This window comes from Alexandromys fortis, unplaced genomic scaffold (genome assembly GCF_014885135.2).
Source record: "Alexandromys fortis isolate MF-2015 unplaced genomic scaffold, M_Fortis_MF-2015_v1.1 scaffold_377, whole genome shotgun sequence".
In the NCBI taxonomy this organism is placed as follows: Eukaryota; Metazoa; Chordata; class Mammalia; order Rodentia; family Cricetidae; genus Alexandromys; species Alexandromys fortis.
This window is the reverse complement of record NW_026068257.1, coordinates 218932-361887: the sequence shown is the minus strand read 5'-3', so window position 1 is coordinate 361887 and position 142956 is coordinate 218932. Positions and strand designations below refer to the sequence as shown.

The 142956-nt window shown below is 48.3% G+C and overlaps 1 protein-coding gene and 1 long non-coding RNA gene across 6 annotated transcripts; one reads left to right on the top strand and one right to left on the bottom strand.

The window, feature by feature from the left end:
• The first annotated feature begins 36763 nt into the window (after positions 1-36763).
• Positions 36764-131935, top strand: Plb1 (phospholipase B1). Of its 5 annotated transcripts, XM_050131588.1 has the most exons (53): positions 36764-36799; positions 39332-39422; positions 39721-39772; positions 42198-42285; positions 46552-46646; positions 47239-47318; positions 50272-50347; positions 51337-51435; positions 52459-52515; positions 58161-58232; positions 59542-59616; positions 61565-61628; positions 68470-68528; positions 70996-71069; positions 71788-71831; positions 75040-75148; positions 77715-77766; positions 79185-79265; positions 81075-81140; positions 81414-81514; positions 83801-83882; positions 84215-84319; positions 84421-84516; positions 84813-84884; positions 85482-85520; positions 86008-86068; positions 86906-86964; positions 87899-87972; positions 91919-91962; positions 92446-92554; positions 93379-93430; positions 93809-93889; positions 94385-94450; positions 95213-95313; positions 97105-97186; positions 97932-98036; positions 99318-99413; positions 100115-100186; positions 104896-104961; positions 108718-108778; positions 109289-109347; positions 111572-111639; positions 111892-111935; positions 112156-112255; positions 115766-115817; positions 116634-116714; positions 118021-118086; positions 118500-118594; positions 119963-120038; positions 121161-121265; positions 121672-121767; positions 129368-129442; positions 130628-131935. In XM_050131588.1, the coding sequence occupies exons 1-53, from the start codon at positions 36784-36786 to the stop codon at positions 130832-130834; spliced, it is 4098 nt and encodes a 1365-aa protein (XP_049987545.1). In that variant the 5' UTR covers positions 36764-36783; the 3' UTR covers positions 130835-131935. The 5 variants fall into 5 exon arrangements, with proteins under 5 accessions (XP_049987545.1, XP_049987541.1, XP_049987542.1 ...); XM_050131584.1 differs by lacking the exons at positions 36764-36799; positions 39332-39422; positions 39721-39772; positions 42198-42285 and having other exon boundaries at positions 46503-46646; XM_050131585.1 differs by lacking the exons at positions 36764-36799; positions 39332-39422; positions 39721-39772; ... (1 more) ...; positions 46552-46646; positions 50272-50347 and having other exon boundaries at positions 47277-47318.
• Positions 68427-83868, bottom strand: LOC126494312 (uncharacterized). Its single transcript, XR_007589977.1, has 3 exons — positions 83634-83868; positions 83298-83414; positions 68427-68542 (listed from the first exon to the last, which is right to left on the bottom strand). It is a non-coding gene; the product is annotated as an uncharacterized lncRNA (long non-coding RNA).
• Positions 131936-142956: the final 11021 nt, after the last annotated feature.

Here is a 142956-nt window from a genome sequence, read left to right as displayed (position 1 = left end):
CACCTCCCCTGCTTAGCTCGGTGTTCTGAACCCATAGGAATCAGTCAGAGAGAGGCAGGGAGGCCAGGAGTTAGCACGCATTTTTCTCAGCTACCTGTACACCTGACCTCCGCGGCCTCTGATCTCATGGAACTTCCATCTCAGCACGGCAGGGAGACATCCATTATTGTTATCCGCTTCCTGGGATAATCACACGGAGCTCAGTGGCCTTTGAGCAGGTGGGGTCTTACTGACGGAAGAAGCTAGAGGGTCTAGGAGAGGAGCCTTCTACTTTTGAGCTGCACACAGCATGGTTGGAATATGGTTTTTTGAGTTCTTGAGGGAGAGTGGCTTGGGGCTGGGTGCTGCAGTTTTATGGCCTCACAAGCACATGGGTGTTGTCCTGGACCTGTGAGGTGGAGAGCTGCCGTGATGACCTTCTACGACATCTTGAGTTCTCAAGTCTTCAAGTGGGATGAGGGAAGGAGCCAGTTCAGAGAGGCTGAGCGGCAGCATGAAGCCATCAGAGGTGAGAAAGAGGCCAGGGCTTATCACAGGAGCCTTATGAGATGGAGGATACTAGCCCACCTACCCGGCTGTAAACAGAGGTAATCATTGACTCCAATGAGCTAGGTCTACAACCGAAGCATGGATCCTGGAGGCAGGAGCTGGTGCAGAGGCCATGGCCGCTTACTGACTTGCCCTCTCCTGGCTTGCTCAGTCTGTTTTCCTTTCCTTTCCTTTCCTTTCCTTTCCTTTCCTTTCCTTTCCTTTCCTTTCCTTTCCTTTCCTTTCCTTTCCTTTCCTTTCCCTCTCTTTTCCTTCCTTCCTTCCTTTCTTCCTTCCTTCGTTTTTGAGACAGGGTCTCTCTGTGTATCTCTGGCTGTCCTGGAACTAGCTCTTGTAGACCAGGCTGGCCTCAAACTCACAGAGATCCACTTGCCTCTGCCTCCCTGAGTGCTAGGATTAAAGGCATGTGCCACCACCACCCGGCTTTACTTTGCTTTCTTATAGAACCCAGGACCACCAGCCCAGAGATAGCACCACCCACCATGGGCTGGGTCCTCCCCATTGATCACTAATTAAGAAAATGCCTTGTGGCTGGATTTTATAGAGGCATTTTTTCCAGTTAAGGTCCCCTCCTTTCAGATAAGTCTTGTTTGTGGGTTAAGTTGACATAAAACCAGCCAACACAGAGAACAAAAGGCCCCACCACTCCACAAAGGCTGAGGAAACTCTTGGTGCTAAGTCACAGAACACTTTTCTCTTGTCCCTCTAGCTAGGGAGCCAGGAGTGGGGATGGGGAAAGCTGGAAGAAGGGGTTGGGGAAGGGATGATCCATGCCTGGCATCATTAAGCTTTTCACAGCATGACCAATGGATGGAAGATGAGGAGTCTGCTCCCAGGAGAGGGTGTTGGTGGTGGGTTTGGAGTTTCTCATTGCAGAGGTTTGTTGTCCTGTGTTTTCTGACCCATATAATGCTTTAGTCAGTTGGTAATGGAGACTCTCTCAGGCTCCTAATTGTCTTCACCCTAACCCTACTGGGCTCCTCTCCAGGGTCCACATCTCCAGATACATCCTCATGCTGGTAAACCTCATAGGTCTGGCCCTAGCCCGTCACTCACCATCACAGGGGGGTTTCAGGGCCTTGGTGAGACACCAGTGTCTGTGCTCCTTGATGTGTGGGAAAGGGGTTTGAGTCCCACTTTCATCATTTGGAGCATGTATGTGCACACTCATGTATGCATATGTGTGTGTGATGTGTGCTTATGCATATGTAAACCTGAGGTCAGTATTGGGTCCCTTTCTTTGATGGTTCTCCACCTTCGTTCTCTGGGAAAGGGTCTCTCTCTGAGCATGAAGTTTGTCAACTTGTCTAAACTAACTGGCCAATGAGATCTACTTATCTTTCCTCCTTAGACCCCCCCACCACTATTATTATTATTATTTTTTTCTTCTTCTTCTTCTTCTTCTTCTTCTTCTTCTTCTTCTTCTTCTTCTTCTTCTTCTTCTTCTTCTTCTTCTTCTTCTTCTTCTTCTTCTTCTTCTTCTTCTTCTTCTTCTTCTCTTTCTCCTCCCCCTCCTTCCCCTTCTCCTTCCTCTTCGTCTCCTCATCCTCACCATCCTCCTCCTCCTCTTTCTTCAGACTCATGCTTACTTCTAATTGAAGTAAACTAGGCAATCTCTGCTCTGAGCCCTGACCTAATGGCTGGACACCTGGGAACTCGGTGATCTCAGACTCCTAACAAGCAGAATATGTCAGAGAAATATCATTCTGAAATAATCATATTCTCAGGACAAGCCAGCAGGCAGAAAGGACCATTTCTTCTGGGTTTATTTGTCCTGAGGGGAGGGGGCCTAGTCTGAGGAGGTCAGCTGCTAAGAACCATGCTTGCATCCCACTTTGTGATCCTCCTCTTGGTGACACAATGACACCTAAGGACACAGGGTGAAAGGAAGGGCCAGCAAAGGCAAGTCATCAAGAACACAGCTCCAGGGAAAGGTTACCCAAGCACAAATACCTGGATTTGACAAGTCAATACAGTAGTCAAGGAACTCAAAGCGAAGGAAGAGGGGTTAAGTCTATTAAGCAGGACCTGCAACCAGTGGAGTGCCAAGGCTAGGTGATAAACAAATGAAGCCCGATCCAAGTCAGGTGTCAAGATTACAGCAAAAACTCCAGCCAACCACAAGATGATGTTAGCAGATTAGTGGCGTAGATTTATGATCTTCCAGCCAGGAGGGACCCATCTGCAGCTGCCTCTGGATCTGTGGGAGTTCTAGAGTACCTGAAAAGAGGGTGCAGGATCTCTACTGACAAGTGTTCTCTTGGGGTGGGAATTTTGGCACTGACCTGGCAGAATATTTGGCAGTCCTGCTGGGCTCATTACCCACATTGTACGGGACTGGCATGATTCCAGGTTTCCTTGGTTTTCAGGGAGACTGCTCTAAGATTTCTTTGGAGGACAAAGGGACATATTTGGGTCCAGCAGCTGCCAAGAGTATCTCTTCCCTCATAAAGCCATATATTACAATCGGTCTCAAGGGAATGCCTCTGAGGACTTTGTTTCTAGCTGGGTTGCTATTGCATTGGGAGCTGTGGGGAATGGCACCGAGGAATAAAATGCAGGTTCAGCCACGGAGACAGCTCCAACTGGCCAACTTCTGGCTCCCCATCAAGGCGGAACAGCTGATGCGATGGGACCTCTAGCAAACTGCCCGAGAGAATGGACCAGGGTAGCTAAGCCGTCAAGAAGCAGAATTTGCTTCTGCTTACTGGGGTCCCTGTAAGGAACCCAGGAATGCCTGGAGTGGGAGTGGATGTATACAACTAATCAGCAGTGACCGCCATCAGGCCTTATACCGTGTAGTGGGGACACAGCAGCCAGTCAGTCTTTGTCCTCTTGGAGCTTAAGGTTGGTCAGACAGGATAATCACAGGTGGAAAGACCTACAAAAGCTCAGTTGGGTGTATGTGTGAGTGTGTGTGCGTATGAGTGTGCACGTGTGTATATATGTATATATGAGTGTGTATGTGTGTATCTACATGAGTATGTGTGTATGTGTATGAGTGTGTGGGGAAGCATGTAAAACAAGGGAGAGAGTATGGGACTTGAGGCTGAAGAAGAGGCACACAGAGCTTTAAGGACCATGCTGAGATAGTTGGAGCAATGGGAACTTGTTCAAGGGAGGAGTATTCTACAGGATATGACGTTAAGCTTGCACACAGACAAGATTGTTCAGACTGATATAGTTAAAGGAAGAAAGGAAAGGGAGACATAAGAAGCAGAGGTAGAGCTGGAGCCATTTGGCCAGCCCAGTGTGGGCAGTGACAGTAGGCTGGGCCTAGCTTGGTCCAGGAATTGTGATCAGTTTAGGATATAGAATTGAGGAGACTCGACAATTGGTGATCTGCTGGCGGGAGGAGAGGGAGACTTCAGGGACTCTGGGGACATTTCCTGGGTCTGTCTGTCATGGCCACTGCTGTTTCCTGTATGGTTGGAAACACTGGAGGAAGAATGACGCGGACAGTTCTCCCCTCCCAGAGTCTGAAGAACTTTGAAGTGATGGGGTTGAGTCAGTGAAGGAGTTTATGGGGCTTGAAGCTCAGAAGAGAGGCCGGAAATGGAAATGTGGGAATGATTGACACTCAGACTTTTAATCAAGCCATGGGCTCCTTATGATTGCCCTGAGAACCAGCCGTGTGGGAGGGGCCAGGCTGGAGGAGGAGTGGTCAGAAGAAGCCAGAAACCCTAGGCAGGGCTAGTAGCTCAAGAATGTAGCAGAGGCCACCTGTGGAGCTGAGATGCCCAGTAAGATAAAGTCTGGAGATCCTTCCTTGTGTGTTGAATTCAACAAACTGCTGACCTTCAAGAACTTTTGGTGGAGTGGTGGGAACAGAAGCCAAAGGACAGGGACAGGTGAGTGAAAGGCATTTTAGAGATGCCACCTGGCAGTGACTTGGGAAATTCTTCCAGGATTCAGGTGACAAATGAGCAAGGTGCAAGAATTTGAAGACCCATAAAGATTCAGGAGACACGGGTCTCCGTGGCCAGAGAGAAATGAGGGAAGTTGGCCTGATGTAACTCTGCCTCTGAAGCAAAGAAGAAAGTGATCAGGAACTAGGAGTGTCCGTGATTCTCACAAGGAGCACACTGAAATTCCAGCCACCCCGGAGAAGCACGTCCTTGCATGTTCTTGTTCCCACATACCCTTAAGAGGTCCCCAAATGTCAAGTAAGTGTCAGAGCCAAAGGAACAAAAATGAGGAAGTGCTGTGTCTCAGGTTAAAATAACTGGTCTTTGGAGCAGAAACACCAAGACAAAACAAAAACAACCGAGTTTTAAGGCTGGGCACAGTAGCACACAACTGTAATCTCAGTGCCCAAGAGTCCGAGGCTGGGAGATCACACATCCAAGGCTAATCCGAGATTTATCGTAAGACTCTATCTCAAAACAGGTACAAATAAAATAAAATTTGCTTTTGCCACTCATTATCAGAAAAGCTTCTAAAATTTCTGCAGATTTAAAGGCAGTCCAAAAGGCTGGTGTGGAACAAGCCTGAACCCCCAGGGTTGGGGTGGTAGAGACAGGAGGATCTTTGGAGCTCACTGGCCAGCTACTCTAGCCTCCTCAGCAAGTTCCAGGCCAATGAGAGAGACTCTCTCAAAATAGAAGTGCATAGTGCCAAAAAAAAAAAAAAAACCCACCTAAGGTTGTTCTCACACAGGTACACAAATACCCACTACAACACACATACACACACACATATACACAGACACACAAACACACACACAAAACACGCACAGAGAGAAAGAGAGAGGAAAGGAGGAAGGGAAGGAGGGGGAGAGGGAGGGAGAGCAGTCTATTTTCAGAAATGCCTTAATCTGAAAATGCCTTAGGATTAAAAAGATGTAGATCTTGGGAATTCAGTTTTCTGCAAGGAACAAGTCCTTCCTCCCGCACCTTTAAGGTGAAGACAGGACAGGTGGCAGGCTGATGTCAGTCAGAAGTGCCTGGAGGCAGTGGTGTATGGGCAATCCCTCAGGAAACAAAACTTGAGGGAATAGCTTCTCCGTGAGCCACCCAGTCCCCAGCTTGGATGTCCTGATGTCTAGGGCGCAGCCCAGCTCTGGCTGGCCCCAAGGACCAGCAGGCCTTCTCCATCAGCACCTCCTCCTCTCTCCACCTCCTCTCGCACAGCCCTCTCCCCAGGTGGTGCCATCCAAAGTAAACAGGTGGACAGGTCTGTGCACCACTACCACGGCCATTAACACCCACGGCTGCCTTGGTGTCCTGGGTGTTGGCCGCCCAGCCCCTGACCAAGCTGCTTACATAAAGTTCAGCAATCCCCTGCCCCACAACCAAAGGCTCAGAGGCCCCATCCTGTATCTGGTGTGCCATGTGGATAGAGGGACTTCCCAGCTGGCAAACTATCCCAGTCAATCAGCAGGTACTGTTACCAGCATCTGGGTGAGAGACATTCAGGTGCAAGAGTTTCTAATCTTCACTCCTGCCCTTCTCTCTAATCCAAGACCGGGAGATGCTTTCTGGACGGGTGTTCTGTTGTGAATGCAGGCAAGGGAGGCAGGTGGCGTCAGCATGGGATGCTTGGGGTTGTGGAATCCAGGGCCTTCTTGGCATGGCAGCAAGCAGTGAGGTTCTCTTGGGGGTGTGGGGTTGCATATTCCTTTGGACTTGAAGGACAGACGACAGCTCCTGTAGGCAGTGAGGTAACAATGGAGCTTCATGGGCAGAGCATCAAATCTCACACCATCTGGCTCCCTAGCCTTGCTCTGTGGAACCATGGGTACCACATACAGCATCTTAGTTCTGGGAGATCTAGGGAAGAGCTTCCCACACCAACCTTTTCCCAGGGACTCCATTGCTGTGGGATAATGGTTTTTACCCTATAAATATTTCTTTCTTATACTTGTTTAATAAAATGCTGATTGGCCCATAGCCAGGCAGGAAGTAGAGGCAGAGCAACAAAAATTCTGGGAAGAGGGAAGTTTCAGTCTGCAGTCATCACCCAGATAGAGAGGTAGCCAGACACAGAGCAAGCAAGATGTGACTGCCTCACCGAAAAAGGTACCAAGCCATGTGGCTAACACAGACAAGAATTATGGGCTAATATAAGTTATAAGAGTTAATAAGAAGCCTGAGATACTAGTCCAATCAGATTATAATTAATATAGACCTCTGTGTGATTTCTTTGGGACTTAACAACTATGGAAACTGGGCAGGACAGAAACCTCAGTCAACACTCCCATGTTAAAACAAAGGTGAGGTAGGTGTGGGCATAAGGCTTTATGTTGGTATCATTTAGCATGGGTTTATTTGTTTTGTTTTGTTTTGTTGAGACAGGGATTCTCTGTGTACCTCTGGCTGTCCTGGAACTCTCTCTGTAGACTAGGCTGGCCTTGAACTCAGAGATTCTCCTGCCACTACCTTCTGAGTGCTGGAATTAAATGTGGAATTAAATCACCATCCAACTTAGCACAGGTTTTGTTTTGAGTCTCCATAACTTGAACTTGACCACTGCTGGCTGTGGTAGACATTCAAGCATCCTGGGATCTACTCTTAGTAGCTAAGCAACCTTGAGCCAGTTACTAATTCTCTGGGAGTTTTAAATTTCATATTGATAAAACTGGACTAAACTCACCATTGCTGTCATGGTCACAGTGATTCAGCCCTGAGCAATTAGTGGGAAACAGCATTGAACTTGGACCTGAGAGTCCAACTCGTGACCAGGCTTCACAGAAGCTTTTTTTCTTTGCCTCAGTTTTCTTCTATGTATGGTAAGGGTGGAGAAGCCCTGGTCCAGGAAACTGATAAGGACCAAGTACTTTCTGAACTATTCTTATGGTGTCCCAATTGTCCTCGGGGAGGGGAGAAGAAAGGACGGAGCTGGGCACCATCCTTTCTGTGATGGGTTATAGAATGTCAACTTCTCTGGTCCTTCTGAAATAGTGCCAGAGAGGAGTCCTCTGGTGTCAGGAAAAGGGGCGCTGTACCTCCAGGTTCATCAGCAACCTAATTTTCAGATTCTGCATCCAGGATAAAAGAATTGCATTGGTAAGTCCTCTATTAAATTTGATGTAAGAGCCAAAGGCAACCCTCCCACCACCACACAGGACCAGGAGCCTTCTTCCACTTCCCTCTTAAAGGAGAGTTAGGTGCTGTACTGGGCAGTCTCCCAGTAATGCTGGAGAGAAATGAATGAGGAGGAGCTTAGATCAGAACCCTCTTTACTCCTACTCATCGGGTGACCTTTGACCTTTGACTTGGCTTTTTTTTTAGCCCCCAGGATCACTCATTGGGTGACCTTTGACTTGCCCCCCCCCCGCCAGGATCCCACTAGTATGACATAAAACATTTATGAACTTGAATTGCAAGAGGCCTGCTACTTAGTAGGTGCTCAGCTACTAGTGAGTAGGTGTTCAATGGATTCTGTTTAACTCTGAATCTGGGCGTAGGTGCCTTAGGGGCCCCAGGTTGGCAAAGAAATATTCTGTCTGAACTTACAGGAGGGTGGGAACTGGGTTGGGCTGATCATCTCAAGCTCCTTGCTGTAAAAACATCTGCATTTTCTGTGATTGGAGGAATACAAGCTAGGAAGGCATGGCTCTGATAGATGTTTCTGTCTGTGCCAGCAGGACGCTGGAATCTAGAGGGCCCTGAGTCTGAAGGGGTAAGGTGTAGAGAAGCTGGGAAGACCCGTAGTTAGAGCATCCGCGTGATTTGAGGACTACCAGGGCTCATACTGTGGAGACTCAGCCACCCCCACTTGTGAATGGAGATCAGCCAGCCCTAGTACCGTCTCTGTATTAATACCTGGTGTAGAAGGAGGGTATTCTGCAGGCGTGAAGTGGGGTGGGTCAGCTCACCCCCCTCCTTCAAATACCGTGTGTCATGTGTAACTTAGCGTGGTGCGTGGGTTCACATGGGTTTGTGAAATGAAGACTCAGAGACACCTTGAGAATAAACAGCCTCTGCGGCTGCAGGGGGTTCAGTCTTGATGAACTGAGGCATTTCCCTTTTGCCTCTTGGCATCTTTATTTTTTTCCTTTGTTTACACTTTAGTAGATTTCCGTATCTCAAAACAAACAGACGTTTCTGAAAATACAATGCCAGGTGCACGTACCTGATTCATGAGATATCACGGTTTTCCGGGTTCCCTCTAAACCAAGTTTTGCATAAGCTTTGTATCCATGGGAAACTCTCAGACAAGATTCTCACATAGGGCAACAAAAGGGTGGATGAGGGGCAGAGTGAAAACTCCAGAGCTAGGCCAGGTATAGTCAGCCCAGCGCTTCAAGCCTAGTGGAGGTTGCTTGCTATCCCTCCGGCACCAGGCCAGCGGGACATTATGCCACAACCGTGGATGCATCTGATGTGCCCACTGCGGAATAGAATCCATGCTGTCAAACACCACAGTAAATGAGGAAGAGAAAGAGCCCCCAAGTGACAGCAGACATCACAGCTGACCTGGAACTCCAGCTTGCACGTCCTGGGGGGTCACAGACACTGCGCTTTTTCAGGTACCAACATTCAGCCCTTTTTCCATCTAACCCATGACCTCAGAGAAGTAAGCCCAGAATCTTGCCAGTCTGTGTGCGCCAATGAATTTTCTCTCTAGAGGTCAGCATGTTTTGCCAACTGTTAATAGCCCGACCTCTTGCCAGGTGGACTTTTGACTCGTCTGATGCAAGTCAGAGTCATCTTGTCACTTAGCTGAGCTGACTGCCTGGTAGTTCCTTGAGATTCCCAAAGGAAGCCAGGATTGAGAACCACCATGCATGGCAGCACCTTAGAAGCCATCATCCACCGGCTGCTCCACACACGCGGGAGACATTCTCTTTGTCCTCAGCTCTCCGTCTTCAGTCACAATTTGTATTCCTTTCATCTTTTCTAGTCTGTTCCGTGAGCTGATCTTTTTATAGTTGTCTTGATCTCTGCTTCGTTCCAACTTTCATCCATTTATTTATTTGCCCAGTACTGAAGGATTGCCTGCCGCAGTAGCCTTGGCTAGCTTCTGGGGATGTTGCAGAGATCAAAGTAGACCAGGGGTCCCCTCTCAGGGAATGTCTATCTATTCTGCAGGGGTTTGCCACATCAATCTTTCCTTCTTAGTAACAATGAGATATTTCAAAAGTGTGGCTTCTCTCCAGAGCTATATTGCTGATCCCCTCTTTGTTCCTGAGTGAAGTCTGTGTCTTTAGTATCTTGATCCTAATTTGTCTCCGTTCATGGGAAGCTGAATGAGCCTATTTCCTAGCACTGGACAGTGTTTTGCTCACGTGGCCTGAATCTTGTACTGGGAAGCAGGCACCTACAGTAGATCCCCATCAGACACTTCCTATCATACTGTCCTCGGTCACGCCAGTGAATCCAGGTTTTCTTATCGGAGAAATGGAGCCGTTTACCTGAGGTTCTGCTCCTCAACATCAAAAGTCTTGACCCCACTTGCCCTTCCTACCAAGGCCCAGAACCAACCTCAGGCATTGCTTCTAGCTACCGTGTAACATGGAGGAATTGCGGCTACTGCGTCATCAGTCCGAGGACCAAACAGGCCTCTGTTTCCTGCTAAGATGGTGGTTTTCAAATATTAACTGTGACCCACCTTAGGAAACACACTTCATGACCTGTAGCTGAAACCAATTCCTCAGGCACCAGGTTTATATTCAATACCCTTGAATGGTCTATAGTCGATTTGTTTATAAATGGGATATTCATTCATCAAATTAAATTCATGAGAATAATAATCACTTATATCCTGTAGTTTGAAAGGATATTAAGGGCTTTTATAATCTGTGTGGGCCTTGAGCCTGTGATTTGGTCTAGCACCTCCTAGTGGGATTTTGGGAAACAGCGACTACTTTGCTTTGTCGACAAGAAGCCTTCCTTGCAGGGAAGGAATACAAGTTAACCCCAAAGACATTCATGGGCTTGTTTCTTTCTCAAAGGGCACACCTGAAGACTTTTGCTAGAACAGACAATGGGGCACATTCCCTCTTTTAGGACCTGTCTGTCCTCTTTACACATTTGATAGCAAAAACAAACGGGAGAGCGAAAGCTTATGGAGAAGTGACGAAGCTGCTTGCCTCTGGCTGTAGAGGACTGCTTTTCCCTTGTTTCCTCAGGTGTAACCAGGCCTCACAGACAGCAAGTGCCATGCAAACTAACAGACGCTTTCACAGTGTTGGCAAGAGTGCCCACACAATGTCACTTACCAATTGAGGGCTGATGGCTCACACCTGTAATCCCGTAACCCAGGAGGCTGAGCAAGGCACCTTCTTAGGAGTTTAAGGACATCCTCAGAGACACTGCAAATTCTGACAGCCTGGAATACAGTGTGAGGCCATGTTTTACTCCAGCCCTGCACCCCCAAGAGAAACAGAAGGAAGAAAGGAAGAAAGAAAGAAATGAAGGAAGGAAAGGGAGGAAGGGAAGGAAAGAAGGAAGGAAGGAAGGAAGGAAGGAAGGAAGGACATTTTGCTTCCCTTACCACTACACAGTGAGGGTTCCTTTGAGGCACTGTTGGTACTCCAATATTTTCTCCACTTAAAAGGCAATCTGACTGTTCTATGCTAAAATGTCTCCCAGAGATCAAAATGATTAAGTCATATCTTGTTTTTTTTTTTTTAATGCAAAAGAGGTTATAGGATAGGTTATGGCCAGCAACATACTAATGAGTTCAGAGATGGGAGCAGGTGTTTCTGCCCTTGCCCCATCATGCTCCATGCCCTACCTCCTCTTGGCCTACACATGAGCAGAATCTTATGGGCCCTCATTGCCTTCAAGGAAGTTTGGCGATGCTCTTACAGGCTGCTGGCGGCACAGAGTGGGTGGTTATGGCATCCTGAGAGGGGCAGCATCTGTGAGTCTGAAGTTGTGTTTGTAGGCAGTCTAGTGATGGTGAGAAGCTTCCAGGGAACATCTGTGCTCAAACAACCCCTGCAGACCTTGGCACACTGGGTACACTTTCTTCTTCCTTTTCTGAGCAGGTCACTCTCTCCTAGGCCCTAGGATCTGTCCATGGTCAGCAGGGTTAGTATGACAGTGTCTACTCTCCACAACATGGCTCCACACCCATACAAAGTCCGAAGGCTGAGACTAGGCCTGAGATGCATGGTCACCGATGTCACGTTTTTCTGAGCAGATGAGAAAAGATAACAATATTCTAGAATCAGGACTTTATAAATGAGGAGCTACCCACCTCTTCATCACTTTAGATGAAACGCAGTAAAGCTATATAAGAAAAAAAATCTAAGTCAGGTCTGAGTTGGGTCATGGGAACCAGGTCAGGGCCCCTAGCCAGACCCCCGGAGTTAGCTATCAGTTATCACGGGAAGGGGAAGAGGCGAAGGTGACTTGCCTGTATTTGTGTGTATTACCCATGGCAACCGTTCCTTGGTATTTGGGGGGAAGAATGAGAGCATCACCATCAACAGTTTGTATCATTTAGGCTTTAGGCTCAGTTTGCCTGGCTTGGTCTCAGCCCAGCGTCCCCCACTCCATGTGCCCATGGAAACTGCTGATGGGGTCAGAGTGAGTTCCTTGGCTCACCTCTCGGCCTTTTGCTTCTCATGGTTCAGCATGCAGACGAAGGGTGTGCTCTACGCTGCCTGCGACTTCTGGCCATCAATGCATTTAGTAGCGGGGTGGGGACAACAGAAACAAATCTCCCCTCGAGGTCCCAGCTACAGAGCCCAGCGGCTTCTGAGACCCGGTGGCGATGTGTTTCCAACTGAAGGAGCTCCGATATGGAGCAGGTCTGATGGGTCCACAGCGGTCGTGAAACACTTCTGCTCTCTGTGTCCTTATTTCCTGTAAATCAGGAAATAAAGGCAGATGTGGTCAAACTCAGGGATGTGCCCACGATCCCAGAGTTTGGGCACATAGTGAGCTCCTAGCTCTACACATGGGAAGCTAAGGTTTATGTTCTCGGAAGCTCTGTCTCTCCCACCAGCCATCTCTGAACCCCCGACACCATGGGAGGTAGCTGGGAGGCCACCTGGTCCTGGTCTTTGGGTGTCTATGACTAGAGCAAGCTACCCTGTTGTCAAGCTTCTGCCTAAATGTTAATATTTATTATTTACAGCCAGCCACTGCCCCCTTTCAAAGGTGAGCACAGTAAAATTTATGACAGGTGTACTATCAGATCCTGGAGAAGCATAAAAGCAGGAAGGCGAGTGGTAACACAACCATCTGTGGAAGGAAGCTTCTTACTCAGAGGCCACGGACGCCTGTGACATCACAGCATGGAGCTGCGGCCAGGTGTTTCCCTCGTGGGGCTGCTGCTGCTGCTACTGCTGGGACAAGGTAAGTGTGACTGGTGAGGGTTAGAGTCACTGGTACCCAGTCCTGTCGGTGCCCTCTGTTGCTTAAGCAAGACATCTAGGAGTGGAATGCCCCCTTCTGTTGAGACAAAGCTCCTGATGGAAAGGTGAAACCCAAGAAGGCTTGTTTGCCTCTTGTGATGGGAGGCAGATGCTGCCTGGCGAAGGACTGAGCGTTAGGGGCTCTGAAGGCTGCGGTGGGCCTAGGGAGAGGTCAGATGCATCAGTGAGCTGCGGATTCTGGCAGCCTTCGGAGCCCCTAATGCTCAGTCCTTTGCCAGCCAGTGTCTGCCTCCCATCACAAGAGGCAAACAAGCCTTCTTGGTTCAATCCCCAAATTTTATTACCGCAAAACAAACAAAGAGAATAAAATGGGTATATCAATATTAAGTCATAGTTATGGCTACTTGTGACCTTTACTTTTTTTCTGTTAAGGACAAATAAATTCAGATGAGCGTGATAAGTCCTAGAGATTCTCATAGGCTTCAGTTGTATGAAGTACTTAGTGAGCCTTGCTTGGACCACGTAGGTCACGAGCAGGACTTCATACTTGTTCTGATGCAGTGACTGTGAACAGTGTACTCCTGCCGCACCCTCTCTCTGCCCCATCCTCCGTGGTTTAGGAAGGTGGGATCCTTTAAGCTGACAAGGGCCTTGAGCATGACCTCGCGTCCTTTCCTTAGGAGAGGTTGGGTCTGGAGCCGAAGGCATTTGAGCCACCCACACAATGCAGGAGGTATAGATAGGACAGAGACCATACTGCCTGGGACCCCAAAGCCCTGCTTGTTCATCTAGAGTAAGGGTGCAGCCTCAGTGAGCCTTTGAGGAGACCAGTAGTGCCCCCCTCTGCCTACTGTACCAGACGATTGTACTTTATGATTCTGGTGAGACCCACAGGAGAACCTCTGGTGCTTAGTCATCACTGGGTTCTTTTCCTGTGCTGGGCCAAGTCCTCCGTTTTTCTGTAGTTTTATCTTTCCCTTGGATTATTCGAGTTCCCCATGTGTGCTGTCTACTGGTTCTTTGGTGGGTGGACAACTGTCTTTTCCCACCCCGAAGCTCTCTTTCTGCTCTCTTCATGGAAAGACGCAGAGTTAATATTGTGGGAACAGGCGGTGCGCAGCCAGGAGGGACCTACAGGCTGTTACTCAGAGTTTGCTAGAGGAACCCATCATTTGTGGTTTGTAGAGACTCAGAGGGAGTGGAGAACAGGAGGCTCCAGGTCTGCCGTGATTGGGGGCTGTTGGCTGGATGCCTGCTAAGAAGTAGGGCATCTTCAGCAATTGACTTGAACAATCTTAGATTTCTCTAGTGCGGCGGTTCTCAACCTATGGGTCACAACCCTTTGGCAAACCTCTATCTTCAAAAATATTTACATTATGACTCATTACAGTAGCAAAAGTTATAGTTATAAAGTAGCAATGAAAATAATTTTATGGTAGGTAGGTCAGCACAACCTGAGGAACTGTATTAAAGGGTCACAGCGTTAGGAAGGCTGAGAACCATTGCTCCAGCTGATCCTGAGTTGAAAGCAGTTACAGAACAATACAGGCAGAAGGACAATGTTTGGTGGCTATAAATGATAATCAGAGTCCTAACGTTCGTATATACTGTCTCAGTGCCTAAGGTATGAGTGGTTAAGTCTTTTCTGCACAGTTGGCACTCTGTGTGTCTTGTTTAAGAGTGCCTACCTGGCGGTCATGAAGAATAGCTCACACTTCTCTCTATTTGCTGTTCCATTGTGATTAATCTTGGTACATCTGGGATTAATTTTTATTGTGACTAGTGTACAAGAGGAACCCAGTGTTGTGTTTGGTTATTTTGTCCTTCATGCAGAAATTCGCTGTCTCACCACCATTTACTGAAAAGTCAGTTGTTTCCCACTGCTCCGATGAGCCGTTTGTTCCACAGGCGAGGGGGCATATGTGCTTGGCGAACTCCTTTGTCTGTTTCTCTGCCCGCGATACATTACCTTAACTCTGTAGTTCCATGGCAAGGGCTGAGATTTGAAAAAGGAAGTTCCTGTTTCTCCTTTCTTGAAGTGTCGTGGCTTTGAAACCTCCTGTAAGTCTATCAGCTTGTCCATTTTTACCTCAGAAAGCCTGTTGGGATTTTGATAAAGATTGCTTTCAAGGCTATGGATCGAGGTGGGAGAAATAAACACCCCTGCCAGGTGATGGTGGTGCACATCTTTAATCCCAGCACTCAGGAGGCAGAAGCAGGCAGATTTCTGAGTTCGAGGCCAGCCAACTCTACATAATGAGTTCCAGGACAGCCAGAGCTACACAAGAGAAACCCTGTCTCGAAAAACAAAAAATCAAGAACAAAACCCAAACCACCCTTCCAAAATTGAGTCATGAAAACCATGACTATATATTTAAACTTTTGTTCATGGCTCACTGTGTTTCTTGCTGAAATCTTGCATGTATTTTGATCAATTAGTTCCCGGGTAAATGATATTTATGTTGTATAAAAATGGATTTTTTATTTTAAAATTATTTATTATAGGCATAAAGAAGTAAAATTGTTACATGTTGAGTTTTGAGCACAACTAAATTCTCATAGTCTATCTGCTTCTTTGTTGGAATTTTTCGTAATCACAATCTCGTTGGTCCTGCCATTTTCTTCTAAGCCCTTTCTGTCTTCCTTTCTTCTGTGTCCGTGTGTTTCTAAAGTCTCTGAAATCTGCTTTACAATTTCTCACAGAAGAGATGGCTGGAGGCATTATCATCTTACAAGTTCTATTGGGAAGTGTTTTCTTTTTAATTGTCTAAACTGCACTAAAAAAAAAAACCTTGCAAACAAACAAGAACACCCCAATTAACTAGACTCAAAGTCTATGCAACTCCATGAACTTCTATACAAATCCATCAGCAAGTATGATGTCTGCTATGGGCCTTTCTGTGGGACATTTCGAATATCTCTCATCTGAATACCCAGAGTCAGAAACCCACCAAAATGAAAGTTTGGGGTGGGTGCAAGGGAGTGGAGGACTCAGAAGCAGCACCTCTGAGTCTGAGACCTGAAATACTTCTGACTCCAGGTCTTAAGGACAACTCAACCTGCACTTCCCATGTGACTGAGAAACTTCCTTCTTGTTCTTGATTTAAAACAAAACAAAAATCTTAAAAATCATAAGTGGATTTTTTTTGTGTGTGTATACACTTGTGTGTGTGTGCGTGTGTTATGCATGTCTAGGAGCACTGCACACATATGCACATGCTTGCAGAGGACAGAGGTCTCTGTTGGATGTCTTCCTCAGTTGTTTCTCCTCCTTAAGTTTTGAGACAGCGTCTCTTACTGAAGCTGAAGCTCATTGTTCCAGCTGTGCTGTCTGACGAATGAACTTCCTGTTTCGGTACCTTAGTTCCCCACCGAGAAATGAGGTTACAGACATGTGTTGAGCACTCAGCTTTTACATGGGTGCTGAGATCCAAACTCAAGTCCTCGTAATTACACGGCAGACCCTTTACCAACAGAACCATCTCCCCTGTCGCCTAACGATGGCTATGTTGAAAGCATATTTAAAGTCAGATTTTCTGTTTTCATCTTTTATTTGTTTTTTTGAGACAGGGTTTCTCTGTGTAGCCCTGGCTGTCCTAGAACTCACTCTGTAGACCAAGCTGGTCTCAGACTCAGAGATCTGCCTGCCTCTGCCTCCCGAGGGCTGGGATTAATGGTATGCATTGCACACCCAGCTGTTTTCATCTTTTAAGTATCTATTTTAAGACCCTCCTTTTAAAATCTGTCATTATTATCATCATGACCCTTGTATATGTGGTGAGAGACGGACAGACAGACACACAGAAACAGAGACACAGACAAAGAAAGAATGTGTGGGTATATACTTGCCAAGGTATAGGTGTGGAGGTCAAAGAACAAACTTGAGAAGCAATTGTCTCCTCCCACCTTGCACTTGAGGCAAGTTCCCTCCTCGGTTTCTGCAGTGCTCTGGGGTAGCTGGCCTGGGAGAATCTTTGGTCCCTTCCTCCTGTCTCACCTTTGGAGTGCTGGCATTTTAGATGCATGTCTACCTCATCTTTCCACGTGACCTCTAGGGAGTAAACTCAGCGGCAGGCTTACATGGCAGGTGACTTTTCTCACGAGTAGCCTGCCCTCTTATTTTTGGGAAGGGAGTTGACATTGGTTGAGACTTAATCCATTTCCTTTTCCTTGTCTGTAGTCAGTGCTGGGGATTGAACCCAGGGTCGTGTGTATGTTAAGTGTGTACTACTTTACCACTGAGCTACATTCCCAAGCAACTCCCTTTTCTTTGATTTGTCTTATCAGAAGTTTGTTCATTCGAATATTTTTGGAGAATAATTTTTGGCTGAGCAATCTTCTATGTAATGGTTTTTGTTTGTTTGTTGTGCTGCGTACCAGATTGCAGCACACACATCTCGGTGACTTAGTGGATCTGCAATTTGGGAAGCTCTCATCAAGGACATCCCGTGTCAAGTCCCATAATACCGTCTGAAGTTGATCTTCAGGGTCTAACACGACATGCCTGGGTACTTGACGCTCTTGGTGCATTTCCACATTGCCTGCATATTCTAATGTGCAGCTTATACTTTACATAATGACCCAAGACCCTTCCCCCCAAAGAACACAAATAAAATTTAAAAGAAGTCTTCTAGTCTCTGGGCCCTGACATCACTCTTGCTGTTTCTGGGACCAAGGAAGATTTCAGAGCTGGCCTTGATTCAAGGAGAGAGCAATCAGCTTTGCAGCTGGGTGGAAGATAAAGTCACATCAACAAATCAGAGAAAAAATACCATGACCTGGGTGGGGAGATGGCTCAGTCAGTAAGCTGCAGTCTGCTCAGGTATGAGGACCTAAGTTATGGTCCCCAGAACCCACATAAAAAGTCAGGTGTGGTGGTGCTCAGCTGTAATCCTGTACCACTGAGGTAGAGACTTAGAGATTCCCTGGGGCTTGTTAACCAGCTAGTCCTGGTAAAAATCAGTGAATTCTGGGCTCAGTGAGAGACTTTGTCTCAAAATAAATAAACAAAAATAGAATTATAAATAAAAAGCAAGATAGAAAAATGATAGTGGAAGATACTGGATGACAACCTCCAGTTTCTACACGCATCTACACATATACAAAGAAGTGCACATGCGTACACCACACACAAAGTATGTATATATGCACATACATACCAAACCCATATTGTGTGTTTGTTTCCTAGTTCATTAATTTCATACATTTACCTTGCTTGATCTTCCTGGTGTGCCCCAAACTTGTGGCTTGATTGTTTTCATCTGTTTTAAGCATTCTCAGCCAATAATTCTTTCTTCTCCTCTTCTGTGCCAGTTAGGTGTTTATTTGGCTTTCTCCTGGCACATACCTTACCTTTTCACCTCTCTTCCAAAACCACCATCCTTTTAGATACTCACCATTGAGCAGTTTATCTTAACACATGTAGGTTTTTCATTCTCTTTCAGTTGTTTCTAACTCACTGTTAGAACTGATTAAGAAAGATTTAAAAAACTACTGATATTATTTTTCAACTTTAATTTCTATTCAGTTCTTCACAAGTTGATTTGGCTTAATACATAGTATGTTGTATATGTTATGTAATATCTATATTATATACATTATCATATTATATATTATACACACATCACATTATATGTTTACATATTAAATGTATACATTATATATTATTATATTATATATTACATATTACACATTACTGCACACATATCACACATATACATTATTGTATATATAATTATTATATTACATATTATACATCATTGCACATATCACATATATACATATTTGCATATTACACATATCATATAATCATATAGTATTACATATTATACATTATATACATATTACATTATATATACACACATATACATGTTACATTGCATAGACACATTAATATATACTATTTAGCATTATTACATTTACATACATTATATATGATATGTTATATATGTTATGTATATAGCATGTTATATACTATATTAATATAGTATATTAAGCTGTATTTTAATTATTATGTCAATATCACTTGGTAATTTTGGCTACCTATAAAAACCTCAAGTATGTTCTGTTTTCCAAAACACAGTTGTGTAATTTTGCCTGGTAGCTTCAGCGTACAAAGCTTTACGATATCTCTGCTCTATTTTCTCCATGCTAACTGTTAGTCACGGGCACTTGCGTCTCTGTGCTTGGTTTGGTTATATTTCCTGCACCCTGTACCAGCCTCTTGAACAGTCTACCTGTGATATTCTTTGGGGCCTAGACCGAAGGAGATCAATTCAGAGAAAATATAAGACTTCATGCTTTCTGACACTGAGATCATTGCCAACAAAGAATCACTTCAAACTAAACTCACTGTGCGATGCTCCCTAGAAGAGGTAAACCCCATGCCAAGCATTTACACACATTTCTCCCTGGTTCTAGCAGGGAGTGGGTTCCCAGACCCCACTCGTTGGAGGACTCTCCAATCAGAGGATGCTCAAGTTCCCTGTACAATCCATGTGCAGGTTGACGTGTATAGATAGATGTATAGACAGACATATGAATAGGCTCCAGTGTGCCTTAAGTCGTATCTGGTAGATTTCAATACAGACTGAGTTATAATGCTGTGCAGATAGTTGGCACACCCGCACATGCTCAATTCAGATAGTTTTTCAAATATTTGCCACTCGCAGTGGTAGGAACCGTGGACGCAGGACGTACAGCTGCAGAGAGCTGGCTGGACATAGCAACCTCCATTTAAGATGGACTGTGTCATTGTGCCCATGAGAACTCTGAGAGGCTTGCGGGCTTAACAAGAGTCATTCAGCTAGTAAATCAAGGAACCAGAGCCAGTCCCAAGTCCCAGTCCCTTTGCCACTCATTCGTGTGATGCTAGAACCCAGGGGAGGACAGGAGCTAAATGGGCTATTTAAATTTAAAATACCCTCAGCAAACCACACTTGTAAACACAGATCCCTGTGGAAAAACTCCCAAAGCAGAAACAGCATTACCTCAAATCTGCCCCCAGCAAGCTGACAGGAAAGCACCATAGATAATAAAATACAGATTTTTGTTAGAGTTTTGTTTTCCTCAAATGGGTCACAGATCCCCAAGAGGCTGTCCGAACTGTGGATAAAATCTCATTGCCTTGGGCGATGTCTCCACGGTAAGGTCAGTGCAAAGCCAGGGGTAGGAGTTGAGTGAACTGTGTATGTTCACACCACTGACGTGAGTGGAGAGGTCAACACGCATCTGCAAGAAGCCACAGTCCCACTGGGAGTTTGCTCTCCCTTCCTCTTCCAGCCTTCTCTAGAAATACAGTCACTACAAATTAAGAGTGAAGGGGCTGGAGAGATGGCTCAGTGGTTAAGAGCACTGACTGCTCTTTCAGAGGAGCTGGGTTCAATTCCCAGCACCCACACTGTCTGTAAACCCCGTTCCAGGGGACCCAACACCCTCACATGGGCATACATGCAGGCAAAACAGCAATGCACATAAAATAAAAATAAATAAATTTTTAAAAAACGCATAAGAGTGGAAGCAGATCTTAGAGAAATTCTAAGCCAGACTCCTGCAAATTATTGGTGCACGGGAGAAGGGACTGGCTTGGGTCCCTCATTGGAGTCAGCAGAGCCATTCCTAGGACCCTGAGGTCACACCCTCCCCTCTAGCTCAGCTGTTTCAGTCCCTGCCCCCTTCCCTGCCATCACACACGCACGTCCCCACAGTCCTGCTATTAACGCTATGAACAGCCAGCACGGGTGTGGAGGTTTCTTTCAGGACTCGAGAGTCTACTTTCCTGGAATGTCACCCGTATCTTGTAGATTTTTAGGATTTACTGTCAATCATCATTTTCCTCAAGTTGCAGTTTTAGCTGCTGTCAATTAACTGTCTGAGCACCCCCTGGAGAGCCCAAGTTGGACTGAGCCCGGTTGGCAGATACTGAACAACGTGAGGAACCCTCTGGGGAGAGAGAGTGGATCTCACGGGACACTGGAGGAAAATCAGGCACCAATACAGGCATAAAGAATCGTGATAGCTGCAGTAGGATTCTGAGAACTGGGAGACGGTTGTGAGCTAGAGAAGTCTTGGGTGGGGTATGCTAGCAGAACCAGCTTGACGTAAATCCAGGACAGACAAGGGGTGCAAAGGAAGGGAGGCGGACATGCCCACTCTGGGGCAAGGCTCACTGCCTGCCCCAAGCAGACTGGTTGGGTTGGAGCCTGGTGTCCTGAGAGGAAGTGAAGGTTGAGCACCCACTGAGCTAAGTCCCATCCTGAGCAGGAAGATTGGTGTACTCTGGAAAAGGCAGATGCAGCTCTCCGGCCTGAGGCTGCCATTCACTCTTGCCTGTGAGGTTTTCCCCTTCATACCCCAACCTTCTCCCTTATCTCTGGAAGGAGACCTTATCTCTGGAGGAGACACCCTCCATACCCCTACACACACTTCCTTAAGACTTCTCTCCTCTTGAGCTCCCTGAGTATCATTCTTTCCCCCACATCTAGCTCTGGGAGATCTCCATGGCCTTTTTGTCCTAGCCCCAGTACCTGCCCACCCCCTCCAAAAATAAAAATAAAATCAAGAAAAAGTATAGGCCAAGGGCAAAACTACAAGTCAACTGTGTACATGCCCTGCCCTGTGAGGAGAGCTGCCATCCCTTGGAGCTTAGGGTCCATGATGTTGGAAGAGGTAGGCAGAAGATGGAGAATGTACTGGTCTCCGTCCCAATTAGGTGATGTCTTCCTTTGTCCATTGGCATGGGACCCTGAATATTTAGACAATGTTGGTTCAGGACTTTTTGAATCATCTCTTATGACTTTCATGGCCTGTCAGCCTAGGTGTCTCCCCAAAGGGAATGATACTGTTCATGGTAAGTCACCTCTCGGGACAGCCTGTTGGCCAACCCTGCTGGCCATGAGATGGCTGGAAGTTGCTGTCTTGTAGGCACAGCCACAGGACACATTTCCAAATGGGGACAATTCGGGGATGGGATTGTTAGTGTTCTCGTTGCTGTAATAGAATGCCTACAAGAAACAATTTAAGGCAGGGCTCAGGGTCTGAGATGATGCATCCATCGTGGGGAAGAGGGCATGGCTGAGTTTATAGCAACAGGAACCCGGGGCTTGATCGCCCCACATTTCCGTGGACCCAGAAGTAGAAAGCTCTCTCTGAAAGCAAGGTGAGCTCTAACTCTCCTTCCCGCAAGTCACCTAAGTCCTCCAACTAGGCCTCACCTCTAAAGGTTCCGGAACTTCTTTTCACAGTACCACCAGCTGAGGACCAGGTATTTAAACACAGCCCTATGGGGCACAATTTACACCCAAATCATCATAATACAACCAGTTCTTACAATGTTCATTCAAATAGCCTGTGGCCAGGGCAGGGACACCAGACTCACTTAAAAAGAACTGAATGCTACACACTCCTTCACTGCTGACTTATTGAATGTCTTGGGCACGTTTGCGAACCCATTAGATCACGGTTTCCTGAGGCAGCAAATGAGGGAATTATAGTGGCTTTCCCTTTCCACTATCCTAGAATTCGGAGACAAATATTCAAAAGCCAGCCTCATCAGTCTCTCTGCACGTCAGTGCCGCCATCGACGGACTGGCATTTGGCTCCTCGTGTACCAAGCTGGCAGAAGGATGCCTGTGCCTCCCAGCATGCCTGGAATTCTGAGGTGGAAGCCACAGTCAGATGTGACTCATAGTTTCCTGACTCCGTGGGCACAGCTGCTCACAGGCGGTGTCTGTCGGGCCACCACAGCATCCTGTAAAGCCCGTGTATGAATGAGATGTGCCAGTCGCCCAGGAGTTTAGAGTCGCCCAGAAGATCTGTGTACAAGGAGATCCCAGAGAGACATTCGCGTTGACCTTCCCTTTTCCAGATCCTGGCATAGCGCGATGCTGAGTGATTGCAGCACAGCTCGAGCCTGCATTTCCCTTCCTTGCTGCTCTGCTCTCTGAGCCTGTTTTTAAGAAAAGTCTAGAGCAATGGTTCTCCACATGTGGGTCACGACCCCTGTCACGGGGCCCCATATCAGATCTCCTGTATGTCGAGGTAGTTACATTATGATTCATAGCGGTAACAAAAATGCAGTTATGAAATAGCAACAAAATCATTTTCTTGGGGTCCCCACAACATGAGGAACTGTATCAAAGGGTCACAGCATTAGGAAGGTGGAGGATCATAAATCCCGCCTCTCGTGTTGCTGTGAGGACATGATGTTTTACAGAAAACCCAAGAATTTCATGCCCCCCCCCCAAGCGTGACCCCGGTTCCACTTCTGTTGCCCAAAGCCAGGCTCATTCCCATTTTATAGATGAGGCAGAAAGATTGAGGGCAGGATCAAGGTCGGCACACGGGGCTGCTTCTCCTCGAGGAAGGGGTTCATGTGGAAAACTGTGCTCCAGATACTTGCTAAGTGGACAGGCATCAAGAGAATCTGTAAGTTGGAGCGTGTGCCCTTTAATTTGGCCAGTAAAATCATCCCACCTGCCGGTGGCCAGCTTCTGGACTGGCACCAGTGGGTTGTCTCGTAGAGTCGGGTTCTGAACTTGGAAGTACATGAGCACCACCCAAGGGTCTTCTGTAATTGCTGCTGTCTAGAACATCCAGGCCCCATGCAATCTAATGAGACCTGGATTTGGGGAGTTGGGGGGTGCAGTGAGGCAGTGTCTAGGTAATGGAGGAGCAGTGGAGAGCTGCTGCATTCAAAGGGGGCCCTCTGAGGCAGAAGCCTCCAAAAGGCCTGGTGCTGTAATGGACCTTCTTTGGTTTCCAACCCCAAAGGTTGCATTCTAATGTGGCTGACTGATCTCTGCCAGGCCTGTCCTGAGCACACACAGGTGGTTTTCTTTTTCATTCCCAGCAGGGTGGAAAAATACATGTTTTTTTTCCCTGTCTGACCTTACTGAGCGGGGAGGTTTTCAGGGAGACGAGAGCCCTTTATGGGTCCCTGAGCCTGATAGTAATACAAACTTTCAGAAGTGAAACATTCCCTTTAGGTCCCATGGCTGGGGGCAGTGATGTCATAGGTGCCTTAATGGTTCCTGTCACAACCCCTCAGGCACAGGGGGACACAGAATTTTCCTTTCCACATACCTGACAGAAAGCAAAGGCTAAGGCCCTCCAAGAGTCAATGGGGACAAGACAGAGGGCTGTAACTTTCCATGAGGATCAAGAGGATTGAGACTTACCATCTCTCAATCCAGGGCACAGCTTTTCTGACAGGCCCCGGCAGTTAGTTATACTGGCGACTCTACCATCATGTTGAAAATGCCAACCGCACAGCCTTTAGTTACGTGGGTGATCTCAGGTTACAGAGTCTGGGGGTAGCTGAAGGGTTATGTATATGAGCAGCCAATTACAGCAGCTCATTGCTGCACCCCTGACACCTGTCATATACACCTTTAAAAGTTAATTTATTTAGGGGACTGGACAGATGAATCCATGGTTAGAGCACTGGCTATTGTTCCAGGGGACGCTGGTTTGATTCCTAGCACCTACATGGTAGTTCCCAACTATCTGTCACTCCAGTTCCAGGGCATCTGATGCCCTTTCCTGGCTCCTGTGAGCACCAGGCATGCATATACTGCAGAGGCATACATGCATGCATGCAAAAATACTCAGGCATAAAATAAAAATAAATATCAAAAACATGTAGATTTATTTTTGTTCCTTGACAAATTTCATATATGTATATAATGTATTTGGTCATTTTCATCCCTATTGCCCTCTCTCATTCCCCTCCCATGGTCACTAAACCCCGTTTTACCAACAGCCTTCTTTCTGCTTTCCTGTCTATTTTGGTTTTGTGACCCACTGACTTTAAATAGGCATTTTTGTTTGTTTGTTTGTTTTTGCTTCTTAAACTTTTTTTTAAGATTTATTTATTATGTGTACAGCATTCCTTCCATGTGTGCCCGCAGACCAGAAAGGGGCGCCAGGTCTCATTATAGATGGCTGTGAGCCACCATGTGGTTGCTGGGAATTGAACTCAGGACCTCTGGAAGAGCAATCAGTGCTCTTCACCACTGAGCCATTTCTCCAGCCGCCTTGTTTTTTGCTTCTTGAGACAGGGTATCTCTGTAGCTTTGGAGCCTGTCCTGGAACTAGCTCTTGTAGACCAGGCTGGCCTCGAACTCACAGAGATCCGCCTGCTTCTGCCTCCCGAGTGCTGGGATTAAGGGTTTATGCCACCACTGCCAGGCTTAAATAGGGTTTTATCAAAAACAGGAGCAGGAGTGGGTACTTTACCAACAACGTTGAGACCACTGAAGAAAATGACTTGCCTTCCCAAGCAACCATGCCTCTTTGGGCAGGCGGCAAACCCCATGTCCCTACCCCTTTAAATCTTATTACCATCGTATAAGGGAGACATTACCACGTCCATCTTATAGACAAGGAAACTAAGGCCTGGGGAGGTTGACAAGACTCGGGGTGTCTAAGCTCCCAACCCTGTCTGAAATTCAAAGCTTCTGCTTGGGCCAGCATTCTGGACTGGACAGCCCCCTCTTGTTTGGCTATCTGCGACTCGTCTCCCAAGGGGCAGCCTGTGTCCTTGTTCTGGTCTTGGTTTGGGAGCTGCCTGGGAAGGTCAGTTCTGATACCCAGCCCTGTGGCTACTGAGGAGTGGTTGCCTGAACCTTACTTCGCTTTTTCCTCCTAGACTCCCTCTGATTGGATACAATATCTTGCTATGTTTCAGGGCACTCTGTCTGTCCTAGGTTCTCTCTCCTTTCTCGCCTCCTTGGATGCAGGACTTCTACTCTCACAGCCTCGGCCTCTTCCACCCGGATGACCTCTTTTCAGGCCCAGTGTCGATCAGGGGTTGGTTGGTGAACTAGCAGCACCAGTCAAATCCAGCCTGCTCTCCGTTTCCGTGTAGCTGATGAGCTACACGTCATTTGGGGGGAGTGTATCTATGTCCAGCAAGTCCAACGTTGCTTCAGAAAAGACTGTAATTTCTCCACCATGTTGTCTCTGTTTCTTTGGTTCAATTGGTTGACTATATTTTTCTGGGCCTCTCTGGTCTTCATTCTGTCCCATGGATGTCAGTTTTTTGGTAATGCCACACTGTCTAGATTACTGCGCTCTACAGAAAGTTTTGATACTGGGTTGTATTGGTCCTCGGTGTTGTGTTAGCTATTCGAGGACTTCCGCCTCTCCATAGAAACTTTAGAATCAGTTTGTTGATACCCACAAACATTTCTGTACTGTTATATGGCTCTAACGTCTAAAAAGGAGAAAAGTATCTCATGGCCCATGAAAGGTACGTAGAATATAAACTGTAGCCTCTGCAGGTGACATTAGCGGATGTACATACTGCCTGTGGCTGCTTTCACAGGATTGAAAGCATGACTAGAATGGAATGGTCATGCCAGAAAAGAGACCCTTGGGTCTACAGATCCTCGAATATGGGCACTCTGACTCAGACCTGCCGTGGGCATGCAGTTTATACTCACTGCGCTGCTTCCAAACACGACTGAGTGAGCTGGGCTGCCTGTTTTGAGTCCCTCTGTCACCAGTTGATAGCCGTGCCAACTTCACTGTAAGCTGAGCTTTCTGGACCTCACTCTACTGCACACAAGGTGCGATTATGGCGTTTATCTCATACAATGAGGCTGAAAGCAGTTACCTTATGTAAGTGCTTGCTCTACCTAAGCAGTGGCTACCACGTATGTTTCTATTTGCTGTCCTGGCCTGGGAAGAACATTGCCTGACGGTCTCAACTCCCTGCCCTGATAACTCAGCTCTCCACTGCTGTAGTAACAACATCTTAAAAGTCATCACAATGTTGGTCCGGGTTCCCAGTCACCCATGGCTTAGCCTGGCATTTGTGACTTTGAAGTGCAACTCCTTCTGCCTCTCTGTGACCCACTCCTGCCTTGCCCTCCAGCCACAGACCCTGTGTCCTAGCTTTTTCCAGCACTCCATGCTTGTCCACACCTCACTGATTGCCCATCACTGGGCCCTTTCTGCTCAGAAAACAGGCTTCCGGGAATTCCCAGAGCCAGTGAGATCTGGATGTGGGCTCTAGCCACAGTTCGTGGAAACTGGTGTCTGGTCCCTCGGTGGGCAGGACTGGAAATGCACGGCTTCTCCCCAGTGCCACTCTAGATAAATTGGTTTTGGGGTCAGAAGGTAAAGCTGCAGAAGACGGCTGGGGTGGGAAATCAGTCGAGCTTGCTTCTCACGGTATCTGCTGTTCTTTAGAGGTAGTTCTCCGGGACCGTGCACACGGCTCAGAGAGTCAGAAGGAGAAAAGTCAGAGGAAGCAAGGGATGTAAATCCAGGATCCAGTAGCAGGCTAGAAATGTCCTGTGGCACTCTTGAGACAGATATCAAGATTGTGTTACAATAGGAAAGATCTGCAGAGGCTGGCATACTGGCATGTGGCTTTAATCTCGACACTTAGGAGGCAGGGTCAGGCAGATCTTTATGAGCTGGAGGTCAGCCTGGTCTATACAGTGAGCTCCAGGCCAACGGGGGCTATATAGCCAGAAGTATGCTGGGATGAGAAGTAAGCCTCTTGGTTTCCCTATCTGTCTTGTCTTCTCCTTTGCCTCAATTGAGCAAGACCCCTTGGGAAGTAACAGCTGTGACTAGGTACATAGAATAGTCATGGCTGCTGCAAGTCCCCATGCTTAGCTCATTACAGTCTCATCCCCCTTCAGACCATTCTGGGATGTCTTTTGCCATCCCTGCCCAGTACTAGATCCCCAAACAATGGCAGCTATCTGTCCATCATTAAGATTCTAAGGTGTTCTGTTCCTTGGCAGAATGGCAATGTAATAACATGCCCATCAGGATACTGGGTGATGGCTGCCCCTCTCAGACAACACTCTGTTCCTTCATCTGGGGATTCTCCCGCAGTGGAATATATTGATGACATCATGGTGTCCCAAAGGGTGACAGCTTGAAGAAAGGACTCTGCTTTTCTAAGTCAAAGGATACTACTGCTGTGGGCACGTAGGCAGGGTGTGGGGGACGGTTGTGGAGGGTACAAACTTGGGTAAGAGGAAATCTCAACTTTTAAAACCATCCCTTATACAGAGACGCATACATAAAACCGAACTATTTCTGCTTACTTGCTTGTGTGTTTCTTTTTATTCATTTTCAGGGCCCTCCCAAATCCATGGCTCTGCCGGAGAGAACACATTGGCATGGCAGCCACAGGTAAGATTTCACCCTGGTGGGAGAGGGGTGTGTGTGTGTGTGTGTGTGTGTGTGTGTGTGGTGGGGCACAGGATGTGAGCTCTCATCTTGTAGGAAAAAATCCAAATTTCAGAGCAGGCTGATGGCTCCTCATTGAGACCTTAATGGAACGGGCCAAAGGAGCTGCTTCCCCAGGCCAGTCGGGATGCCCAGCAGAACGTTACCATGGCTCCCGAGATTTGGGTCTCATTATCCTTGCAGACAAGTGGGTAGTTCCCAGAAGAGTCCACAAGCATTACGAATGGGTGTGTTATCACTGTGAACCTTGAAGCAGATGTTGTAAGTTATCCTACGGCATCTGGGCGAGATCTTCCCAGAAGGTCCACGAGATAAGAGATGAGAGTAAAGGCTGTGTGTCTCTTACTGTAATCAGTAGCTCATGAGAAATTAGCTTACATTTGTGAGATACGATGAGGGTTCCGCATGCTGCCTGTTTTTCCTGCCAGTGTTCCCTCCCCTGGCACTTTCCTTGTCCCAGCAAAACCACTCTGGATTCCTGGCACCAGGACGCTGACAGGCCCATGCCGCCCTGGGGACTTGCCTACTGGTCACCATGTTTCCCCTCTGCTTTTGGTGATCAGTTTGGGCTCAGGACGCTCGAATGTGGAAGCGACACAGGAGGCTGCTGGGTTCATGTTTACCCAGTTTCCTTCAGCAAATGTACACCATGCCTCATGTTCTTTCTCATGTGAAAATAAGAGAGAAAGAATATTTAATAAAAATAAAGGAGGAACTAAATTAGTTTTTTTTACATTTAGTCTCAATAAACTAGGTCCTTTGAGTATTCCTTCTTTTAAATTAGAATAAAAGTCCATAGCAAACATTAATGTTTTCACTGTGTTTGTGTGACACTGGGAACACTGCCGTTGTGTATCCATGGCTGTCCATCTCCAGAGCATTTCACTATCCCAAGCGTTCATTTTTATTCTCCTTCATCATCTATTCCGCCATTCTATTCCAAGACGGACACATGTCACTTGCTAAAACCCTCATTCCCATGCCCTCTCTCCCCAGGGGAAGTGGAAAATGTGCCCATGGGCAAGTGTTGCTTCTGCATTTTGAGCCTACATAACCGAGGGCAGGGATGTTGCTACACCAAGTGTTTTAGCAGGCGGGGCTTCTGTGCACAGAAATTGATGTTTTGGGGGTTTGCTTTCAGATGCGGGCCCTGAAGAATTTCCCATTCCCGTGCAAGGCGAGGAAGTTCGGACTGAGTATGACTTCTAAGTCAGGTATGTGTCCACTGGCCATGAGCAGGAGAGCTCTCTGGTCAACAGAAGCCCTGTCTCCATCCTTCTTCTACTGCTCGGCCACTTCATCCTCCCTCAGCCCTTTACCAGACCCTTTCAGTGACCCCCAACCTGTGGGTCCTGTCCCCATCGGACGCTGCAAATAAGATCTCCTGCATGACTGGTGTTTATATTACAATTCATAACAGTAGCAAAATTACAGCTATGAAGTAGCAATGAAATAATTTTATGTTTGGGGTCACCACGACATGAGAGACTGTATTAAAGGGTTGAGACATTCGGGCTGTGGAGAACCACTGCTCTATGTCCTCCTCAGTTATTCCCGTGGAGAGACAGTGACAGCTGACAAAGGATAAAACCAGCTTGGGGACAAGCTCTAGTATCTTGATTCCCTTGAGGGATAACGTGTCCTGGGGATTGTGGGGTGGCAGCTGTCACTCATGTGGCTTCCCCGTTCCTGCCACATAGTCACAGTGGCCATTCTAGCCATTTCCCCTATTATGAGATAGGTTTCTCTAAGACCTGGATGCCATAAACCAGCTTTACATGTTAAATGTCTGGCTGAGTTTAATGGATGTGCATGCTGGTGTGTGTGTTCTTTTGTACTGACTTTATTAGGGTTCCCACTTAAGCTTATTTTAAGAAAAATAAACTGATGTACTTTTTAGAAAATGGTATCTTTAGCCCGGTGGTGGTGGCGCACACCCTTTAATCCCAGCACTAGGGAGGCAGAGGCAGGCAGATCTCTGTGAGTTCAAGGCCAGCCTGGTCTACAAGAGCTAGTTCCAGGATGGGCTCCAAAGCTACAGAGAAACCCTGTCTTGAAGAAACAAATTAAAAAAAGAAAATGGTATCTTTTAGAAGTTTGTTTATTTATTTACTTAGAACCCATGTGCAAGTCAGGGTTTCTCTTTGTAGCTCTGACTGTCCTGGAACTGGCTCTGTAGACCAGGCTGGCCTCGAACTCAGAAAGACCCTTCTGACTCTGCCTCTGAGTGCTGGGATTAAAGGCGTGTGCCACCACTGCCCAGCTTGAAGTTTATATTTAAATCCCCCATAATACAGCCAGGATGTTTGTTCAGTGGTTTCCAGGGAGACAAACATGTGGGTCAAGGAGATAGGTATCATTCACATAGAATTTCCATCCAATGTTTCTGTGTGGTCCCTGAGTTTGAGTGCTATTCTCTGGTAATCTTCAAGCTACAGTTAAGCATTGTGCACCCAGGTGGCCCTAATTTTAGTCCATTGGTCTGTTACTTATTAATGGTAGCTCAGAAGTGCAGAGTCTTGAGTTAGTTGGAGGTGAGAGGCAGGCAGAGGGTCAGGTGAGAAGATGCCATGAGAACCACGGAACATGGGCTTGGAGAGGCCAAGTCCAGGTTCATAGTGTGGCCAGAGGGGAGGGAGCCTTGAGTAAGGGTCCTGGGTTTCCCAGTAAGTACAGGATCCTGAACTTGGCAGCAGGCTTGGCCTTAGAGGCTATGTTGGGGCTTTGGGGTGTGGGTCTGCTCTGTGCATCCACATACGGTGTTCTCTGCCTACTTTGTGGGCCTGTCTGACCTTCCACCTGGGTTTTTATCTTCACAGTCCACTCTCTGACACCATCAGACATTAAACTTGTGGCAGCCATTGGCAACCTGGGAACTGTAAGTATTTCACATAGCTTGGCTTAGGGGACCCTTTGGTATTAGTGACACCATGAATAAGCTCCTGACGTCTTGGTAGAATGTTCCATTTGAGGCCAGGGTTGGTGGCACAAATCTGTTATCTGAGCACTTGGGAGGTAGAGGCAGAAGAACCACAAATTCCAGGTCAACTTCAACTCCATAATAATTTGGAGGCTAGCTGGATGATGGTGGCACATGCCTTAAAGAGAGGCAGAAGCAGGCAGATCTCTGTGAGTTTGAGGCCAGCCTGGTCTACAGTGTGAGTTCCAGGACTGCCAGGGCTGTTACACAGAGAAATCCTGTCTCAAGAAAATAGTAACCATTTTGGAGACTGGCCTGGGGTGTTAGACGTATGTCTCAGATAGTGTTCCATTTGGGGGAGAGCCCTGTATGAGCCAAAGACGTCCTCAAATATTAGAAGGAGAACCCAATCTTTTTTTTTTTTTTTTTTTTTTTTTTTTTTTTTAGTCAAATGAATGCCCACAATCACCACAGAAAAGGGAAATTCTGGGTTACTCATTAATAAGTTAAATCCATTGATAAGTATTGCCCAGAGCTTTCGCCATATGTTCTAAAATTTATTGTTTCCGTTTTTACACATACTTCCTCTTGCTGAGTCTTGTGGAGCATATTCCGTTTATGTCACGTACCTCTTTACATTTATTGTCTCTGTATCTCTCACCTCTCTTCCTGCCGTTAGTCACCCCTGCCCCCTGTTTTCCCTTTTGCTTTCTCTTTCCTGTCATGTACTCAGTCATGATTTCTATGTATCTATGTAAGATACAGGAACTACAGGAGAGAAAATATTTGACACTTGTCTTTCTGAAATTGACTTAAATCACTTAGTATGGTTGTCTCCAGTTGCTTCCATTTTTCTTTCAACAACATGACTTGATTCCTTATGGCGAGAAAATTCCACTATGTATAGAAACCACATGTTCCTTCCCTCTCCTCTGCTGTTGGGTACGTACGCTGGTTCCATAACTGAGTTGTCGGGAACAGTGCCGCAACAGACAGCGATGTGCAAGTATTTTAGACGTGTTGACTTTGAATCCTTTGGGTAAATACCCAGGAGTGGTGTAGCTGGGTAAGACGGAAAACCTATTTTTAATTATCAAGAAACCTCCATACTGAATTCCACAGTCGTTACACAGAATTGATAAGGCAATCTTTCAGGCTTTTGTTTTTATAAGAATTCCACAGTCATTGCACAGAATTGATAAGGCAATCTTTCCGGCTTTTGCTTTTGTAAGATCAAGGAAATTCCATGTCTATCTTGTGTGTGTGTATGTGTGTGTGTGTGTGTTTAAATACATGGAAGAGCTGGAAAGTTGGTTCCATGCTTAAGAGCACTTGTTGGACCCAGAGGACCCAGGTTCAATTCCAAGCACCCACATGACAGCTCACAACTATCTGTCACTCCAGTCCTGGGCACCCTCTTCAGACCTTGATGGGTACTTGGACCCTCCCCATGATACACAGACATGCATGCTGCAAAATTCTCATAAAATAATTTTTAAATACATTAATATTCATAAAAACATATAATTGTGGTCAAGATGAATTTATACAGCTTGCTATCTTAGCCATTAAAATATTTATTTATGACAGCTAATACAAAGAAAATGTAGGGAGTGGTGACAAGAAATATTGGTATTCAGCAGAGACAAGCAGCCCCTTGTGTCGTCCCTCACTGTACCCCCCACCCTCCAGGAATTCCTCCTTCCCCACTCAGATCTCATATGTTCTCTTGCCTTCCCAGCCCTTTCTTAAAGCCTCTTTCTCCTTGCTTTGGTTTTCCTGCTGCTCCCCACACTCTCCTGGACATAAGGAACCTGCATTCTGCCCCAGAAACCCTGCCACATCCTGTGTAAGCAGCTCCTCACATAGTAGCAAGGAAAAGGTACCAGCCTAGCTGTCCATCGACACATGTATGGGTGGTGGGCGTGTGGGACATATACACAATGGAGTTCTCTACTCGGCTTCGAAGAAAAATAAAAATTTGAAAATTTCAGGAAAATGGGTGGAACTGGGAAACACTTACGTGAGCTAGCCCAGGTCCAGCATGACAGAGATTACGTGTGCCCTCACATATGCAGATCCAAGTTTCTGTAGGAGTCATTTTTAAGTGTGCAGCTCAGTAGTATAAAGAATGTTTTCACTGTATAACCAGTCTCCAGAACATTCTTCATCTTACCAAATGGAACTCTTCACCCATTAAATAATAACTCATCTTGCTTTTTCCCAGCCGCCGATAAACCACATTTCCACGTTCAGTTTCCGTGAGTTTGACTAGAGACCTCACATCCTTAAAATCATGAAGTGTCTGTCTTTATGCAAATAGCTTATTTTGATCAACATTATTTCCTCCTGTGCCAGGCGCTTCCTTCTTAAAGGTGACTAATATTCCATTGTATGCAAGAACATGCCATATTTTGTTTATCTGTTCACACATGGACGTGAGGCTGTGTCATCTGGCTGCTGCCAATCCTGCTGAAAACATTCCGTACAAATGATCTCAAGAGCCCACTTCCCATTCTTTTGAAGAGATGCTTTTAAATGTGACCCTAGATCACACGATAATTATACTTTTAATTTTTTTTTGAAGAAGTTGAAAGTGATGGTGCATACTTATAATCCCAATTTAGAAACCAAGGCAGGATCCAAGCAAACTTGAAGTCAACCTGGGTTAGATAGCAAGTTTCAGGCCAGGGCAGGCTAAGCTATACTGTAATAATTTGTCTTAAAAAAAAAAAAAGAGGTTAACATTTTTGAGGAGCTGTTGTACTGGTTTTCATAGAGGCTGCTGTTCAATTGACATTCCCAGCAGCAATGCACAGAGTTCTAGTGTCCCATATTCTCACTTATTTTCTATTGCTTCTGTTTGGTGGATTTGTTTCCTTTTTAAGGATTTTTTTAGACTTTATGTGATGTGTCTGAGTGTGTGTATAAACATACATACATGCATTCACACACACACATAGTGAGTAGCCTAAGAGACCAGAAGAGGGAATCAGATCTCTTGGAGCTAGAGTTACAGGTGGTTGTGAGCAACCCACCATGAGTGCTGGGAATCCAACCCAGGTCCTCTGGAAGAGCAGCGAGTGTCCTTAACCATTGAGCCATCTCTCCAGATCTATGTTTGCTTGCTTTTTAACAGTCACGAATTGACATTTTATGGTGGTTTTGACTTTAATTTGTCTAGTGATTAATGGTGTTGAGTACCTTTTGCTTGCTTCTTATTTGTAAACTTTAAGCAGCATGTTTTATATGGTCACGCAAAGGGGGAAAGAAGGGACTGAGCAGAGAAAATTATCTGGGAGATCCTAGAGAGTTAAAACACACACACACACACACACAAAACCAATGGGAGACTGAGTTTTTAAAGCCCTCGATGTTCACTCTTTTGCTTTGAACTCCTGGGCTGTCTGAAATGAAGATGTACTTATTTGGGATTCTCTAAAACTTTTTAATTGCTTTAGATTTGGATTCCCTCTCAAACATTTAATGCTAAGGCCCACAAATATTCACACAATTTATTTTCAATTGCACCCGTGAGACATGTTCCATACAAGAAAAATCCAAATGTACAGTGGAAGAAAAAGGAAAAGATCTATTCCCAGCCAGTACCTCAGCCTCCCTTGACATGTATGTTCACTTACATGCACACACAATGCAACACACTTGATGGCGGTATATAGGCACGTATGTGACGTGTGAAGCCTAAATGGTGTTATAACACAACAGTACATCTGGAAATCCTTTTTCTCCATGTTTAACTATCAAAGACATCTCCATGCCAAACAGTGAGAGCTATGCTCCACTCTGTTGCATTTTTTGGTGGGAAACCCTGTAGCTATGGCTTGGGACCATGAGGTCATAGTGTTGGCCAGGCATTCAGCAAATAAGATTGGGGAGAAAAAACACTGGCTATTCTCATGGTTTCGGGACCTCCCGACTGAGCTTCCTCACATCCTGGCCTGGTCCTCTTCTCTCTTCTTTCCTTCCTCCTTCCCTCAACCCCTACTTCCCCTCTGAGTACATGATGCGCTCCACTAGCTAATGGCAGAAGCAGCAAATGTGTGGTCCTACAACACTGTGTCCTTAGTTCAGTCATCTGCCCACACTCAAGTCTGGAGGTTTCAAATATTTTGTGTTTCCAGTGTCTGAAATAGGAGATCTGGCAGCCATAGGTTCCTGCTCCTCAGGCAGCAATATGCTCAAGTTGGCAGACAGCGCCCCCTGTGGTCTGACCCAGACTGTCCAACCTGCAGGGCCCAGGAGGCATACTCCCTTGACGCCTAACCTACAGCTCTGCTTCACAGTCCCTGGCTTGCATAGTCTGGGATTTTTTGTTCAGCTTGTCACCTCTTCTTGGAAGATGACCTTCCCAAGTCCCTCTTACTGACAAGTGAGAGACGTGGCCCCCAGGGAGAGGGATTTCATGGTCACCCTATGCTCTTAGAGAGCTTTAAAATCAGGACCCAGTTCCACGGGCTGGCCAGGTTGGAACTGATGCCTGGGACAGGCATGCTCCTTAAAGCAGCAAGGGTTGTGATAATGAGGACATAACTGTCTACCTGTGGCCACTTTACCTGGCATCCTGTCGTCTAGTAACTTTGACCGATCTATGCTTAAATGTGTCTGAACTTTGTGTGTGTTTGTGTGTCCAAAACTATGAAAATACTAATACTGATATTTGTAGAGTGCCTTCAATGTCCTGACCACAGTTCCTAGTCTCTCTGGGAGCTTGCTAAGCACACGGCCCTGTCCTGGGGGGAGGGGGAAATTGTGTCCCTTCCAGCATTGTGATTAGGACTTCCCCAGAAAGGAATGCCCTGTGCCACCCAGTATTTCATCAAGGGGAAAACAGAAGCTGGCTTGATTTGTTTAACATTCACTGAGTGCTTACAATGTTCCATTCCCTGTTTCTGGGTCCAAGGAATAGAGTCGAGTGTGAACAGATGGAAACATCTACCTTTGGTGGCTCTTACTTTCTAGTCAAAGGGGGAGAGCTAACAAAGTTACCCCTAGATTTTGGGGATTACAGCAAATTGGTCCTTTGGCTGTATGGAATACAGCATGACTTATGATGTGTCTATATTCTCCAAGGAGAGCCCCCAACCATTCTGTCGTGAGGGTCTCACGGACAAGCTATGGGGAGCAGGGTATGTCTTCCTCCCCATAGAGTGAGCAAGGTGCACTTGGTCCTCCTGTGGACTTGTACCTTCCCTGTGTTGTGCTGACTTTCCCTGGCTGACTTACTCACACCAAGTGTCTCTTCCAGCCTCCAGCCTCCAGCGTGGTCGACACGGACAAAACTCACAGGTACCCGTCCTGGCATCCTGGCATCCTGGCACACAGCCAGCAGGGACATCCCACACATGTTCTCCTCTAACTTCTTGCCCAACTGATGGGGGACACCAAGGACAAGAGAGTCTAAAGACTTTTGCTTCCGGCATAGGGACAGAGCAGTGGACAGAACCAGCTTTTAGCCTCCCAGCACCCTCCAGAACCTTTGACTCCCCATGGTTTCTCTGGGTGAACAAGAAGTGGGAGAGGCCAGAAAGATGGAATTCCTGTGTCTGTCCCAAAGCCTCCTCCCTCTCTTCTGGGGTGACCTTGCAGTGTTTGGGCCAGAGTTATTTTATACTGGACTGTGTCCCCTTCTGTTTTGGGCAGGACTAGAGAGCTTGGGAAGAGGCCCAGAGCCAGGGTAAACCACAGCTTGTTAGTAATGGTCTATGGTGACCAAGGAAAGGGCTCCTGTGGATGACAAGTGTGGTCTAATCCGCTTATGCCCACCTCTTACAGTATCGAGAATGAGCCACAGCAAGCCTGCATGGCAGTCACGACAGGTGAGTCCTCGGTTTCTGGCCACACTCCAGGTTGTCCCCAACCCCATGACATGGCAGACATATTGTTAATAAAGATGACTGGTCATTTTCTCACCAGTGCCTGGGAAAGGAGGAAGGTGGATAAGGGAGGCAGGGAACGGAAGGTCACGTGTCCTGAATAGAAAGCATGAGCGATGTATGGGTTAGGATTAGGGACAGGAAAGAGACTGGGATGGCTGGACCAAAGTCTTGTGGGTTCATGCTCCTCTAGGACCTCAGAGCTGGATTCATGGTACTTACCTGATAAAATGTCCTGCCCAAGGGGAAGACCCTAGTCTAATTCTCCATTTATTTGTAAAAGAAAACCTCATTCTATTGTTTCTCTCTCCCTCTCGCTGGCCATAAAAACATATCCTAGGTTCCAGAAAATAAATGATTGTGATTAACATGTTGGCCTTTTCTGCAAACAACCGTGCGGATAAATCCATTCTCTGTGATCTGGGCTTCTTCGTTTGATGCCAGAGGACCTTTGTAATTCTATCAACTTCTCCTACCCTGGCGAGTTCCTTGATGCTGCTGAGCTAGGCTGTAGGGTGGGGTAGAGTGTCCCATGCTTGCTGCTTGTGAGATGAGCTGGCCATGCAGATGCTAGGCTGAGCTGCCACCCCACTGCAGGGATGAGCAAGGGGGTAACTGGGTGCCCTGTCAGCTGAGCCTGGGCATCAATACGAAAAACTTGTGATAATATTAGATTCTTAGAAAGGACTTTGCCCATGACCCAGCAAGGAAGGCTGAAGCCACTGTCTAGCCCTCCTGTCACCTGACTGACAGGTAAGGGGCTAGTGAAAGCTAAGGTGGTAAGAAGGTCTCCTAGTCAGGGGTCAGAGTGTTCACTAACTTAGTGGCTGTCATAGTGGTCCCAAGGCCCTGATGTTTTTCCATTCAGTACGGTATGAGAGAAATGAAATGATTGACTTGTGATGCCTGGGATGTGCTCTGGACTCTGCTAATTTGCCTGGCTTCTTGTTTGCCTCTATTTCTCCCCCTCCCCCTGCCAAGTCGAATCACCTCTTTTAGGCACACAGTGATCAGGAATCCCAGCTGGGCAGAGAGTGGCAGAGGCGACAGGGAAGGCAGAGCTTGTGTCTGAAACCCCCAGCATCAGAATGTCAAAAGCTGAGGGCACCCCGAGGAGGGAGGGGCAGTGCCATGTCTGAAAGCATTACCGACAACCATGGCAGGAGTTCCACAGAGAAAGTCGTCCAGGGATGTCCCAGACTCCTTCCATGTATGATAGATGATGGGTTGGTCTGGGCTTAACCTCCTATCCTCTGATGCCAGGGCTTTAGAGCACTTTAGTGACCTCCACAACAAGCCACACCCTTGCCCATCACGGGAGCATTTTTGCAGATGGAAAAACTGAATGTCGAGCAGATAAATAGACTTTTCTAAGGTTGTATGTTCAGTAAGTGGTAGGGTCCCTGGAAACCCCCTTAGCCTTGCCTTTTGTTCTGTCCCCTACCATCATGGAACCCCAAAAGAAAAACTAAATAGCAGTATACTAGAAACAAGCAGAGTAGAGAAAAATGAAAAATGATAAACTTTAAGGTCAAGTTCTTCCAACGACTTTTTCCCATGACAAATGTTCACGTGTTTTCATCGGCCTTTCACAGCCATCCTCCCTCACAGAATGGAGTGGCCCCCACGTGTACACATACACCAATCTTACCATGTTGAACTGAGATCAAAGCCCTACGTTTCCCACCCATGGCCCTGGGATCCCGCCAGCTTGTCACAGCTGAGAAAACCAGACTCATGTGTCTGGGTTAAGGATGGCAAAGCCAACTCATATATGAGTTAGGTGGTCACCTGAGGTCACGAAGCCAACCAACCAGTTCCCTGGCCTTCAGCTCAGGTTTCCTTTCTCTCACTGCCTGTCACCTGTGGAGTGTGTCCCCTGTACAGAACTCTTTGCATCCCTCTGGATCTTGCTTCCATGGGCTCCAAGGCTCTTGGGATTGGGCACAAAGAAAGAGAAGTGGAGAAAGGCATTTCCCTCTGCCATCCACCCTCCCTGCTCTGCCCTCTCCTCTCTCAGGAGCAAGACACAACTTAAGTACTCCTGACAGCACTATTTTTGGCGGTCCTCTGGCTGTCAACTTGGCGACATGTCCTCTGTGTGTTCCCCGGAGCTTTCCTACCTTGCTGTCACTCACGGGGAGCAGCCCAGAGCTCTGGTTCTAATCCCAGTGGCTCCTGTCAGCTGGGAGACCTGACGCAGCCTGCTTGATGTCTCTATCCCAGTTTCCCCAGGAGTAAATGAGAAAATGCCTGGAGAGCACTCAGCCTTGGGCCCAGCTACCTAGACAGATGCCCAATTTAGCTCCCTTTACTTTCCAGGGTCTGCCTCGGGTGGCTGGGGCGGGCAGGGGAGGGCAGGGGCGGGGTGACCTTACAGCATGGGCTAAAGGCTGTGCCTTGCGATGGGGCAAGGATTCTGTCTTGTCTAGAGAATCTCTCATCTTTAGAGGTGACCCCTGGCTCTCTCTTTAGTCCTTTCAGAAATCATCAAACATTTCAACCCTTCTGTTCTGATGCCCGTGTGCTCTCCTGGGAAGAGTGGCGCAGACCACAGTACTGCCGAGTAAGTCACGTTCTTGTCCCTCTCTGGCGTCGTGCACTCTTGCTAGCCTGGGGTATGCAGGGACAGTCAGAGAGGTTCAAATTAGAGGTCTTAATTAAATCAGTGCCCAAATACCTTCTCCCTGCTGATTTCAGGTGGCTTTGAAAGGCAGGGCAGGTCTGCCCCTCAGAAGTCAGGGTGGTTCAGGGGCGCCCCAGCCTCCGAGACTGACGGCTGTGCTGAGGTGACGGGGTCAGCTTCTTGACCATCAACAATGTGTTTTATTGATTGCTCTTTCTACTCCCCTGCCTCTGCACAGAGACTTGTGGATTCAGGCTAAAGAGCTGGTGAGACATTTGAAAGAGAACCCGGTAAGAGACTTTCTCACTCTGGTGTGGGCGGGGCTGTCCAGGTTTGCTACAAGACAATGATACCAAGACACAGAGTGGCGATGACCCTGGTGCCAACTTGCCATGAGCACAACTCAGGTGTCTTGGCTTTTCAGAAAGTGTCCCTTCCACTGTAATGCCCTGAAGGTCACTAGAGAAAAGAGCGGGTAGCTCTGTTTAGAATGTTTTCCTGTGTAGCTCCGCAGAAAGTCAGCTGATGGACTAAGTGACCTTTCACATAGGGTGGAGGTTAGGTTTCAGAGAGAGAGAGAGATAGTCACTTGAATGTGACCTGGACTTTCTGCTTATCACTGCGTGGTGCTGGGTAAGGCATCTAGTCTCCCCTAAACTTTGTTTTCCTAGTTCAGGAATGAAGGAGCAGCGAGAGAGCCTGACTCATGGGGTTGTAGAGGATTGATACGCCTGGCACCGTTGGTGCTCAATAAAAGCCGGTGGTTATCATCGCCACTGTGGCCATGGTTGCTGTGATGAAAAGTTTGCGGCACTGGGAGGTGGCTCAGTCAGAAAAATGCTTGCTGTGCAAGCTCGAGGACCCGGGTTCAATTCCCAGCACCCACGTAATAACTAGGCAGAATGGTATGTGCCCGTAGCCCCAGCACTGGGGAGGGAGGAGACAGGAGGATCCCTGAGTCATGCTGACCAGCCAGTCTAACCAAATTTGAGAGCTCTGAGTTCAGCAAGAGGCGCTGTCTCAGGAGAAGAGAGTGAAGAAGATCCCTAACATCCATCTCTAGCCTACACAAGCACACAATGCACGCGCACACAGGGAGCAGATGACCTGACAAGAAACAACTCAGGGAGGAAGAACTTCCTTTGGCTCATGATTTGTGAGGCTGCAGTCCACCATGGCTGGAAAGGCATGGCACTCAGGATGTGAGACATTTAGCTGCAATGTGTCCCTCAGTTAGGAGGTAGGGAGATGAAAGTGTGTCCCTCTGGCTTTCCCTTCCCTCCTCTTTTATTCAGTGTAGGTCCCCAGCCCAGGGATGGTACTAACCATATTTAGTGTGGCTCTTCCTGCCTCAGGCCTCTCCGGAGCTGCCCTCACAAGCAAGCAGAGAGGTGTGCCTGCTAGGTGACTGAATCCCGCCCAAGCCAGGGGTGGTGGCTCATATCTGTACTGCCAGCACTTAGGGGGCCAAGCGAGGCAAATCTTAGGCAATTGGGACCAGCCTGAGCTAGACTTTGTCTCAAAGAAAAAAAAAACATAAATAAATAAATCTAGTCTCACTGGCAATGGTTAGCTATCATAATGAGAATGAGAATGCAATTGTTCTGCATAATAGCTGGGCAGTCCTGAATCCAACCCTGTAATTTTAAGGATGGAGAAACTAGAATTCCAAGGAGTCATGTGACAAGGCCAAGTTCACGAAATCAGTTAGAGTTAAACCCTAAAGAGCAAAATTCACAGTGTTCCCTGGCTACCCAGTGCTGCCTCAGAAAACGAGTTTGTATTGTATCCAAGTATTATGGTCACTAGGAAAAAATCAGAAAGCAAACATAATCGTAAGGCTGCCCTTAAGCCTATGCCCAAATATGATGACTGATAATGGCTTTGTATGTGTTCCCTTTCCTATATTTTCTAATTATGTGTATCTGTATAAAATGAGGCATTAGTTATGTATATCTGTATAGAATGGGGCGTTACTGGATATATATGCTTTTTGTAATCTACTTTTCTCAGCTTTTCTGGTGATATTAACTACAGTTTCTGTTATCATTTTAGCAGCCACATAGTGGTTCACTTACACGAATGTGGCCTAGCTTACACAATAATATACTGCAGATATTTATGCTGCTTGCTGGTTTTCATTCCTACAAGCAAGGCATCATTGAAGCTAAATCTTGTATGGTCCTTCTTTCTTTGAAATACCCTTTGAGAGCTAGGTCTGGTGGCACAGGCCTATAATCATAGCTACTTGGGAGACTGAGGCAGGAAGATTGCAGGTTTAAAGCCTACCTGGTTACAGAGTGAGGTTAAGGCCAGCCTGGGAAATTTTGTGAAATTCTATGTTAAAATAAAAAGTGGGTGTGTGTAGTTCAATGGTAGAGTACTTACTTAGCATACACAAGACCCTGGGTTCAATGTGGTATTGAGGGGGGGAAAACATACATTTTAACAAGGTATGCCGCTTAGTATCACAAGGTCCAAACTGCCTTCTAGAACAATTGTTCCACATTAGACTATCAAGTGCTACTTTTGACTAAATAAATAAATAAATAAATATAGAAATGGAGGGAGGGAGAGAGGGATCCGATGTTTGAGGCTAACAAAAACAAACCCATACCAGTGACTTAAGGGAGCTGGTGTGTGAGACTGAGAAACACGGACAGACAGACTCCTGGCCCAAGCTTTTACCACCGTCTCTTTGCTTTTATGCTTCAGCAACTTGACTTTGAGAATGACTGGAAACTCATCAACGTGTTCTTCAGTAACACAAGCCAGTGTCACCTGTGTCCCTCTGCTCAGCAGGTAAGTTGCAGGCTGGGAGGCCTAGGGGTTGCTGGTGAGGAGGAGAAGGGGCTAACTCTGTCTGAGTACCGTCTACTGAACTGGGGATGAGACTCCCATTTGAGAATTAGGACAGGTAGATGAGTAAGTCCGATGAGAGGGTATATAGATGGATGGACAGATGGACAGATGGATGGATGCTCAGGAAAACAAATGAAATAATATATATTTGCTTTTCTTCCTCCAGTATTTTAGTGGGGTAGCCTATGCGGAACATAAAAACCGACCATAGTAACCATTTCTGTGTGTTAGGATCTGGGTGGGATGAATGCCTGGGTGAGTGTACCTAGTGTGCATTTATGACCACCACAAGAGCCAAGCATGCTTTTAAATTTTGTGTTTTAAATTTGTAAAAGAAAATTTATTGTTGTATTCATTGTTCCAAATAATGGAATCTTGTGGCTTTTTCACACACACACACACACACACACACACACACACACACACACGATGTACTTTCATTAAAGCCCCCAAATACCCATTACCCTCTCTCCTTCTCCCTCCCTGCTCCTGCCAAATAGTTCTCCTTTTAAAGTGTTTATCTAATTATTCTTTATCAATTAAAACTCAGGAGTCAGATTTGGGGATAAGAACCTCAATGATCAGAGACACAGTGGCAAAGTGACCAGTGACCTTCTATCTCTTTCATTCCATCATCCCCAAAGGCCAGGAACCTCTCTATGCCCTGCCATACTGCTTCCTGGCTCTCTATCTGTCCTCAGTCCTCCAAAACCTCTATGGTTAATTTTGGTCAGCAAGCAGCTATCTCTGCCCTCTGATTCAAAGCAAAATTTGTTGTCATAATGTGATCAAGTGTCACACAATGCCTTCTATGTGTGTAGGTCCTCTCCTCACCCTGACGTTCCCTGTGCTGTATAGGAGTTTTTACATTTCATGTGATCCTTCTAGGGATTTTTAAATGCCCACCAAGCTCTCCTATGAGGAAAACAAATTCAGGCTTAGATAAACTGAGTTAATGATCTTTCTACACTAGCTTCCTAGTTGTTCAGAATTGTTTTGCCTCTCTTCATCTGAGGTTTACAGAATAGTGTAGGATGCATGCCCTTGCCTCACCCTCAACCTGTGCGTTCCGGCTTGGGCGAGAAGGCTAGTGTTTACCGAAGGCAAACAGCCTGTGGATATTACCGTTCAGGCCCATTGGCTTTTCTGGGAACAAAGCATGTAGTTTTGTTTAATATTTGTATAGGTAATTACATTGCAGATTGTGACTTCAGTATTTATGGAAGACCAAGTCCAGCCAGTGGAAAGAGTAAGGGGTGGTTGGGGAGCACAGGGTGTGGCGGTGTAAATGACATGTGGACTCTTCTGCAGGAGTCTAAAGTCCAGCTGCCACCAAGCCATCTCTGTCAGTTACCATGACTACCGACCCCTCAGCCCAGTTCTCAGGACCTCTCTCAGGCCATGGCTCGGGCAGAGCTAAATTTCCTAATATGCCCCCCCCCCCCGCCACGTCTTGCCTTCTTCCAAATGCTATGTACTTTTTCTGATCCCTGGACTACATCCCTTAGTGCTGTAGAACCCCGGGAGATTCGTGATAAAGACCCCCTCCCCTGGCCAGCTCTCACCATCCTGCAGGTCTTCTGAGTATACAAATGATGAAAGTTTCTGTCCACCTGTGCCAAGTGAAATTTCCACGCTCGGTTTGTTCTCTCTGGGGTCACTGTGCATGTCAACATTAACTAGTCAAGCGTGCATTTAACTCCTCTTCAGCAGCTCACCCTTTATCATGCCCGTGTGTAAAGTAACCCTCTTACCTGCAGACTCAGGTACACGCTGTCGTATCTGCAATGGGTTTGCTCAGGCTGGCATTTGATTTTTGTTATGTGTGAGTGTGCATTCATGGTTCCTTACACTCATTCATGACTTCTTCTCTGCACTCTGACTTGCAGCCAAGCAAGTGTACGCGATTTCTTGCTTTAATGTCTTTATCCCTTCAAGCACTTTTGAATTCATGATACATTCTGAGTATACGCGTCCCATTTATGTGACTTGGATTTATTTTGTTAATTTTTAATTTCACAAGTAATGCACATCTTTTTCAACTTTTAATATTCTTTGTTTTTTTTTTTTTAAAATATATTTGGTATGCATAGTAATAGATTCCGCCAGACATGTCCTTATAGGCGTGCACTGTGTGCCTTTCATCAACCACATATTTTCAAGACCTTGTCATGTTGATACCTAATCAGATACCAGACGAGACCCGGTCTTGCTGAGTGATTCACCCCACAGTGTGAGTTTGCTGCCTCTTGTTTCAGCATTGGCTTACTGACAGTCATTTATCTCCTTTGAGGGTTTTGGTTGGTTTTTTTTTTTTTTCTGTATTTTAAACACGTAAAAATGTTTTTCTAGGTTTTGAGGTCATGCACACTGGTATGTTAGTGAGTCCTCACAGATCAGCCAAGAAGGTTGCAGAAGAAGCTGCAGAGTGAAGGGAAGAAGGACACGGAACGAAATGAATATAAAACACTCTAGTTTGTTGTACCAAGTCAGGGGGCTATGGACTCATGACGTCTTTGCTATCCTTGTTTGGAACACTTGCACTGGGCTGCCCTGGGAAGCACGGAGTCTTGGTCCAGGTAGTTTGAAGACAAATGTCTAGAATAGACAGCATAGGCGTATAACCTTTTCCACTGGGAAATAAGCACCGTTGGTGAGCCAAGTGACAACCGTCCATGCCTGGGATGACTGGATGAGCCCAGCTAGAGTCCCCCAAATAGCTACAGACAAACCCTTGACCCAGGAGTTTCTAAAGCAGGAGTCACTCTAGCAAGGGCAGGGGGAGGGGCTGCCACGTCCCTCCACATCCCCTAAGGAGGGTGGATCTCCTGAATAAGAGACAGATGAGCTGCGGGGACATTTCTAGACCCACTAACTAGGACTCTTCACGGGCGGGGGGGGGGGGGCAATGCTCCAAAGAATTCAGACAGAATGCTTCTCACTGGCTGTTGCAACAGATGGGCTGGGCTGCCTCTGCCAGCCTCTCACCAAAGCAGGGCAGAGGAGAGACAGGGAGGGGTTATTCCTCTGCTGTGGGTGGACTCCTGGCAACCCCTGCCTGGTAATTGGCAGCTGTCTCTAGGGCTCCTGCCCTTGTCCCCCCAGGTAATAGCACAGCATCTTGCCCTTCCTTGTCTTGCCATCTGAGCCACATTGCCTCAGGGGACAGCCAGTCTGGAGCCCGCTGTCTCATACTTTTTATTTCTGTTTCACATTGAAATGCTAACCAGGGGTCAAATTTAGAGGCCTCTCACTTGCTCCTTTTTCTCACCTGCAGAGAGGGGGAGAGGGCTGCACTGGCGGGGAGGGGCCAATGGATTCATGCCTTCCAGTAAAGAGTCCTTCTCTCTGGGACCCTTTCTCTGACTCGGGGCAAACGTGGCACAGGGGAGCATCGGGGTGGGGTATGAGGAGGAGGGATCTGGCAAACAGACATGCTTGGATTTCTGGTCAGGAATCCAAAATCCAAAAACATTTGAGCATTTCAGGCTCAGGTTTGGGATTTTCAGATAATAAATGATCAGCTGATAAAATCTATGCAAACATCCCCTCCCTACCCCCCCCCCATCTGAAAGACTCCAAAGTCAGAAACACTTCTGGTCCCAAACATCTCTGATAAGGGATATTTGGCCTGTGTCCTGTGGAAGTTAGAAGTTTTAGATATTTTATTGTATTATATTTGCTTATTTTGGGGTGTGTGTGTGTGTGTGTGTGTGTGTGTGTGTGTGTGTGTGTGACACATACCATATGTGTGGAGGTAAAAGAACAGTCAAACAGGCCTCCAGGCTTAGCTGCCTTTCTGTCTTTGAGCAATCGTGCAGGTCTCCTTTGGGAAGTTCTGAGAGCTGTTTAGGTCCCTAAATCCAGGCTGATCATGTTCCCTCTTCAGATTTGATTTTTTTTCTTCAGATCAAAGCAGCTCCCTCAGCCCTTGGGAATGCGTCCCACCCTTTCCTGGGAGCATCAGAGCCACCGCGATGTCTCTCATCGTGTTCCAGCCTTGGGCTTGTCTGTCTCTGATGTGGAACACCTCCCTAGTGGGAGGCTGACTGTACTCTGATGGAGGATGGGTTAGAGAAATAGAGACTGGACCCCAAACCCACACCAAAATGAAGCGACCCGGGGAATCATGGTTTCCATTCGGCCCCAGCCACAGTCTCTGGGTCATCTGGGTCTGGGTCCCTGGGCCTCATGCACTCCCTGTTGCCACCATTGTTCAGCCCAGTTCTTCTCTCACAGAAAAGGCATTTGATGAAGAGCATGGAAAAGCTGTGTGAGATGCTGGATTACCTGCACCAGGAGGTGAGACAGTGGCTCCCCAACCCCCGGGGCCTTGGGACATGCAACATGAGGCATGCATCATTTTGGGTGCCCCCTGAAGCCCTTCTCAAGGGAAGCTGAGGAGGGATTTGATTGGCTCCCAGTGGCATTTGCTGGAATTGGGGAAATGGACTTATTTTGAGAGAATAAGACCCTGAGTCATGGAAAGCTCTGAAGACCACACCTTCTCGCCATCTTACAAAGAGGTGCTCCTGAGAGGGGCTTGGCAGCTTTTAGGGAAATCAGTGTCCTTACTTTCTGACTGAGGCTGGCCTCTCTAGAAGCTTCGGGTTCTGAGCACCCAAGGATGGGGCTGTAGCTCACCTTCCCTGTGCTATATGCTTCCCCAGGGTCGGGGCTGCACTGACCACCAGAAGAGGAGCAGCTGCTTTTCTAAGATGCACAGCTGGAGGGTGGCAGCTTTGGGCCAACCTCATGCAAACCCTGAAAAGGGTAGCCCCCAAAAATGAGGTCCACAGGGCTACAGAGAGCCCAGAGGTAGCTGTGGCCGCCACAACAGCTCGGCAAATGTTCGTGTCCCTTCCTGTCTCTTATGTCTCTTCGTATCCCCTAGGTTCCCAGAGCATTTGTGAATTTGGTGGATCTCTCTGAGGTTTGGGACATGTCTCATCAGCATCAAGAGACTGGGTTCAGGTAAAAAAGAAAAGAAAAAGAGACAGAGACAGACTAGTTCTCATATGTTGTGTGGTTATGATTGCCACGTGCCGGTACTGCAGGGCTCTCCACATATGCCGATGCCCTGGGCAGACCCACGCCTGGAGGCTGGAGGATTCAATATATCTAGCTCACATACTGCTGAGTGCCAGAGTCAGTGAGAATGTTGCAGTATTTAATTTGGTTGATGCAGTGATAGAGCCCACTCCCACCCTTGCAAACGATTTGCGAGTTTCAACCACAGTTGGTAGCGTGCTTGCCTAGCATGCAGAAGTGGGGCTCAGTCTCCAGCACGGCATGAAACCAGGTGTGGTGATACACATCTGTAGTCCCAGCCCTTGGAGATGGAGAGAGGGGCAGAAGGGCAAAGCTGTGTGTGCAGCAGCTGGAAGCAAGCCCGAGCCACTACATGAGATACAGTCTTAAAACAACCACAAACCCACGCGAGTTTGCAAAATATCTCTGCGACAAGAAGTATTAGTGAGTAGGGAAAAAATAACCGAAATGTATTTTAATATCTCAGAACTTGATCCCTGTGTATTTCTGAGATTTCTGGTAGGATTTTTGCCTTAGCTTCAAGAATCTGGTATTTGATTCTAAAAAAGAAGCTTATATGAAAGAAACCAGAACAAGGACAGTTGAGGAAGGAAAGGAGTTTTGATGGGAAGGGAGGTACGAGGAGAAATGATGGGGTGTGGGTTTCTGAGGTTGGAGAGCACATGGAAGGGAGAGAAAGAACACCTTCATGTCATATCCTGACCCTGTGGACAAGGGTTCCATGGGTACCTTCCACCCTGAACTGGTGATTTCTGTCAATTTGACACAAGCTAGACTCCTCTGAGAGGAGGGAACCCTAACTGAGAAAATGCCTCCATAAGTTCAGGCTGCAGACAAGCCTGTAGGGCATTTTCTTAATTAGTGACTGATGGGGAGGGTCCAACCCACTGTGGGTGGTGCCATCCTGGGCTGGTGGTCCTGGGTTCTCTAAGAAAGCAGGCTGAATAAGCCACAAGAAGCAAGCCAGTAAGCAGCACCCCTCCATGGCCTCGGCATCAGCTCCTGCCTCCAGGGTTCCTGCCATGTTTGCGGTCCTGATTTTCCTCAGGGCTTGAGGATTTGTAAGCCAAATAAATCCCTTTCTCCCCAGATTGCTTTTAGTCACAGTGTTTCCACAGCAATGCTAACCCTAAGAGAAATTGGTACCAGGCTTGCTTGTTGATTTTTCCTGTGAAAGACCTGACCATGTTGTTTTGGGGTGGGGGACTGTGGGAACACTGTGGAACTTTGGTCTAGAAGAGTCATTCAGTGTCGAAAGGGTGGCGTGTTGTTGAGAGAACATGGAGGAAGAACCCGAGGACTGGACAGATGACAGAGGTCTGGCCTGTGAAGTTTCCAAAGGAAGTTTGAGAATGACTTAAAGGCACTATCGGGGTCATTGCGTATTTTGAATTGAGAATCTGTGGTTCAGGTCAGCTGGGCTTGGAGAATCAGCTGTGATTGACAAGCCATCAGAGGGGAAGTGAAATTAGAGTGATACCTCTGCTTTGCTTGGACAATTGATGCTGGGCGGCTGGAGCTGAGAAATTAGCGGTGATTAAGAAGGAGACCTGTATCACTGAGCTGATGTCTTCTGGGAAGCCTTGGCTTGGGAGCACAGAGAAACTGGTGTTCCAGGGGTGGTTGTACTTTGTGCTGGCAACCAAACTTGGTAGTGTAAGAGTCACCCAGGTGGTGCTGGCAGGTGGTGCTGGCTTTGAAGGCGTGAAGGAGTCAGGGAGAGCAGCTGAGGTTTGGTGCCGTATGGGAGGGATGGAGTGCCTGAGGGAGAGGCTGCTGGTGAACGTGCAGCCCCATTGCAGCGAGAGACCCCAGAATTTTGGAGACTCCAAGGACAGCAGGCCTTGAAGTGGTCTGAGCTTAGAAGACGACCCATACCTACTGCAGAGGGCAGAGCTGGGTAAATGACCCAGGCCCTTCGGAGGATCCCAGGAAAGTGTGAGTGGATTCCGGACATTGAACTCTGAGTTATTGACACAGAGTGTGGTTTTGCTTTGTTCAGAGTGTAACTGTGCCCTGGTTTGCCCCTTTTAAAGTAAGAAAGTATTTACCTTATTTTGATTTTATAGGAGCCCACAGTTGAGAGACTTTGAGCTTTTAAGGAGCTTTAGGAGTTTTATGGAGACTTTGGAATTTTTTTTTAAAAGATATTGAATTTAAAGTATTGGATTTTATAAAGACTGTGAGATTTTTTTACTTTGTAATGTTTTATAATATGATGTTGGTTAATATGAGATTTAAGAGCTGGACAAGAGGAAAGGTTATGGCTTAGCAGTGATGTGATTGTGTGTCAAGCTGGCAAGGGGTCAGTTGTGCTGACTGGTTTTGTGTCATCGTGACACCAGACTCATCCGAGAGGAGGGACCCTAACTGAGAAAATGTCTCCCTAGGATGGGGTTGTAGACAAGCCTGTAGAGTATTTTCTTAATTAGTGATTGATGGGGGAGGGCCCAGCCCACTGTGGGTGGGACCATCCCTGGGCTGGTGATCCTGGCTTCCATAGAAAGCAGGTGAGCAAACCATGAGGCGCAAGGCAGCAAGCAGCTCCCCTCCATGGCCTCTGCATCAGCTCCTGCCTCCAGGTTCTCTCCCCAGTTTGAATTCCCACCCTGAACTTCCCTCAATGGACTGTAATTCAAAATCTATAAGCCCAATAAGCCCTTTCCTCCCCAAGTTGCTTTCATCACAACACCGGCAACCCAAAGATACACCCCAACCTTCATACTCTCTTCTCCTACACCCTCGAAGGCTACAATTACCCCTCCCCTCTCCCTAAGCAACTCATGCACCCCAGTCACTCTCTCTGTTGGAGGGCCTCTGGGTAGCCCTAGTCCACCAGGATATGTGATCATGCACAGCTTGCTTTGATCTGCAGCCCGGCACCCGAGCTTTGCAATTGCTCAGAGGAGACAACCAAGTTGTCCAAGGCTGTCATGCAGTGGTCCTATAAGGTGAGCCCCACTTGGAACCTGGGCTGCTGGTTCAGGGGAACATGGGAGGGTGGAGGAGAACAGGGAGGGTGGGGGACAATGGGATAACCAGTTCTAGCAAGACTTAGCTGAACTCAGGGCTGCTGGGAGCCAAGGAGAGGCACCCGCATAGTTCTCCCCAGGAGGAACCCATACGGTTAGAGGCACAGCTTGTGCAGGAGTGGGGCATCATGCTGACCACAGCTAGTGAAGAGTTGTGCCAACCGTTCTTTGCCACCATTGGTGCTGGTTCTCCAGCCTTTCTTCTCCAAGGTGGAAGCCCCTTCGGTGAGCGAGCTATGTGAGGCCTTGAACATGCGACAGTAGATGGGGAAGAAGCTTGGGCCATGCACCTGTTCCGGCCTCCTCCCCCACAGAAATCCCCACCATACACACCATACAGATGGTGCCTGTATGGAGGCAAGTCATGGTTCCTGACGCCACACCCTTTAGTTGACCAAAGAGGCCCAGTAGAGTGTGGTGAGCTCAGTGGAGGCCGCTATTCACTGGCTGGCAAACAGCTCAGAATACAGAGCCCACTGACCTGTGTTAACAAGATGGCATTCCGCCACAGTTGTAAGTTCACAGTTGTGTGGCACTGTCCACTCTGGGTATGACTGAGTGGGAGCGGGGGACACTGATGGCACGTGCCTTCGCAGACCTAGCCTCCACGGCGTGCAGGGCTGCCTTGTACTTCTTGAGTTTCCGGAGAACTGTCTCCAGCTCTTTGGTATGCCCTGGTGCCGGGGCTCCAGAGGCAAGGGAAAACTCTGTTGTTGCAGTCCTCAACAGCCCCAAAGTGTAAGGCAAGGGGGGCCTTCCAAGCAGCACGCAGTTGTCAGTCACGTGTAGAGGTGGTTGAGTGAGGGTCTTGGTATGATGTGTAGAGCTGGTTGAAGGAGGGTCTTAGTATGCCAAACAACTTTGGCTGGCGTGGGCTCTTGAACGGGCACTCTTTTGTCCCTCTCCAGGAAACCTGGGAAGGTCTCCTGGCCTCCAGCAAGTTCAACAACCATGAATCCTTCACAGTGGTTTTCCAGCCTTTCTTCTATGAGGTAGAACCACCTTCGGTGAGTGAGCCATGCAGGGCATCGCGAGTATGGATACTAGATGGTGAGGAAGCCTGGGCCGCCCACCTGCCCCTGCCTCCTCCCAGCCCCCTTTCCTCCACAGAATCCACAGCCTTCCCTGAATACCGGGTGTGCAGTCTCAGGAACAATGCCACCGTAGTCTCTCACCCTTTCCCATGCGGTTCCCTCATGGGGTTGCAGTCCCGTGAGGCAGATTCTGAGAAGCAGGGCCTTGAGGCTGATAGCCTGGCCTAAAGCCCTGTGTCGGGAATGGGCCTACAGTGTGACCTCATACAAAGAGTGATTTCCCCCATGCCTTGGTTTCACACCTGTAAAACAAGGACTGTTATTAATATCCCATCTGTCTGGAGTGGATGTCAGGACTCCACAAGCTAGCATGGAACCTGGGGCTTGAGGAGCCCTGGGTACCCCCTCCCACCTTTGTGATTACAGAGGTTGCTGTTTTCCAGACCATTCCCTCTAGCTTTTCCTTCTGTGTGCTCCTCTACCTCCATCCCTGGAGAGAGGCATTTGCGTCTTCCTCCCCAAGGGAGGAGGATTGTATAGCCCTGAGAGACGGACATGCCTGCCTAACGGGGTCTCTGTAGCCCCTGAGCCTTCAGGGCTGTGTGGAGGAACAGCTGCCAGCTCCTACCTGTCGGCCTCACTGTACCACCTCCAAGACAGACTTGCTGTTTGAAGTCACGGTTCACAGTGGAAAGGACTCCCTGCCCGTGCCTCACTGCCCCAATGGAGTCACCTCCCAGTCACCCGCTCCTGTTCTGCGTTCAGTTTTGGAGGCTCTATAACAATACAGAGAAACCAGAGACTCACCCTGTTCCTGCCAGCCCTGACCTCCAAACCCTAACTCCAGACAGCACTCCTATAAATGTAATGCTCCTTGAGGAAGGGCTAGAGGACAGAGCTGGATGGGCCAAGGCCCTGTCCACATAGGTGGACAGCATCATATCCTCGGGGTGGGGGTGGGGTGACAGAGTCCTTTCTTACCTCATTCTCCTCCAGGAGAGGTCCTCGCCCCAGGATCCCAGCATGCTCGCCCTCAGGATCTGGAACAACATGGTGAGTGTGGAGATGTGTGGCTCATGCCAGCCTGTGGGCTGGTTCACAGAGGGATAGCCTTGACTTACCAATGGCGAGCTGGTACAGAGCTCCATCCTGCTTTCCCCAGAGGCAGGGCCAGGCCCCTAGAGTTGGGTAGTTGACTGGCTTCAAGTTGCATTAGGGCACAGGCTCCCTGAGGTTTCTACTCACTTTCCTCTCTGAAGTGGCACCATGCAGGTTTAAAAGGTGTAGGTGGTACCTGGAGCCATCACAATCGTCAGAGAGATGGCCTGGGCTCGAATTAGATCCTGCCTTTCATGCCTGCATCAATTCAGGTATCAACCCCCCCCCCCCACAGGAAACACATCACCCCTGACCCCACGCGTTCAGTGATTCTCACCCTCCATGTCTTAGATTGTGTTGTTCTCCCTAGGGTAACAATGATGGGCTTTCCCGGGTCCCCAAAGGTTTCCCAGGGCCTTTGGGAGGTACCCCAAAACTTGGTGCCCTTTCAGGGTGCTTCTTTTGCCATTGTTTGCCCATCCTTGCTGCCGTATCCTTAGAATCCCAGCAATATGAATTGGGTTTTCTTCTTCCTTGGATTAGAAGCATCTCATTCTTTTCCTCCAGCTGGTGAGCTGTATGGAGTATACTGAGTTTCAGTTATTCTAAGGTGACCCGTGGAGATTGGATCAGGGAGGTTAAGGGGATGGTGGTAGTGACCCCATGTGTGAAACACTTTGACCTTTGGTAGTGAAACCCAAGGCCTTTTCCAAAGGCACTTGCTGGTGGAGCAGGCACTTGGGTGGGATAACCCCTAACCTGTGGTTCTCAACCTTCCTAATGCTGTGGCCCTTTAATACAGCTCCTCATGTTGTGGTGACCCCCAACTATAAGATTATTTTTGTTGCTACTTCATAACTGTAATTTTGCTGCTGTTATGAATTGTAATGTAAATGTGGGGGGTTTTCTTTTTGTTTTTTGTTGCTGTTGTTGTTTGGAGCTAGAGGTTTGCTAAAGGGATTGTGATCCACATGTTGAGACCTTTTATTCCATGAAGGGCAGAAAACAGACCCCGGGCTTCATGACCTCCAAAGGAGACAGGGTTGACTGTACGAGCTCAGCCTCAGGCCTCTGCCACACCATGCTTCCTCAGCAGACAAGTGTCTGACTTTGCTCTGCCCTGCCTAGTGCTAGAGGGTACAGGACGACCAAGTGTAGCCCCTGCCTTCATGGAGCTCAGGTTATAGCTGGGAGGATACCAGTCATTAGAACAGGGCACAAGTGTCCTGGCTGGCAGGGCTGGGCTGGCAGATGCTCAAACCCAGTATGGACCATGAGGTCAGGAGGGGCCCTGAAGACGGAATTTGAGTGAGTTTGAAGTGATGTACAGGAGGAGGGCAGGGCAGGCACCCTTGGCACCAGGGCTTCTCAGCAAAGGGTGTGGGGATAATGAGCCAAGTGCATCGCCGAGGGCAGGAGGGAGGCTGGCCTATCTGAGAGGCAGTATGGGGATGATGGGACTCAGAGTGCAGACAGACAAGCCCTAGAACTCAGGAACAGCTGAAGAGAGCACAGCAGGGCGGGACCCTTTCCCTTTCTCCTCTCCTCAGCGTTGGCGGCAGTAGTGGCGACAACCACTTTTATCAGTGGCATTCCTGGGCTGCTGACCCAATTTCCTCTGGCCTGCTCAAGAGTCACGAGGAGCGAGTGCCCAGAGGGAGATAAGAGTTTGGGGTACAGCAAGTGCCAGGAGGACTTCCTGGAGGAAGTGACAGTTGTCCTAAGTGGCAGTCACTGGCCTCTCTCCAGTCCAACACCGGCAAACCCACTAAGTTTCCCATTAAGTCCTTCCAGGCACCTACAGCCCAGAAAGGGAGAAAGGAGTGTTTCAGTTCCCCCGTTTCCCCACTGGCAAAATACCAGGCCACCCACCACTCTGCTGGAACCCACCCACAGCTCCTGCAGGCTTGAATCTGCCCATGAAGGATCTGGAATGTGACAGGTTAGGGCGAGGCAGAGGGTGTCAGAAAGTGGTTTTGGCTCCAGTCCCACTTCTGGCTGCTTCTTGACAGAGTCACGTTATTCTCTCCCCTGCCAAGAGAGTACAATGACCTTCAGCTAGGGGAGCCTGTGGGGCTCCCTTCATGTCTTTCAGTTTTGTGGTCCTTTAGAGTATGGGGAGGCTGGAGCCCTTGGTTTGTGTGTTTATCTTACCCCAAACCATGGAGGCCATACCCAGGGTTACATGTTCTATGCCACATTCAAACACAGAGCCTCGGGGGGGGGGGCTTTCCTCCTAGATAGGTAGCGGCGGGTGTGGGGGTGGTCAGAAGTGCTATCATCTCAGGGACCTTCACCTGCCATTCTCCTGACTACCCGTCTATGTTGAAAGGGATCTCTGCAGCCCACAGAGCCATGTGTGACTACACACGGGCCACATCAGCATCTGTCTTCTGTGCCCTCAGAGGGCAGGTGTGAGCTCTAAGCGCTGCACATATGCGGAGGTGGTGAGTGGTTTTGTCTGTGCACACCCGGACTAGAACTCTGCTAGGTTCCTGATCTCCCTGGTCCCAGCCCTAGCTGCAGCTTGCACCCCCTCTACAAAGCTGAAGATTTGTGTTTGGGCAGAACTCATTCTCTCTGGGTCCTTTCTGCTGCTTCTTCAGCAGTTTCTGGAAATTCTTGTATCGTAGTAGTGAAGGGACACACCCTTGGGGACATTCAATCCCAGGTCCTCCCAGTAATCACAACACTACGCTGAGTCTCGCGGCAAGATGCTAGCGCTACCAGGCAGGAGGGGAAACGTGGGAAGTAGTCATATTTCAGAAGAACTCATTCCAGATCTGATTTCTAAAAAGTTATTGCTCTTACTTATCGAGGGAGGGGTGCACTGAGCTACGGTGTGCGTGCCGAGGCCAGAGGACTGCCCGCCACACTCGCATCAGGCTTGGCGGCAGTGCTGAGCCATTTAACCAACCCCCAGAGACGATTTTCCTACGATCACCCTCATCCGTCCCCATGGAAGCCAATTTCACAGTGGCAGAGCAGAGTGAAGGAGACCAATGAAGAGAGTGGAAGATGAAGCAAAAGCAAGGATGAGACCAGGGACAGATGTTGGGGGGTGGGGAGGGGAGATGGTGCCTTTGGGTACAGCAGCCCCGGGTGGCAGAAGAAGGAAGAGGGGCTATTGAAGTAATCAGGTTTTCTCTCTTCTCTGAGGATTCAGAGTTAGAACCAGTGTAAGAAAACTGTATGACTAATATGGGAACATTTAACGTGAGGCTTGCTGTGGCCTTGGCCTTGAGACATGATCTCAGTCTGTAGCCAGGCTGACCTCAGATTTAAGCAGTCCTCCTGCCTCGGCCTCCCAGATGTTGAGATTATGGGTGTGTACCGTCGTGCTCATTTAAGATGAGGTTCTAAACAGAAGCAGGTTTAGTGGGCAAACTTATAAACTGCCCTTCTCTGGGGCCCTTGAAATGGTTTGCAGGGTTCTGTTGAATTCAGCCGTCAGGATAGATACGGTTTCTCTCCAGATTCTCTCTGGATTCTGACATTCTTGAACGACTGAGGGGAAAGTGCAGTGCAGTTGACCCAGCCATTAGCCAGGCCCCATGAGCGCTCCCTTTTTCCTAGGACGGGCCAGCATCAAAATAAAACTGAAAGGAGTTTGAGAGCCCATTTTTTTTCCCTGCCACTCCTCCAGAACTGACTGTAATTATGCCCCTTTATCTGCCTCCTCCCACCAGATCAGAACAAGCCCCAAGTCCTGAACGTTCTTCTGGCTTCCGGGTATCTGGGGCACAAATGCAGAATTACTAGATCTTGAGGGGCATCTGAATCATTGTGGTTTATCTGTGTGACAGCTAGAGGGGGTGTCCAAGCCAGTAACCAACCACATCCCTGTCAAAATCCTTGTCAGGGGGGTGAGGGACAAAACTGCTACCAGGGCCTAGCACTGTGGTGTGGCAGGGCTGAGAGAGCAAAGCAGAAGGCTCCCAAACAGGAGGGAAAGGCATGGGCCGAAGACCCTTCAACCACTGTAGCAGGTTTTTAAGTTCCCAGCTTCCTCCCTCCCCTCCCTCCCTCTTTCCCCCTCAACTCTGTCCTCTTCCTCTTTCTCTTCCTCCCTCCTTCCCTCCCTACCTCCCTCCCTTCCTCTCCCTCTGTGTATGTCTCTATATCTCTCTCATCTCTGTCTCTGTCTGTCTCTCTTGATCTCTCTCATATCCAGGATCTCACGTAGCCCAAGCTGGCCTTGAACTTGCTACTTGAGAACGACCTGGAGTCTCTGCTCCTCCACCTCTGCCTTCACAGAACGGGATCACGGGCATGCATGACCACACTAGGTCTTTATTCAGGGCTGGGGATCAAACCAGGACGCAAGCACTCTTCTGAGATACATTCCCCAGTACATAAAAAGAAGTTTTAAAAACACTCGCCCACCTTGGGTTGGGGATGTGGCTCAGTAGTCGAGCATCTGCCTGGCATGTGGAGGGCCCCGTTCTTGACACCCAGCACTGAAGAAAGCCTAAACAAAACCCTTCATCTCGTTCTTCAGCAGCCTTCATTCCCCTTTCTCCGGTGCTTTTGCTGCAGCTCTGACCTGCTGGTTCCACCTGCTGCTCTCAGTACCATCTGTCTGCTGTCAGGTGGCCTCTGTGATGGTGGTACCGATGCCATCCGTTCTCAAGTTGCTAGCCAGTCTGTTGTCTGCGAGTGTGGGGGCCAAGCTGCATTCCTTGTCACTCCGTCTCTGTGGCCCAGCCAAACACTGGGGCCTGTTTGACTTCATAGGCAGCTGTGTAAACTTCAATCCAGACTTGTTGGTTGTTTTTTTTTTAATTGAACCTGGGTTTGTGTACATGTAGATTGATGGTTCTCAACCAGTGGGTTGCAATCCCTGGGGGGGGGGGCACATTTCAGATATCCTGTATGTCAGATATTTACATTACAATTCATAACAGTAGCAGAAATACAGTTATGAAGAAGTAATGAAAATAACCTTATGACTGGGGGTCATCACAGCATGGGGAACTGGATTAAAGGGCCACAGCATTAAGGAGGATGAGAACCACACTGTAGATTATAGCCGCAAGAAGGGGAAAACTGGGGCAAAAGACACAGGCTTTTCCCACGCTGCTTGGGCTTGTCCTTCCTCCCTATCTCTACTGTCCTTGGCATGGAAATCTTTATCAGCATCCAGCCAACTGGACACTGAGGGGAGGACACAATGCCAAGTATGGTAACCACCCTAGGGAAACCACGTGACCCGCTGTGATAATCTGGTTGGCCTCCGAATAACAATGTTTGTCTGCCTTGGATACCTGCTCCAAACCATGTTCAGTTTCTCCTACTGCTGCACTCCTGGGGAGGTGGGCTAGGAAGTCCCATCAAAAGCCACCAAAACCCACCAATCTCACACCATGGTCTTCAAACGAGAGTACTACCACATCCCTAGGAAGATGTAGGCCGCACTTCCCTGAGAGTTGAGCTGCTCACCCCTTGGTCTAGGACGAAGCTGGAAATGCCCACAAGGGCTACTGACCCAAGAGTCAGACTCTGAGAGCTCCCTGGCTGGAGGAACCCATCTCAGGAGTGCCATGGAGGGCTGCTACCTACACCAGGCCTCTGTATCAGCTGTCACCCTTCTCTTCTAGATGAAGCCAGTGGGTCACAAAGATGAACTGTTTGATGCAACGGAGAGAGAGAGGCTGGAATGTCCGTCTCAGGTAGGAGACACTGGGCTGGGTGAGGTGAGGTGTGGGTGACAACGCATGAACTTCACTGAAAAGTGGGGTGTTACTGAAACGTTAGCCCCGAGAGTCTTGGGCCTGCTGTTCTGGACCTGAGCACAGGTTGTCCTAAAACTGATTCCTGTGTACTATGAGAGCAGAGTGAAGGCCCTTCATACGTGTGGGCATCACAGGAACAAGGCCACAGCTCACCTGGCCTCCAGTTATGGTCCTGCTAGCCTTCTTGGGGCCCCAGGTGCCACATCTAGGCCTTTCTATACCTCGGGAGGCAGAGCTGATGAGGTCCTAAGGAGTCTTGAAGGCTGTATCCTAAATATGTGCCCAAAATGTAATAAATCTATAGATAATCTTTCCAAAGACATGGATTAGGAAATAACCAAACATCAATGACTGAAATTCCTTCTCTCGTGGAAGGCAGGTTGATTTGGGGGAAGGGTTGCTTTCTTGATAGTAGAATTAGTAAGTTTATTGTGATTAGGCAAACCTCCTTTCCTCTTTGTTCTGACTTCCAAGAAGCCTAAAATGAGGTCCTCTTCTGTCTGAGATTCCTGTGTTTAGCTGGGTAATACAGACCACTGAGACAGAGAGGGAGAAAGTATCAGAGATGACTAGCTTGCAAGTGGGCCATTTCAAAGCCCCGGGGCGGGGGGTGGGGGGCGTCTTCAGGAGGCCATCAGGCAACAGGAAGAGAAGGGGCAGGGAAAGGTCTGGATTCATGGAGAGGATATGTGTGAAAACTCAATGTTAGAATCCAGCCACTGCCCAGGCCACAGCACCCACAGCAGCCTTTTCCCAGCGACAAACTGACAGGCACCTACCGAGTCCCCGGCTAACAGACCTCTGGGGCCAGGGTCTCTGCACTGGGAAGAGAATTTATAGCCAAGGGGGTGGGGGTATTATCACACGCCTTCTTCCCCAGCCCTTTCCCTGGCTCATGTCTGGCTCACAGACTTCTACTGTGAAACCAACCCCCAATCTCATTCTGACACCGGGCTCTGTACAACTCTTCAGAGACCCCACCAGGCTGCCTCTCTCTGGGCTCTGAGCTGTTCTTGGAACCCTCACCATGTATGTTTTATCTGTCTGCTTGTCTGTGACACTCCTAACTTTAAAAAAAATAAACTCCTTACTCCCCAACACCCCTCCTCAGTATCTCTCTTGGACCCTGCCCCCACCTGAAACCTTATATCATGAACATTTCAGTTAACCATATCGAAGACGATGGGCTTGATTACTATGGGATGGAGAGCTCTGGGTCATGGCTATATGCTACCTTTCTCTGCAGGAGAGCCCCTATCTGTTCACCTACAGAAATAGCAACTACCAGGCCAAACAGCTGAAACCCATAGGAAGGCTTCAGGTAAGGAAAGGACAGACGTGAGTCTTTGTAACCTTCCACATGGTTCTCTGTGTCCTGAAAACTCCACTGGCCTCTGGGCACATTGAGAGCTGTGGCATTCTGGAAACTGCAACAGGTACCCGAAATTCAGCCAGGGCAGACTGGGGGATAAAGGACCTCAAGTGTGTGTGTGGCTTGTTCTTAGTGGCCTGGATCAACACCATCTTAGACCTGACTCCGTGTAGTTCTCAGAGCTACATGAGGTAGTTGGGGTTCCATGGCACTGTGGCAATTTGACAAGAGACCTCGGATCCTCCACAAATCTTTGGCTAGTCCTTGAGCCTTTAATCTGAAGAGGAAGAAAATAGAATTGTCAAGGTAGAGGGAGAAGGGAGCTGAGGTCTGGAACTAGGTAGTTTGGGGACCAGATAGCCTTAAAGTCCAACCTGTCCTGCACTGTACACATCTGGATTGTGGCTTATCATCTCAGTCACCTGGATTCTTCCTGCTGAGATTAGATAGGGCACTTTGCACTCCTCAGGGCTCAAACACCGAAAGACTGACGTCTTTGCTCTCAGAGAACCAGGACAAAGGTGGATAAAGATGACTTGGTCCTTCCCTTCCCATGGGAGCATTCGCTCCAAGTGGTAGAGTGAGCTTCTACTCTTAAGAAATGCAATGAGAAAGATTCCTGAGTTACCAACGGGCCCCATATTTTCTAATTTATGCACCTAGAAGGAAGCAGGCACAGCAAGATGAAGCCACTGGTTCTACCTTCAAATCCAGAGTCTTCCAGATCCTGGCTGTGTGTGGATAAGAAAGGCCCTCGGCCTCCTCCCCGTGCCTTTGGTTTTCATTTGGGAAGTCGTGACTGTGATAGTCACACCATGTGGAGTTACAAAGTGTGTTAAGAAAGAGAAAGCATTTATTCCAGTGTCTGGAATGCAGGGAATCCTATCAAAGTGTTGCTATTGGTTTCTATATATTGCTGTTTTCCCTTGGGATGCAGTATTAAGTCTCTCCTATACCTCTAAACGGAAGCTCAGAGGGGCAAGGACTCGGGGCCAGGGCCGAGTCGTGATCTGTTAGCTGATGAAGATGTATAGGTGAATCCTAGACATGATATTTTAAAACATGAATAAAGCACACTGCTAGTCCAAAAGGACACAGTTTGGTAGAAAAATGGACATACCAGCCAGCAATTACAAACACTATAGTAACTGGAATTAAAATTTTGTGTTGGGTCTTCTGGGAATACAGAGGAAGAAAAACCAACTCAGAAAGTTAAAGATAACTTTCCTAAAGACGATATCAATTTTGAAGGATGACTAGGGGTGAACCTGGGAGGCAGAAGGATAAGAAAATGGAGAAGGAGGAAGGAGTTGGAGGAATGTCTTAAGCAAAGGCTCAGAGGTATGGGAGGGTATCAAGACTTTGGTCAAGGACAGACTAGAGTCGGGAAATGTTAGGATCGATGGATTTTATGCTGAGGTTGGTATATGGCAGCAATTTTTTTGTCCAATCAACGAATAGTATTTCCTAGATGCTCGGCACCATTGTCATCTTGGAGGACACAATGGGTAGCATTGACAGAGGGCCTGGCTTGGCTGAGAATCGAGGCAGGGGAAGGTCACAGTTACATCTTCCTGAGAGAGAGAGGGAGACCATTGCGAAGGGAGAGGAGGGGACCTCCAGCCTAAAGGAGGTGACACTGTTGAGGACCTGCAACACTGTAGACAGGACTATTAACGGCTTGAGCTCAGGTGAAGGAGGAGGAGACAGATCGGAGCAATGTGTTATGGACAGTGAGCTATGAGGTTGAAAGAGAGAGAGATCTTAACAGACATAGTTCTGTTCTGTTTTAATTGTGAGTGGTCGTTTCCAGTATAGAGGGCCAGCCCCCAATCCTCTGCCCCCAAGTTCTAGTCCAGTTGGTGCATTTGTTCATCCCCTGCGTGTCTCATTCCAGGTGAGAGAAGGCACAGAATTTAATTGCTTGGACAAGGACCCCTCGAACACAGTCCCCACCACAGGTACATGGTTATTTGTTGGTGGGTTTTCCCCTCACTGGAGGGCTGGAATTCAAGTCAGAGCAACTTTAAGATAGCAAGGACTCCCAAGATCAGGGTGAAGGTGGGTGAGAAGGTCCAGGACAGGTGTTTATGGCCCTGCCCGAGGCCATGAGGTCATGTTTATGCGTGATTATAATTTAACTAAAATAATAGCATCCTTATCAGAAAGCTTTGACTGAGCATTGACCCCATGTCAAGCCATGTTATGTAAGGAGCCTAAGGGTTGCTGAGTGCATTGTTCCTATCTTATAATCTTGGTGGGTGAAATTGTTCTTTAAAAAAAAATTACTTGTAAACAGAAAGCAAATTAGCCAGTCCATACTTCTTACCCAAGGAATGTGCAGAATGTGTTCAAAGTCCGCACAGAATGGGGATGCCCAGCAGATTAAAAAAATTGTTATTGCTCTCTGTTTCCTTTCCCTTTCTTCTCTCTCTCTCCCTCTCCCTCCCCCCTCTCGCTCTCGCTCTTTCTCTCTCTCCTTCGTTCCTGCCTTCCTCCCTATCTTCCTATCTCCATTTCTCTCAAGACAGCATTTTATCTGTATAGCTCTGACTATCTTAGAACTCACTCTGTAGACCAGGCTGGCCTCAAACTCAGAGAGCCACCTGCCCCTGCCTCCCAAGTACTGGTGCCAAAGGTGTGCGCCATCACTCCTGACTTCACTATATTTCTGAAATGCTGCTGGACTCTGAATAGGAGCCTCACAGAATGTTCTAGGCAGTCATTAACATCTTCCTGAAGAGGAAGATACTTAAGCACTGCAGGTTTTTCTGCAGGTGAAGCAGCTTGGGAAACGATGCCCATACATATGGGAAGTCACATGACGGTATTAGTGGGACCCTGGTGACTCAGAACCTTAGCTAAGACATTAGTGATGTAAGCTCTCATGCTGGCCATTGGAGGATAATTAGATATGCTCATTTCTCAGTCTGCTTGCTTGTTGATTTGTTGGTGAATTGTTGGGTAGCTCCTGTAAGCCGTTCAGGAGTATCTATCCTGGCTGATCTAATTTAACTTCTGACCTGGATTACTGAAAAGGGAAAATTGAATTTAGAGAAGTCACAATACCTACAAGGAATCTTACATCTGTTGTAACATTGCCGCCTTGTGTTGTGAGCAGAGCAAGTAAGACCATGGCTTAACTTGCCTTTTCCGAGCATCTTGCCTTTTCACAGGCAGATTAAGACATATAATTGTCAATAAAAAAACAGAGCCTGGATACAAAACATATTCTTTTTCAAAGCTGTAATGTAACAGAATAGGCGTTCATGTTTATTCTGGTACCTGAAGTACAAAGTACCTGAAGCCAGGATCTTAAGAAAAATTCTATTTAAGCCCATGGTTTTAGAGCCTGAAAACCCAACATTAGATGGCCTGTCTCTTTGGCTATGCCCCTTGTGGCAAAGTTAAAACATGGTACAGAGATGGGAAGAGAATTGATAAAATGAGTCATGTGTTGGGGTCACCTTTATTTGTAACCGCCCACTCGCATGAGAACTAATTCACCTTGCAAGGCCAGCGTTAACCCTGTCCAAGGGCAGTCCCCAGCCCCCAGGGACATAATTACTTTGCATTAAACTCAGCTCTTCAGTTTCTACCTCTTCCCCATCACCATATTGAGAATCAAGCCTCCAGAACTTGAGTCTTTGGGAGACCAAACCACACCCAAGCCCCCACATTAGTGGTGCAGATCTTACATGAAGATGTTTAGTCTTTAGACTTCTTGCTCCTATGTCTGGCCCTGCATTCCTATTGATTTACTTGCTGGGTGGACTTTAACAGCAGAAATAATCATCTTTATATGTGTACCCTCCCATGGTAAAAACCCTTAGTCTAAGACATAGATAGAGGTTTATGTATAGAGATAAGCATATATCTAAATAGAGATAGAATATCAATTTGAAAGTTCTAATAGCTGTGTTTTAATCTTATCACTCTGAAAGGATGTTCTGTAAAGCATCTTGCAATCTCCCTGAATTGTGTTTCTGTCATGGCAACCGTCCATCAGAGCCTATCTCCACATCTAGAAACCAGATAGACAGTCTCTTCCTTGCTCCCTGACCCTAGTGACCATTGTGTTTATGAGTGCTTGAAGGAGTCAAGAGCAGGAGATCTCAAGGCTTTACAATCTGAGATACCTTAGTGATAGGCACTGTTTAAGTACACAGAGAGGTGATCCAAGCCTCCACTGAGCTACCCCAATGACGTAGGACTGAACCATGGATGCTCGTCAGTGAAATTCACGCTCATTTAAGAGTGTCAGGCTAGACCTCTGAGTCTAGGGAAACAAGATAAGTGGGCAAAAAGAAAAACACACTTCGTTTTTGTTTCACTTACCTGTGAGCATTCTAATCATATTCACGACAGAAGTATTTTCATGTTTTAAAAACAAGGAAAACCTCAGCAAAGACCACACTACTATTTTCCTTTGATTGTTACCATGTTTCTGGAAAGTTCTCCCCCCCCCCTTCTGGAGACCATGATTGCTGATTGAAATGAGAGCATATGATACACCCCCACTGGCTTAGCAGATGGGAGGAGCCACTAAATACTTACCGAGGAACTCTGAATGGCTGAGAATTTTAAATTCATCCAATGAATTCGCAGAGTCAGCCAGGCCACACACAGTACCACCACTCGAACATTGTCACTAAGAATGTGGTGTAAAATAACTATTTTGCCTCTCAGAGTATTTTTGAACTCCTTTTTGTAGTCACAAATGCACAGATGCAAACTGATGTTACACAAGAGGACAGTGCCTGTCTTCGCAGGCCGTGGTCCCTGGTGCCTAGGTGCCTAGTCTCACCTGCCAGAGCTCTCGGGTGATAGACTGCCTCAGCTGATCTATGGGGCTTCAAGGGGTGAGAGGTAGAAACTTGGTGCAAGTCATTTTTAGAACCAATCAGCATTTGGAATTCAGTGATCAAGGCCTGCCCGTACACCTGTAGGGTTTACAAAGCACTATGGTTTTATAAACACTGATACTGATATTTACTGCCCCTTCCTCTCATATAGCCGGGATGAATTAAATATCTATCTAGGGGTCTGCTGCCAACTTAAGATTTTTCCAAAAATAAGCAGCATTGAGGAGTGCGAGGGGCCGTGGCTCCCTGGCTGTCCATCGAAGACTAGCTGCTAATTCTGATTTCATTCAGCAGCAACAACCACAGAAGGCATCCATGCGGTGCTGCCTGTGTGTGGCTGCGACCAGCCGTGTGAAACAGAAAAGGACATTCACCCAAGTCATTGATTCTTAGCTCCCCAGACATTTGTTTACCGCAGTTGGCTACACTGAACTCTCCCAGAGCTAAGGTGAGAGATGACCATGTTCCAGCAGTAGGCAGTAGGTCACAGACCCAACAGCCAGTGCTCAGTGAGGCTCTGAGGCCACCTACCTGCTCTCGGGACTTGATGTGGCCTGCCATCAGCAAGCAATGTTGCCCCCTGGGGACTAAGAGCCTGCCTGTCCCTCAGTACATCCAGCCTACGAAGCAAATTCAAGTTCTCCCCGAGAGGCTCCTTTAAGTGTTTTCCTCCCCCAATGTTATTTTAAAAAAAAAAATACATTTAGTGTTTTAAAACAAATTGAGGATTTGATGAAGGAACCACCAAAATGCTAAGGAATTGAGTGCAACTTTGAAATATGAAAATAGGACCATGAAAATTGGGACCCTAATTAACGTGGGAAAATAGTCATTGAAGTTGGGACCCCTGTTGATATGTAAACAGCACAGACAGAGTGGAAAATGGGATTAGTGAACTGGAGGGTAGGTAAGAGGACATTATCTGAAAGTCAGCATTCACTGAGGTCTAATAATTGTAGGAATGAGAAGGACTAACAGATAAGTCAGTGGAGTTAGTCTTCTATAGCCATAGTTTCCACGTCAGCAGATTCAAACAATAATGGTTCAAAGATGTTAGTCTTCTCTAGCCACAGTTTCCACATCAGCAGATTCAAACAATAATGGCTCAAAGATGTTTAGGGGGGGGGGGGAAGTTCCAAATTACAGGCTTTGTTTTCATTATTTCCTAAATAATCCTTTATCATTTTTTCTTTTCTTTTGAGATAATTACTTCATTTCTCCTTTCTCTTTTTCTCCCTTCAAACCCTCCCATATATCCTTCTTTGGTCTCCAAGTTTCTTATTTAAACTTTTGAGATCTGTAAAATCACCATCACATAACCTTTCATTCAATCTAATATGTTTTATTAATATACTTATAGCAAATACATAGTAATCATCCACACTTTTGCAGTGCAATGTGGCCTTTAAATATACGAATACAACATATAACAATCAAACTTGGAAAACCAGCATATACATCACCTCAGACCTTATCATTTCTTAGTGAAATTAATATATTTCTCTCACTTCTCCTGTGTGCAAGGTACCCATTTATCCTATATATGTAGATTAAAATCTCCAAAGGCAGAAATGGGGTTTTATTCTAATGTCAGTAAATTACCATCATTGTAGAAATCTTTTTATAAAATCCCTAAAATTGCAGAACAAATGAATTGAGAAGCCCAAGCTAACAAAGAGAGTAAATTGATTTTTTTTTAAGATTGTAGCACCGAGTGGTTCAAGTTGTTGGGCTACACAAGAATAAAACACCAAACTGTTAATCGCTACTCCTGAGTATGGCTTTTCGTGGGCAGAGGCCATTTCTCCATGTTTACTTGTGTAGGCTGCTCGCTGCTCATAATACTGCCCAAAGCTTGGATGGCCTTCTGATAAAGACTCTCTGTAGAAACATCCATAAATTAATCATGAGTGTCAAACTTCTCTCAAGGCAGTGAACAGTGTGTTCCAGATAATATTTATCTAATCAGGCCACATAAATTTAATCTTGAAATAGTTGCCTTTCCAAAGGGAGCAATTGCTAAAGTGTTTTGATTAAATTTCTGATTCTTTATCAGCGTGATGGTATCAATAAACCTCCAGCCAAGGTCTACAGAATAGTAAACCAAAGAAGTGCATGGACCGGAGCATGACAGTAGAGCGTCAGATAAGCCAACTCCCAGCGGGCCTCATTTCATACGGCCTAGTCTCTCTGGCTGAGAAAACAGAGCGGCAAACTAGAGAAGCCACTCCAGAAGCAAACTGTGTGCATGTGTGCACAAACACACATGGACACATGCACACATGGACAATGGACACATGCACACATGGACACACATGCACACATGGACACACACATGCACACATGGACACATGCACACATGTCTACACATGCACATGTGGACACATGCACACATGTGGGCACATGCACACAGGGACACACACATGCACATACACAGTAGGGGAACAGAGGATATGTGTGTGTGTGTGTGTGTGTGTGTGTATGTGTGTGTGCGCACGCGTGCGCACGCATATATTCTGTCTCATTTCTATCCACCAAATTTAAGAGGTGATTATGGTCCATTTGAGTTGCTTTTTACATTTTTAACTTTTACTTGCACATGTATAAATGCGGGTGTGCTTGTGCCATGGAGCATGTGTGGAGGTCAGAGGTCACCTTACAGGAATTCTCTTTCTACCCTGTGAAATCTGGGAACAAAACTTGGGTCTTTTGGCATGGTGGCAGGAGCTTTTTACCCACTAAGCCATCTGGACTTTTCTCTTTTCTCAGCCTATAATAAATGTAGGAACTGTGGAGGCAAATCTGCCCATCGCCTTCACAAAGTCTTACCCTAAGCTTCGCATACCAGTTGGCATTCAGAGAATTCACTATTATGGCCCTGAGAATATAGTAATTGACTGTCGTCAACACAAGCTAAAATAAACCACTTTGGAGCTGAGGGAATGGGTCTCATTTTCTGGTGTGCTTTTCCCGCCTCCCTACCCCCTATAGCCTGATTTCTTTGGGAAGAGGTCATTTTAAAGTTTCCATGCTTAGCCCTGTAGGCGTGTGTTAATGTGTGCAGCTGGGTTTGTGATTTGATATTGTTCTGCTAACCACGCAGAGTAGCTGTGGAAAGCTGGGAAAGGCCACGTAGGCTGTAATCACGTAAAAGGGAATGTGCGCATGTGTGCACGTGTGTGCGGTGAATTCAAGACATGATGATGAGGGAAGACTCTAAAGATACTTAAGTGACTCTAGGGTCTCAAAACAAGACGCCAAAGCCACCGTCAGGCTTTGCAATGGCAGCCACAGTCGTGGGAGCCAATTTGTACCTAGACCTGGAAGGAGACAATTATGGTCTCTACTACAAATGCAGAAATGGACCCCTGCCCATGGCTTCAAAACGAAAAGGTATTTCTCAAAATATGGTACCCAGACAGCACTGGGTGCAGCCACGGTGCCTGAGGATTAAACATGCAAATTCTTAGACTCACTAAAGACCTACTGAATCAGAAGCTCTTGGGAGTGTGTGTTTGTGTGTGGGGGGGGAGGTCATGTGTGATTTAACAAGCTCTCCAGGTGATTCTCGCGCACAACACAGTTGAAGGACTGCTAATCTGTGTACTCTCACAGCCTACATTCATGACCATACATGCATTAGTTTACATCCTAGGAAACATCAGGGCCTTTTCCTTCCCAGTACAAGTCCTTAGTGGGAGTGGCAGCTGCCACTGTGCCAGAAGCATGGAAGTGGTAGAGGTATTTCCATGGAAGGGAGCTGAGATGGCTCCGCAAATCCTGTCCAATTTCTCAGTCACTGAGTTGGCTGCTGGTGGCAGCAAGGTATGCCACGGTGAAAGCTAAGTTTCCCAGCCACTTTCCTGAGGCACAGGGAACCAGGTCCAGAACCTTCCTGAAATCCCCATTCTCCATTCACCTGAGATTTGCTTTTTAGTTCACAGGCTGAGGCCGGCTGACATCAAGGTGATTGGAGCCCTGGGTGACTCTCTCACGGTAGGTGACCTCAACTGGAGAAGGAATAGGAGATTTCGTTTTTACATTTTGTTTGTTTGTTTGGTTTGGTTTTGCGAGACAGGGTTTCTCTGCATAACAGTCTTGACTGTCCTGGAACTCACTCTGTAGACCAGGCTGGCCTCAAACTCACATAGATCCACCTGCCTCTGCTTCCCCAGTGCTGGGATTAAAGCCATGTGTCACCACTGCCTGAATTTGTTTATGCTTTTTAGACCAGGATTCATGTAGCTCAAGCTGACCTCAATTCACTATGTAGCTGAGGTTAGCTTTGAACTACTGGTCTTCCTGGGTCTACCCCCCAAGTGCTGGGGTTACTGTTGTGAGCTACTGTATCCAGCTGGGAGAGGAGATTTTATTTTATTTTATTTTTTATTTATTTATTTATTTATTTATTTATTTATTTATTTATTTATTTATTTNTTAACAAAGCAAAATCGTATTTGCTCTCTGAAGAACAGGGAAACAGATACATCTCCTGAATTTACCTGCCTTGCACTTGGAGTCATGGTCATGTCTCCTCTGAGTGGGAACCATCCCACTCAGAAGCTGCTTCTGTCCTACTGAGAGCCAGTGTCCCAACCTTTGAGAAAGTGCCATGTTGCCTTTGGTCATATGACTTCAGTGAGTCAGATGCCATCTCTGTATTGAGGGTAAGTAGAGGTAGTTCCGTGGCTAGAGTCCATGGCGGGTAAAAGCCAGGTTACTGTCCTGTCTCTATTCCTGAAGTCTGCCTGGCTAGTTAATCCAGCTGCCACAAGAATTAAGAGCTCTTAAAGATTCAGAGAAACTTGTATGGTCTCAGGTGGGTATAGAGACTCTTTTGCAATAGCATTCAGAAGACTTTTTTTTTTTTTTTTTTTTTGGTTTTTCGAGACAGGGTTTCTCTGTAGCTTTGGAGCCTGTCCTGGAACTAGCTCTTATAGACCAGGCTGGTCTCGAACTCACAGAGATCTGGAGAGGAGATTTTAGTGAACATGAAAATATGGATCTGAAAATTGAGATTTTAATCCTAACCTGTTTCTGGTCCTAATCTCCAAACCCACCACATCCCCCCTCCCTGCCCAATATCTAGCGCACCTTATACAGTGTGATATTCACTCCAATCTCTGCATTCTTTGCCAATGGGGGAAAAGTGGAAGGACCCTGAGGGTCCTGTCTGTGGTGGGGCAGCATCTCCTGCCATGAGTATCGCCAAAGATTCAGCCAGTCTAGAAGACTACTACTACTCAGGCAGGCAAAAGAGATGATGAGCTAGGAGCTAGGACTGATGGGTATGGAGGTAGGGGTGAGAAGTGAGGGTCAGTAGAAGACGTAGAAGTTCCAAAGATGAACAAACCTACCTCTGGAACTGTCCCATAGTGATACCCCAAACAAACCACCTGTTTAAAAACAAAACAAATAAACAAAAACCAATTCCATAGAGAGCCTCAGGGGTGGTCCCCAGAGGATCACTCCTGGTGGAGCTCAGCTGTCGTCTCCAGCTTCTGTCCCCTGGATCAGTTAGAAGGCAACATCTCCAGGTTTGAACTCTCCAAGGACAATTGTGTCTTAGTCGTAGTGAAGCTAGCTCGCTCTGTAGCCCCATGACAAAAGTCCTGTGAGGGCTGGCGTTCCTCACGTTCGATGCAGTGAGTACCCAGTCGTTCCGCTGCTGGCTCTAAAAGCCCTAGGATTCAGAGTGTTAGTTATCCCTGTAGCAACCTCCTCTGTGAGACCCCAGCGGGTGCTTGTCCCAAAGGTCCTACTGTGTGTAACCCTTGGAAGAAACTGGCAGGCTGATCCTTGACATCTTACTAGCTGTGTATCTTAGTCATTTCCTGCTGAGGGAGGCCTTGATCTCACCCCAACCCCCTACCCTCCTCCTGGTCTCCTAGAAGATGCCCTCAGGACAGAGAGCCTTAGAGAATCACACAGGTGCTCGGGACTTCTGGGGGAGGCAGCAAGTGTGCCATGGTGGCAGGTAGAAAAGGGAATTTGGTACCAAACTGTAGTTAGCATAACCTGGGGATTCCACCTGGAGTTTAGAAAGATCCCCCCAAGTACATTTTACGCCATTTCTCACCTGCGCATGCGTAGATGTGATGAGGCTAGGCTTAGCGAATGCTTCGTTTGATTATATGTTTCACAACTTTTAAAAGTGGACACAGTACCTTCAAGCATGTGCTTTTGAAAAAATATATGCTATCAGCCTGTGCGTCTCTCAGCTGCAGTCTAGACAGGGTTTCCCGGAGGAGGGATTAGCTGTAGTTGGCACCAGGCTCTCCCAGTGGGAGCGCACACTAATCCCAGAAAGGACGGGAGAGGTATCCATAGCAGGTTCCATCTGGATTCGAGAACTTTCCTAGGCATCCTGCCCAGGCTAAGGGCCTGGACATCAATAGGTGGACAGCTATGGTACCCTGAGAAAAAGCAGTGGTGGCCACCCGCTATTTGCTTTCTCTTTCAGGCAGCCAATGGGGCTGGGTCCAAAACTGGGAATGTCTTGGACGTCTTAACTCAGTACCGAGGCCTGTCCTGGAGGTGAGCAAGGCAAAGGCCCCCAAGACTTCTAGAAAAACATCATCAAGTGGGGGTTGGGCTATCTTGTTCTTTTTATATCAAACTTCTATATTCAATTTATCGACCTCTCCAAAAAACTATTATGGACAGGAGTTTGGTGGGAGGTAGAGGGGGTGGGAGGGGTGTTGGCAGGGTGGCGGGGTGGTGGGGGGATGGGGGTGGCGGGGTGGTGGGGGCAGTGAATGCGCACGGAATGTTTTGTTCATAGAAGTCGGTGCTATCCCGAGACTTTGGTGGCTTGGGTCGGGAGACCCTGACAAGGGTGCCCTTTAAAAAACAGCTTTTCCAAGCTAATCAGGAACAGGAAAGACCAGTGTAAGCTAGTGACAGTAATGGAGAAGCTGCTTGGCACCGGGCTGGCCACAAAAGAATTCCTCTGGATTGGGAAAGGCAGTGAGAGAGACCAACTCCATTCTCCCTGCTCCAGCATGAGTGGGACTCAAAGCTAAAACTATAGGAGCCGCTGCAGCAGCGACAATTTAAGTTCTCATGTATGTCTGTTTGCTCTGGTGTCCAGGGAGAGAGGAAAAGAGTTGCGTTCTGATTTGGTTTTTAGTTCTCGTGAAGAAATTATGGGCGTTTTGAGTCCCTGGAGCTGTGATTCCGGAGGGAAATCTGTTTTGTTTAGGATTGGCTGGCCCTTTAAACCTTCATTTTCTTTCTCTCTTCTCACCAACAGCATAGGAGGAGATGAGAACATCAAGACGGTGACCACCCTGGCCAGTGAGTCCCTTGGTGTTTTGGGGCGGGGTGGCTACGCCTAAGCTCACTGCGCCCCCTACTGGCGGCCGCCAGCCTCGCAAGGCAGCGGGACGCAGCTGCGTGCAGTAGGGGGCACTGCTTCCCCGTGGCTGCCATCCAGGCTCGGTTCCTGAGCTAATCAAAGCCATGGAGGGTTTTGTCAGTTTTTTAGTGCTTTTCAACAGGAAGTCGTCTTTATCCAATAAACGAGTAAGAAAAGGAAAGAGAGCTTAGACCAAATCTTAGGACAATCATTTAAAAGTGATCCGATAAAGAAGGGTTGGACCGCCGTTCTGGACTCAGAGCCTATCTGGGGAGCTCTCCACCTAGGCCTGGGAGGTGTGGGCATCTCTGTTCACAAGGACCTTGCTGTATGAACCCGTAGTAATTGCAGCATTGAGAGATGAAGTTACCTTGCTCAGGCTCATATTTGGGGCTCAACATTTTCCTTAAGGCTTTGCCAACAACCCACTCAGATTATTTTTTTTAAAGCCTGGCTACATTTTTCCAAGAGGGGGGGGGTCTACCTTTAATCTTTTGGGCTGTGGCTATGGGCAGTGCTTTCCATTATGGTACTTGATTCATTATCTTTAGTGCTGCCCACCCCAGTGTTTATTCTTAAAGTGCACTTTCTTTTAATTAGACATTAGACAATATTTATAGTGAATTATTTTCTTCTTAGATACCCCTAAGAATTTTGCCCGGGGAGGGGGGGGTAGGGGTTGGTTGGTTTCATTCTTGCTACTTTTCAGGTACGTATCCCTTTGGTATATCTTGAGCTAAGACACTGAGTTTTAAGCTAGCAAGGCTAGACAGTAGGGATACTTAAAGTCCAGACTGGCACGCCTGATTCAACTTCATGCCTATTATCTGTTTTAGTTCCTGGAAAACCGTGCTGAATTTAAATAAGTACAGTTCCATGTCATGAGTACTTCCTGTCCCCTGTTGCTAGGAGGTGACTTAGGCTGCTTCTGTGAGTGTGATGATCTTGGCTTTGAGGTGGCCTGGCAAGATGGCTGGACGTCATATTGTTCCAAGAACATCCACCAAAGTGCTTTACAAATGACTGAGACGGTGTCACCTCTCAGGCAGCCTCCTCTGATGCACTTAGCTTATCTGTTCAGCCTTCTTTCCTAGAGGGAAGAGATTCGGGGTAACCGGGTGTGTGGAACTGACTTCCAGTGCAAGGTCAGGACGTACCCCCATCCAGTGCCCGGCTCGATTTAACCCAGCAGGTGCTCTGGTACAGGGTGTGGGGGAGACAGAACTCTGTCCCGATGGCATCAGCCACTCTCCAGGGCAGGGCATGCCACCCTAAAGACAGACGCAAGCACTGATGATCAGCAAGCGTGGATGAACAGGTGGGGGGAAGTCAGCAAGGACGTCGAGACGTAGGGGGACCAGAAATCAGAAGGGAGAGTCTCAATGAAATCAGGTTCCATAAAGCAAAGTGTTGCCAATAGCTATAACCATAAAGAATATAAGGGATGGAGGACAAGGTTGATGAAATCTTTGATCAAATTGCAATAAAAAAAAACACAATATGACCATAATGTCTAGGAACTCTAGGATATGATCAAGAGGCCAAACCTAAGAACAGATAAAATAAACTGGATGAGCCAGGCAGTGGTGGCACACACCATTAATCCCAGCACTTGGGAGGCAGAGGCAGGCAGATCTCTGTGAGTTCGAGGCCAGCCTGCTCTACGCAGTGTGAGTTTGAGATCATCCTGGTCTATAGAGTGGGTTTCAGGAGAGCTAGGGCTGTTATACAGAAAAACTCTGTCTCGAGAAACAAAATAGAAAGAAAGAAAGAAAGAAAGAAAGAAAGAAAGAAAGAAAGAAAGAGAAAGAAAAGAAGGAAGGAAGAAAGGAAAGAGAGAGAATGGATAAGATAGAGATAAATAGTAAAGGAATATAGAATAATCCAATCTAATTTCTAGCATAAGGTTTCTCAAATCTAGAGAAAAATACTCAAAGATGAGACATTTAGAATCCAAAATCTACCTGACCCAAGAACCACAATGTATTATAGACAGCATATCAAAAGTTAGAAAGTAAAGAAACAATATTAGCAGCTGTAAGGGGGACATGCAAACTTGCTCACAAAGGGAAATACATCAGAATTATAACAGGTCTCATTAGCCACCATAAAAATCAGAAGAATGTGGAATTATATATTTTGAGCCCTGAAAGTAAAGAACTGCCGATCAAAATTGCTATATCCAGCAAAACGCTCTCAAAATTGATGGAAAAGGACATTTGAAGAAGAAAATGAGGAAATTAACTTTTAGGTGAATGGGACAGACTGACTAATGACTTCTACCAGACCTTTGAGGAAGAGATAACAGTGGTCCTAACCATTCCATAAAGCAGCAAGGACAGGAACACCTCCTACCTTACACTACACGGCAAGCATTGTCCCCACACCAACCCTGCTGAACACAGAGGAGCATAAAAAAGGCCCATTTCCTTTGTGATTATAGATGCAAAAATTTTCAATTCTTGCAAATTAAATTCAAGAACACATTGAGACCATATGCAAGTCAGTTTGATTCCAGAGATACAAGGTTGCATTGACATATACAAATTAGTAAGGACAGAAATCACATGATCATCTCAATAATGCAGGAAAAGACATCAACAGCCTTTCATGATTAAAAAAAAAATTCCCTAAAGAAACAAGGACCTGACGGGAAAATCTTCAATGCTGCACACGCAGAGGTTCTCAACCTGTGGGTTGTAACCCCTATGGGAGTTGAAGGACATTTCATAGGGGTCACCTAAAACCTTCCTGCATGTCCGCTATTTACATTATGGTTCATAATAGCAAATTTACAGTTATGAAGTAGCACCGAAAATAATGGTGTAGTAGGGGTCAGCACAGCATGAGACATTCAAGGGTCACAGCATTAGGGAGCTGAGGACCACTGTTGTAAAGTCTGGGGCACCCAACATTCTGTTCCGTGCTGGGCTGTGGGACCGAGGCTATGCTCTGTCCTCCACAGAGTGGCCAAAGGAACTTGACAGTTGGCCATGTAATCCCAGCGCTCAGGAGGCTTCAGTAGGAAAATCACCAGTTCGAGGATAGCCTGGGCTATAACTAGGTGACCCTGTCACAAAGCAGTAAGAAAAGGGCTTGGGAAGATTGCTTTGGGACCATTGGTAAACATGTCCCTTGTCTTTCCAGACATCCTCCGGGAGTTCAACCCCTCCTTGAAGGGCTTCTCTGTTGGCACCGGGAAAGAAACCACTGCCAATGCATTCTTCAACCAGGCCGTGGCAGGAGCCAAAGCAGAGTGAGCCTGAGTATCCTGGGGGGGCGGGTGCAAGGTGGGGAGGGCAGAAGCAGGGGTGCCTGGCAGAGCTTGCCTTGGCCTGGATTTTAGTGTAGGTTTAGAGCTTTGATCTGGGTAAAGAGTCAGGGTGAACAGCTGGAAAGGGCTGTCTTAGGAGTGTCCTTTGTTGTCAGACACACGAGTCTAGCTGTGGACACTCAACCCTGCTCTAGGAACCAAGGGAATTCCTCTGATGCCCTGCATATATTTCACATAGATCCCCTGGCCTCGTCTGTAAACCTTTTTCCCTCACTAAGCAGTGACTATAAATGGGCCCATGTGGAGTTCCCATTGTTCGCTTGCTGCTATTGCTTTTGAGTCTTCTGCTCCTGGCCTTCCTTAGAGGGTCATCTAGGGCTCTGCACTCTCGAGGAGAAACACTGACTTCCACGGGAAGCGAAGCCCTGAGTGTCCGCCACACTTCTTACTTGGTCTCTACAAGAGACAAGACTATTGGAAGCCTCTTTTTCACAAACCATGGAGGTTGTAAGGTTGACACCATCTTGGATGCAAAAGCTCTAAAGAGCTGTGCCCTTGCGTGGACTGGGGGAGGATGGTGGTCTCAGCACTAGTTCAGCCGGGCTGCCGGGCTCCCCTGAGGGAAGGTGTAGGGACTCGGAGATCATGGTGCTGCTGACCTGACGATCCCTAACTAACAGATCAGTGTCCCTGGTCTTCCCCACCCCCATCCCTGCTTGCACACTATTCAAAGACTTGAGTGTTCCTCAGGGCCCTTTTCCTAGCCAACAACACACGAACACTGCATCCAGTTAGGGAAATGTGCGAAAAGACCTTTTCTATTTTACCCCAGTTTTTCTCCCAGATACAGCACACACCACACTTCTTCACATGGGTCTGAAGATTGTTGTTGTTGTTGTTGTTGCATCCCAAGATTCCCTGGTGATTTCCTAGCTCTCAAGGCTCTCCTGGAGCTGTCGGCCTCCTCTGAGTAACTTTCGCATTTATTCCCCATAGGAAAGACAGCTCATGCCAAGCCTAACAGGTTGGAGAATGACTTTGAAGGCAGCTTCTTTCTTTGGTGGCGATAGGGGTGAAAGGCTAGTGACCTGCCACTTTCAAGCCCAAATTGGCTTTAACATTTACAGAATTTCTCTTCAGCTGGTAGCACCAGACGAAAGGCGGTTCTACCATGATTAGATCAGGGAGACAAGCAAGAGTGGGATGGTCAGAGTCAAGGACCTGAGTGACCGCAGTAAGTGTGGCTCACACGGTCTTGAGTCTGTGGCCTCAGGAAAGACATCCAGGTGGCAGGTGAAAATCAGGGGCAGGGAAGTTGTTCCCATATTATACACTTGAAACTACAGCACAGAAATATCTCGCCTGAACAGGTACAGCAAACTGAGCCCAGGATCTGGCCTTGGGTCGTACGGGCCTTATTTTCAGCTTGCTCATGCCCTCTCCTGTACTCACAGCAGTGCCCACGTTACAGAATACCTTCATGGCTGGCATCCTTGTGTCCCACACAGTAACTCTAAGACGGACAACACAGGGATTATTGCCTGTGTTTTTACCAGTGACTCAAAGCTAAGCCTGAGCCCTTGGAGTACCCATTCCAAACTCGGGTTCAAAGACAGAGGGGCTGCCCTGATAACATCAGATCCACAGATGAGAAGCAGGTTGAGTGACTGACTCAAAGCCCCCCTCCCAGGTCTCTGATACCCAGTGTTCTGGGGCCAAGGTCAGACCAATTGGGCCAGAGGGAGGACAGTGAACGTTGCCTGGGGCGTGGTGCCGGAGGAGGTGAAGGTGCTAGTGACAACAGAAATTACTCTAAGGACGCTTGCCTTGTGTTAGGGACTAAATTCTTTATGTGACCCTCATTTGGTTCTCTCAACGCCTGTAGAAGGCAAGGCACTGATTTGTTGTATATAGGAAAGTACTGCGTCTGTCAGGTAAAGATTTCGTGGGTAGACCTGGGAGTCAAACCCATGCTATCCAGCAGAATAGTAGCTGGTATTCAAGGGGTTGCTGGAGTCTTATTTGCACCCACGATGACTTTCCATAAGCAGGTTGATCTCTGTGTTAGTTTTTCTTTTACAGTGAGGAGGAGACTGAGGCTAAGGCTGTTCATGCTAAGCAAACACTCGGCCACTGAGCTTATTCCCAGCTCTGTCATCATTTTAAACTGAGATCACCTTGTCGGGAGGGAGGGCCATGGCATCTGTTAACATGAACTTGAGTTGAGCGGCACATGACGTAAAACATTTACGTGAAACCTATTGGCCTTGAACAAGCCTAGCTTGGAAGAGAAACCAGAAGTCTATCATTAAATACACCGACCTGATAAATAAACTCACTGAGAGTCAACCCCTCAAACGTGCAAGCGTCTGTCCTTCTCAGGCCGTCAGTCCTCCCCAGTGGAGCCTGGGTCGAGAAGGAGCTCTGTGTGGTGGGGCTGCCCTGCCGCCCCCCACCCCCGAAGTTGACTGCCAGGTGCTACTGTCTCTGCTACATTGCCCTTCCAGTCTCTGGTCCTCATTCAGCTCCTTTCTATGTGTTCCCACAGGGACTTAACTACCCAGGCCCAAAAGCTGGTGAGCCTGATGAAGGCAGACACGGTGAGTCTGGGCACCTCGGGTGGGACTCCCTAGAGCAGGAGGATGGATCCACAGACCCTGGGAAGTCAGTGGTAGGGTGAGAGGAGAGGCATAGGATCCAGGTTTCTAGCAGATCTGAACCCTGTACCTCTGTTCCTTCGCAAATAGGGTTCCCGTTCACTATATTAGCCGGCTGTACACAGTAAACTTGTATTACCGGCCAAGGTCTGTAGATGCGTGAGGACGGTACAACACAGTCCCATCCTCCAGGAGTTCTTAAGAGGAAACGAACACTGAAGGATCAAGATCATGAAACAGCTGGCTCGTGCTTTGTAAAGATAGTTACGTATTGCAGAGCAGAGGAGGGGATGACGGGAACAGGTCCCCTGCTTGGGAGGATTCGGAAGGGAGGCAGGTATTTGAGCTGGGTTCTAATAGATGCGTGTAAGATCCTCTCTCGGATAAGAGAGGGGCACAGGCTCCGTGCAGACTTGGTTTGGGAGGTGGTCTCAAGTGGATAAAATAACAAAAGGGGGCTCAAGATTGGTTATTTTTATGTGATGTAATGTACCCCCCAAATTCCATCATCGGGAGAGTTTGAGAATGTGTCTGTGTCTCTTCTCAAGCTTCCCTGCATCTTGTCTCTCCCCTCCCATCATTCTTCTTCCTCCTCATTTGGAAGCAGAAGCCAGAGAAGTGGAGCATGTGTGAGCCAGAGGCAATGTCAGAGGCTGTGAGTGCCACAGCCACCTTTGGGCTGTGGTATGTGGAGTGTATGTGCCCACATGCCGTCAAACACATCTCTAGCTCTCTCTTGCAGGAGGGTAGAGTCTAGAGGTGGCAAACTCTCCCAGTCATGTTCTTGGAACCGCCGTGTTGCTCTGACCAGCTACCAGCTGGGACTTTTCTTTCTTTCTTCCTTTTTTCCTTCCTTCCTTTCTTTTCTGTTTTGGTCTTTCAAGACAGGGTTTCTCTATGTAGCTCTGGCTGTCATGGAAAACTCTATAGACCAGGCTGCCCTCAGACTCAGAGATCCACCTGCCTCTGCTTCCCCAGCACTGGGACTAAATAAAGGCATGGACCACTATGTCCAGTCCTAGCTGGAATTTTCACAGGTGCCTTAACTTTATATGAATTAGGAATGTTTCTTCTTAATGGAAGATGGCCTGTCTGCTGTGAAGCCAGTTGAAAACCCCAGAGTTTTAGAAGATTTAGAGCAACCTTCCCTTCCCAGGGCTAGGACCTATTTTCCTGTCTCCCACCTACTTCCTTGCCATGCTGAAGACTGAGAGCAAAACTCAGGGAGCTCCTGCTACTAGGGCAGTCGAAAACAGACCTACATCCTACTGTGCGAACAAAAAGTCTGAGCTCTCTGCTGCATGGGGGAGCTGCCCCTTTGAGTTCCCAACTGGACCCTGTTTGTTTTCTATTCATTTCAGACAATAGACTTTGAGAACGACTGGAAGATAATCACTGTCTTCATAGGAGGCAATGACCTCTGTGCGGCTTGCAATGACCTGGTAAGTCCCCGGCCCCGACCCTTGGGAAGGAGTTCTGTAGTTGGCCACTGCCTCCTGGGACAGCATAGCTAGGTAAGGACTCCGTTCATGGCTTGGCATGGATCCAGGGAGGATTCATTAACGCTGAGACCCAGAGGACGTTCACCTGGAAGACTGAGGGAGCCTGTAAGAAAAGCTTTTGTTGTTTGGAAAACTCTTACTTGTTTTCATGGCTAATTATGGGCCCTTCACAGCACTTCCGGCCTTGCCAATGCCACCTCTGTCCGTCTCTAGAGAAAGTGTTTTCCCACAGAGGTGATAAGGCAAGGTTCAGGTCTGTGCCTCTTGGGGCTGAGGAAACTCACAACGGAGGCTGTTGAGCTTTGGTTGCCATGTAATCCAGAAAGCCCCCTGCAGGAGACCCCTTAGACCTACCATACCACCTGTGAGTCTCACACCCACCCACACTTGTGCCCAGTGGTGAGCAGTGGCAAATGAGATACAAACTCTGCCCTTGGGGTCTCCCTGAGCCAGGGGCCGGAAACCAGCAACTCTTCATACCACAAGAGACATCACCGTGGGGTTCTGAAGATATGTAAGAGAGTCCACAACCAAAGTAGGCTTGGTGTACGGAGAACAGGGAGGTTCTCGGCACATACTGCAGGAGACCTGCAGCTGGGATGCAGAGGTGCAGCCTGGGTTAGGGAGTCAGGGTCCTGAGGTAGCAGGAGGGGATGACCTGGTTCCCCTGCACCTTACAATGCCCTTTCCTGGCGTCAGAGTCACCAAGGGCTAAGAACTTTAAAGCTGAGGTTTAAGGGACCCCTCAGGAGCACTGACAGGCTGCTGGGGACAGGTAAGGCTTGGATCTTGGTACCCCTCCCAACTTCCTCCCAGGGATCACAGCTTTACCCTGTTGTAAAATGGGGTTCTCAGATTTTATCCAGAAAAGGGGTTCTACTTCCTTGCTCTGAAAATGAGCTTAGAGAGATGGCCCACCCAGTAAAATGTCATCATACAAGCATGAAGGTCTGAGGTTGAATCTCTACCACCCACAGAAGAAGTTAACTGTGTCTGTGCACGCCTGTAACCCCGGTGTGCCCGTGTCTGTGCACGCCTGTAACCCTGGTGCTCAAGACAGACAAAGGTATTCCTGGGGCTTGCTAGCCTACCAGTCTAGTGAAGGTCCAGATTCAGTCGAAGACCCTGTCCCAAAAGATAAGGTAGAGCCACTGAGGAGGATACCTGATGCCAGCCTCTGGCCTGTGTATGCATATACATGGATGCCCACCTGAATACATTCATTCTATCCCCCCTACACACAATTCTAAAACCACAGATATAAAAATCAAAGTGTATTTATGTTTTGGGGCTCCACAAGCCCTTTTCCCGCTCTGCATCCTTGATGCAAAGCTTAGATGTGACCGATGCTACAGCCTAGGCTCTCTCTGTGACCACACAAGAAGAGGACAGACAGTAGAACCAGAGAGTATTTTACGTTGCAGAGCTGAGGTCAGCATCTGCCCCAACACCCCCATTTCTGAGGGGTTCAGAGAAGAGACATGGTGTAGCTAAGGCTCTACCCCTAATCACTACTAAATCAATTCCGAGTTTCCCCTGGCTCTGGGCAAAAGAAAGGACCCTTTCCTGAGAGCCATGGTGAGCTCAAGCGTTGTAGCGAGGGCCCCCAAAGACAAACCCTGTGTTTCAATTTTGCCAACTCTGACTGAAATACAGAAAAAAAAGAAGCCAGAATAAGACACAATCCTGCTTAGTAGGGAGTAGATGGGGTGACTCATGGGCCTCAGGAGATTCTCCCTCTGCCTGCAGGATCACTATTCTCCCCAAAACTTCACAGACAACATCAAGAAGGCCTTGGACATTCTCCATGCAGAGGTATGGAGCTTAAACCACCCGGGGCCTCTGAGTAACTCCGTCATAGCTGTCACCTGTGGCCTCAGAGAAGCCTAGACACAGCTCTGGCTTCATTCTGAGACCTCCTTGGTCAAGCCTTTGTGCACTTGACTTCTTGGAGAGCAGACATGAAAGAGAAAGGAGCTGGGTGGGGCCGGGAAGAAGTCACATGATCTGAGCTCCACCCCGCCCCCATGTAAGCAGCTGATGCTGACCTACTGTGTTGACGTGGTGGCTGATTCTGTGTTTCTGCAGGTTCCCCGGGCCTTTGTGAACATGGTGAAGGTGCTTGAGATCATCGGCCTGAGGGACCTCTACAAAGAAACTAAAGTCAGCTGCCCACGGCTTATCCTCAGGTCTGCTGTATGCTTCTCCCCTGTTCCAAAAGGGTTGTGGGACTTAGGTAGAGTGTGGGGGTTGTTAGAACCACCCCCCATTTTAACCTCACGGGGGACATCTCAGGATATTTGTTTTAATCAGTATCAGGCCTCAACAATCTCTCTGAGGAAGCACATGTGGCTTCTCTTCCTGTTTCTGTTGTCATGGCAGCCTCAGGAAGGGAAAAGCGGATGCTAGGAATGGGGTCAGGTCATAGGTAAGACTTGGGGAACACTCAGCCCACTGCTAAGACCTATCTCACAGAATAGCCAGAGCGTAGTGACCACCTCCCAGAAGCCTCCCCGCAGGACAGTGTTTCTGACTGGCATGTGTGTGCTCCAGGTGGGACAGACACAGCTATCGTCACCCCTTAGAAGAGAAAGAAGGGAGATCAGAATCCACAGGGTTCCGAGAACAGTCTCCTTCTTCAGAAGGATGCTTCTAAGAGGCTCTCTTCAGCCTCCAGAACCACCCAAAGATGAATTCTCTCTTGCTCCGTTATAAGTGCATGCTTTGGAAGGAAGCTGTTCTTCTAACTGAAGCATGACCATTTCCCACAGATTCTGCCCTGAAAGCCTCCTCTGCACCCTTTGGCCAGGTCACAGGGGCTGTGCAAACCTCCCTCCCCTGCCCTCAGCTCTGTCCCGACCACGGCCCTGAGCATACCACGTGGTCATTAGTCACCACCCTGTGGTGATTCTCCCCCACAGCCTGTGAGCACTGAGTCACAGCCGGCACGGGGGAGGGGCTCAGGAGCTGTTTGCTGAATAACTGAATGAATAATTCACAAGGGCCAGCCTTGTTCTTGGAAATTTAGGGGGCATGCTGACTGATCCCTGGAGAATTCTGCCAACCGTTCCCTAGGGGAGTACGGGGAGACAGCACAGGTTCCCTGGAGAAGGCTTCAGGGTGCCACGGAGCAGAAACAGGCTGCCTGCCAGTGCGGTGTCTATTAGCACAGCTGGTGTCGGGCACGCTATTTTCAGCTGCTGATTCATCCAAGGCTCCCACTTTCTCTACTCACTGGGACATGCAGGGATTCAGAACGTATATTCTCTCCACGCCAGAGCAGTGTCCCCCAAAGCCCCCCACTACCAATCGCTGTAAAGATTTGCAGGCCGCCAAAACTCAACGTTCGGAAAAGGCATTGGCCAAGCCCGTTTAGAGAGGACACTGTCAGTGTTGACAAAACCAAGGGCTTCCTTGTCATGTGACCACATCCTGCACCTCTCTCTGCTGTTCTGTCTCAGTGGCCAGGCTTCCTCTGTGGTGCGACATCTATGCTAAACCACCCCGGCTAGTATTACCTTATCCCCCAGGTGAAAAGTCCAGATTTTCTGGGTGGTAAGCCAGAGGGGAGCTGCAGACTGACAGAGGCAGATTAGTTCAGAGACCGAGTTAAAAGTTCCTGCTGCAGTTGCAAGGCTGTGTGACCTTGAGAACATTACTTAACCTTGGTCGCCTCTCTATTCCACCCCCTTGGTAAACTCAGGACTGCGATTGTACTAGGGAAGTCCGCTACCACTGAACTATACCCCTAGCCCTTTTTACACTTATTTATTTGTTTGTTAATTTTTGGACAACATCCTGCGTATCCCAGGCTGGCTTCAAGCTTTCTCTACAGCTGAGAATGACCTTAAACTTCTGATTCTCCTGCCTCCACCTCCCAGAGTGCTAGGATTACAGGCAGGACCATCACACCCAGTTTGGGGGTGTGAGGGACAGAACCCAAGGTCTTATGCATGCTAGACAGGGACTTACCAACTGTGCCACATCCCACACCCCGCTTTTCTTTTCTCGTTGAGAACAGTATCTTGTTAAGATGCTTCAAACTCGTGGTCATCTTCCTCAGCCTCTGAAATCACTAGGGTGGCGAGCCTGTAAAAACGAGGTCAATAATGATTTCTGGAACGTCTGGGAGATTTAAACATATTAATGCATGGCGCTTGGCACCGTGACCATGCAGTGCGTACGAGCCGTTATTGCTCTGGTCACTGTTGCTGTTTAGGAGGAGCTGTGTCTCTCTGCATATCTTCACACAACCATCAGGTGACTCAGTTCCATAAGACCTCTCCTCCAGACCTCAGGGAGAAGCACCTGTTTCCAAGAGCAAGTCCATGGATGTCTCCTGTGGCTTGCTTTGACCCAGACCGAGATTCCTGATGCCTTCAACTGAAAAAGAAATACATCGAAGCCCAGACCAGAGCTTCTGAATGGCTCATTCAGAATGATGACCCTGGGCATCTTTTTGGCTCTGTTGGCAGGTCTCTGTGTCCTTGTGTCCTGAAGTTTGACGATAACTCCACAGAATTTGCCGCCCTGGTTGAAAGGAACAGGCAGTATCAGGTAAGGCGGAGGAGGGTTCTGCCCCTGCACGGGGTTCTGGGAGGTCTGTGCCAGGCAGAGTTATTGATGCTAAGTAGCTTGTTGACTGATGAGTGAATGGTGACAAGGACTGTGTCAATAGGAGCACATTCAAGGGCGCTAGGGGCCACAGGGCAGCTTCGTTGAAGCTACAGAATGAGGTCAGAGAGCACGCTTCACGGGATCCCATTTTCCCCATTGCCTCTCTGATGAAGGAATTCAAGTGTTGGTTGAAAGTGGTTGGTAAGACACGAGACAGGTTTCATTGTGTTTCCCCAGCTGTTCCAACCCCTGTCTCTTGTCTCCTCTGGCAGGAAGGAACTGAACAGCTGATCGAGAGTGGACGATACGACACCAGGGATGATTTCACTGTGGTTCTCCAGCCGTTCCTTGAAAATGTGGCCGTGCCAAGGACCCCGGTAAGGAAATGATGCGTTGAGGGTGAGGGGAGCCCCCAGAGGGTGTGCGGCCGCATTTTCTGCCATCTGTAACTGCTCCTCCCTTTCTGCCTGGTGACTAGGAGGGCCTGCCCGACAACTCCTACTTTGCCCCTGACTGTTTCCACTTTAATGTCAAGACTCACGCCCGCGCAGCCGTTGCCCTCTGGAAGAACATGGTAAGAACTGTGGTGTAAGAATTCTCTCTCCCAACCGGGCAGTAGGGGTGCACGCCTTTAATCCCTGCACTCTGGAGGCAGAGGCAGGCAGATCTCTGCAAGTTTGAGGCCAGCCTGATCTACAAGAGCTGGTTCCAGGACAGGCTCCAAAGCTACAGCAAAACCCTGTCTCGAAAAAACAAAACAAAACAGAATCCTCCTTCTGAGTCCAGCTGCCTGCATCTCCCCCTCCCCACCTCTGCATCTTGACCAGTCCACCCGGTCCACATTCCCCATCTTCTTGCTTCTTTATTCAGCTGGAACCTGTTGGCCATAAGACGAGACAAGAGAATTTTGAAATCAAGCTCCCTATCATGTGTCCGAACCAGGTAGAGTGGGCTGATGGGACACCCTCTGACTATAGAGACAAGAGAGTAGAGAAGGGTGGGGGGTTAAAACGGAAGGAGGAGCTAAGAAAGCAGATCTTAAGCAGTGGGGGAAATAGAATAGGATCCCAGTTTCCACTCACACATTGTCAGATTCTTGGAGTTTTATACTTAGCTCTCAGCCCTGTGACTTCCTCTGAGTCCCCACTGGGGACTACTGGACCAGGGCTTACATGGGAAGGAAATTGGAAGAGGAGGGATCTGCTTTTTCTTGCTTAAGCAGGAAGGATCCCAGGCTGCTGTGGGGCAAAGTGCCGGGTGGCAAGGCAGCCTGTTGGGAAGGGGCAGGATGGAGAAACAAGACCCGGCACCCTTAGCCAAGAGGACACATACATTCCTGGTAGCTACTTAAAGGTTCATTCTGAGTCTTGGGGCTGGGTTCAGGTTGTAGAGAAGGCCCTGGTGCATCCTGGGTGGGAGCACATGGTGGCCAGCCTTTCTGGAAGGGTCTTAGCGCTAACTGTGGCCGTGGGAAGGTTAGGGAAGGACATGTGTAGGCTGACATGAATCCTGCCATGGTTCACTCACCTTTTCCCACAGACCTTGCCGTTTCTGAGCACCTACAAGAACAGCAACCAGGTATCTACCTAAGTCCTCCTTTGGTTCACCAGGTCATGGTGTGGGTAGCCCCTGCTGATGCTTCCCATCAGAAAGCACAAGGAAGGCTTATCCCCTTCAGAAAATGATCTCTATCCTCACACCTTCCAGTGGGGGGGAGAGCAGAATAAACTCCATTCCAGTCAAATCACAGCCCCTCTGAGCCAGAACAAAGCTAGCCGCCCCTCTCACAATGGGCAGAGGGCAGAGGATGGGGTGGATCATTTTGGATGGCCCAAGTATGGCCCTGGAGGAAACAGATATCAGAGTCAGATGAACAGACCCCAGCTTGGTTGATATTCAGAATTATCTAGGATACCTTTTCCAGTGCCCCTGGAGGCCCCTCCCCAGGTATAGGACCCAAGGCTCTGTGATTTTCAAGCCTGCTGAGTGAACCTGATGCCTGTCTGACTTCTCTGCCCACCACCCCCTTGACCTTAAGATTCAGGGATTGGTTCTTTGCATTTAGGGTTATGGAACCTGGACGTTGTGCGAGGACAGAGCCCCTTCTGCCTCACCACCAACCTCAGGTAAGCTCCTGGGATCCCCGGGATCCAAGACCCCTCCACAAAGGCTCACATGCCAGTGAGCCATCTCTAAGACTCCATACAGTAACCACACAACACAGTTCTGACCAGTGTTTTCTAGCCCAGGTAGGCTTTGGCCAGCTCTGGCCTTTGGCAATACCATGCATGATAAGCCCCAGTGCCTTCTGGGCCAGGAGCTGATTCTTATCCTGCTTTCAAGACCTAAGCAGGGCCACACAGCAGACATGGGAGCTTGCCCATGGTTGGTCCAGCCCTGCAGGGCGGTAAAGTCCAGATGTGGATGAGGCCAGGGAGTCCCATCAAATGAATAGCTCTGTGGAAATGTGTCCTCAAACTCTGCCTACAGGTCTAGAAAGTTCTCTGGGCTCTTCAGAAAAGACTTGAGAGGAGGGAAAGTCTGGCATGACTGCTTCTTGAATTCTTGTGGAAATCTAGAACCCAGTTCTAAATAGGCTACCTATGGGCCAGCGTCTGTCTGGTTGGGCGCTTAGGCCACCCTGACTTCTCACATGGCGACTGGCACTAACGTAGACTCCTGCCTCACCTTCCCCTCCATTCCGTCATGGTGCCTTGCGTCCTCCCTTTTCTAGAACTCTTCCTCCCATTTCTCTATCTTCTAGCTTGATGAAAGTCTAAGAATTGTTTCTCTCTTATAAGAAAGTGCTGTTATGAAAGTTCTGCCAACAGAGTTTGGGCTCTCCAGCTCTATGTGGTCTGAGCGCGCATGGAATCTTGTTTGGGGCGTTGGCATGAAGCAAAAGCCCTAGACGGTGCCTGCAGCTCCTTTCCCGGACTCAAGCTTGTCCGCTTATTTTTCAGTGCATGCCCTGAGACCTGCAGACATCCAAGTCGTGGCAGCTCTGGGAGACTCTCTGACTGTAAGGACTTTTGAGCCCCCCCGGGGGGGGGGCGGTGCGAGATAGGGGTGAGCGTAGGCAATGGGTGTGGTGGGGCCTTCCAAGTCCTTGCCCTCCTACATCTAAAACCTGCACTCCCACCTTCTACAATCTCTCTCCCTTCTGCCCCTGCTCTCTCTGTCCAGGAGAATGGCAACAATTCTATTTTTGCAACTGCTTTATCGAGTAGGTGTGCAGGGGGAAAAAAATCTTTTTCAGGAATGAACTGAATATTCTCAGTTGGCAGAGGTTTTGAACACCCAACACCACATTTTGACATATGCAAAAATATGTCATTTTGACTCAAAATTCTCCTAACGATGCCTGTGTGGGTGCTACCCTCCCTCCCTTTTGAGCAGCCCAGACCCCCCCATCTGTTTCCTCCGCATCAACACAGAAGGCAGCTTTATCATCGGTGATGGAATAGGTTCTGCTCCTCACTTTCAGCGCTGGGCTGAGCCGCCATCCCAGGGCACCACCTTCTGGCAGCACAGCTGGGCTTTAGAAATGCCTTCCTGGAGGTTGTAAAGGAGAAAGAAGAGAAATGAGAGGGACTCTGTTGGAAATCCCCCCTCACAGCGGCTCCCACCTAAGCGCTTGCCCATGTCCACAAAGACCTGTGGTATTACTTGGTAATATTATCGGCATTAGTCCCATTTGTAAGCACTTGAGAATTTTCCAGTCTTTAAAAACTGTGATCCCAATTGGGCCCAAACCTCTCCTGTGGAAAGGCATGCCATAGTGAAAGAAGCCATAGCTGGGAAGGAGGGTCTCAGACTGATCCCCTCACTCCCAATCTGCATACCATTCTTGCTTCCACGAGTGCACTGGAGGCCATGCCTTCAGAACCCGTGTTCACAGTCCCCCACTTCTCTCTGACTTACTGGTTTTCTTGTGGAATTTGATGTTCTCAAAGGCTGGCAATGGGATCCGCTCCCAAGAAGAAAACCTCTTGGATCTCGACACACAGTATCGAGGACTGTCATATAGGTAATGTTAACCTTTGACCTCCTCTTCCCCAGGGCTTAGTTTGCTTGTTGTTTTGTTACCTTCTTAGTTTTGTGGATTTGTTTTGTTTCCTGGTCAGGGTCTCCTGGAATTTGGGTTGGCCTTGAACTATTTATGTAAGGGGAGGGTGACCCTGGGCTTCTAGCCCTCCAGTCTCTACCTCCTAGCTGCTGGGATTGCCTGCATGCACTGGCTGGGATGTAGGTTTAGCTCCTATAAATGCACAAATCTCAAAGAGCAAGGACAGGTCTAGAAAAGGCTTTCAGAGGAACAGCTGTATTTCTGCAAACTGTGAACATTGACTGAACAGAGAATATAATTTTGCTGTTAATGATCCTTTTATCTTTAAATTATGCAGAAAAAGTAAGCCAAGGTTCTTACCAAACTCCTGGGTCAGCAAATTCATCACCAAATGTGCCCGAAAAGCACCAAATCCTTGAGTCTCCACCTGCTCGTTTGCATATCTGTGTTCGTATGTTGACGCTCCTATGTTGGTCTTCATGTATGTATTCATGTCGTTTGTAGTCACCCTCTGCTTGTTTGTATATGTACACATCTCTACAGAAAACTGCCAAGACCCAATACTCACTTCTGGAGGCAGCAATGGTGGCAAGTTGCAATCAGTGGGCATTTCTGAGCAGCTCCTGTGTGCTGGCACAGGAATAGAGCTGGCTGGCTGGCTGGCTGGCTGAGAGGGCTCTGTGTCAGCTGGCTGCTCACTTGGCTAGTGTTTAGAAATAAAAACTTCCTGGATGCCATGGGATGGGAAGGGAGAGCGGGAATAGCCCTGCCAGCAAGGATGGAAGACTTCCCAGAGAAACTGGTACCCACATGTCTTTAGACAAAGTGAAGGGGTGAGAAGGGCACCCCAGATACAAACATAGAGAGGAGTCAGGCTTGGGGTGCCACGTGAGCAACTGAGTGTCCGTTGTGTGACGTTTCTTTCTTTCCTAATAAAGTCTGAGGTTTTGCATGCTTTGGAGTGATTAGCACGCAGTTAAGAACTTATCTAGGGAAACGCGACCACAGCCTGCCACAAGAGGGCAGAGCACTGAAGAGCAGCTGGCTGCCCAGAAGCACGCTTGCTTCTTCCTTTTTCGGGATGCATTCATTTCAAGCATCCTCCCTAAGAAAGTGGTAGCGGACAAGGTGGGGTGAGCAGACCCAAGGAAAGCCCCAGAAAGACTCATTTTCCAAGTTGAGAGAGAGGCAGGATCACAGCCGGTAGCCACCCACCGAGAAGTTCCAAAGCACCCTCGGCATGAAGGCGACTGCCTCTCCACTCAGAGCCCCCACATTACCACAGCCAGATCAGTGTGTCTAGGGGACTACCTGGAACAAGAAAGAACCTCTGCTACTCAGCACTCTCCTGAAAGTTGCTGGAGTCATGAGGGGAAAGGAAAGGGCTGCAGAGAGAGCTGCGGGAAAGGCCTGGGGGAGGCAGGGACACTGTCACTGTGTGAGGAAACTGTACACAAGTGTCCGCTCCAGAGGAGCACCCCTTGGGAGCGGAAGTGACTGGCACAGCCTCCCAGGTAGTGAGATCGCGGGGCTCCCAGTCTAGGTACATAAGGCCTCCTGCTAAGAGATTTCTTGCACAGCCACGCAGATGTTCAGCCACTTTCTGTTCTTTCCCAGGAATGAAATGCCTGAACTTCCTAGTTATAACCCCAATGGCTCATGGTCAATGACTGTTGTCACTTTAAAAACCCTGGATTTATCTTAACTATCCCGAATATCTTCCCCGAGTACACCTGTGTTGAGGACAGAAGTTCGAGGCTAGCGGCTAAGTGACAGTGGTAGCTGACTAGACAGGTGTTCCTCAGGGCTGCTCCGTGCGTATTAACTGTCCGAGAGGTGAGGTCCTTTGTGCTGGGGGTAAAACATTACCTGCTCTTTCCTTCCTGTACACGCTGGCATAGTAAGGACTCCCTCCGGGAAGTGGTGCAGCAAGGCCTCTCTGTTTGTTTTGGTGTTTCCTTTAATACTAGAATAATTTTTTTTTAAATATCTGTTAGCCCCAGGGGAAATGTCCATGAAGTAGACTGATGAGAGAGAAACAATTTTCTGGAGCCCACTCCACTGGGAATACTAGGCAATGCAATGATTCCAGGAAATCAAGAAAGCACCTTGGGCCTTTTCCTCCAAGGACACAGTAGGAAAAGTGGGCCTTATATAGACAGGGGAAAGGGGGCCCTAGGGTAGGGTTCTTTGGGGATGGGTGGTTGTGAATAGGTTGTAAATAGGTTTCCAAGGTCCCTTGGTCCATGAGACTGTGTGCCTATGGATATCCTTGTCAGCTTATCAGAGGGTCGATCTGAGAGCTGTCATTAGAGTGAGCATAGCTCTCTCTTTGGTAGAAGGACATTGGCTTGTTTGGGACTATTCTGTGGACCAAAATAAAATGCACTTAACCAAAGCAAAACGCATCTCCTTGTTTTTGTTTCCATGGGGACTTTAATCCCACATTTCTTTCGACACACATTTCCAAACACCTTCTGTACCTTTCTGCACGCTGGATGACAACAGATGAAGTCTAGCCATTGGGCCCATGTGTCACAGATTCCATTTCCCCAGGAGTCCAGGGTAGACCAGATGTTTGGCATCAGTGTCTCCTTTCATGTTTGGGTAGTTCTGATCAAAATGGTGACTTAAATACTTTGACTTTTCTGTGTTTATTTCTGTACTTGTCTTTTCTCCTCTTGGACATTCCATTCTAAAATGGCACTGGGAACACCTTTTGGTCTTGTTCTGCCTCCATCCCCCTCCCCCTCTTTTTTAAGTACCAAGGTACCTTTAAGAAATGAAAGTAGGAAGGTACAGAATCTATGTATGTGTTTGTATGTGTTTTTCTGTTTATTGAGGGAAATGTGCAGAAGACGACAGATGGAACAGTACGTAGATTCCTGATTTCCTTCCAAGTGGCTCAGAGAAGAAAGGGTTCAGAGCAACATCTTCATGGAGAGCTAGAAAAATAGAGTAGTTAAAAAAAAAAAACCCACTAGGCCAGGCCCAGACATGTGATGAGCCATGAGGGAGAAAACGAGTGATGTGGAGGGCGGAGCTTAGCAACTTCAATTTATGGCCATCTTTGAGAAGTCTCAACCAGTGGAGTAGCTTCTAAGTGTGTATTCTCAGACTCCCCTGGCCTGGAGTAACATGCTGGGACTAAGCAAATGGGCACAGAAGAAAAACATTAAATACCAAATATCTGAACATCTAAATTTTTTTTGTTTTATTCTTGTTTTATTCTTGTTTTGAGACAGGGTTTCTCTAACAGTTCTAGATGTTCTGGAACTTGCTTTGTAGACCATGCTGGACTCGAACTACAGAGATTCACTTGCCTCTGCCTCCTGAGGGCTAGGATTAAAGGCGTGTACCACCACATCCAGCTGAGTGTTTCTTTTTAAGATAGGCCTACGTATGTCCCCCCCCCCTTTTTTTTTAAGCATGTGGAAGGAAATGACCTCTTATACAGTGTTTTGAGGTTGGGCCAGATAAAATGAGATGGGGCATTGGAAGGTAGCCAGCTCCCATCCTCTGAATCTTCCACTGGAATCTACTTGATACTGGGCAGAAAAAGCTTATCTGCGCTTCTCAAGGTTTCCAGCTCCAGCTGGGCTTTAGTTACCCTTAGTCTCTGTCACATGGAAATGTCCACAGCTACCTCCTGAGCCTGGGACAGGAGAAAGAGCCATGGCCTACAGTCCAGTGCATGCTGGGCACACAGTGTCCTCAGATAAGTGTTTCCACCAAAGTGGGTGAGGAACATTCTTTTACCTTCAGATCCTAAAATAACGGGAAAATCGTTCACAGGTGAATCTAGAATGTTCCTAGGACCCCTCAAGAAGAGTTGAGGATTGCTCTTTGGTAAAGGTTGTATACTGACTTGGGTTCTTTCCTTTCCTGCCTTGCTCACGCCCTACAGTGCTGGTGGGGACGCGTCCCTGGAGAATGTGACCACCTTGCCCAGTAAGTAAATTCTAGGGGCTTGGGTCGGACTGCTCAAGAAAAGAATAGCACATTCTCGGGGACTAGCCCTGACACGGGAGGAAAGGACATCAGATGCCTGCAGATCTGAGTTTAATTCCTGCTCTTTCTATGCTCTTGTGAGGTGACCTAGAGCAAACCACCAAATGCCCTAGGCCTTGAGCGTTTTTAGCTTGGTCCATGAAATACTGAGACAAATCTGTAGGGGCCTTCACTGCGTTGTAAGTTGGGCAGAGAAAAATGCTGTGAGAAACTTCTGGCCTTACCTTGGGTCATCGCCTCATTCCGACCAAAAGAGGCCCTAGTTTCTGTCAGGCATATGTGCAACCCACTTCCTGGCCCCAGGAAGTGTGAAAATTATGGTGCTGCCCGTGGTGATGAGCCCCTAGGACGCTTTGTAGTGGAGAATACACCCTGGTCTTTTGTCTTGAGTTCTGTGCCTCGACTCTGCCTTTTCTCCTACAGATATCCTTCGGGAGTTTAATGAAAACCTCACAGGCTATGCAGTAGGCACCGGTGACGCCAATTCTGCGAGCGCATTCCTTAACCAGGCTGTGCCTAGGGCGAAAGCTGAGTATGACATTTGGGGGGCTGCAGAGAGGGGAACGGAGGCATGCAGTCAGTCAGTCCTTCAGAGATCCCTATAGAGTCTACAAGGGGCACTTCACCCTTCTGCCGCAATGATTTTGAGAGCGCTCTTTCCTGTCCCCGCCCTCATAACCAAAGTTAAGTGGCCTTGGACATGGGAAGGACTCGTGTCTCTCTAAGTTGCCTACTCCTTGATTAGGCCTTTAGACATCTTGACATCTAAAAGTTGAACTGACGAAGCAGTATTGCCAGTTTTTTGAGGCTCACTCTGACATAATGCCACTGGAGAAATCTCCTGTCCCCAGAGTCGCACAAGTAACACTTACCCTTTATGTTCAGGGAAGGCTTACTGCATCCAAGTAAAGATCTCCAGCCTGAGGGGCCCTCTGGACAAGTCTCTTGTCTTTCTAGTCCTGGAATAGAGCTAACAAAAAAACCAGACTGGAAATGTCCAGGGGGTTGCTGAGGCAGAGCTCCCTAACCTCCTGGGATGGTCTCTCAAGGAGGCACTAATTCTTCTAGAGACCCCAGAAGCCTTGAGTTCCTGCTTCTCATGGTTCTTGGCCCACCTACTGTTCCAGCCCACACCTTTACTTGGTGGGCGTGCCCCAACACCTGCTTTCTGGGCTCTACAATAGCAGTAGCCTGTGTCATGCAATTCCACTCTCCTTCCCAAGGAGACCATCATGCTCAGGCTTCTACCCGCAGCGCATGTAGTATTGGGAAAGCCTGGAGTGTGCAGGCCCTGTCGGGTAGGAGGACAGATGTGGATACTCTTCCCCAAAAGAAGGACTGACTTTCTCTCCTCAGGAACCTTGTGAGCCAAGTCCAGACTCTGGTTGAGAAGATGAAGAATGACCACGTGAGTCAGATTGATGGTTACTGATAAATGTTAGTTGTCTAGCCCACTAAAGTTTTTCCCAAATGAAGTGGTCTGTTGTGAAAAGCAGTGAGTGCCCTTTTGCTAGAAGCATTCGAAAGAGGTAGGAAAGGCCCCTTGTCTGAGACCTTCTAGAGGATATTTTACCAGGAGGGGTGTGGGGGAGGAGAAAAAGTGACCTTGAAGGTTCCTCTTGGTGCTAAGATTCTGGTCTATAAATAAAGCCTTTAAAATGCCACCAGCTCCAAGGTTCTGATTGTATTGTTTCAAGTGGACAAGGAAGTCACAAGGGACTGACTGATTTCCTAGAGCTGTGAGGATTTGTCAGAAACGATGAACGTTTTCCTCCCTTCTATGTAGAGAGTGAACTTCCTCCAAGACTGGAAGGTCATCACAGTCATGATCGGGGCCAGTGACTTGTGTGACTTCTGCACAGACACGGTAATCAGAGAGGGTTTGGGCCTGATCCTGACCTTGAACATTTGGCTTTGGAGATCGAGGTCCCTACAACTCACCCCAGGGGGCATCTAGCTCCAACCACATTGCCCACGTGTACACATAACTCACACATGCATTCACGCATGCATGCTCCTTACGGTCGACTTTGTGGTGACTGGCACCACATGCATGTCCCAGGGTGGTGAGGGGCCAGGGCACATGAATGGTGGCTGCTTTTACAGCTCTTGAAAGAGAAGAAACTATAGAGCCCAAAGCATTTCGGGAGAGCCTTCTCCATTTTCCACTCTAGTCAATGGTTCTGATCTTCTAGCCGGCTGTCAGGCATTCAGCTCAGATTCTAACATGCTAATATGCTCACGGATGGTGGGGAGAGGGTAACAAGTCCTTGGGGCTGGACCCGGAAGGGAAACCCACACCTGCCCCTCTACCCTCTCATTGGAACCAACCCCTCCCTTGCCCTTGCCTTTCTCTTTCCAGAATCGGTACTCTGCAGCCAACTTTTCTGACCATCTCCGCAATGCCTTGGACATCCTGCATAGGGAGGTGGGTAAGGGCTTCCGTAACTTGGTTACAGCTCTAGAATGGTGGAGGAGAGGAGAGGAAGGATGGAGCCAGCCAGGGGCATGAGCTCTGTCCCTGTCCAGAGGCTCCAGTCTTCTTCCCAAGTCAGCTGCCTTCTATTTGGAAGGCACCCCAGAGATCTCGGGTATCAAGAAAGGAAGGCACTGGGCACTAACGTCCCTCTCCAAGACATTCCTTAGTCTTAGCAGCTGGCCAGTGCCCAGGCTTGGCATTGCGTTTTGAACACAGAGTGTGTCTTAAGTAAGCCTCTTTATATATATCCAGCCTCACTCCTTCCACCCCACTGCAACCTTGTGGGCAGCCACACATTGCCGGGAAAATAGCATTCCAACCCCCAGATGTTCTGCTGGGTAACTGAGTCCCCATGTCTACTCAGAAGAAGTTGACCCGAGTCAAGCTGGCAGACATTGATCAGGAGCCAATGGCCTGGCAAACAAGTTGCCTATCACGCCATGCTTTGGGTCACTAGATGATGGCTGAATGGAGCTGAGCTCTTAGCATTATTGCCCTGTCCTAGAGGTACCATCTATGCTGTGGCTGTGCAGGGCACCCCCCCCCTGCCTGCTGGTAGAGACTTAATGTCATGCTTGGGCTGCAGCCCTCCATGAAGAGGTCCGATTCAGATTCATCTCTTGACCCCAGGCATGAGCTGAGCTCGAAGTCTAAAGGGAGCCTCTGTCCAAACCCGGGGAGCCCTTATCTCACCTGCAGCCTTCTCTTTAGGTACCCAGAGCCCTGGTCAACCTTGTGGACTTCATGAACCCCAGTGTCATACGGCAAGTGTTCCTGAAGAATCCAGACAAGTGCCCAGTACATCAGGCCAGGTAGGCGGGCAATTGTCATCTCATCCAAGAGATCTGCTAAGGCTTGGTCTGGCCTGCCCATTTAGCGGTGACTTCCTAGAGGCTCAGCGGCTTCATTCTTCCTGTCTATAAACAAGGACTTGTGCTAGCCTCATTCTCTTCTGGGAGGTCAAGAGCTTTGATTCTGTTCCTTACCCTATCCCAGGTGCCAGGCAGGAACTTCTGTCTCTGATAGCAAGAACCATAGGGGCTACTATCCGAGAGACTGAGTAGCCCAAACTGGAAAGAGCAACACAGAATGGTATTTCTGGGTGGCTAAACTACAGTGGAGATCAAGAGACAGAACACTCAGCCCAGGCACCTTGTCAGAAGAGGGGAGCTGGGGGGGGGGGGAGACTGTTTTGCTTCTGTAACTGGGTGGTAGGTACGCAGGTGTGTGATTCTTCATTCTCCACACCTCTTCCACGCACCTATTCACTTAACAAATCTCAAAGGGCTGGAGTGATGGCTCAGCCTTAAGGACACTGGCTGCTCTACCAGAGGTCCTGGGTTCAGTTCCCAGCAACCGCATGGGGTGCCCTCTTCTGGCCTGCAGGCAGAACACTGTATACATAAAAAGAATCTTTAAATAAAAAAAAAAAACACACAGAATTTACTGTGCCCCAGGCACTGTCTTGAAGGCTTTATACAGATGGTCTTGACTTGGGATTCTGACCTTTAGTATGGTGCAAAAGCCATGTGCACTCAAGAGAGAACATACTCAGAATACAGTCTTTTGCTGGACTGGGAATATGTAGTCCCATGCTCTCAAGTGACTCTGGAAGCCCCCAAGAAAAGCCGCCCACCCCAAGGGGAAACAGTCAGATCACTGTGGTGTATGGGCTGCTATGATACACTATTTTGTAAGTAAATATAGCAAATTATTTATTTTTCCTTTTTTGAGGATGTGGTACACATGTGTGTATGCATGTTTGTATGGGGGAGCACACACGTGTGGGTGCACATGCACATGTTTGTGCATGCCTGTGAAGGCCTCAAGTTGATGCCAGGACTCATCCTTGGCTGCTCTCCCACCTTATTTGAGGAGGCAGGGTGTCTCAGTCAAGCCCAGAGCTCACTGATAGGGCAAGACTCGCTAGCCAGCTCGCTCTGGGGATCCTCTGTCTTTACCTCCCTTGGGGGTACTTACAGGTGGACTGCTACGCCCACCTGGCATTCCAGGGGAGTCTAGGACTCCAAGCTCTGGTCCTCCCACTTGCACAGCAATGCACTTAAACCACAGGGCCCTTTCCCCAGCCCAGAAAATGAATTTTAACAGACAGTCTTATAAAGTTACCATGAGCTTATATTGGAATGTGAGTGCCATCGTATATCAAAGGTCGTCTTTAACTTTCCTCTTTATTTTAAGTGCATGTGATTGAAACTAACTCATAATCAAAGGAAGGCACTGGGATAGCATTAGAGGGAGTATCAGAGTCCTGGTGTGCCTGCTCCAATCCCAGGATGCATTGCCATTTTATGTTTTAATTAAACGTTGCGTTCTCGTTGCCTGAATTCACTTACTGGATAGACTGTGCCAGGCCTGGCCTCTGAAGTCCAGTTCTGGAGCTTGTTAAAGGAGAGTCATTCAAACTGTAGACCCACCCACCCCGCACCAGTCACTTTCTCTAGGGCCTAGGACAGGTGCCTCAGAACCTTCCGGCACTTGTGCTCCCAAACCAGGGCTTGACTTGACAAGACAGAGCGAGCCTTGTTACCTACCCACCCAGAACGTTTCATCTATGGCTCCTCTTACCTCCCCCTTTTATACAGTGTTCTGTGCAACTGTGTTCTGAGTCCAGGGGAGAATTCCCAGGAGCTGGGGAATCTGGAGGCCTTCTTCCAGTCCTACCAGGTAAGGTAGAGGAGAGCCCCCTTTCCATGTCTTCCTCCTCTGCCCTTCCATGACAGCCCAGAGCCCCCACCAGGCAGGGAGGCATGAAGAAAATAGAACAAGACATCAGCCATCCTGGGCCCCTCCCTCTGCTCCACCTGGCTGAGGATCTGTTTCCTTGGTTAGAAAAGCCCCCGTAGCATCCAGGTGACATTGGTGTGGCCTAAGCAGCTTTGGGGGTGGGGTTGTGAAACCTCCTTCTTAGTCAGTAGAACTGGGGTATCCCATGAAGCCACACTGGAGACCAGCTTCTCCCCATTTCCCTGGACTCCACACTCACACCAGTCGCCACAGACAGACCACAAGAAAAGGGATTATATAATGGCTAGTAGCCTGACGAGCTGGAGTGTCTTCTCTGGTTTTTATTTGTGTGTTTTCTTTCTTCCTTCCTTCCTTCCTTTCTTTCTTTCTTTCTTTCTTTCTTTCTTTCTTTCTTTCTTTCTTTCTTTTTCCCCTTGTGGGACTTTCTGCCAGCCCTTTAGAGATGGCATGTTTAAAAAACAAACTAAACAAAAACAAACAAACAAAAAAACTAAAACAATACGCCCATTTCCAAACTCTTTGGAACGGTATTTGCCATCAGGCTGAGTGAGCAACCTTGTCTAAAGGGTCTGGAGACAGGGACGGGGACAGAGATGCTGTGTGCTGCTTGTCCTTTCCCACCCCTGTGCTAATGGCTGCTGTTTGCGTGTATTTGTGTTTCCAGAGTAGCATGCGGCAGCTGGTTGAGTCAGGCCGCTATGATACCCGGGAGGACTTCTCGGTGGTGCTGCAGCCCCTTTTCCGCAATGCCAAGCTCCCCATCCTCGAGGTATGCTCCCCCCATCTTGAGCACGAGCGGGAGAACTGCTCAGGGCATCTGGCAGGAATGCATGAGACTGGGAAGGATGCAGAGAACCCTGCAGATGCTCCGCTGGCAGGCACACCTGAACACAGGCATTCTGCATCCCACAGACAAGGCTGCCACAGCTGCCTCTGGGGATACCGTGAACCCCACAGAACAGCAGTGAACAGACGTGCTGTCTCCTTCCTAAAATCAGATAGAGCATGAAAGACAGGCAAGACTTACAGGTATCCAGGTCTACGTTAGTGACTTGGGGCCGCGCATGTGGTCTCTCTCACATGTGGCCCACCCCGGGGCCATGTTCTTTGTGGGACACAAAGTCCGTGTGCCCAAGAGCTCTGTGGGCAGAGCAGGTAAAGTCTCTATCCCAAGACGTCCGACAACTTGGGAAAAAGCTGGAAGGAGAACAGAGTGGTGTATCCAGACCCTACAGTGAGAAGAGCTGGCGTCAGGTGACCTGCTGGCCTCATGTTAGCTCTGGGTAGGCCCGCTTAGTGTGCCCTTTAATGTCCTCTGCCTAATTATGGAGGCTAAGGGTTAGGAAGGACATGCCCCTGACCCCATCCCCCACCCCACCCTAGCTAGTTTGGTGTTAGCTCCTCTTCTCTTCAGTGTGATAAAACGCCTGACAAAAGTTTGTTTGGGCTTGCTGTTTAGTTTAGGAAGAGACACAATGTATCCTTGCAGGGGTGGCCCAGGCAGGAGCATGAGGCAACCGGTCACATTGCATCTACTGCCCGGAAGCAGAAAGCTAGGAATGCTGGTCCTCAGCTAGCTTCCTCTCCATGGGCAGTCCAGTAACCCAGTCCACATGGTGTGGATCCTCCCGCCCCGCCCCCCCCAATTCTCCCAGTCTAGAAAATCTCTCACCAACATGACCAGATGCTTGTCTCTTTGGGGAGTCCAGATCCTGTCGGGTTGATGTCAATATTTACTTGTCAGGACTCCCCAAGACTCCCTGGGGAACTAAGAAACACACTTTTCCACTTCCAGCATGAGGCATTATGCAAATGTGCCCAAACAGGGCATTTTTAAAATAAGACGTGGAAAATAAGACGTGGAAAATGTAGAGGCCGGAGAAGGTACGGCTTGAGGTCCCCCAAAGCTATTTCTCTGTAGGAATGCCATTATGTCCCTGACATGGTCCCAAAGGGAAGAGAGCATGTTGTGATCATTCCCGAGGATCACATGGCCTGTGGCTCCCTTGAACCCCACAGGACCTTGAGGAAATATGCTTGTGTCTTTCAGAACGGGCAGCCAGACACATCCTTCTTTGCCCCAGACTGCATCCTCCCCAACCAGAAGTTCCACTCTCAGCTCTCGAGAGCCCTCTGGGCCAATATGGTAAGATAAGGACTGCTTCTGGCCCTGCAGTCTTACCCCACAAAGGGCCCGAGGAGCCACAGCTGGCACAGCTGTAGCGGGCTACAGCTTGGCCCTAGAGAATCCTGGATGACGCAGCCAGGTTGCACTGCCAACTGTCCTCTGTGTTAGAGCCCCCCGGGGAGACGGCTGAGGGGGTAAACTGAGTTCAGATCCTTAGGGCTCATGTAAAAGCCGGGTTTGGGGGTGGGCATACCTCTATAACCCCAGTGCTGAGGGACGGAGATCCCAGGAGCTTGCTGGCCAACCTGTCTAACCGGAACAGCACACTCCCAAGTTCAAGTCAGAGTCCCTAACTCAAACAATAAGGTGGAAAGCAGTGGGGGAAAACCCTTGACACACTGATCTCTTACGTCCATACAAGCACAGACACCAATTCATAAATGTCGCGCGCACACACACACCAGAAACCCCTCACTTATTCACCCTTTGCGGTACACCACTACGTATGCTAGGCGCTGAAACCATGTACTCAGTCTCCTTTAGCACCTCCGCAGTCACACAGGAAGTGTTTTGAGTTTCCAGGGAACCTAGCTGACTCTGGATTCTACTTGCCAGTGCCTGACAGAGCCACAAGTCAAAGCCACACCCCCAAAATGAAGTTCTGATGTTCACTTGAGCAGAAACAAACTTGGTGTGTTTCTTTTTTCTTTCCTGATCAGCTTGAACCTCTGGGAAAGAAAACAGACACTTTGGACCTGACAGCGTTCATAGCCATGGCCTGCCCGACCCAGGTAGTGAAGGAGGGACTGCTTGGTCTGTCCTCAGAAACTGGCCAGACAGACCTGCCCCTCCTCTGCCTCCTCCTGTTCCTCCTTTTCTTCCCCCTCCTTTTCCTCCCCCCTTCCTCTTCCTTCTCCTCCTCCAACTCCTCCAACTGGGTTTGCTCTGTCCCTAGGCTGAGAGATGGACTTGGGGGCAGGGGAAAGAGAAATTTGGCTGAGCTGCTTCTTGAAAATGGGTGACGAAGTTGGGTCCACACAAAGAAAGAGGAGCCTGGGTAGCAGAAGCCAGGAAGGCAAGAGAGTGTGGAGCGGATGGGAATGTCTGGATATGGGTGAAAGAGCCGAGAGAAGGACCCGGGAGTCCAGAGCCTGGACTGGGTGTTCTCCCCTTGAAGAGGGCCTGCAACAGGGGGCTCAAAGGGAGAGACCGAGGTGCCATCAGGCAGGGCTCAAGAGAAGCAGCCTGAACTGGCATGAGGAACAGCTCAGGGCTCCTTTTAAGGAGGAATATGTTAACCGTGATTTCAGGCCTGGAGTGGGGGCAGGTTCACGTTCCCATTGCCTTCAGCTCCTGTTTCTGGTCTTGTCTTATGGCTTTTTAACCAAATAAGGCCAAGGCTAGAGAGCCCTTGGTGGCCATAAAAGCAGAGTGCCTGACCTAGTGTGGGAGGCTGGGTTTCCAATCTGGGTCAGGCTGCAACCAGCCTCCAGCCCCACCCTCCCCCCACCCCCTGCCTCACCCGATCCACTCCTTGCCAGGCAGAGCCTCAGAAGGCTTGCAGCTCCCTTGGGATATCTGCTGGGGATCCCAAGAAAAGGGGAGGCCCCGATCCTGCCTCCCGCTCCCGTTCAGCTGTCTTTTCCATCTGTCTTATATAATCTAATATACCATGATCAAGAGTGGCAGGAGGAGAGGGGATAAGAGCAATGGAGCAGAGAGCTCAATGGCTGGATCTAGTGCCCCAAGCAAAGAAGAAAGTCAAGTCACGTGATTCTCAGTGTGCCTGGGTAGCTCCAGTGCCAACGATTGATCAGATGCTGGGTAAAAGGGCTTGGGTGAGGCCCCTCTATGCCATGTGGGAACATATTCACAGCCACTTCCTGAGGCTGCCCAGGGGCATTGAGGTGGAAGAGCCTGGACAACCTGGGCAGTAAGGGGCGTTTGAGGACTTACAGCAGTGATCATGCCATAAGAATTTCATTTTTCTTCTGTTTATGTGCTCTTGTATGTACGGGTGTGTACGCATGCGTTCACTGAGGCCAGAGGTGGATGGTGAATGTTTCCAGCTGCTTTTCACTTTAGTTTTAAGACAGGCTTTCCTAATGACCCTGGAGCTAACAACTTGACTAGGCTGGCTAACTAGTAAGTCCCATGATCCTCCCGTCTCCACCTCCCCGGGGGTCTAGGACTACAGGCTCAAACTTTGACGTCTGGCTTCATGTGTGGGTTTTGGATCCAAATCCAAGTCCTCATAATTCATGTGGCAAACACTTTACCAACTGGGCCATCTCCCCAGCTTATAGTTGAGTTTTTCAGCCCTTTAATAAGCTATAGGACAACATTGAATATCAACTACAAGAGTCCCCTCCAAAGTGTCAAATCTCAGCCGTCATGAGCTCTTCTTCCCCACAAATATATGAGATGCTAAATTGAGGTCCCAACTCTGGGTCAGGGAAAATTTCTTCACTGTGAGCCCCAAGGCAAATTATGCCCCCTCTCTGTCCCGGTTCAGGCAGGGCGCCCCCAAAAGGAGATGCTCTACCTAGAGTCTCAAGCTTACCTCCTCCATTCTGCAAAGAATCTACCCTAACTATTGATGAGGTGAGGTAAGACCCAGCCTCCTAGAGCCTGTAAAAGCCCAGCCCAGGAGAAGCTGTTGCTAAGCAACCCTGGAGCCCGTTCCAAAAGGGTCCATCTGTTGGCCAGCCCAGCTTCACTGCACAGTGTCTCAGGTACCATCTGCTTGCTGCCATGTGCCTCGGAGCCATGCACAAGTCCACCCATATCTCAGTGTGAGCTGATGGGAAGCCAGGCAGTGAATATTTTCATCCAGGCTGTATCTAAACATAGAAGCAACAAGCAGGACCTGGGGGATGAAGGCGGGGCAGAGGCAGCAAGTTAGGAGTGAGCTCTTCCAGAAGTGCCCTATTCCTCCTCCATCCCCAGCCTCACGGCTACCACATTCTGCTGTGCCAGGCAGGGTGACATCACAGCGCACCGCACCGCGGTTTGGGGATGGGTTTGCAGGTGGGGTGAACTGTGGACTGTTCACCATTCCCTACCATAACTGTCTCCCTGCCCTTCTTTCCCCTACTGAGCCATCTGGAAATAAGCTCTGTCCTTATTTATTAACCTGTCACAGTTACGTTCCTTGTCCTTGGAATCCATTCCTCCCTGACTTGGGAAAGGCTTAGGTGCCTTCTTTTTCTTTTTTCTTTTTTTCTGGTTGCCTCCCTTCCTACCTCTTAGTGGCATTCCTATCTCTAGCCCTGAAAACGAGGCCCCTCTCAGACTTCCCTGTCCATCTTATGGTCTTCTCTGGGTATGTGGGCATCCTCAATGGAAAGCTGATCTATTTCTAGAATCCCGCCCCGCCCCCCTTGAACGTCATAGCTCCAGCTTCCTCGGTCTCTCACTCTACCTGTTTTTTTTTTTTTTTTTTTACTTCCCAGACACCAATCCTCTATTTCCAGACCCTTAAAACACATTTCCTCTTGGAAGCTACATATGGTATACGCTTACTGCTCCTACCAAAGAAAGCAGGGAGGGGACTGATGTATCCAAAGCCCATCAGAAAAGCCCCCTTCCTTCTCTGCAGACCTTCCCATCTAGCTGTGCAGCCGGGTTAGCCAGCCCCTGACTGAACCGCTGGCTCTTGCCTGGACTCTTCCTCCTTGACAGCCCACGGAAACCGCGGGGCAGCGTCCCCTCTACCTGTTCAGGCTGGCAGCCAGGAATCTCTCATGGAGTCGGCTCCACCCCAGGCCTTTAAACCAGCCTGACTCATGCACACCAAGCAACCAAAAGCCAATAAAAGCAAAATCCCAAGGTCCCTTTGTCCTCAGATCCCTTCCAGCACTTTCTCCTCTCCCCCAACTCATGGTTCCTAGGGTCAGATAAATAGTTATGGGACTTCTAGCTCTTCCAGAAAGATAGAAATGAACTGTGTCTCCTGCTCTTTCTATACTGGCCACCCTGGGACCAGATCCAGCCAGGACTTCTCTGTGGAGGGAGAATCATAATTAGCACCCACGCCCAGTCTTATCCCCAGGGATTGTTCGTCCCCACATCTTGCGTCAGCTCCCTCGACAAATTCCACACTTCGAGGTCTGCCGGTCTTCATGGCCTAGGAGTGTCTCATGTCCTTCTCCCTTGTGCCCAGGGGACGGGTCTTCCCCTGCCCTCCTCTCAGTGTTGCTCTGGGTGCAGGAACCGGACACCTAGGCTGCGCTCCTGTGACTGTTGAGGGGGATACTGCCGACGCTGGTCTGGGACGGCCTAATGAACTATGCTGCGAGCCGTTACAGGCTTCTCTGTCCTGCACTGGCGACAGCGCCTGAGAGCCCCTGGTCTCTGTTTCAGATCAGAGTGCTGAGACTGCGAAGAAAAGGGGAGACAGGCCTTAGCATCAGGGTTCTCTGTGTAGCCCTAGCTGTCCTGGAACTCGCTCTGTAGACCAGGCTGGCCTCGAACCCACAGAGATCTGCCTGCCTCTGCCTCCCTAGTGCTGGGATTAAAGGCGTGCGCCACCATCGCCAACCCGGCTGGCCCCAACAGTTTAACCTTCCTCCTTTCCTTCTGTCCTCTGTCTTCCTCTTCCTCCTCTTCCTACGGCTGCCCCTCCTTGAACCAAAATAAAGCCTCTCCTACCTGAGTTTATGGTGGAGAGTTGGTTTACATCTCCTGAAATTGATCTCTACGGACATCTTTTCCAACAATCTGACTTTCCCCTCTCGACTCCCCAAACCTGTTCCATTTGGTTCCCATTTTTTTCTAAGCCTTGGTCTTTCTGTTCCACCGGCATGTCCCATGAATCTACCTTTCTGTTTCCTGGTCCAGACCTTAAGCTGACCTTGCTTCTCTTGGTTTTGTGTCTCCTCGTTTGTTTTTCTCCTGGTTCTCCCCTGCTGCCTCCTCCCTTCTTTGATTAACCCATCACCTTCACCTGGGTGGACTGGGCGTGTTGACAGGGCTTGTTTCAGCACTGATTGTAGCACAGATAGGTGAGGAGGGCCTGCCTGGAGAGCGGGTTAGTCAGGGGGGAAATGACTGAAAATACAGGAAGCCACCTTAAAGTAACACACGCAGCACAGGGGGAAAAGGACAGGTGATAAAATATATTGATAACCATATAACCCTTCTTCAGAAGGAAAAGTGCTGAAATGTGAGTCTTTTGCCAGGGGGAAAAAAAAAAAAAACAAGAAGAAAATAGGTAAGACTGAGTACTGCGGAGAAGTGTAATTGCTCCGGGTCTTCATGAGGTCATGGAGCCCAGACCGCAGGATGTGTAGACTTTCTCTGAGTCTTTTATTTGTGCCTCCCTGGTTAATAAGGGTTTACAAAAACCCTTCCAGAAATGACTGAAGTTCTGTCTGTGCAGTTCTTTGCCCTTCAATGCAGAACCCTGATAAGTAAACCTAGAAGTCAGGGCGGTTAGCTCATGCACAGCCTCCCTGCTGTTAGATAACCTCTCAGTGTGATTTCTGTTTCCTCCTAGGATGAGCCCTTCCTGAGAACCTTCCGGAACAGTAACTACACGTACCCTTCCGAGCCAGCCATTGAGGTAACCTCTGACTCATGTCTGTGTCTCTCAGACACAAGCCAGTCCCACCTGCCGGGGACTCAGGGCGTGGTGCAGACTTCACTGTTAGCTTAAGCACAAATATACCCTTCTTACATACTGGGAATTGGAATGCACAGAAAAGGGTCCGGAACTGAGGCCCCAGGATGCTCCTGACATGTTCTCAAGTTGCCTACCTGACGTCAGCGGCCAAGCAGAGGAAGTGCCTTGACCTTTGCCGTCCTGGGCTTAGCGACATTGTTTTAATTAAGCATCTCAGCCTTGCAGAGGTGGACAGTGGAGGTGGGGAGGGGTGTCAGGGTGGGACAGGGGGCATGAAGTGCCATCAACGTCCTGAATGTGGAACCCTAAACCAAGTTGGAAAGAATCTCTGTGCCAGGGGTGGGGCCTGGCAGGAAGCTGACGCATATCCACACCAACCCCCGCCCCCCAGCCTTAACTGGATACAAGTTACTTGGCCCCGCTCTGAACTTTCAGAGCTCTGTGGCTTTCAGGATCGACACCCCAAAGCTGGCTCGCCTGATCCTGTGCCATACCGCACCATACACATCACACCCTGGTCCACCGGGACAAGCATTTCACGTTCATACTGAGGGCTGGTGGGGATGTAGAGAGGCATGTAACACGATCCTGACCTGGGTAGTTAGAGCCCAACAGAGTTCACACCTGTGATCCTATAACAGGTGTATACTGTAAGTGTATGCTATGTGCCATACGCTAATCTCAGGGAGTTAGAAACCGATGGGACTCCACTCTTACAGAATCCCATCCACTGAGTTGAGACATCTAGGCCATAGTTAAGTGATCATTTCCGATAGGGACAGCCATTGCCCAGAGAAGGGAGATGGGACAAAGACCCAAAGACTGAGGGATCAATTCTGTTGCATTGTGGTTGCTGAGTCTGTCTGAGAAGGAGAGAGTTGAGTTGAAACATGCAAATCAAAAAGATGTCAACTGCCCGGAAGACCAGAAAAGGCCAAACCGAAGGGCCAGAAAGCTTGGAGGCTGGGGGCAGGAGGGGGAGCATGCTGAGCGTAGCGAGGAAGAGAAGGAAGGTCAGAGTGACTGGAGTCAGGTCATGGGAAACGCGGTGAGAGAGGGGTGAGATCAAAGCAGTGCCGGGGGCCAGATCACAGCCCCAGTGACTGGGCATGAGGGCTGGGGTTCGGATGAAGAGCTAAGGGAAGCCCTGGGAGGTTGGAGGATCTGGTACACACCTTTAAGAGACTTACCTCGCTGCCGCATGGAGGCTATATCAGACATCAGGGACTGGGGGGAGACTTGCTTTTTGAAATAGAGTGACGAGTAGCTCAGGCTGTCCTAAAACTCCTGTAGCCAAGGATGATCTTGAGCCCCTGATTCTCTTACCCCACCTGCCAAGTCCTGGGGTTACAGGTGTGCACCACCACACCCAGATTTTGCTTAAGTCTTTGTTTGGTTTTTGAAATATGATCTTGCTCTATAGCCCAGATGGGCCTTTAATTCACAATGATCCTCCTGCCTCAGCCTCCTAAATGCTGGGATTACAGGTGGGAACTGCCACACCTAGAAGAAAGATCTTTTGTAAGCCAGCCAAAGCACTGAGAAGAGACTTAGTGGAAGGTGCCAAGGAACTGTCAAGTGTGACGTCCTAGTACAGCCGTGTGGCTGGGAGCTGTGTCATCTTCAGGCTCCCTGAATTCTCTCTGACTCATGTTAACCCCAAGGAAAAAAGTCCTGCTTGAACCAATGACTTTTCACTGTCCTATGTGACTGAAAAGCCTTGTCAACCAGGCATTCATCTGTTCATGTTCCACTTCCCAATCGGATACTAAGAGGAGCAACCACTACGCTAAGCGCCAGATGGGCGGTAGAGAACAGAGTGGGTCTCTGCCTGTTCTCTTGGACCTTTATTCTCGTGATCTTTTCTTTCTCTGTTAGAAGAAAGCTCAGGCTAGAAGGGTATTGCTTGTTTTAGCAGACTGCTGCTTAAAGTGGGCAACATCAACACAACCTTTGTTGCAAAGTCCTGGTGGTATATCCTGGACCTACTCTGTGTACGTATAGCAAGATGGCAGGACCCTGGGCAGTCCTAGCTGAGGTCACGGCATGGTGTCTTCCCCTTTGTAACAGATGTACACGCTCGGATCTAATCTGTATGTGTCGTAAAGAACACGCTTAACTCTCAGAGATTTCCATGGCGTGGTAACTCTAGAACTTTCCTTCAAAGTTGCACTTTTCCCAAGTGGTTGTTCTTGACTTCATAAAATGTCTAAACAGATGGGTGAAACCACTGTGACCCGTTGAGGAGGTCCTTGGGATAAACGGATCTACTGGATTAAGCAACTGTTTAGGAGAGAGTTTGGTGAAGCCCCCCTCCTTCCCCACCCCATGAAAGCCGCACTTATGTCAAAGATTCTTCAAGGTTGATTGATGAGGATTTCTTGAATGTTACAGATCCAGAGCCAAGTTGTTGTGTACCGTCTTTAGTCTCCTTAGTAGCTGTTCATTGTCCAACTCTGTGCCCAACCAAAATCCTTGTGACTATCAGGGGAAACTTTTTAAAAATACATTAACCAAACAGATGAACCACTAACATCCATCAATGCCAAAGCCCAAACTGTCACTAGGTAGCATCAGAGAGGTCATTTTCCTTGTTTCCTGTAACCCAGATACCTGATGTCTCCATCAGTGGACTTCTTTTGTTCTGTGACTATAAAAAAACCTCACAGAATCGTTTCTACGTTGGAGCAGATTATCCGGGGAACCTAAATCTATGTTCCTGAGCCATGGGTACTCTTTTATTTTTTTTTCATGTTTTTCTCTCCCTTTAAGGAAGAGTTGTGTTTTGAGTGACAGTTTATCCTCCCTCCCACTGAGATGAAAACTATGTTTTGATTGACAGTTCTCACTCGCTCAGGAGGATGTGAGAAAGTTTGTCTTTGGATAACCTTTCTGAGGCTCTGACAGTTACTCACCATCAGTCGAACCTTTGGGGGAGGCTTTCCTGCACCCCCAGTGCACTTCCATTTGGGCAACGCTAGTTCTTCGCCAGTCCTCTTGAATTGTCATTTCTGTACCTTCTGCCTCCCACCCTACCCTGACTCCCCCTGGCACCTGGAAAATCTACCCTTTATTAGAGACCAGGACAGTTGACTGAAAGTGTCCAGTGTGGCAGATGTCCGGTTTTGCTCGTGGGATGGGGGAGGGTTGATGGCTCTGAGTTAAATAGGCCAAACAGGAAAGATGTGCAGGCACCAGAGGCTTTGCAATTACGAAACTTCGGTATTTTCATAAAAATATTTTAATGGGTGGTTGTTTAGACTCTTGCGTCATAATTAATGTCAATCAGCTTGGTGTTAACAGCACACACCAAACACCCCAAAGCACGCCTGGGATCGCTCATGTTAGCCATGTAAAACCTGTATCCTATGCAGAACCAGTTGTAAAAATTCCCTGTTTGCTCTCCTTGTCTTGTGGCTGCTGACTCCATTCAATTGTAGATGACTTGGGAAGAGAAAGGCTGTGCTCTGTGTGTTTGTCTCTGTGTGTGTATGTGTGTGCGTGCGTGCATGCACGTGCACAAAAGCCTACTTCTAATTTCCTTTTTCCACACCTACAGTTACTATGCCTACCCTTCTGACACCCCCTCCCTATCCGGCCAGTGATGTATTTCTAGGTTCCTGGGCTGACTCTTCTTGGGCGCACTTTGCCTGCCCGTGAGTGACTGACCCTCTGTTTTTCTTCCTCCTGACTCAGAACTGGGGCAGTGACTTCCTATGCACAACTCAGAGTCCTTCCAGCAGTGTGCCCAGCTCAGGTAAGTACAATCATCACACACCCTTCACAAATTGGGTGAGAGACCTGTAGGTGCACCCTAGAGTGGTCCTTGCTGGTCTCATTGAAAGGCAGAGCTTCAGGCTCGGAGACAGACCGGGAAGTGGCTACTGCTGGGTTCCCTTCCATGTGGAACGGCTCAGGCCTCCTCCCCAAGTACTGCTTACTCTCAGTAACTTTCACTCTTTGGAGTTTCAACACTGCTCCTCAGGCCTCCCTGACTGGTGAGACAGGTGCAGCCAGGGATGTGGCCCTAGCTGCCTATTCCGTGTGACCCACGCTGGAACTCTGCTAGGCCACCCATAGGGCGCCTGATGGCATCACACACTTCAGAGCCTTAGCGTTCTGAATGAATGGAAGAGGCTGTGCTGGTGAAGCCTTGGGCTAGAAACAGCCCAGGAAGTTGTGGGCTGTGGCAAACTCACCGGTCTTGTTTACTTCATACTGTAAAAGGCCAACACCCACCTGCTCTCCTTTTGCCCGTCTCTCCTAGTCCATGAGCTCCGACCAGCAGACATCAAGGTGGTGGCAGCTCTGGGTGACTCTGTGACAGTGAGTACTAAGCCACGGGCCAGGGTGGGCCCCACAGGGTTTAGCCTGGCTTCGCAGAGCCAGTTCTTCCTCTGCCTTCAGTAGGGAGTCCCCTTCCAGGCATGAAGCATGGATCCCAGCCCGCCATCTTCCGTAGCCCTACTTAAACTTCACCCCGTGTAACCCCCCCCACCCCATCCCACTCCCTAACATCCCATCAGTCCACAGTTGCCTGAATTCAACTCTGTCAACACAGTCCTAAAGAGTGCCAGGTCTTCTCTACACATTGCCCGGAGCTCCTCACCCCACTTAAGGGCATGTTCCTTAGGGACAGAGGGAAACACAGTTCAGTCCTGGCCCAGTCGCATGAGACCACTGGTCAGCTACTGCTCTGTGCACCGTGCTCTCTCAGCATTTCTTAAAAGGCAGCGTTAAACAGTCATAGCCCTCCAGCTAAGGCAGCAAGAAACTTATGGGGGAGGAGCGTCTTGAGGGTGACATATACATATGGGACTTTGAAAATGCAGGTCCGTTCCTGTGGGAACAAAGCCACCCCACAGTGAAGGAAGTGAAGGAATTTTCATTGTGGTCCAGACAAGGGAAGGGAAGGTAATGAAGAGCGCAGACCAGGCTCGACAACCATGACTTCACGGAGGGGAGGGGGGGGTATGCGTGCAGGGGAAGAAGGTGATAGAGTAGAGGAAGGAGACCATCAGAGCCACGAGTCTTTCAGTGTTGCTTTGTGTGTTGGGATCACAATAAATAGCCCTGACTGGCTCCAACATGCTCCATAGCCCAGGTTTTGCCTCAAACTCCCAGCAAGCCTTAGGTTTTCAGCTGCTGGCATTATAATAAGGCATGAGCTACCAGGCCCTGCTGAGGCAATATTGGTTGTTTTGTTTTGTTTTGTTTTGTTTTATTTGAAAGACAGCAAGTAGCGCTGCCTAGGCTCAGACTTCCTGAGGATGACCTTAAACTCCCAGTCCTCTTGGCCTCTGTGACTAGAGTGCTGGATTATGGGTGCACACCACTGAACCCCATGTGTTTGGTTCTGAGAACCGAGGCCAGGGCTTCATGCAGGCCAGGCAAGCACCTTACAGACTGAGTTGTATCCCTAACCTTGGAGCAAGATTCATGTGGTGATATTAAATTGGTTTTTTTATTTTTTTTTTTTAAATAACTCGTTTTAATTTATCTTACGTGTATTGGTATAAAGGTGTCAGATCCCCTGGAACTGGAGTGACAGACAGTTGTAAGCTGCCATGTGGATGCTAAGAATTGAACCCAGGTCCTCTGGAAAGAGCAGCCAGTGCTCTTAACCGCTGAGCCATCTCTCCAGCCCACTATTTTTTTTTTAATCTTTGTTTAATTCACTGATTACAGCAAACGTGTTACTTTGGTAAATGTCAAAGATAGACTGCTTTTTTTTTATTAAGAAAAATATAAGATGGCAGCTTCAGAAATCTTCATAGAAAAGAAGTTAGAGACGAGGAAGGAACACAGGGAAGTAACTGCAGGGTATGATGTCCCCACGGGGTAGGGTTTGACTTTGGCCCTGCCTTGGAGGGGATAGCAGGGAGATTGTGGTCAGGGAAGGGTGAGAAGGAACTAGGGGTTCCTGGGGATGAGGAGGGGGTTCAACAGTCTAGGAATGGGGTGGAGGAGGGGAGCAAGGACAGCAGAGCAGCTGAAGGCCTTGGGGCTTTGGAAATAGCAACTGGTCAGCATGCTTCCATCTGAGGTGTTGAGTGGTCAGAAATGCAGGAAGCAAACGCTGGGGTCAGAAAGTGAATGCTGGATTATGGCATCCCACACTGGGATCTAAACCCTGAAGCAGGAAGAGAGACACATGGAAGTGTCAGAGTCAGAGGCAAATGACAGAGATGCAGAGAGCTGTGGCCGCCCTGGTCGTAGGAAGGGAACATGGTGGCACCTATGAGCTCAGGTGCGATACCAGTGTGGTCTGTAGCAGGCACACGAGTGCTTCCAAGAATATGAACAGTACAAATGGAAGGACCTTCACTGGGGGGCAAGGGGAGGGTGTCAGAAAGGATCAGTGGGACCAAATGAAAGTCTAGGAGAAGAACTCAGACCTTAGATGTGGAGAAATAGAAGAGTGGACCCCTTCCCTAGAGAAGGCCACGCTGAGTATTGGCTGCTACACAGGGCCAGAGGGCCTGCCTGAAGGCCCTCTAACTCATCACCAGGTCACAGCCTTTCGTAAGCATCTCTTGGCTTTTCACAGACAGCCTCGGGAGCGAGACAAAGTGAGTCCAGCAGTCTAACCACCTCCTGGAGGGGGCTGTCCTGGAGGTAAGAGTGTCCATAGATCAATTCTATAGGGGCATAAGAAGTGGGCTCCCTGCCACCTGCTCAGGACCAGGTCTAGGTCCCCATGGCCCTACTCTGATATCCAAGGAGACTCTGTGATGTTTGTACTAGCCCTGAAGATGGTAGGAGCAATGCCCCAAGGACAAAAATCTCTCTGGCCTGACTCCTACCTGTGACAACTCAGGAGGCAGCAAGTCTGTGTGACTTTGACAAAGTTACTTTTCTCTTCCCCAGCATTGGAGGAGATGGAACGTTGGAGACCCATACCACACTGCCTAGTAAGTAGCCCACACCAAGAGATCCCGGCACCACAACCATAAATAACCCTCACCGAGGCCAGGGCCTTTTGCCTAGAGTTGGAGACACAGGAAATTATCTGCCGGGAAGAGAGTTAGCTAGCACCAGAAAGATAAGGGCCCTCCTGCCACATACTTGGGACCCCAATAGGCCTACCTCAGTTCCTTTCACCTGAGCTCTCTGCTTTCTCTATCTTTAAAGACATACTGAAGAAGTTCAACCCTTCCATCCTTGGATTCTCCACCGGTACCTTGGAAGAGACAGCGGGATTAAATATGGCCAGAGAAGGGGCCAGAGCTCAGTGAGTCGATGTGGGGACCAGCAATGAGATCAGGGTGGGAAACAGGAAGTGACAAGGGGCACGGTGTCTAGTACCCAATTTGTCTGTCAGGGGCATGAACCGCCTGTGCAGAATGGCGCTCAGCATCACAAACCACTCGGTTCTCTTCCTCCTTCACTTTTCTCTCTCTGTCTTGCCTCATATCCTTGAATCTAAAAGAAGAATTTTTTTTTTTTTTAAAAAACTGTGTTTTGACACTAGGGAGTTAGATGTCAGAGCTCCTCAAATAGCATGGCCGTGGTTTGTTTTCACTGGGATCTCTGTTGTTGACAGCAACCCAGGTAATTAAGGCTGAAATGCCTGACCGGGTTCATTGATTTCCTGCGTGGAGCGTGCTGGGCATTTGCTTTGCAGAAGGCTTGCTGCGTTCTTGTCACCAGGGAGACGGCACAGGCTTGACTCACACGCCACTTACAGAGAACATTCCTTTTGAAAGCATCAGCTAGGCCCAGGGCTCAGCTTGAATCTTGGTGCCACAGAAGTGTTGATATCCAGTGTCACAAGAGGAAAGACTTATTTGCCTACAAAACACTGGGCCTGTGCGCTGTTGTGCCAGTACCTACTTAACTGTTAGGATTACTGGAGTCCAGGCTTTGTTTATCAGAAGCTGGCTCCTCAGTCTCTTCCTCCTCCACCCCTTCATGGGGAAATGGGGGTACGGATACGCATGTGGGTGTGTGCATTCAGATACATGTGCACACATATGTTCTTACAGCTAGAGGCCAGAGGACAAGGTCACCTTTTGCTCAGGAACTCATCACCTTAAATTTATGCTATAAAGATTTACCTTGTGTATGTGCATGCGCATGCACACACCCGTGCTCACAGAAGCCAGGAGAGAGGACTGGAGATTCAGGTGGTTGTGAGCTGCCTGGCGTAGGAACAGGATGATTGTCCTGTGTAAGCATTTTTTTAACTCTCGAGCCATCTCTCCAGTCTTGTAATTTTATTGTGTGTGTGTGTGATGTGGGGTACACATGGGAAGAGCATGTGTAGAGGTCAGAAGTCATCTTTGAACAGTCGGTTCTCTCCATCCATCATGGCTTCCAGTACTCAGACTCAGGTTGTCTGCCCACTGAGCTAACTAACTCACTGCCCTCTCCAACTTAAATTTTGAAACAGGGTCTATGAACCTGGAGCTCACCAATATGGCAAGGTTAGCTGGCTGGTGAACTCTAGGGGTGCACAGTCTGCACCTCAGCACTGAGATCACAGGTGTACACTGTCCATACCTGGATTTACATGGTCGCTGGGGATTCAAACCTGGGTCCTCATGATTGGATAGCAAGCGCGTTACCCACTGAGCCATCTCCCCAGTCTCCCACCTTTCCCTTTCCTTACTGTCTTACTTAGCATCTCTGCCTGAGCAGAGGCAGTGGTAGGAGATGTAGCTGGCACCCTCAGGCATCGCTCGTGTCCAGTGTTGAGGGGAAGCGACGGGAAGCCATTGGCTTGAGTAAGGTTTGAGAATTGTTCTCTCTTTTTCTCATTTGGACCCTGTCATTTGTCAGTGTGGATAAGTGGAAGTTCATCTGAAGAGAAAGATAACACACGAGAGACCCGAGTTTGAATTCCCAGCACCCATGTAATTGCCAGGTCCACAGAGATCAGACGTCCTGTGTTCAAGTCTCTACTCAGAAACGCACTGGCTGTGTGACCTTGGCAAGTTGCTTAGCATCTCTAAGTCTTAATTTTCTTCTCTCTAAGGAGGTCATCATAGAACCTGTCTCTGAGCTGTCATAGGATTAAAGGAGATAAATAAGTCTTGGAAAGACTGCGCATGGCAAATAGTCCGTGTGCATATAAAAGCTTGCCATTCTCAGGAAATTTAGTTTCAAATTTTTATTCAGTAGCTAATTGATCATCAAGCGAAAATGCATTCAGTGTCTGCATTACTGAGTGATACCCACAGATTCAAAAGGTAAAGTCCGAGCTCTGGAAGAATTAGTCCAGCCAAGGAAGGAGACAAAGAGCAGCTAACTTTGGGGGAAGGGGGGGCTGTGTACAGCAACACTGCAGACTGGGACCAGCTGCTTCTCCTAGTCCTCGGGGAGCCAAAATGATGTCAGGACATGTGTCTCAGGCCTGGGACCTGTGCAAACAGCTGCAAGGAGAGACCCCAGACTCTGGAGGGAAGGAGAGACAAGAGGGAGGACTTGTGGCTAAGGAGGCAAGAAAAGAGGAGCGTGGTGGGGGCCTGAGGAGTAGGAAGCAGCTGGCTGTGGGGGGAGGCGCGGAAAAGGCGCCTCCCATGGAACCTGAAGGCCTCATCTCTGTTTCACTTCAGAGCCTGACTCTGGCCTGTCAGGAGTTACAGCGTATCTGTGGTTGCCTTTACTGTCACTATAATCTTGGGTGCATAAATCCTCCGTGAGGAGGGCAGAGATGGCGCCACATGTGCTGGCCTGTATCTGCCCGCTGTGTCCACGCTCAGCCTGTAACCATCTCGTGTTGGCTCTTTATGTTGTCTGTGTGTCCTTTGCTCACCTAACTTCTCAGATCAATTTTGTTGTTTTGTGGCAGGGTCTTGGGTAGCCCAGGCTGGCCTCTCAGTCACCATGTAGCCAAGGCTGGCCTTCAACTCCCAATTCTCCTGCCTCTACATCCCAAGTGCTAGGATTGCAGGTGTGTGCCACCACACCTGGCTCGACACATGTCTTTTTAAGGAAGCAGCATCACTGAGGTGTACCAACCCACAGTAAACCACACATATTCAAAGACATACAATTTGCGAAGCCTGGATACCTGTCTACCTGTGAGACAATCACCTCTCTCAAGCAGTGAGCATGCCTGTCACTCAGTGACCTGAGGCCCATCCCTGCTGCCAAGTGCAGCAATGCCTCGTTCCTTTTCGTTGCTGTGTATCATTCCACTGCCACACATAACCGAGTATCTAGAACTTAACACTGTGCTGTTATTTACAACAAACAGTGGGGACAAGGAGTCCCGATCCTGCCCATAATGTCTCTCCTATCCTGTCTTGTTGGAAGGGAGGGGGGAAATAATGGTATTGAAATCCAAGTAGCAATGGAGAGGACTACGGGGATCAAAGGATTGACTGTTGGGGCTCAGACATAGCAGTGAACGGACCCATCAAGCCTGGAGAGGAGAAATCCAGGGACTAATTTAGAAATGTGACTTTTTTCAAAAATAAAAGATTATTTTTAAAACAGGCAACCGAGTAAGTATCAAACAGGCTCAGCCTGTAGTGAAAAGACTTGTAGATAAAGGGGCGGGTAGCTGAGAATGTTGTCCAAATCCTAGATAAGAGACCAGAGACCAGCGAGGCCTTGGTCCCTTCCCAGGGGCAGCAGGGTCTGGAGCAGTGTAGACTCAGGTTCCTGATGAGAACAAGCCTGTGACGTCTGCAGAGCAGACCCTCACAGGCTGACTGGGAAGAGCAGCTTTTGTGGAGTCCAGCTTCAGGCCTCCGTGCCGAACAACTCTGATGGTGACGTGTCTCCCTTCTAGGGACATGCCAGCCCAGGCTCAGGCTCTGGTGGAGAAAATGAAAGCCACACCTGTGAGTACAGACCCCCTAAAAGGTGTTCTTCCCTCTAGCTGGGGAGATGCAGGGCCTGATGAACCCCTCAGCTTGTCTTCAGCAGATCTTCAAGGGGCTCACAGGCGCTCTGCCTGGCACCCTGCCCCGGGACTGGCTGCAGGAGGACAAGGTGGAGCGGGGAGTTGGCCAAGATCACAGGCCTTGGGCTCTTTATCCCAGAGTTGGCTTCCCAGAGCCCTCTTATATAAACACAAAGCACTAAAAATAGGCTGCCCGGTCCAACCCCTCCCCCTCCCAGCCCCTCAGAATCTCACTTGCACTTTCTTCTACTGCCCTGTTCCTGCGCTGTGGACTGTGGCTTCTGGAGGACTCCTTTTATGGTGGAGGCTGAGTGGGGCACAACAGCTCCTGGGCCTTCCTGGTATTTCCCCACCATACTACCCTGCCGGGTTCTCCCTCCATGAACCCAGGCCGTAAGAGCCCCAACTTTGTCCCCAAGCTCTGTCTTTTGACACAAATTCCTTTGAAGGAGCATGGTGATCCATCCGTGAGGCCTTTCGAGAGCCTGGGGCAATGTGAGACACAATCGTTCTAGCACTTTAAGAGGATTGGTGGTGGGGAGAGAGTAGCCTGTCACCTGTGTATGAGAAGACCCCCCCCCACACACACACACTTCTCACAGGGGAGCGCCCATCTTCTGGGCACCATGGTGATGGAGGAGTCCTCAGACTCTTGTGTGATACAAAGAAAGATTCCTGAGGAACTGACTACGTAGCATGGCTAGCATCACCAGCAAGTGTCCCCAAACCCTAACCTCAGGATCTGTCCCCTCAGACAATCAACCTGAAGGAAGACTGGAAGCTGGTTACACTCTTTGTTGGGGGCAATGACCTGTGTCATTACTGTGAGAACTCGGTAAGTAGCTGACTAGCCCCACTGGGGGCAAGAGAGTGAAACTGCTGACCCCCATCCTCCTCACGTTGGGCTCTGAGCATTTGATTCCACCCCAGCAGCCTCTGGTTCACACAGAGCAAGTGACACTTAGCTTTGCCTAAGTGATTCCCCACTCAGAAGAAAGATCTAGAAGGACCCAATCTTCATGCACTGGGGGGGGGGGCAGGGCCTCCTTGGGACATACAGATGGCACTTTCTGGTAGATAGGTGGCCAGTGATTGTCTTGTGCCTGCTTAGAGTCTGCCCTCTCTTGGAAGGGAAGGTAACACAATCTTCTAAATGTAATTGGAAAAAATAGAAGCAAACTTGAGAGTGTCCTTGCTGTCCTTCAGGATGTTAAGTTAACCAGCCAGCTGGCCTGGGAGCTGACCCCATTCCTGATGTGTCTCTGTGGGGACACATGTCTGGACTTACAAGCATTTGGAAACTTTCCCTTTTAGAATACATCTTGTTCTAAGCTAGGGACATCCTGTATTTTATTTGGCTGGGGAAAGGCAGCTGCCAGGACTTGGAGGATGTGGTAGAATGTTTGATGGTCACTGTTGGGGGTGGGCGGGCAGCTCTTCGCTCCTGGTGGATCACAGAGAGCGACTATTCCTAGACTCTTCCCTCAGTCCTTTCCCAGAACTAGAGACCTGGGGTACACGAGAAAGACTTAACTCCTGGGGCTTTGTAATCATACTGTTTTGTCGGGGTGGCTACTGCAAATAATGAAGACTTATTATAAAAGCTTGGTCTATATTTTAGGCTTATTCCTAATTAGCTCTTAAAAACGTAACCTACTTATAGTAATCTACATTCTATCACGTGACATGACCTCTCTTCCATCTTGCACCTCCTGTTTCCTCTCCATCTGCCTGACAACTCCACCCTTCTTCCCAGAGTCCTCTCTGTCTCCAGAAGTCCCACATAACTTCTTCCTAGCTGTTGGCCATTCAGATTTTTATCACACCAATCACAGCAATACATTTTCACACTGTGTATAATATCCCACAACAGGGCTTTCAGCATAGCTGGGTCCTTTTTTTGTGGGGCTTATTGGAAACCAGAGGATAGCAGAGCTGCCCGTGGACACATGGTGTGGGAAATGCCTCATGTAAACAATTTTGTCTCTGTTCCGTAGAGCTTATGTTTATGAAAAAGAACACCACCAGGTTTCTCGGGAATGCAAGAAGGCTGGACTTTTGGGGACGGGAGTAGCTCAGTTCACTCTCTGATTCTTCCTCCCAGAGTAGAAAGCTACAGCTAGCCTCCTTTTCCCTTACAGGAGAACCAGTTAGCGGATGAGTATGTCAAGCACATCCAGCAGGCCTTGGACATCCTCTATGAGGAGGTAGGAGTGGGTAGCGAGCAGCCTGTTCCCTGGTCCTGCAAGCAACCCTGCTTTCTTTCCCACTACTGCCATGTGTGGAGGGCCTTGGTTAGCATCTAAGCAAATTGAACCCAATTCTCTGCGGGACAGCTTCTAACTGACTTGGAAGCCAGATAATGCATAGCAAAGAGCTCCTGCTAGAGCCAACTGCCCTGGATTTGAGGGCAGACACTGTGGCATTCATTCGTGCTGGGTATCTGGGTATCAACTTTTCTGTCTGATGAAGAGTCGTTGCGATTACACAGGCTCCTCCCTGGGCATCAGTTTCTCAGATGGTAATCTCAGGTGGGCCAGGTTAGATCGAAGACTGTTCTCTAGGCTTCCTAACCCCCACTACCTTGAACTTATAAAATCCATGCCTCTGCCTCCCACAGCTTCCCAGGGTTTTCATCAATGTGGTGGAGGTCATGGAGCTGGCTGGCCTGTACCAGGGCGAAGGTGGGAAGTGTGCCATGCCGCTGGCAGTTCAGTAAGTGTGCACAGCATGGTTGCCTGGGGTGGGCAGGGCCAGGAGCCAGGGACTTAGAAAACACTTGGAACTGACTATAGAACCCAATGCCTACTCCATTACCTAGATAGTAATTTCCTTTTCTACACAGTGAGACACACCAAATAGCCCATAAGCCTCCCCAGCACTTCCGATTCCAAAGTCCACCCCTCCCTGCAGAGGACAGTGAGCTTCCAGGACACCTCCAGTGTTCTTAGAATCCTGGCTCTGCTGCTGGGGAACAATTGGACCAGAACCCACAATCTCTGGACTTCTGAGTACTTGCCTATAAAATAGGGGTAACTCCTTCCCCAAAGCAACATCAACAGGAAGTACACTCATGGGCTAGAACAGGCTCTAGGAAGATACCTTTTCTCCCACCCTCAAAATCAGAACTTGGAGACCAGCTACTCATGAGCATGAAGGCTCAAAGGATTCATTCCAGGACTCAGTTTCTGCAGCTGTGGCTAAGGGGTCCTGTCTGATGGCAAATGGGTGCCTTCTAAAGGTAGCTAAGGAATCAGGTCCCCAGGTGGAAGAGCCATGGTTAGTAAGAGAAGTCCCTCTCATGCCTCAGGTTCTGGTATCACATTCCACCCTGTCAAAGGGGTTTCAGGCTTCTGATAGCCGTCACTCACCTGAGGGACTCCCCAGTACTCAGCAGTAGAGCTGAGAAGCCTCAGGGCTATGGGGAGTGAGGCCAGAGCCGTCAGTCTCCCCCAAATTCTCTCCTTCTCCACCCAGGCCTTCTCTGAGAGTTGAGAAATAGTCATCTTGGGTGACAGAGGGCCTCCATGACAAGAGGAAGAGACCTTGCCATAGGGACCAATCCTTCCAACTATAAACAAGTGTCTTATAAAGATCCCAGTGCCTCAAAATACTTCACATAATCCATGAGAATAGAGTTGTCTTGGCTGTTGGTCTCAGGGTTTTCAGTCCATGGTCTCTTGACCCTATGGCGAGACAAGTTTTTGGTGGGAATATATGGGGAGCATGACTGCTCACTTCATGGAGGCTAGAAGGCAAAGTGGAAGGAGAACAAAGGGCATGACCTCTGTGACTACTTCCTTCGATCTACCACCACCCACAGTGCCAAAAGTTGGGACCAAGCCTTCGTTCTACACCCGAGATTTTAGGGAATGTTGACGGTCCCAACCACGACACACCTTTTTGACCTCATTCCTGAGTTAGGATGCAAGTAACGTAGGGATACTAGTGTGTCAAGCCCCACACCTCCCTACCTTCCACATCCATTGAGCAGCACAGGTTTCTGTGGGCAGAAACTCCAGTGGGGGGGCACAGCTGGGCCTCCCCCAAGGAAGCCTCAATACAAGATCTTTTGTCTCCTAGGAACTGCAGTTGCTTTGAGCGTATTCACAACCCCACAGCAATGCAGGAGCTAAAGAAAGTGAACTGGAACTTCCAGGTGACTTGCTCTCTTCCTCCCGTCCAGGATGGGGCTCCATGCTGTGCTCTCTGAGGGCACTCAGAACGTGTGTGTTCACCAGGGGTTGACTGATAGGACCTGCATTTGAGGGAATCACTAGCTATCAAAGTATTTAGCCAGGCAAATTTGATGTCACGGTCAGGGAAAGATGGAATGGCGATCCCAAGGGGACAGCTGGAAGGAACCCTGCCTCCTGGCTCAGGGTCAGCCCCAAGCTAGTAACGGCACTAGCCATCAGAGTAGATGTCATACACAGAAGCCTCTTTCCTTTCCTAGAACCATTACGAGGGGAATAGTGTCCCTGGCTCCCACATGCCCCTCCCTATGAGCAGAAAGCTTAGCCCCACTGGCTTCTGCTCCCCTAACGCTCGTACACATCTGTGCTACCCTTTATGATCAGCCCACCCAAAGCCTTGTTGCAAACCAATCCCTCTTCATGAGGCCAATGATAAAGTAATATTCTTTCTCGAAACCCCTATGACTTCCTCTTCCTTCACTGCGGCAACCTCCCCAGATCATATACATGCAACTAATTTAATCCTTTTTTGTTTTGTTTTTTTTGAGACAGAGTTTCTCTGTGTAACAGCCCTGGCTCTCCTGGAACTTGCTTGTAGACCAGGCTGACTTTGAACTCACTGAGATCTGTCTGCCTCTGCCTCCCAAGTGCTGGAATTAGAGGTGTGCACCACCACCGCCCAGCTTAATTTAATCCTTTTAATAGCCCACAATTTTGGTACTTAATCTGAAACCCATGGGCTCTCTATCCCTGCCATCCTACATTCCTAGGCAGTCTTGAAGAGCTGATGAGATTCTCCCCATGCAGTGAGGGCAGCTGGACCCGTGGCCAATGTAAGGCCATCAGCGACTCACATTTAGTCTCAAAATGAAAGCAGTAGAGCCTGTGAGTGGAGGACTTCTCTAGCCAGGGCTCTTGATGTGGGAACTCGTTACAAGCAGGAGGAATCCATGTATGGGCCAGCATAGCCCCTTTAAGTTCCTTTTGTCTAGCGTGGGTTCATTCCTGTCACAACCAACCCATGGCAGCTAAAGTAGATTCTGTCTAGCCTTGCCAGTCGGGTTAAGCAGCCTCTTCATCCACAGAGTGGCATCTCCGGGCTTTCCTACTGGCCCCAGTACATGCAGCGTGAGGACTTCGCAGTTGTCGTACAGCCTTTCTTCCGGCAAACCCTCATCCCACTGACTAAGGTAAGCTTCAGCTATTTCGAGGAAGCCTGTGGATGCTGCCCTCATTTTTATTGCCTTGCTCTAGGAAGACCCCCAAAGGTACTTTTTTTTCGTGTGTGTGTGTGTGTGTATGATTAGAACTTAGACATTCTTAGAAACGGTAAAATGAACAGTGACCAAACGTACCCCCACCAAGTTACCTCCCACCCCAGAGGAGAATCATCACCTTTTCATTTCCAGGACAGGGATGAACTGGGAAAGCTATAATTCATGTTTGCTAGGATGCAAATCCAAAACCTAGGAGGTTTTCCACAGTGTCTGAAGCTGGTGGAAGCAGAATGGGAAAGAGGGGAAGTGCTGTGTCACCTGCTGGGAAGGGAATTGGGCGCCCCCATCCTGATGATAACCTCCCTGTCTCTGGTCACAGCAAGGGGACATGGACCTCACCGTCTTCTCTGAAGACTGTTTCCACTTCTCAGAACGTGGGCATGCTGAGATGGCCATTGCCCTCTGGAACAACATGGTAAGTGGAGAAGGGGGCAGCCTAAGGCTATTGGCTTAGTCCTTCGAGAGGACAAACAGGGGTGTGTGTGTGTGTGTGTGTGTGTGCAGGTGCACAGGCTAGGACACTGGCTACCCTGCTCTATCATTCTCTGCTTATCCCCCACAGTTCTGGGGTTACGGGCACAAACAACCATGCCTGGAATTTGAATTCAGGTCCTTGTGCACAGCATGAGTTAGCAGAAAGTTCTTAGCCGCAGAGTCATCTGCTCAGCCCCTAATATATTGGGGTGTGGGAATATGTGAGGATCAGAGGACAAATGTGGGTGTTAGTTCTGTCCTTCCCCTGAGTTCCAGAGGTCAAGTTCAGGTTGTCAGACTTGGATGGAAAGAGCTTTTCTTGTCCCTGAGCTATCTCACTGGGGAAAAAAAAAGTTTTGCGGCGAACTCCCTGACCAGCAGGAAGGAACAGCCACCAGATGAGGTTTCTTCTCAAATCACGTTTTATTGGAGCCTCTTGGTTATAGGGAGAGCAGAAAGCAAGGGGCCCTGAACTCTGAGCTGTAGCTGCTTATATAGGGAGTCTGATACTTCAACTGCTTCTCTGGAGACCCACCAGCCGGAAAGAAAACAAACATCCCTGTCAATTACAGACCACAAGGAAGTTCCCCTGCCGGTCAGGGGGAGTGTTGGGCAGCTAGATCACAACAACTCACCCTGTTTTCTGGTGGAAGAACTGCAATCTCTATTATAGAAACGAATCGTGCCTGGATTAGCTGATGCACGCCTGCCGATGCTCCTGGCCACGAAATTGGCCCTAAGTACATATGCGAGAGGCACGGTTCCACTGCATTGTCTAATATGGAGTTATTTATCAAGCGAGGCCGGGGCCAAATGCCATCTTGTAATGGCAGCCACTCAAATCAGCTCCCAGCATATGAGAACCAAGAAAATCAAGATAACCTGAGGAAGCGGGTCGAGGGAAACACAAAGATATCTTTGATGGCAATTTAGAGTCCTGTGCTGAAAAAGAGTATGCTGGAAAGTTTTGGAACTGGGCAGACAGATGATGTCAATGGGAGGAAAACCCCAAGAAAGCAGGAGGGGAAGAAAGCTGAGTCTGCAATTAAATAGGCTTGCTTACATGCTGCTGGCCACTAGAGAGAAGGAGGCGATGGAGCTAAGGAGAAAGTCAATATTATGAGCCAGCTGAGGAAGGCACCATGCAGCGTGAAGTTGCTGACAGGGGTGGGAATGTTTGCCCAGTGGTGGTTGGCACAGCCACCCTAGGCTTGAGACTTCAATAAAGAGCAGGGGTGTAGATGGTTCAGTCACCATGGGAAACACACAGGCCAGGTGGGTTTTGAATTGCAGTGGAGCCTAGATCAAAGGCTGGGAAAGCACTTCATTTGCCCTGAGCTAGATGACGTAGACATCAGGGGTGATGGGCGAGGCACAAGGACACCTGCCCCTGTGGGCCCAGGACTGCATGTCCATTTCATAAGGGTCTCGCCTTCTCGAGCAGAAAGGACCGAACTAGGTCTCCACCTGGGAGAATAGGCTGTGTGGTGCCGCCTTTTTGATGTCTATAGAAATAACTGCTGGAAAAGAAAAACCATCCTATAATTCACAATCCCAGAGCACCTAGACAACAAAGAGGACCCTAAGAGAGACATACGAGGATCTAATCTACATGGGAAGTAGAAAAAGACAAGATCTCCTGAATATATTGGGAGCGTGGGGGGCCATGGGAGAGGATAGAAGGGGAGAGGAAAAAAATATATAGCTCGGTAAAAACAAATTTTATAAAAGGAAATTGCTGGAGATGCTAAAGACTGGGTACTGAAGGGTATTGGGGCTGACATTTGCCTAAGCTGAGTATTGTGCTGATCCTATTATTATTGCACAGCTGTTGAGGCAGGCGGACAGAGACCCTCTGCTCAAGGATGCACAGCTGGTACTCCCATTCAGTCTCAGTTTGATTGCAAAGCTGTTCTCTTAGCAATGCCTAGGAAGAGTTGTAAGTGTACAAACGTGTGTATGTACATATATATACATACACTCTTCAAAAAGATATGTATACACGGGGTGTGTATGTAAGTAAAGATTACTGGCAAGCCTGGTGGCCTGAGTTTGAGGCCCAGAAACCACACAGTGGGAGAGAACTGACTCCTACAAGTTGCTCTGACCTCCACATATCCGCTGTGGTATGTTGTGCACACACACAGTAAATAAAACTTTGCTGGGAGCTGATTTGAGTGGCTGCCATTACAAGATGGCATTTGGCCCTGGCCTCGCTTGATAAATAACTCCATAGTAAGGTTGCAGTTCTTCCACCAGAAAACAGGGTGAGTTGTTGTGATCTAGCTGCCCACACTCCCCCTGACCGGCGGGGGAACTTCCTTGTGGTCTGTAATTGACAAGGATGTTTGTTTTCTTTCCGGCCGGTGGGTCTCCAGAGAAGCAGTTGAAGTATCAAAGGTTGCTAGGCAGACTCCCTATATAAGCAGCTACAGCTCAGAGCTCGGGGCCCCTTGCTTTCTGCTCTCCCTATAACCAAGAGGCTCCAATAAAACGTGATTTGGGAAGAATCCTCGTCTGGTGGCTGTTCCTTCCTGCTGGTCAGGGAGTTTGCCGCACTCATAGCCTAGGTTGACCTGATAATCTATCTCAATTCAGCCTCCCAAATGCCAGGATTACAGCTATATCTGGCTCTGTGTGTGTGTGAGAGAGAGAGTTTTATATATATTTCCTTCAATAACTAAGTCACATGACTTTTTTCCTTTTAACATCTCTCCATGGAATGGGAATCTGTTTCCTGTCTCATGCTCCTTTAAAGAGGAGAAAGCCCATTTCTTGCCTTCCCAGCTCTCCCATCAGGCCACATCTGCTTTCGGCTGGGTTCTCCTGAGGCTCAGTAGTCAGACTGGTGTTTACACACGACCAGGTCCATTGTTGTCTGCTGTGAGGACTAACAGCATGGCTCGTACCTTCACTGGGGGCTTTGTCCATGAAGGCAGGAGGAAGGGATTTAAAAACAAAAGCTAAAAACACAGGTAACACAAGACAGCCTTGGTTCCCCAGTCATACTCCAAATTTACATAAATAAAAGACACTAAACTCAGCCCGGTGGTGGTGGTGCACACTTTTAATCCCAGCACTCGGGAGGCAGAGGCCAGGCAGATCTCTGAGTTCGAGGCCAGCCTGATCTACAAGAGCTAGTTCCGGGACAGGCTCCAAAGCTACAGAGAAACCCTGTCTTGAAAAACCAAAAACAGCAACAACAGCAAAAAAGAAAAAAAAAAAACCCACAAAACTCAAACCATCCCAGTGTCAGTCCCTTGTCCTGTATAATTTGGGGAAATAATTACAGAGTCCCATGTCAAACCATCTCAGACATATGGCTCTACCATCCTGCCAACTCGCCAGTCGTCGTCTTATTGGAATGTCACCCCTAGAGTCAGAGCAGATAAATAGGCTGTTAGAGCTGGAACAGACCTGTGGGGTCATCCAGCCAGAACACTGTCACTAAGATCTAGAGCCGTGAGCCAGTTCGCCTAGCCTCTCAGAGCCAGTCAGGGGCACAGCAGAAATGTCTTCCTCTGGTGGCCCAGCCATAGGCCAACCGTCCTCCCTCCTGCTCCTGGCCCGATAAGCACATATACAGCCGGTGAATTCATGTCTCATGATTAGAGTCCTATGACATAGTGTCTGCACTTTCTGGGACCATCAGCCACTTTAAGTCACGAGACCGCTTGCCTCTCCAGGCTTAATAACCCACACTTCTTCCTCTGGAGACAGTCCACCTCTGCTTCACAAAACCCTTTATCCACAAACCCTCTGCCAATAGTAGTTGTATCTCTTCTTACTTAGCTGCCGTCTTCAGACTCACAGCCCCCACACAACAGCTTTGGTCCTGACTGCGTGTGAGAATCCTCCAGAGCCTTTAATGTCTGAGCCATCTCCCCAGACCATCCTCTGGTGACTTTTAAATATGTATCTAACAACGCTGAACCTATGCACTTCCTGAGACCCAACAATTCTAGCCTGGAGAGAAGGGTAAACAACACTACACACGGTTAACCCCACGTGTCCATCAACAAACTGGTGTACACCCATAAGCTAGAGTATTTCCACACACCACAAGTAAGCAAACGTCAACAGCATATGTTCACACTCGTGTGTGTGTGTCGTACACACACACACACACACAGAGACATACACACACACCCCTACCTCAAAGGCAAGCAGCTAAATGTAAGGTGTTAAAAGTCCGTGTTGTCTTTCTCGATGGTCTCTCTTTGGGTGAACAGGATTCAGGGAAGGTGTAGGAGCCGCCCTTCTGAGTACTGACCATGTTCTTTTCACCCAAATGATCAGCTGATTATTTGCCATGTATTTGTTTCTAGAAACTTTGTGAGTTTCCAGAGGTACTTGTAAAATATAGCAATGGGACTGGGGACATCTTATCGTCTTGTTTAAGAGTGCACACCTTGGACTTCCCACAGGGCAGGGAACCCTGACTGCTCTTTGGACTGGGGAGGGAAATGGGAGGAGATGGAAATTTTTAAGTAAAAATAAATTTAAAAAAAGTGCATACATACCACTCTTGCAGAGATCCCAAGTTCAGTTCCCAACTATGTCAGATAGTGTCTTAATTAGGTTTCTATTGCTGCTATGATCATCCCCCAAAAGAAACTTGGAGAGAAAGGGGTTTGTTTGAGCTTCAGTTCCATAGCACAGCCCAGTCCATCAGTGAAGGAAGTCAGGGCATGAACTCAAGCAGACCTGGAAGAACACTGCTTACAGGCTTGCTCAGCCTGCTTTCTTATATCATCCAGAGGCACAGCCCACAGCAGGCCTCCCACATCAGTCACCCGGTAAGAAAATGTGCCATAGGCTTACCTCCAGTTCAATCTCATGGAGGCATCTTCTCAATTGTGGTTGCCTCTTCTCAGATAGCTATAGCATATGTCAAATTGATGAAAACCTATCCAGCCCAGAGAGTTTACAATTGCCTGTAACTTCAGGGGATCCAATGTCCTACTCTTTGAGGGTAACTGTGTGTATGTGCATGCACACACACACACACACACACACACACGTCTGGATTAGGTCTTAGAAGACTTGGTGCCCTTTTCTTTCTTCCTTTGGAGATAGGGTCTCACTATATATCCCTGACTGACCATAGAAACCAAGTTGGTCTAGAACCAACAGACCTACCTGACTGCTAGGATTAGAGTCATGTGCCACTCTGACAGAAAGGAAGGAGGCAGATTAGACCCCCTTTGGCACAGCATACAAGGCTTTTGGGAACTTGGCCACAATCCCTTTCTCTTGCCACTATGCTAAGGAGCCCCTGCCTCTACTTTTCAGTTTTACACTGGCCTTTTACCTTGGGTTTTCTTTCTCGCCTCCTTGCCTAAACACTCAAGGGGAAGCTACCCTAGGGACCTCTTTTACCTCCCAGGGCCATGCCAGTGGCTGCCAGCTCCACTGTACCTTGCCAAGCCCTGAGATCGGCTGAATCATTGGTACCCCACAGTGCCTGTGTTAGGAAAGGTTGGTTCTAGAAAAACAACTCTACTTCCTGGGGCTGTGCCAAGCCTTTTTCCTTCTTAGTTTTTTCCATTCATCAATCAACCATCCAGCACTACTACATGGTAGGTACTGTTCCAGATGCCAAAAATGTAGCAGAGTGAAGAATACCCCTGCTGTCATGGAGTGAGGGTGGTGTGGCCGGGGAAAGGCAGGTGATGATCGAGTTAGATCAGCACGAGGTCACATACGACCGACTATGGATGGCAGTGATGGCATGTGAATTGGATGTCAAGAGGTCACCAGGCAGGCAGAGGTCTGGGCCACAGTGTTCCAGGGAGAAGAAATAGGAACCATGCGGCGTGGAATCAGGAATGAGCTGGAAGCTTCAGAGGCGTATACAGGCCAGTGCGATGCTCCAGCGGTCAGGAACCAGAGTCAGAAAGACAGGCAAGGGCCACATCCCCAGCTGTTTCAAACAAGGGACTGGCATGTTCCCATCTGTTCTCTAATCACTGTGCAGACACGAGCTGGGATCCCAGATACGAGAGAAACGAAAGCACGATCGGCATGTGGCCGGGTCCGGGGTGACAGCCATGGAGGAGACCTGTGGTCACAGGATGTATTTAAAACTGGCTGAGGGAAGTGACTAGGGAGGGGCTTCGGGGTCAGATAGCAAACGAGATAGCTACTTGGAAACTGTGTTCTGTTTCAGACATGGGAAGTGGGAGCTGCCTCCTAGACATCTACACAGAGGCATCAGGGTCTGCTACGGGCAAGAGCTCAAATGGGAGCGTCCAGCTGAGATTCGACAACCACAACAGAAAAGTGACCTCAGCACACCAACACAGGATTTGAAACCACAGAATTCACTGAGCTGCCCTAGGGGGGAGTAGGTAGCAGGGATCGTAGGGCCAACCACCAAGGGGCAGGTCATGGAAGGACTTGCCATGAATTTAATATAGCTGACTGGGGGGAAAAAAAACCTCCTAGAGAACAACAGCCCAGGTGATGGAGGGGTGAGGATGCACTCTGGTGGGAAGCAACAGGAAGAGGAAATTGATAGAGGTTCGTTGAACCCACAGGGTCACAGCTGTCCTCTGTGCCAGTTCTTAGAACAGCGAGCGCTGGGAATCGGCCAACCTGACCTTTAGCGTCCATTCTGTCTCTGGCATTTCTGTTTGCTAGAATGCAGTGGTGTTTCCTTGGCTCTAAGAAAGCAGAAATAGATCTACATCCATAACCCATCCCGGTTCATGCCTGCTTCCCCGTCATCATTTCTCTGGAAGCCCTAAAATAAATGTCCTCACCAATCTGCCACAGTCCGTACCAGTTCATCCTGCTGCCTTGGAGAAGGCACTGTCTCCCCTGCCTTCTCCAAGTAAATGAAGGCCAGACCAGTTCAAAGTGTCCAATCTTTTCCTCCCCATGGGGCACAAGTTCAGGACAGACTACTACCTAAAGTCGCTGGGGTTGGGGGTATATCATATTTCTGCTACTTCTCCCAGAGTCTGAAATGGAAGCATTTAACGGCACCCCACCGAGCCACAGCTGCTCCCTGGGATATTTCAAGTAAATGTTTTCCTCTGTGTGACAACCCATAAAGCAGTTCTAGTAAATTCCAGTTTCTCAAGGTTGGCAAGCCAAGTGTAGTAAGGATGTCATGGTAACCAATATGCTTTTCAAAGTTCTCCTGAAACTGACTAGCCGCACACGCTTGGACAAGTTGGTAAATATGATCACCATTTTATAAAATTGAAGATAACAGTGTCTGCAATCACTGCCACCCACAAGCGGAGAGGCAGTGGGCATTCTGGTCCCAGATCTTTAAGAGATTCACTATGGACTGATGGTTCTCTCCTGGGGCCCTGGTGTCCTTTTCTGGGTAAGTCTAGAGGCATCGGCTCAGGGGTCCTGCCTGATTCAGACAGACTTTTTTCCCTGGAAGTCAAAAGTCAGCTCCGGCCAGCGCTGCTGTGAAGATCTTAAGTGGCTGATTTGGATACACCCTTCCAAGAGAGCATGCTGTGTAAGCCAGATCCTAGCCGCCTTCATAGTCACCATATCCTTTTTTCTCTTCCCAGCTGGAACCAGTGGGCCGTAAGACAACTTCCAATAACTTCACACACAGCCGGACCAAACTCAAGTGTCCTTCACCTGTGAGTGAGCAATGAGTATCCTACCTGTCCTAAGCTGACCGGATGTGTAGGGGCGGGACTCACTGTGTGGGGCCACTCAGTGCCTCACCACTTTCCCTTCTGACTACCACAAAATAGGGGAAGGAGAGGAGTCGTGCTAGACGGTTCCAGCTAGATGCCTTAAACTTCTTTACTGCAGAAGGATTTGAGGATCTTGTCATGCCCAGCCCGACACTGGGAGCTCGGGGATGGGAGGTGACAATAAAGACACTGTCCCACCTGTCCCTCCAACTCTCCAACATCCTCCACTTGCTTCTAGACACTGAGTGACTGTCCTGGAAAGTAACTCCTTATCTGATGGCCACTGCCCAGGAGGGAGACCTACCTCCCGCCGTTACACATCTGACACCCTAGGCAAATGAACCCACTTCCAGAGGAGTTTCACTAGTGTGCATGTGGGTTTTACATCTGTTCACTACTGACTTGGCCTGTGAAAATGTCTACCTCCTTCTGACCCCACTGGCCCCTTATTCCCTGGGCTTCTACTCCATCCTGTCATATTCTGCTGCTCCTGCCTCCACACTCCTGGGCCGGGCACCCTCTTCTGTTTGCACCTTCCCCTTTATACTGTGGCTGTATCTGCCCATCTTCCTCCTGGACCATGAGAGAATATCCTCAGTCCTCGGGTACTTATCGGAGCTCCCAACCCAGGGCCACACAGCTGTGCGAAATGTTTGTTTACTAAGAGAGCAAGCAGTAGGGCCCACGGAGGCAGGCTCTGATGCCCGCCCTCCCATCCACTTCTCACTCCGGCACTTGAATCCACTGCAAGACCAGGGCTCCTCTTGCCCTGACTTTTCCTCAACCCTAGGCACTACTAGGAAGGGAAATGACCAGAAGACCCAGAAGTGGCAGATCAGCCAGCACCCCAAGACTCTTCCAACAGTAGCTTACCAACTCCCCACCTTTCAAAATCACATTTGAAAGGAAGTGTTGGAGAAAAAAAGAGAGGGATTATAGCTGGGTGGCGACCCCTTGACAGACCCATTCCCACAGGAAGGTTCAGGTACAATGTGAAGGAAAGAGATTTACAACAGGGACGCACAGTAATGAGGTCACTGCACTCTTTTAGAGATGGGATTTGGGCAGATGGATGGATGGGTGGAGAGTGCCTTTAACCTCTGATCGTCCTGCCTCCTTCCCTAGGAAAGCCCGTTCCTCTACACCCTTCGGAGTACTCAGCTTCTCCCAGCCCAGCAGGCTGAAGTATCCTCCAAGGTGCTGACATGGGCAGTGCCAGTGGCAGCAGTAGGTGGTCTGGTAGTTGGCATCCTTGGCACGATGCTGTGGAGAGCCATGAGACGCCCCCGTAGGGAGGCTCCTTCCACAATTTTGAACGCTACCCACCTCTAGGACCCTGCCTGAGTGCGTGGATCTTCATCCAGATTCCAAGCTACTCTCCTCACCAGGCCTTCAGCTGCCGCAGCCCTGGACACTGTGGCCAACCTTGCTTCTATACCTGGTGCCCTCAGAAGCCAAAGGGACTGTCACAACTTCTTGGGAATTTGGCTGCTCCCAGGTTTCTGGAAGGCCAGAGCCTTTACTGAAAGACTATTTTATTCTTAGCTTAGCCTGGTCCTCGCCCTTGCCCTCCATCTGATGTCCATCCAGGGTAGGAGCCAGAGTGTGTTCGGTCCTATACCAGGCAAGGTTGCCTGGGGGAATAAGACCAGAATCCAGGCTGGCCCTGACCAGCTTCATCACAGTATTATGACAAGTGGATCTCGTCATGCACCAAACCCATAGTTTCAAAAGAAATGAAAGCACTGGTTACCTGGTGGTGGCTGGAATCTGGGGCTGACTGGTCACTGTGCTATTCCACCCAGCACCTGTTTTGCCACGTGCCCAAGACAATGAGAGCATTGTGGTGGCTCCTGAGCTGTGCATGTCACAGCCTGGCTGGGAAGACAAACTCCTTCCAACATAGAGGAGGCTCCTTGATAATGTAGTTGATTCCAGGTAGATGCATCTGATTGCCCGGTGAGTTTCCCTCAAAAAGACAATGCCATTTTGGAAGAAAACTAGATTGGGATATGAATTATGTCATGTCCCCTCAACCTGATTTTCAACGCTAATTTTAGGTAATTCCTAGTTCTATATTGGCTGATATCTGAAAGAAATCTGAAAGTCCAGACCACTGGTCAGGGACAAGGCCAGAGCTGCGTGTCTCAAATGCATCCTGCATAAAACCTCAGGGAGGACACTGAAAATGGTGGTGGTCATCACTGTGAAGGCACTAAATGCCGATGAATTCTTTTTAAACGTGATTGTACGCCATGCGGATTTCACCTCAAAGGAACCTAATAAGAATCCAGCAGTCCCGTGTCATCTTTTTGTTAAGCATTCCTGTAATTCCTAAGCATGGGGTGACAAAGCATGTTAGAACCCCATATATTCTAACCCTGTTCTCACGCTCAGCTTCTCAGATTCTACATCAATAAAATTGGAATGCGAGCTCGCTCCCCTCTTTCTCGGCTCCAGAACACTGCACAAATGAAAACATGTTCACTGTGGCATTTTCAGTAAAGGGTTGAGGCAAAGCCCAGAGATGGGCCCTTGGTACCGGGCAGTGCTCTCAAGGGATGGAGACTTGACTGCATTCCTCTCCTGGGAGTTCATCTCTTTTCGGGAAGATCCCCAAGTAGGGCCATGCTCAGTGTCTGTTTCCTCCTGGGCTTCCAGGTCTGAAACTATGAATAGTGCATCACACCCTGCTCATTCCGCAAACTATGTCACCACCTCCCTAGGCGCTTCTCATCTGAGCTGACCTCACCACAGAGACAGCCTAGTAAGTCTAGGAATTCCAAATCATGCACCTTCCGTTTCTTCCAATTCCCATTCCTCTTTCCATCCCAACCCCAGAGAACACCACCAACACGGTGATTTGAGTGGAAAATTCCATACCTGTCCCCCATATAATGGAGGCATTGAAACCTGTGGAGTTACCTGCACAATACTTGTAGTTGGCTTGTCTGAAACAAAAGTGGGTCTCATTTTTAGACCTCAGTTCCATTCTTAAGGTATCTCAACAACATACATACAAATATTCAAAAAATGCAGAATCCAAAACACTCAGATCCCATGCATTTTGGATGAGGGACTTGGGACCTGTGTGCACTGAAGATGTACCGTGTCCTTTTTTGGTAGTCTCCTTAGGACTACGCCCAAAGCCACACCATGAACAAAGCCAAGCATTTCCAGGGACGCTACCTCTGTGTACACCCCATAGAGGCTTTCAAAGTCATAAAGGAAAGATTAGGGCGGATTAAACCCAGTCAGAATCCTTCAGCTAGGCTTTGGGAACATCAATGGAGCTCTGAACTATGGAGTGATGATCTTGTTAGAGGCCCAGGGGGAACAATAGAGCCATTAAGACTGGGATTTCTGCGTAGGCTGAGAAAAGGATGTGCCTGGTCTGTATCCGGGGTGATGTCTAGGGAAACGGGGCGAAATGATGAGTCAATCACTGGAGAACTGTGGAAACGGCAAGGGGGTAGCAGTGATTGTGCTTACGATGGTGGCAGAATCAGGCTGCCTCTGCTTTGGGATGGTATGTGATAGTGAAAAAGATTCCTTCAAAGGAAAGTTCTCAAGAAGATTGAGGGCCGCGTCTGTTGCTCAGATTGCAGAGTGCTTGCTGGCATGAATGAAGCCCTGGGTTGAATCCCCATGTACACCCGAGGTGATGCCACACAGCTATAATCTAGCACTCAGGAAGTACAGGCAGGGGAATCAGAACTTCAAGGTCATCTTTGGCTGCATAGTGATTTCAAGACAAGCCTGGGCGACATGAGACCCTGAAAGGAGAGGGTGGGGGAGTAAGAAAGAAAAAAAGACAACTGACATCCTTCTAGCACTTGGGTCAGACCAGACAGCACCCTCATCCGTAATAACGAAACCCCACTCCTTCCTGTCATCACCCACTTCGTACAGAGAAGGAAACCGAGATTCAGAGAAGAGGAAATTGGCTCAGTTGTGTTTTCTTTACACCGAGTGCAAGATTAATCCCATGGGAGAGGAACAACCTCCAAATAGAAAAAAATGGCCACCAAGTCCAGCCATGAATCCAACCCAGGTGCAAATGAATCATCTATAAAATCAAATAAAAATCTAGACTAACATAACGACAGCCCTGACAGTCCCCTGGGTGAAGAACTCACCTGATTAATAAGCTGCGATTTTAAAAATTAGCTTCAGTTAAGATTTGTAGCCAGTCTTTTCGTAAGCAAAGCCAAGCAATCCCGGAAAGTGAGAATCAGACGTCACAGCTAGACCCGTGACGTTTTCCTGATGCGGCTCTTACAAAGGAGCACAGCCTGGTTAGCTATGACAGCCAGGTGCTGAGGTGCATGTGGAGGGGTGATTGTGTCTGAGATCGGGGAACGTGCTTATACACAAGCCTAGACGGCGCGGGGCTGCCCATAGTGCTGTACAGCCCTAGCCCCAGCCCTGGGGAGGCTGAGGTAGGAGGACCCAAGTTCCATGCCAGCCTGGGTGACTCTATACAACGAGACACTTTCTCAAAATGAAAGAGATAGTGAGAGATGGGGCAAGGCAGGGAGCCGCAATGCATAGGTGCCTCCTAATGAATGTATCATGGCATACTGTTTATAACAAATGTTTTGTTTATAAATACAAAGAATACACTTCAAAATAATAAACAGTACAGTGTGCCACTCCTCCCGGCTCTGGTGAGGATGGACTCCCATGCCTCAGGAACCATAAGCACAAATACACCCTTCCTTCTATAGGTTGCTGTCTTCGTTAAGGTTGCTATTGCTATATGAAACACCATGACCAAAGCAACTTAGAGAGGAAAGGGCTGATTTCACTCAGTTCCACATCTCGAGTTCATCATTAAAAGCAGTGAGGGCAGGAACTCAAGCAGGCCGGGAACCTGGAGGCCGCAGCTGATGATGGGGAGCCCAAGGAGGGGGCTGCTTACTGGCTCACTCCTCATGGCCTGCTTTCTTATAGAATCCAGGGCCTCAGGCTCAGGGGTAGCACAATGGGCTGGGTCTTCCCCCATCAATCACGAGACCCACACTGGAGCACCGGACTGAGCTCAAGGAGGAGCAGAAGGAGGGAAAATATGAGCAAAGAAGTCAGGACCACGAGGGGTGCACCCACCCACGGAGACAGTGGGGCTGATCTATTGTGAGCTCACCAAGGCCAGCTGGACTGCGACTGAAAAAGCATGGGATAAAACCGGACTCTCTGAATATGGCGGACAATGAGGGCTGCTGAGAAGCCAAGGACAATGCCACTGGGTTTTGATCCTACTTCATGTTCTGGCTTTGTGGGAGCCTAGCCAGTTTGGATGTCCACCTTCCTAGACCAGGATGGAGCGGGGAGGACTTTGGACTTTCCACAGGGCAGGGAACCCTGACTGCCCCTCAGACTGGACAGGGAGGGGGAGAGGAGTGGGGGGAGGGGGAGAGGAGAGGGAGGAGGGGGGAAAGGGAGACGGGGAGGGAAATGGGAGGCAGGGAGGAGGCGGAAATTTTTTTTTCAATAAAAAATTATATTTAAAAAAAAAGAAAATGCCCTCCAGGCTTGTCTGCAGCTCTGTCTTAGGGAGGCATCTTCTCAAATGAGGTTCCCTTCTCTCTGATGATTCCAGCTTGTGTCAAGTTAACATAAAACTAGCTAGTACAGCTGCCTTGGCCATAATGCCTTACACAGCAATGGAAAAGTTAACTACTACTACTACTACTACTACTACTACTACTACTACTACTACACACACACACACACACACACACACACAAAGGACAGGTAGGACATCACTACATGATAATAAAAAAAAAAAACACTTCAACTCTATTATAACCTATGAAAGCCCTATCCTATAGGTGGTCCCCTGTCAGCAAAAATGTCACCATACAGAAGTACATGAGCATATCAATATGGTTTTTTTAATTAAGGAGTGGCGTGGAAAGATGGCTCAGTAGTTAAGACACTTGTCCAGAGGACCTAGGTTGGGTTCTCAGCATCCACGTAGGAAGCTCAAAACCACCTGTTACTCTAGTTACAGTGTGCGCCTTTCTGGCCTTTGGAGGGACCTGTATGCACGCAGTACACATGTGTACACTCAGGCACATACACAGAAAATAGTAAATATTTTTAGAGATGAAAAATGTAAGATGAAACAAGGCAGTATTTTTATGGAAGAACTGAGAATCAAATAGAGCTTCCAGAAATGAAATACATTGTTACTAGAGAAAAATAAAGCAGTTAGCAGTTCAGGCAGCAGGAGGGGTAACTCGGTTAGATAACTGGCATGTCTTCATGTGGACTATACCAGTACTTTCCGGAGCACTGACACTATGAAATCATGGTGAGTTACAGATTCCATCTTAAAAAGCCAGCTATAGTGGCACACAGCCAACATGTAGGCAGCAGAGACATGTAGATCTCTGCGTGCAAGTTCAGCCTGCTCTGCATAGTTCCAGTCAAGACGATATAGTGAGACCCTGTCTCAAAAATAATATTTTTTAAATAATAAAACCAACTGGGCAGTGGTAGGACGTACCTTTAATCCCAGGTAACAGGAGGCAGAAGCAGGAGGATCTCTGTGAGTTCAAGGCCATCCTGGTCTACAAAGTGAGTTCCAGGACTGTTACACAGAGAAACCCTGTTTTGAAAAACCAAAATAATAAAATAATAAAATAACAACAACAACCAGGCAGTAGTGACACATGTTTTCAGTCCCAGCACTCAGGAGGCAGAGGCAGGTGGATCTCTGAGTTAGAGACCAGCCTGGTCTATAAAGCAAGTTCTAGTACAGCCAGGGTTACATAGAGAGAAACCCTATATTGCCAAAAAACAAAACAAAAAACCACCCCACATTATTTTTTTTAAAGGGACTGGAGATATGACTCAGTGGTTAAGAGTGCTGACTATTCTTACAGAGAACCTGGGTTCAATTCCCAGTACTTATATGGTGGCTCACAGCTGTCTGTGACCCCAATTCCAGGGATTCAGACACCTTCTCTTCTGGCCAGGCATATACAGACATATAAGCAGACAAACCGCCCATATACATAAAATAAATAAAAATTCAAAAAATAATGATTTAAAAACAACAACAATAATAAGCAAATATAGCCTCGTGGTGATTGTTTCAGTGCCCATAGAATGCTAACAAGTTATGCAGCTTTTGGACCAGTCAGTTTTGTCACTGTTGGCAAAAACATGGCAGCTTGTCAGAGTTCAGCAAAAAGATGTGCCCCACCTCCTTGCTCTCCAACAATGTGCAGGAGACTCATCACTAGAAGTTTGTCCCACTGGCCCCAGGCTCTGCCTCCTGCCCAGGGCCTCTCCATCCTCTTGGAAAGGAAGACCTGGAATCTGCTCCTTAACTCCCTGCCTGTACCCCCAGCAACCAAGATACTTCTAGAGCATGGGATTCAAGGAACTGAGACGTGAAGACATGCAAGTGTCCCTAAACGCATTCCACACCGCGGTGTTTGAATCATCGGGATTTTATCTCTGACCAAGTCAAATCTCAAGCACGGTCAGGCAAGATGACTGAACAACCACACGTCCTGGCAGGTGGGGCTTAGATGGGGTGAAAGGGATTCTAATCCTGAGGTATGAGGAATGGCCCTATTTTTTTCAACTGTAATAAAAAACAAGAACCTTGTTCCTCTACCCCCTCGCCCACAAAAAAAAAAAAAAAAAAAGTAACCCAGTTATTCGGGGGTTAAATGAGAAGCTGTATGAAAGGGTGTAGTGGAAAACATGTGTGATCAATAAGAACTGTGATCATTCTCCTATGTGCACGCCTAGGGGAAAAAAACATAACCACCAACCTGCTCTCCGCGCCCTTTGCGCCATTGCCTACACTCTCCATGAGTCTCTAACATATGCCTAGAATAGAGCCACTGGCCCTTTATGTGGCTAGCAAAGGCCCCTCTGTGGAGTGGAATGACTGAAGCTACAGCTTGCTCCCCTGCCACACCACACACACACACTGTTAAAATTCAGTTTGGACTGGTCTGCCTTTGCCTAGTCCCAGAAGGCCAAAGAAAAGAAATGGGTGGTGCAGTCCTATGTGCTAGGATGTCGGGTGGCCAAACTCAGGGTCAAGGAATAAAGAGAGGGCGGGTTCTCACTCCCTAGCCCTCAAACCTGGGATTTAGCGGCATTCCGTGCCCACCTTGCCAAGGCATTCTGTAATACAAGCATTCAAAGTCTGGTTTGAAGCTGAGTTTACTTCTAGACTTTGTTTCCAAGGTAGTAATGGAGTGACGGGCCTTGGGATTGGCCACCAGCTCAGTCAAGTGCTCTATGCTGCCCCATATGGACCACTCCGTCCTGGTCTAGACCTAAGACCAACTACATAGTTCATAGCACTTAGTGCAAAATTAAAGTACTGGGCCCTTTGTGAAAAACTGATGAAGATTTTTCTTTTCTTTTGTTTTTATATTTTTTGAGACAGGGTTTCTCTGTGTGGCTTTGGAGCCTGTCCTGGAGCTTACTTTGTAAACTAGGTTGGCCTTGAACTCATAAAGATCCGCCTGCCTCTGCCTCCTGAGAGCTGGGATTAAAGGTGTGCTCCACCACGATGGATTTTTAAACAGCGACAGTATTCAGCCAAGGAAGCTCTTTTGAACTGAGTCACAGGCCAAACACCCACAACACTAACCATGCCTAGACCATTTAGCACGGGAGTGACAGGCCATGACTGCACCTCCGTCCCCTTTATATAGTCAGGACGAATTGCCAACTGAAAGGTGTTCATGTTCTAGAGGGTAAGATACCTAGCCCAGGGCAAAGCCCAGGAGGCAGCCAGGAGGTAAGCCTGCAGGGCAGCTAGGATTTTTTCCCACTTGCTGGGAAAACAGCTCAGAGTACATCTCTGGGGACCAGTAAGGACCAGCGATGATGTCATTATGTGTGGAGACTCGTTTTGACCTTCCTTCTCTGGTTGTGTTTTTGTAGTTTTACACAGGATACAGAACCAGGCTCCCTATCGAACCGAAATCCCCCTGACACCCGAGGAGACCTAAGCAGCTTCCTAAATTGTCCAAAACTTCCAGAAGGTGTCATGGGTACTATGAAATCAGCCCTATGGGTAGTCTCGCCATGACTCAAACCTTGTGCCATGGGGATAAGATGGTCTGGGGTCGGCATGGGGCACTTCTTGGCACAGAGAGCTCACTCAGGAGATTTAGCTATTCTTAGTACTGTTCATGGGAAGCGCTTCAATTTCCTATTTTATTTGGTTGCCTTTGTTGCTCTGCCAGTGTGCATTGATCCAGTACTGCTGTCCTCCTTCAGTTGATACTGATGCTGTTTCAATAACAAAAATACCTGGACCACTCTGTGTTCTACCCCTTCCTCCAGACAGCCACAAACCTGCCATAAAAGGGAGAAGAATCTGGTTTGGGAAGTCTAACTTTTCCAGTATGTACCACCCAGGAAATACTCCTAACAGGTGTACCCCAACATAAAATTTGTAAGTATCTCTATATCTAGTATATGATTTTTGTAACAAAACTAGGATTGGGGCTGCTGAAATGGCTCCATGAGCAAGGCACTTGCTACTAAGCCTGTGGCCCTGAATTGAATCCCAGGAACTCAGGTTGTAGGAGAAAATTGACTCCAACAAGGTGGTATCTGACCCCTGCCCATATGGTGTGTTACATGTGCACCCACGTATATACACACACACAGACACACATAAATATATACATATTCATATACATATATATGCACACAAAAATAAATACACGTAAATAGATACACATATATGCACAAAGGAGTATAATTTTTAAAAGAAAAATAGATTTAAATTTACAGTTACAATTATAATGAGCACATAATAGTTGTGTTATAACTAAAGTTACAGATAAAATAAGCATTTGGCTCTTGCCAAAATAGTACTCTCGTGGGGAAAGAGCATTTTGATGGGATAGATTTCACTATGTTTTAAAACCATCTAACCTTTCTAAATTTGATTTAGAAGATTATTGCGTCTGGAAAGATTCCTTACAAAGATAGGTAGCCACAGTTGTTCTGTGGTTGGCAGCATGTCATGCAGCTCTTCAAAGATGTGCGTTAGGTCACCTCTGTGAGTTGCTAGCCTTCTGCCCAGGATCCGCTTGCTTGGGAGGAGGGGTAAGTGAGCCAGTTGGAAGATTTCTCACTTCTGCTAAAGCTTCACCCCTACAGTTATTCTTCCTTTTGAATGTTATTTTATTGTTGTACTGGGGATTGAACAGAGGGCTTTGCGTTTGCCAGAAAAATTCTCTTCTACTGAGCTATATGACTAGCCAGGTTTTGTCCCCTTACCTTTTTGACAGTCTCTGTTGTACAGACAGGCCTTGAACCCACACTGTAGCCCAGACAGACTGCCATTATGATCCTCCTGCCTTGGTCTCCCAAGCAGCTGGGGTTACGGGCCTGCAGAACCAGGCTCCAGCATAGAGCAGTCTCAGAACGTTTCCTCCTGAGTTGGTTTGAATGTGCACAGATGGCATTACTTTACACAGACCCCATGTCTCCTGCTGTTATATTATGTAACAGTAGCATTTCCAAACACCTCTTCCAACTTTTCAAAAACAAAACAAAACAAAACACCTCCAGGGGCTGAGCACAGGGCTCGATGGATAAAGCACTTGCCCGGCAAGCGTGAGGACCAGGATTCGAATCTCCAGAACTGCTGGAAAAGCCATTGCACCTATCTATTAGCTTAGCTTACCTGTGTCAAGATGGAAGGTCACACAAGGGTGAACAAGAGGAGAGCCTGCCTATAACAAGAGGGAGTAAGAGGACAGATGCCCAAGATGTCATCTGTCCACGACATATGTGCCACGGCAAGCCTGTACCCATACATACATGTCAAATACAAATGAACGTGCACACACAAATCACTTTCAGGGCTGGACATGCAGCTTGGGTGGTAGGTGGGGTACCTCTCCTAACATCTGTGAAGCTCTGGATTTGGTCCTTAGCACTGCATAAAACTGGGTGTAGGGACACATACCTGTCACTAGTATCTGGGAGGTAGAGGGGGGAGGATCCAGAGTTTAAGGTCATCCTTGGCTCCTTATGTGTTCAAAGTCACCCTGGGATATATGAGACCCTGTCTCAACAAAACAAACCTCTAAATAAATAAAAATAAAGACACCATATTTTTAAAAGAATCATATTTATATGTGTCAGCAACTTGAAGATTGCCATACACCTCAGCTTTCAAAAAGGAGTAATTCTCCTTTCCTATGAGCCGAGTTTACATTTTGGTAAATACATCCTGTGTGCCTTGCTACTGACACCCAGTTGTCGGCAGTGCAAAGGAAAGCAAATTTGGAACAAGCTACTGATTAAAATGCATAACTCATCTCCACGCAGGGTGGCTCTTACAAATACTTGGCCAAAACACTTTGGAGGTGACACTTCTCATTACCAAATGTCGTAAGAATTCTATGATTCTGCAATGCCTGTGTTTGTGCACTGATGCTTCAGGCTGTACTGCAGTCGCCAGTAAATGATGCAGCAAAGCAATCTCATTGGTGGGGCTCTAGTTGTATGCTTACATAGGGATCTGCTTCTGCACGCACAACCACACTCACTGGTCCAATATGGACTATCAGCACTATAGGAGAAACACGCTTCTTAGAACATTTATAAAATGAAGTCCCAGGGTTCTAACCCAGGAATCTTTGTTCATTTTTTTTTTTAATTATTTGGGAATCTCACATCATGCACCCCAATGGCACTCACTTCCCAGTCTCCCCATATCCACCTCCCATTGACCTTCTCTTCCCCGTAAAAAAGAAAGAAAAATTCATTTCGTGTTGTCCATATATTCACTGGAGCGTGGTCATCTTCCTAGTGGCCATCCCCCCCTCCCCCAGGGGAGAATGAGTCTTTCTCTGCCTGCATCTGCACCAGAAGCAATCAGCTGAGGAGAGGCATTGGGGGGGGGGGGCACTCTACTGAGCCCAAGGCAATGCAGGCAACCCATGCATCAGCAGGCAAGGGCCAGGGCCACCGACCCAGGAATCTCACTTTAGCTAAAGCAGGAACTTTAACTGTGAGGACATATCCATGACTTTTCCAAAGCATTACTTTTTAAGATGTATTTCTATTAGTTTTATTTATATGGGTGCTTTGCCTGCATGTAAGTATGTGTACCACATGCAAACCTGGTGCCCACATAGGTCAGGAGAGGGCATCAGATCCCCTGGAACTGGAGTTAGAGAGTACCGTGAACCACTATATGGATTTGGGGAAAAGAACCCAGTCCCTCTGAAAGAACACATGCTCTTAAGTCCATCAAAACATTTGTTGTAAAACAGTATGCCGTGACACATTCTGAAGAGCCTCATGCATCATGTGGGTTGTTTTTGTTTATTTTTCTTTTTGAGAAAGTGTCTCATTTTATAGAGTTACCCAGGCTGGCATGGAACTTGGGTCCTCCTACCTCAGCCTCCCCAGGGCTGGGGCTAGGGCTGTACAGCACTATGGGCAGCCCTGTTGCATTTCTTGGTTGGCCCACGGCGTCTAGGCTTGTGTATAAGCACGTTCCCTGATCTCAGAGACACAATCACCCAAGCGCTTGGCTGTCATTTCCCCAGCCCCAAAGCATCATTTTGTTTTGAGTTTGGTCCTGGGGATTGAACTCAAGAGCCTCTCACATTCTAAACGCATGCGCTACCCTTCCGTCCCACAGCATAGCTTGAATTAAAGACTCTCCCGCTGAGAACAAATTCGCTGGTACATTTCCCTCTTCAGTGGGACACACACATGCATGCAGAGTCACTCCATATTTCATAGCCGACACGAAGCAATAAATATTATAGGCTAAACATATCCAGTGTTTAGCATATAATTTCTTCTAATATCTGACTGTGCATTCCAGGCATTTTCCACCAGTGTAAAGAGCGAGTTTCTGCTTTCTTGGCTGCTGTGTGATTTCCCTTATTGCATTTAAACATGACGACACGTGGGGACGTTTTATCGCTACAAGAAGGAAACCTAAGTGAAGAGGTTGGGGGAGACAAAAATTAAAGCTCCTAAGTATTTGTCACATTTATGTCATATTTATGAGACTTTGATGAGACACGGAGCTCAGAGCCCTGGGATTTGAAACACTGCTCTGTAAAGTATAGTGACGATCAATATGGACCCAGTGCCTCCTTCTTCAATGTCCTGCTCCTCCATGTGCCATGATGTCACTAGTTTATGTCTGAAGGCACCAGCTGCGCATAAAGGGTGGGGCTGTGCAGTATCAGGGTGCAGATCAGTCTCTATCCAACACAGACTCCTGGGTTGGTCCAGGGTTATGCCTTGATGTTGGCTCTAATTAGATCATCATAGCTTGGATTTCATCATGTGGCTACAGGAGTTCTCCCTGTCGGTGACCAGCCAGCATTGCTGTTTGCCTTATCCTGTTAATTTATCTGACAACTTGTTGTCGGACACCTTTCAAATTTTGGTACAGCCAACTCTGTGACTTTAGG

Coding starts and splice junctions, on each gene's coding strand:
- Plb1 (XM_050131588.1), top strand. Junction 81,141..81,413: donor TGGACATTCTCCATGCAGAG/GTATGGAGCTTA, acceptor GTGTTTCTGCAG/GTTCCCCGGGCCTTTGTGAA. Junction 95,314..97,104: donor TGCCCAGTACATCAGGCCAG/GTAGGCGGGCAA, acceptor CCTTTTATACAG/TGTTCTGTGCAACTGTGTTC.